The following is a 125,195-nucleotide window of genomic DNA, read 5'->3' as shown; positions in this document are numbered from 1 at the left end:
TATTGCAAATCCTCAGCAAGGTCATTTTATGTGAAGATGAGAGATAGCAAGTAGAGTGTTGGTTTACCCTTCCCTGCCAGCTTAGAGGACCTTTTTTCATTATTCAAACACCTTCTGGTACTTTGCATAGGAAAACAATTTATCACGACATTAGTGTACTATCGCCCTATCACATAGGATTTTTTTTTATTCTCCTGCCTTGATCAGGTAGGCCTCATGTGGATGATACTGGTTTCCTACACTCCCGACTATCCAATTAGGCCTATAATGTCTCCACACAAATGACAACCCTATTGCCGCCCACATGTCAACTGCTTAAAGAACAAAGAACTTTGGACTCTCCTTCTCCTTGGTATAAATTCCATTTGTATTTATGACCTATTTATGAGAAATTACTTGGAAAAATAAGTTATAGGTCAAAGAATTTCTGGTTTTGTTTTTTAGCATCTGATCCAACTTTTAGAGATTTTTGAAACCTTATACAGGAGTTCTTTTAACCGTTGCAGAGTTGGAGCTATCTACTTCATTAAAAAAAATCATTTTAGAAGATAATCACTACCATGGGCTATAACCCTAAAATGGTAAGACAAGCCATCGATAAATTGCATTAATCAAACCTTCCGTCATCCAATTGGACACTCGTGATCTCATCTGTTGAGACTTGAGATGAGTTTGATTTACCACTACCAACTCAAATGGTTGCCCATGGTTTAACCTATCTCTCTTTCTTCCAAAAGACCTCAATGCAACCAGTTTTTTCTGTAGAAACTTCACTACTACCTTAAAAGAATGTGGTAGCAGGCATGATGCAATTAAGATTGTCCAATTGGATCAATCTGATCTGAAAACTTTATTTTGACCCATAGTGGGGTTCTATAAACCTTGGGACTTCTTATTTTTTAATAGGAAAAAAGTTCCCTACATGAGACGCAGAGGCCACGCACCCGAACACATTTTGGGGGGGGGGGGGGCAAAGTTCCCTGCACTTAGTTTAATTTGTTGGAGTTGGAGGGCCTTCAGCATATCTTACTCTAATGTTTAAGTAATGATAGATTTAGGTTAAAAACATTTGGTCTTTGAAAGGGCAAGATACACTAGCTCAACATCACACCTCAGTGATAGGGCTCTTATTTTTTAGGTAATTTACACATACCACCCCTGAGGTTTGATGAAAGGATAATTTTACCCCCTAGTTTTGAAAAATTCTGCGTACCCCCCTGAGGTTTGCAAACAGTAACAAATAAGCCCACTGTGTGAGTTCATGACTAACAGTGTTAAAAATAAGAGGTGAACTGACAAAATTACCCTTGCAAGAAAAGGAAAAACAAAAAAAAAACCTGCAACTCATCTTCCCCAAACGATTTGGGGAAGATGAGTTGCAGGTATCCTGAAAATCTTCTCTCTTCGTTGGATATTATTGATTTCTGAAGAGGAAGGAAAGACAGGTATGAACTCGACCCATCGTCTTGATTGTGTTCATATGGAGATTCTGTTATTCCATCTTATCTTCTCTTTCAGAGGAGGAAATCGACTCTGTCCATAGCATTAAGAGAAGCTCTGGTGAAGGGAGCTGAAGAAACTCTTTCCACCGACTGCTAAAACTCTTTCCCTTTGTTGTTCATCTCTCTCTTTCTGTTCATTATAGTCTTCTCTTTTCAACAAGCTTTTGATTTTCCCCTCATTTGCAAGGGAAACCCACAAATCTCTTTCACAGACCTTATCTCCGTCGATCGGATCGGGGATTGGGAACCCGGGTTAGGAAAATATCTACTTTCTTATGCGATTTTCAGTAACTCAAACTCAAATCAACTGCTTTCGTCAAATACTGGATCATTGCCCTAGAGTTCATCATCGCAACTCGCTCCCTGTGTCATCTCTCAACTTTCTTTCATTCTCTCTCACGGTCATAGTCCCGACCCTTCTCCCTCCTTTCTCGTCTCTGCTGCAACTACCCTCAAAGTTTACTCGGTAAAAAGAATCTCTTTTCTTGTAATCACGAAGAAAGGGTAGAGAATGAAAAATGTTGGAATCCAGGTACTGGGGTTTTGAGATTCTACGGTTTCCTTCTATAATTCTCTTCATTTCTCTGTCTCTGTCTTTCTCTCGTGCTCTACATGTCTCTCCTCTTCTGTAATCTCTCGGATGAAACCCTAGACACTACTTAAAGTATAATCCCTAGAAGTTTGCATCTTTTCCCCCCCTCCTCCTCAAGCCTCTCTTCTGAAAGGTTTTGCTTGCGAAGATCAGGTGGAGCTCGCGGCTGTGTGTCTAGATCAAGATAGCAGTCAGTTATGTTCTTATTTTGGGTGTGAATTTTGTATAATGCTTTAGCTTCCTGTATTTCATTTTGGATTATAGTAGGAAAAATAAACAGTCGATAATTATCCATGGACTTCGAACCTTTAAACATGGAAAATGAGGTGATTGAATTCGATATGGGATTGACGGATGAGGAGAGAACAATAAAAGCCCAATTAAAGGAATTGATACAAAAAACCTGTAACTCATCTTCCCCAAAAAAACCCTGCAACTCATCTTCCCCAGAATTTGTGATTGATAGATAAAAATCAAACAAAAACCCAGAAAAAAAGAACAAATTAAAACCAAAAAAACAAGAGGTTGATAGTGTAACAGTTGATTCAACTAATCCATTACAGTTACCATCCAATTTAATTGATTTAATTGGTTTCAGGGTAGGTTTGCTTGAGGATTGAGATATGTGAGTTGTAGGTTTTTTTGGGGAAGATGAGTAGTTGCAGGTGCTTTTTTTTTTTTTTTTTTTTTTTGTAAGGGTAATTTTGTCATTTCACCCCATGTTTTTAATATTGTTAGTCATGAACTGATGGAATGGGCTTATTTGTTACCGTTTGCAAACCTCAGGGGGGTATGCAGAATTTTCCAAAACTAGGGGGTAAAAATATTCTTTCGTCAAACCTCAAGGATGGTATGTGTAAATTACCCTTATTTTTTTTATGCATTGGTCATGGATGACTGAGTCATCCATATATTAAGAGGTCCCCCTATGTCTGTTTGCCTTTCAATCGACAATTATGGGAGGCTTTAGAGGTTAAGGTTTCAACAAAAAAGACACACTAGACATATAAATGCAATTCAATTTACTAATAAAAGGAGAATATACTGGGAAATATTTAAGATTGAATGGCTTAGCTAGATTTGGCCCCTACATGTTTTCTTTGAAGATGTTTAATAGCTTATGCATCAGTAATAGGTGCAATCAGACTTTGACCTCAACATGTGAGGACATGATTCCTATCAAACTGAGAAACAGTCAAACATATGCTTTAATGGATCAAGATATTAAAAAATAATACAGATTACAGTATCTAAAACAAAACAATAAGTTGGTGAAGATATTCACCTCAAAGCCAAAGTGAACAAGGCCTAAGCTAAGGTTTTTCATATGACAGAACAATCCAGTTTAGTGGAATACAATAACAATTACTATTTTGCTATTGTTGATCCATTAGCTTAATGCTTTCTTGTAGAGACTTTGAATAAAGCCTTTTCTTATTCACCTCTGTATATAGGTGTACTAATAGGCAGAACATCAAAGCTTTCCCAGGGAATGGAGTGTGTCAAGTTGTACCAATTTTTCATTTTAGACATTTCCATATCAGATTGCTGAAAAGTGGTGCTAATAGTAATGAAAAAATATTACTGAAAGGTGGAATATGAGTCCATTTAGACATTTGAGGTTGAGGTCGGCATGCATTCCCAGAATAGATTCTAGGTCTAAAACGCATTCTGAAACCCGATTTTTCTCTGTTTTCTTGCTTCAGAATGCGTTCTAGACCCATAATCTATTCTGAGAAGGCATACCAAAAATGACCTTGGTTTCCTTTTTCTTTTGTCTTTCTTAATTTCGAGTTTAACTAAGACATGAAATAGTATTCCTAATTTCCTATATTAGCATTTACAGCCAAAATCACCAAGCCCATTTTCATATGTTACTGGAAGAACAAAACAAAAGATAAATTAAGGGACTCCACGCAGAACAAATTGAATGTACATTACTTATCTTAACTGATGCTATTTGGTTTGATAACAATAGTAATAATCTCTAAACAAAATTAGCACAAACGAACTGATTAATATCTACATCAACACCAATACAAAATGCTCTAAACACAAAAAGAGAGAAAGAAGAACCTGGGTTTCAAGCATTAAACAACAACCTGAGTAAACTATTCATCATCATCATCATCTTTCTTCTTTGGCTTCCGGTAAGGAATGAATGATATAGCATTTGAAAAACATGACTGGACTCCAGCTGGGGTTATTGCAGCAGCTCGACAAGCTTCGAAAGAGGTTTTTTTGGCTTCCAAAAGCCCTTCTCCAACAACAGTAGAAGTTCCAAGGTCATCCCAAAAATGGCTTCCCCCTGCTCGCCCCTACCTCAAGGTTAATTGGGACGCTTTTTTTGATCCAAAGGACGGCAAGTGTGGCCTAGGTTGGATTGTGAGGGATTGGGATGGACACCCAATTGTGGCAAAATCTGAAAGGGCCTTTTTCCCTGACATTAAGGTGGGGGGAAGCCTTGGCCATAAGAGGTTGTTTATTAGAAGGGATTACCCTGGCAGTGGACCACCTTATCCTGGAATCTGACAATAGTGAAGTGAGGTGGTTTCCATGCTTGTGGATTTTACTAAGGAAGTGCCCACAAATCTCTCGCCATATTTTTTTTTGATGAAAAAAAACTAGATTAGTGAAAATAGTAAGATAAACAGAGTTGATCAGTAGTAGAGGTCCTAGCCTGAGTGGCTAGCCTATGCACAGGAAGAGCTAGTAGTCTAGGTTGTTTGATAATAGTTACATTCCCAAAATTAAGCAAAAGAGAATAAATGTCAAAGAGCAAATGAAACAGCTCCCAAGGCCATGGATGTAGGTCCCTGCCCCCTAACCTCCTCTGAGTCTGTCCAGATTGTGATGTCCTTGCAATGCATTAGTAGGGTCCTTTGGATGCCTTCTTTGACTCCCTTGAGCTAAGTTTCTTGAGCAGTCCCTGCATAACCAGAGTTCATACAAGAAGCCATGATTTTATTTTTATGAAAGATAAAATAACCCCGTCCTCCTTTTTTAGTGGTAGAATCAAAGTTGCCATCAGAAATGAGAAGTGCATGATCCATCGTGCTTTGGCTAAGGTAAAAACTAAGCCCCAGGGAGCTATCAACTGGACCATCTTCTTTCTTTGGATCGACCTCAGCAGTTCCAGATTCACCACATAAAAGGTTGGTACTCTCAATCCACTTAGATATATTTGCCATGATGCAACTAGGCGAAAATTTTAAACCATGGAAAAGGACACCGTTCCTGCTTTGCCAAATAAAATAGAGGGTAATGCTGGCAATGCACAGAAGTCTATCTCCATCAACCTTGCTTACATCTGGACTGGATAAAAGAGAAGAAAAAGCTTCCAACACATTGTTCCCCTGTAAAAGTTCAGTACGGATACCCAAAGGGCCTGTAGCCCAAATCCTTTTAATTAAGGGACAAGATAAAAAAAAAATGTGCCAAGGAGTTTCTCGTCCCTCATTGCAAAGAATACAGCGGGGAGAGGATTGTTCCCACTTAAGCTTATCCATAGTGGACACACCATCCGAGAAGACTTTCCATATGAACATTTTGAATTTAGGGTGGGCCTTGAGTTTCAGATTCTGTTCCAAATGGGTGTTGGATGGTTCCTAGTTAGAGGGTTTGATGAGATGTAGTTTGCAGCAATTTTTGCAGAGAATTTACCAGACTTAGAAATATGTGAGAAGATTTGGTCCTCAAAAGGGTGAAAAGATAGGGGAATGGAAAGTATTGCCAAAGAGGTGGAGTTTGGGAAAAGGGATTGGATAAGAGGCACATTCCATGAACGATTATGGATGAGTTCACTAACGGTAGAGAAATTTGGGTTTGGGTTTTGTGTTAGAGAGAGCCCAACATTAGAGGTGGGAGAGGTATCCAGGGATCCGTCCAGATGTTTATTTTGCTTCCTGTTCCTACCCTCCATCTAATCATTTTCATGAAGGTAGGAAGGACAGCTTTGATGCTGTTCCAGGTCCAAGAACCAGAGTTCAATTTAACCAGTGGGTTGAGGATTGAGGCATTAGGAAAATACTTGGCCTTGAGAAGTCTTGCCCAAAGGGCCTCCGGGGAGGTGGTAACTCTCCAAGCTAGCTTAAGCATCAAAGCCTGATTATGAGTCCAGTGAGTCCGTAGACCCAATCCTCCATCCTTTTTATGTTTGCAGACATTATTCCATGAAATGGGGGAGAAAGATTTTTATCTTTGGAGTGACCCTTCCAGAAGTGTGCACTGATGGAGTCCAATTTAGAGCAAATGGATTTAGGAAACAGGACACAGGACATAAGGTGGGTAGGGATAGCACTCAGGACTGATTATACAAGGACAGTTCTACCCGCCTGAGACAGAAGGTGACTTTTCCATAAGGAAAGACGGTTTTGGACGCGGTCATGGAGGTCAACCAGGGTTTTCCTTTTAGACCGATGCGGGAAGAGGTAGGTCCCCAGGTACATAGATTCCTCGTTCATTTCAACAACATTAAGGGATTTGCAAATATCCTTTTTCAGGGAGGAGGGGGTGTTATTGCTGAAGAAAACCCAACTTTTTGACATGTTTAACTGTTGGCCCGAGAGAGATTAAAAAAGATTTAGTATAGCCTTAAGGGTATTTACATCCTCCTGGTTAGCTCTACAGAAGAGAAAGGTGTCATCAACGAAAAGTAGATGGGTTATTTCCGGGGCACCTCTAGAAATCGTAATGCCCTTGAAGAGGCCAAGGTCACGGTATGCATGTAGGAGTCTCGACAGGCACTCTATGGCCAATATAAACAAATAGGGGCTAAGGGGACAACCTTGGCGCAATCCCCTAGAGGGTTCAAAAAATTCAAAGACGCTCCCTTCCAATTTAATAGAGAAAGTGCATTTAAGGATGAAGAAAATAAGGTTACACCAAGGCTCACCAAACCCAAGGAAGGAGAAGAGAGAGAGGATAAAACTCCACTCCATCTTGTCATAAGCTTTGAACATGTCGATTTTTAGGGCCAAATAACCCTCCTTCCCCTTTTTCTTTTTTCTTAAATAATGGACTATTTCTTGAGCAATAATGATATTGTCTGAAATTTGGTGGCCCTTAAGGAAAGCGAATTGAGCAGGAGAGATAATGTCAGGGAGAAGTGGTTTCAATCTGTTTGCCAAGATCTTGGTTAGGATTTCTTACGAAACATTGCAAAGATTGATAGGGCGAAACTCTTCCACTCTGCTTGCCGAGAATTTTTTTGGCACAATTGTAAGGAGGGTATGGTTGGTACCAAAGGGGAGAGAGGTAGTGGAAAAAAAGTTATGAACAAACCCCACAATATCAGCTTCAATAATGTCCCAACAGTGGTGATAAAACCCCGCGGATAGCCCATCAATTTCTGGGGCCTTATGGGCTCCAATGCTGAATACAGCATCCTTATTCTCGTTTTGGGTCGGGAGATCTAGGAGATGAGAAAGTGAAGAGAGGCTAGGGGTGGGGTAGAACAGACATTCTATAAATGCCGGGTCGAGCGGGGAAGAGGTGGTTAGGACCTCCTTGAAGTGAATAGCAAACAGATGTGCAATCTCGGCGGTGTTGGAAATCAAGTTTCCATCAAAATCTTTGATGAAGCAGATTCTGTTAGAGTGGTAGTTGTTCTTTGCCAAGTTATGGTAGAACCTGGTATTTCTATCTCCCTCAATGACATATAAGTGCCTAGAATTTTGAGCCCAGAACGTTTCCTCAGCTTCTAAAATCAATTTAAAGGACTGATAAGTCTGGCTAAGGGTTTCCATAGCCAAATCAATCTCTCCCCATGTTGTTTCGGATATTAGGTGTCTATCTTCTTATGTAGGGTCCTATCAATTTATTTCTATTTCTAGAGAAGCCAATAGTGTGACAGATTCTTTAGCCAGGAAGGCCCTGTCAATGCAGTATACCACAGTGTGGCTAAATTTCACTCTGTGGCTCAAGGAGCCTTGTATCCCTGTAGCCACGAGCTCTTCACTTGCTTATCAATGAATTATCTTTGACCCAAAAAAAGATATTGGTGGTAGGGCTGCGGTTGTATGACTAACAATTTAGTTTTGTATCTATGAGTTGTGGCTCTATAGGAGATGTGATGGCTCAAAAAACTATAGACATTCTGCAAGGATTGCAATTGGTGCTAGCAAAGGGATTCCAAAAATTGAGTGTTAGGATGGATAAAACTGAGATTGTGAGGTAGATTCTACTGGGAATGAAGGCTGAATGGCCTTAAGAACTTTTTCAAGTAATATCATCTATTTCTTCTTTAACTCTGAAGATGAATGTTGATGTAATTGTTAAACTCTTTTGTAGTTTCTGTAGCTCGTAGAGTCACTTATAGAGCTATTACACATAAGGTTTCTAATGTAGTTGATGTAAACGTTCATGAGTTCATACATCAGTAATTTTCTTTTGGTTTCTCATAAATTTTTTTAAAAAGGGTTTTTATTACATTGAAGGAAATTTATTTTTTATTTTTTATGGGATACATCAAAGGAATATGATTGCAAAGTAAAGTGATTTTTTTTGTGTACAAGAAGTAAAAAATATGTTTTGAAGTTAATTACACCATCAAGTGAGGCAATGATTACAAAAAAATTCCACTTTAGTATTGATTTGATTTCACTCCCCTTTCCTTTATTTCCCTTGCAACCAAAAGGGGCCTAATGGATTCACTTTAGCATGTTTATCTGCTTAAGGGCACCATGGTCATATAAAGAAGGGGAAAAAACCTGCATAGTCTAAGCAGCTTCCAAAAAATGCAATGGGAATGCAACTGCAACCTAATCCACCTGTTCATAGCCCTTTATGTTTGTTTTTGCATTGCATTATCACCATCACCATTGTTGAACACACTCATTGTGATCAATAACCAGAAACACTCCTCCGAGTATGATCTTGCTACCCATATCCATGACACTAGGCTGGCAAGGTTTCTCTCAAAGATCGAAGCAAGTTCCTGTTTACGTCGAAATAGTATGTAACGAGATGGTAAAATACCTCTAGCGTATTTTCTCCAGGTAACTATTTTACCTCTTTACGCATTTTGAAGTTCATTTAATTCATCTATAATCTTTAGTTTCCCGTGAGTCTAAATATTTGGAATTATGGGACTACGAAGAAATGTAACTGCAAATCAAATTAACAAGCTTATACAAATATGAGCCTAGTCACTTCAAGAACTGATATTCCATACTGCACAAACTAAGACACCTCTCCTTCCCTCAGTTCTAAAACCTGAAGCATCTGTCACTCAAATCAAATCTCAATTGCTTTCCTTTATGTCTCAGGATAGTTCTCTGCTTTTCTAGTGTTAAGGTAATAATGGCAAATGATGAGCTTTTTTTTGGGGGTGGGGAAGTGATGAAACAGTTGAGTATGGTATGAGTATGTGCAGGGGGCATTTGCAGTTATGGAATCTCATGACATTCAAAGGAGATCTAAAGACCAGATAGCTTTAATATGAATATTCCAAATAAAATAATGGAGATTATATCCATAACTTAAATAGAAGAAATATAACTAAAATCTGTAGAAAAAGACAATTGGCAGATTTTGTAGCAGCATGAAGCTGAGGAGAATTACATGGGCACTGAGATTGGAAGAGGAGTTTCATGTTCACTGGATATCAAGATTGAAAAGCATGTGATCGTGTATTACTTCCTACAGGTCATGGACCGGTAGAGGAATAGAATGTTACCAAATTCTTAGATGATGAAATGCTTTCACCTAGGGGTTAAACGGTCAGTGTAATAAGATTTTCCTATTTGTAAGCTACCTAGCAAACGTAGATCTCCAATGCATCCCTCAGAGAAAAGGTAAGATTTTTTTTTGGGTGGGACAGGGAAATAATGTTTATGGACCGAATATGCTAACGTACAGATAATTGTACTGGTCTTGCCTTTTTTGTTTTGGAGGGGGGGGGGGGGGGGTAGGGGGAGAGGAGTTGGGAAATCAGAAGCAAAATTCCCTGAAGAGAGAGGAGATAGTGGATTTAATGAACCATGCAAAGGAGCCAATATTCTATAGGGCAAAATGTTTGACCAAGAATCCTGGTGTTCTACAGATAATTGTACTGTTTAAAGGATGCAGTTCTTTGAAGACTTGAAATTCCAACTGAAATATGTCACCGAAATGTCCATATCTTTTTTAAGTATTCAGCATCAAGAAAAAAGCAGGAATAGTAAACATGTCTTTCAGGGACAAACAGGTGAGTTGTTTCATTGTTTCTCCATTTGAGAATTAAGAATATATGCCCGCTGAAATTTAAGAATGAAGGAAAGATTTCACCCGCGAGATATATTTTTCTTTCTAACAAATAACTGGAAGATATACTTCAAGACATGTAAATCCCAACAAGTGAGACTTCTCAGATATTTTATCCCCAAAGGTACATTACTCAACTTTACAATGTTAAAGCATACTAAAAATAACTCAATGCTTATGCCAAAACTTGAATTAGAGGAAGGCAACCAAATTCCATTATTAAAAAGAAAAGGGAAAAATAAATTCTGTAAATACACTACCTTGAAATTATGGACCACTATTCAGCCATAAAAAACCTGCTAGCCATGTTGGATACAGTTTTAACCCTATAGCATCAATCTCAATAGCAAGCCCTGCCCAAAACTTAAGCTAAGTACCAGACCCTATGATGTAGATCACAGGTCCATGTGTAGCCGTAGGAACAAGACCCCAAAACCAGCCCAGTGTAGTTGTGGGATTCAACTGCTGTGGGAGGCAGCCTGATGATGTGATAGGTTTTTGTTGGTTTGATGGAGCATCTCGTAAGGCAGCCAAGTCTAAAATATTGACTTGTGTGGAGGACAATATGTATTTTCTATTTTAGCTACCTTCTATTTTTAATTACTTCTATTTCCATGTAATAGGTAGATATAGTTTCTAATTTCAGATTTGGAAAGTAGGCTTAACTTTTATTTAGAAGTTTCTATTTCAGTCCTTTGTTTCCTTTTAGTTAGATTTGGTTTCTATTTTTCGTTTGGTTTCTATTTTGAAATCCTTCCCAATAGCCAAAAGGGGAGTTACTATTTTGTAACCATCTTCGAGGCCTAGAGCAGAATGTTGGGCAGGTAAGAAGTGGTACATAGCTAAGAAGGGACGATGCCCTTGAATTGTGCAATGTTGTATCCCCCTCCCTTTTTTTTTTTTACTTCTTTGCTAATATTTTGCTGACTCTTCTAGGATCCATGTAGCCGACTCCATTAAGTTGGGATAAGGCTGTGATGTTGTTGTTGCTTTAATTATAAATAAAGGGAAGAGGCTGTATTGATCAGCCAACGATTTAGATAAAAGAAAATGGAATGTTACTTTGTGCAATGGCTGTGAGAGACAGGCACGATGAGAGGCCGTGGGTAAGAGACCCATCCCTATCCCTCCTTCTTCCCCTTCTTCTCTATTTTTTTCTGTTTCGTTCTTGCTTTCTATTATACTGTGCTGTGAGTTAATCTACATCTGAGATACAATCGAAGCTTCATTGTTGCTCCTGGTTAGAAGATCTATAAACTGGAGAACACCACTGGTTTGTTCATCATTCAACTAGAGATCATTGCTGTTGGAATCTACTGTTGGCCTCTCATCGATCCTACTATAGAGTGGTTCTTAGTTGAACTACTTTTACATTACCCTACGCCAAATAAACTGATTGAAAGGAACTTCAATTACCCAGCCAATGGTCTAACATTCTTTCCTCTCTCAGATTTCTAAAGGGAGAAAGCTGAAGTTGTATGCTACTATGTTAAGGAAGTTTTGAGTGAAACTAGTAAGATTTCTAACCCACCCCACCCCCCCACCCAAAAAAAAAGAAAAAAGAGTAGTAAGTAGAAGTAGTTTTCTACATTTATTCTACTAAAAGCATAGCTGGCAATGAATTCAGTGCACTTGTGTGAAGAAGTATAGCAAGGATAATTTAGCAATATATGCTTCAGCAAAATTGAATCTCACCAAAGCCCTATGCTTCAGCAAAGGTTGACACATATTATGTTGTCTCCACTAAAGAAACAAAGACAAGAAATAAGACACGCTAATGGAAGGAGAAGACTTGCGGTCTCATCTGTAAAACAGAGATTGTCAAAGTCTCTTTAGAGATAACAAATGAGATTTGATTGGGAAACTAATTATTCGATCAAAGTAAATTAAAAAAAAAAAAAAAAACAGTACAAGGAAAAGAGCACAAAGAATATATCTTGTTTGATGGTATTGAATGAACTCATCCACAAATGAGACACAGCAATTCAAGCCTAAATTTCCACAAGCAAACACTACATCTGATGAAGATATTTTCGGAAACGCATAATTTAGGTTAAAGAAAAAGGAAACAGATTTAAAAACATTTCAACCCTAGCAATCAATCCTGATTCCTGACACAAAGAGACTAGAATTAAACCAAGAGACAATCGAGATCCAACCAGAAGAAGTGAAGAATAAGACAAAAAAAATGCGTAGTTCTGTACAAAGGAAATTCGAGTCTCTTGGCTGGTATCTTATCCCCTCCCCTATTCGATCCCCCCCTTTTCTATCAACTATATATGTAAAAGCTCCCAATTAACCAAAAAAAAAAAAAAAAAAAAGAAATTCGAAATTTAACAATTGCATCCTCTTACGGAAATTAAAACACGAAAAAAGGTTCAAGGCTAAATATACAAATTATAGCAAAAATTCGAGTAGACATTACGAGACATGATCAGTAACAAGATGAAGGTGCACCGATAGTGTACAAAAGCATCAAACACATACGAAGATGGCGATCTTTTATTTATATATTATTTTTTGGGGGGTTTTGGGGGTTTGTCCTCACCGCTTGCTATCGTAATCGACGACTTCGTTATCGGTAACAGATCGGGAGTGTTGAACGATGGAGCGGCCAATAGAGTTGATCCACTCTTCCTTCTCCTTCTCGGAATCGGCAATGAAGTACATGGTCTCACGACTGGTGGAGAGCTCAAAAGCGAACTGCTTGTTGAGGACGTCCTCAGCGCCCTTGACGGTGAGGCAATTACCCACGGGGATGACACCTCGGGGCATGGAAGCACGAGTCACGTACGAGTCTTTGAACCAGAAGAGTTTGCCTTGCTTCAACACGAACCACCGTCGACGCCATGTCTTTATGTACTCCCCCTGCTTCGTAAGCCACCCGGTGCGCTCCGGATTTGACCAGAATTCCACCCCATCGTAGTCCTCTACGGTCTGCCCTGCACCTGTCGCGGCTCGCCAAATTCTCGCCATCGCTTGTTTGTTCGTTCTGCGTCAGCCGTGAGAGGAAGCAAGAACAAAGAAAGCGCGAGCCGAGCAAGTGTGTGTGTGTGAGAGAGAGAGAGAGAGAGAGAGAGATTTCTGTCAGGCGAGGACGGATCGGAAACTGGAATAAGTCTATTATTTTTGTCGAGCTTACGTTGTTGTCTTGGGCTCTTGGGACCTGGGAGTTGGGAAAAATAGTAAAAAACAAAGTTTGAAGTCACCATGGAGATATGAACCCTTTGATTAGCATGTATTTTAGGTATCGCTATCAAATCAGCCGTTCAATTCATAGTCGGTATTGACTTTGACGGATACTTGATCCATATAGATCCACGGATATGGTATAATATTGGTATTGATATTAGTTTTGGTATCAGTATTGGTATAGATATTAGTTTCGGTATCTGTATCAGTATTGATATCGCCAACAATCAATACTAAGATCAATACCAATCTCGATGACATGAACTAAAATCCTTACTAGCAGAGGGTTTTCTTCTTTGGCGTCTTCTGTTTTCTTCTGGTCGTGTACTGTGTATCTAATGGCCACCGGTGATCAGCATCCGGTGGCCCACGAGGGCTCCACATCGCCTACTGGTGATAACGGGATGGAAAAATAAGGTGATGGAACACGTCCATGGGCGAGTCTTTTTCCTGGAAGTTAGTTGCGGGAGGGTACTGATGCCATCTCTTACTTTGAACCAACAATTGTAGATGGACAGACAATGGCTCACTACAGCCTTGAAGATGTTTTTGATGAGACTGATAGATGGGAATCGGCTTTGGTTGGCTACGTTTTTTGCCCAAAGCCTTCCTTTGCAACCATGAAGAGGTCTGTGCGTGAAAAATGGTCTCCCACTGGAGAAGTCGAGGTGTATGGATTGGAGAGTGGAATCTTCACCTTCGATTTTTAAGCTAAGGAGTTGAGCAAGCAAATCTTAGATGAGGGACCTTAGAGCTTTGGAGCCCGGCCATTAATTCTCCATCCTTGGTCGCCTAACATCTCTTTGCAGAAGAAGAGAAGCAACTCCCCCCTCTGGGTTAAACTATATGGCCTAGATCTTCACTATTGGGGAGCACGAGCTCGGGGCAAGATTGCATGTGTTTTGGGGCAATCGAGATGCACTGATAGACGTACTTCTCAATGTGAGCGCTTATTGTTTGCTCGTTTTTGTGTCCTAATTAATGATGAGGATGGGTTACCTACTTCTATACCCATTGCGTGTGAAGATGGTTCGATGTTGGATCAAAAAGTGGACTACGACTGGGCTCCCCCAATCTGCAACACTTGTAAGGTGTTTGGAAATAGTGACCAGGCATGTCCGATGACTGTTGTTGAGCGTCAGCCCATGGAGGTCACCCAAAGCCATGACACCATCACAGAATCGGAGGCTTGGCAATCACAAACTCGTCGGTGCAAGAAGGGGAAGCGATCATAAGTGCAAACCGCCGGCTATGGTTCGCAGTCCGGCAGGAAGGCAGTTACAACTCCTAGCCAGATTCTAACTACTCATGATAATGGACAGTTGATGCGCAAGGTGGACGTGAACGTGGGCCAAAGTGATGCAGCAGTTACAGTTAGTGGGAAGAGAAGTGTTTCTGAGAAAAACAAGGCAGTGATGACCATAACCGAATTTGAGGGAGTGACGTGTCCTCAACCACGTGGCAGGGCTTCCACTTCCAAAGATTCCAGGCCTCTTGACGGTGGCAGAAGCCTCACTACCAAGGAACGTGTGCCGGCTGTTACTGCCCTACCCCTTTCATCTCCACCATCGGATACTCATTTGAAGGCCATTTCCAGCACACCTTTGGCAGTGGAAACCTCAACTGGAGTCTTCTCCTCGACAACTAAAGTTTGCTCGATGGCCCAATCCCTAGATAAACAGCAAGCAGAAGCGTCTAAGGGATTGACAAGGGATAACCGCTTCATGATGCTACAGATTGAAGAAGAATCCAGTGAAGAGGTGGCAGAGGCTATTAGAGAACGTGATCGCAGTCCAGGAAGGAGTATCCGTGTGCTTCGCTCCGCCCCCCCCCCCCCCCCTCCATCTAAATGATTAAGTTGGGAGCGTGGAACACTAGAGGTCTAAATGACAAAAGGAGGATGGTAATGGATTGGGCTTCTACAAATCACCTCTCTGTGTTTGCATTGGTTGAGACTCGTGTTAAGCAACCAAACTTTACAAGCTCTTCTCGAGTCTTTAGTCGTCGATGGAATTGTTGCAACAACTACGATCAATCCCCCGCTAGTCGGATTTGGGTATTATGGGAAGCATACTTGGTCACTCTACAACCACTGCTCATGACTGATCAGCTCATTCATGCCTAGATTACAGATAAGCAGACGAACCAAGCCTTTGTTGTCTCCTTCATTTACTGTGGTAATTTCGGCCTTGATAGAGAATCTTTGTGGAGCAGTATAAGGAGTATCCACACATCAAACTCACATATGTGGATCATGCTTGGTGATTTCAATCCCATTAAATCACCACATGAGAAAGTGGGTGGACGACCTGTTCTACACCGAATGACACAGTCGATGGTTACTTGCATGGCGGATGTGGATCTGGTTGACCTCAAATGGTCTGGGTGTCGTTTCATTTGGAACAATCAGGCTGTTGGAGAGAACAAACTCAAGTCTAAAATCAATCATATGCTATCCAATCCCCTTTGGTTGAATGCTTTTCCTACCTCCCATGCGCACTTCCAAAATCTTGGGTTATCTGACCATAGCTCCATGGTGGTTTCACTGGGTTCTTCTCCAAGGCGGTGGGGTAAACAGTTCTTCTTCTTTAATCATTGGCAAAACATGATGATTTCTTGGCTATGATTCGAGAGGTTTGGAACCAGCAGGTACATAGTTCTCCCATGTTCTCTCTTCTTCACAAACTGCAGGTGGTAAAGGAGAACTTAAAGACGTGGAGCAAATCTGTTTTCCATGATCTAGATAAACAGATTGAAGACCTTAAGCTTGAAGTGGATCAGCTTCAGATAGATTCCCAAGGGTCAACTGCAACATATGAGCTCTTACATGATGAACGCTCAGCTGTCTCTCATCTCAGAATGCTCATGAGTGCTAGGGAATCTGAACTAAGGCAGAAAGCTCATGTTAAATGGTTAAAAGAAGGAGATGGGAACTCAGAATTTTTTCATTGTTCACTGCAAACCAGGAGATCCCGTAATCGTGTTGTCTCTATACAGGACTCTACAGGGACTTGGTTGACTGATGAAGATCAGATCTATGGTGAAGCTCTTTGATTCTTTGAGGCTGCATATATGGGAACTCCTCAGATCACGTGCACTCCTTTTGAGTTACCTATTGACAGATCTTTGGACCCAATAGAATCAACTCTGATGGAGAAGGACATTATTGTTGATGAAATCAAAGCGGTTGTTTTTGCTGCAGATGATGACAATATGCCTGGCACAGATGGGTTTGGTGCCTACTTCTTTAAGAAAACCTGGGAAATCACTGGAGGGGATATGTGTGCGGCAATTCTGGACTTCTTTAAAAATTCAATACTTCCTGAGCAACTAAAATTGTCTAGATTAACACTTGTTCCCAAAGGTGAATCACAAACTACTTCCAACGATTCTAGGCCCATAGCGGTAAGCTCCCTCCTTTACCGTTTTATTACGAAGTTACTTGCAAATAGAATCAAGAAATTTATGTATAAATTGGCTGGGAACAATCAGTCAGCCTTTATTGAGGGGAAACAAATTACTGACAACATCTTGTTATGCCAGGAGATTCTACATGATTATCATTGCAGGAGAGGAATGCCTCAATTTGCAGCCAAGTTGGACCTAAGAAAGGCCTATGACTCTGTCCAATGGAGCTTCTTATTCACACTGTTGCTCCCGCTCAACTTTCCATCGCCCTTTATCACCTGGATCTCTCAGTGTATTGTGAACCCAGGTTATGTGGTCTTCAGCAATGGAGAGCAATCGCCACTGTTTTCGACCAACCATGGTCTTCGCCAGGGGTGTCCAATGTCCCCATTTTTATTCAACATTGTCCTTAAGCTCTTCACTGATTCCTTGGCCGTTGCAGCAAGAAGGGGGAACTTTACCTATCACCAATTCTACTCCAAGCCAGAGACAACAATAGTTTGTTTTGCAGATGATCTGTTCGTGTTTGGGCGAGCAACTAAACAGAATGCTTTGCAACTACATTCGCTTTTTCAGGAATTTTTTGGACAATCTGGCCTAACAGTTAATACATCAAAGTCCAACATTTTCTTTGCGAATTGCTCCCTCCAGGTTGAGAACCTCTACAGCAAAACTTTGGGTATCAACACAGCTACATTACCCATCAAATACTTGGGCGTCCCACTATCTTCTAGGTCACTTAAAGCTCATGACTTTCAGGCATTGGTGGCTAAAGTAGAGGGAAGACTTGCTTCCAGGAAGACAAAATCCCTCTAATAGCGGGCAGATTGACGCTTCTCCAGTCAGTGATAATGGGATGTATCAGCTATTGGCTCAATGTTTTTCCCATTCCTCAAGAAGTGCTACAAAACCTTGAAAAGTCCATAGCTTGATCTCTCTTGTGTGGGAGCTTGGAAAGAGGGTCATACAAGGTTTCATGGAATACAATTTGTATGCCAAAATTAGAGGGTAATCTTGGCTTACGACGTTTGAGAGAATGGAATCAGGCCGCGCTCATGCGCCAGGTCTGGAATGTAGCATCTAACCTTGACACCTACTGGGTTCTCTTCCTAAAGCATAGATGGCTAAAAAAGCATTCCATTTAGTCTCTCCCTGAACCTACAAGATGTACTTGGACTCTTAAAGGCATTCTTCGCAATTGAGGAGTAGCATTTATGTGTACTCGATATATACCTAATAAAAATGGGTGCGAGCACATTGTTGTAGTATGATCTATGGCTCCCTAGCGATCCAATCGCTAGCCCTGATGTTCCGATCGTGGAAGCCTTGGGTCGTCAGAGTTTTGACAATGTGGCTACAATTCTGTTGGTAGAACAATGTTGGGATGAATTTGTTGTTGATCCTACATTAAGGAGTAGATGGGGCAAAGATATGAACACGAGAATTCACCCCAAACTCCATGATGCCTTAGTGGTGTGGACCCCAACGTCAAATGGGAGATTCTCCCTCCAATCTGCTTGGGAGGCCCTTCAAACACACGGTAATGTGGTCAACTGGGCTCCCTTGGTCTGGTTTCCAAATGCTCAACCTTGTTTCTCTTTTGTGACTTGGATAATCCTCCATCACCGACTCCCTACCCGATGTAGACTCCAACCTTGGGGCCTCATCACAGACGCCACTTGCCCTCTATGTAAGGCCACGCCAGAATCCATGGATCACTTGTTTTTTCAATGTTCCTTCTCATTAACAGTGTGAAAATGTTACACCCCCATCCCAGAAAGGGATAAAATACAATAAAAGGGGTATAATTAGGATGACAAGTGTCACCTCACACCGTCAGGATTTCGATGCAGTGGCTCAAATCACAGTCAACTCAATACAACTCATATGTACATCAGAGTGCGGGAAGAAATACATTTACAATAAAAGTAAATGTAGATGCAAAAGAAAGAAAGCGTTTACAATAATAAAAACGCTCAAAAGTCTATGTGATAGACAAATAATATATTACATCATTTCTCAAGAGGTTAATTAAAATTAAGAACAAACATTAATTATTAGAGAGTTTATACCATACAATTGATGAAACTAAAAAGGAATAAAGAAATAAGTATCTCGATCCAAGTGCCCCATTGGCACAGTCATCAACATCATAGATATAAATCATCGATTGCACGTCAGCAACACAAAGCAAAACATATCCAAGAGAAAGAGCCACATAGATTTCCACCAAAACATCACCTGCAATGCATCTAAAAAGGTTGTGCAAAGAGGGGTAAGCTCCACTGAGCCCAATGAGCGGATGGAGAACATACAAGCAATAACATATAGTCCATGATGCATGAATTATTAACTAGTTATTCACCTAGCAAGCATATCTAAGTCACTAGGTACTTGCTACTGCAACAACTCGAGAAACATCACAGATCACTTATCTTATCACCGTCGATAAAACCTCAATTCTTACAAGGGAGCTTACGTTGGTAGAAGCCACACGCCACCCAGAGGCAAATCCTGATAACCAATGATCTCACCTGATCTGGCCTCATATCACTCCTCAGGCACCACAAGTAGCCTTGGTTACCCAACATCTAAACCCCTGTTGGTAAGGGTCGTAGCAAGGGGATTGAAAATCCTAACCATTCTATATGAACTATCGTGTCGAGAGGTATTTCGACACATGACGTCCCATACCATCTTGTACCGGGTACCAGCACAACACGGCGCATGACAAACCATATAATAGCACTAACTGTATGATGCAATATGATACTATCGTATCGAGAGGTATTCTGGCACATACGTTCCTACCATCTTGTATCGGGTACCAGCACGACACGGCGCATAACATATCAATTATAAGCATGATGAAGACATTAACAAGCAACATCCATAACGCATACATTCGTAATTTCCATAAATATAGTTATAAAAATACAAGAATGAGTATGCATGAGAAATGACATACAAGCATAACATAATGCAAAACACTCCCAAATTAAGTCAAATCCCAACCCTAGTCACCTATTAGTTAGCGAATTCATTTATTAGGGTTCATCGTCGATCAACGTATGATAAGCCTCACCGTAAGAGTAATGGTGCCTAAAGAAGTGTAACAAAGTGAGTTAGGTGAGGTAAGAGGGGTCTCAAAGTCTAGGCTTAAAGGTAACACAATAGAGTTTAGGTGGACTCTTGAGTGGAGGCACAGTGCCTGGGTCCACCCCGAGCAAAATACTCTAAAACCCAAGACTGGACTCTGGGGTGGATTCTGGTCTGAGTCCACTCCTGGGTCCAGCGCGAACCAGCAAGCATGCAGACTCACAGGGCGGACTTTGGTTTGGGTCCACTCCTGGGTCCAGTGCGAACCAGCAAGCATGCAGACTCACAGGGCGGACTCTGGTTTGGGTCCACCTTTGGGTCCACCCTCTGCTGAATCTGAAAATCCCAAGGTTTGAGCTCCCAAACCCGATTTCACTCGGATTTTAGTCCGCAAGGACTTGGGGGAAGGGTCTTTAAACCACCTAGGGTCATAATACCCTAACCCAATCAAGGGATTGTTGGGTTCAAAGAGTAAATCAAACCAAATGATTCAAAATTAGGGTTTCTCCATCAAGAACCCTAGATCCAAGAAATAGATCCCAATAGAAGGTAAAGAGAGATTTTAGAGGTGAGCTTTAAGCCCCCAAGAAAGTAAGATACCAAATCCAAAAGCATCCTTGGGTTCCAAATGGAGCCCTAAGTCAAAAACCCCCAATTGAATGGTTTTTTTCCAAACCCAAAAGAAATAAAGAAGAGAGAGAGAGAGAGAGAGATAGATTTAAGGACCTCCCTCAACCAAGACAAACACTCCTAAGGTAGAGCTACACAAGCCCTAAGGTTCTTCAAATTCCTTCCTTCTCTTTTCTTCTTCCTTTCTTCTTCTTCTCCCTTTTCTTCTTTCCTTTCTCTTTTTCCTTTCTTGTCCTTTCTCTCCTCACCTCCACGGTTTTGATCGGTTAGAAGAGTTAGTAGCTAGTTAGTGGGTGCTTAGTGGTTTTGTGAGTGGATAGATGGATTAACACATGGCTTAGTGAATGGATAGATAAGACTAATCCACAAACCCCAAAAAGCTTATTTGTTTTTAGTGGGTCCCTAAGATATTTGTAATAGATGAGTGGATAGTTGAATTAATCCACATAACTCCAAAACCCTTATTTATCTCTAGTGAATCCCTAAGATATTTGAAGACCCCACACTAAAATACAAAAGGAGATGATGGGGCCCATGATACCTTATCCACAATAAATCATATGGCAGGTGTGGACTCACCACCGGGGTCCAGTTTGGGGTCCAGTCCACCAGAAATAGGGTAAACCCAAGGTAATAAATTCTGGGCTTTGACCCACCTTTCGAGGGTTACGAAGGGAGCACGTACACATGATATTTAAGGATTAAATGTTCACCTTCACGCAGTCACATCACCCATCACATCAAAATTCTACCATTTTATTCTAGTTATCTCCTTGACTGTAATGACCCAAAGTCATAGGTGTTGACCGTTGACAATGCCACAACATCTACCAATGAAAATTCAACGTGGTCCGAAGAATTAAGGTGTAGTTTGGGTGCGGGTATAACAGGAAAGGTTTGCTGCGGTTGAATGGCTTTGTGAGAGAACCATTGACTATATGGGGTGAATAACTAAACTTGCTCTTGCTGCATTGCAAGGGAGATAACACTGTTAATGGAATCAAGAAGTTCAGCCTTCAATCGATGCTCTATCGTATATGGGCTGAGAGGAATAGAAGGATTTTTTGTAGCAGCAAAACAGAACTCCAGAGAGAATCCTACACCATATTAATCAGGAAACCAAGGCTCGATTTTTAGAGGATAAGATCATTGTACCTGAGTCTGGTGTTAATACAGATTTCTTTCACAGGTGGTGGATAAAGGTCAACTTCTCCTTAGGGAACCCAATAACTTATAGGTGGCCTCGACCAATCAGTGGTTGGGTGGCACTTAACTGTGATGGATACATTAGGAGTGACCTGTGTGGTTACGGGGCTATCAGACGAGATGAGTATGGAAAACCTCTTTTTGCAATAGCTGGCGCTACCCACAACATGGATATTGTCAATATTGAGCTATTTGTAATTAAGTGTGGTCTAGTGAAGGTTCATGCCCTAAGGCTCACTCGGGTCCAAGTGAGAACCGATTCACTAATTGCTGTTCAGATGATAGAGGGCCATTTTTCAGATTCCCTGGTACTCCCGTGGACTTGTGGATGACATTATGGACCTGCGAAATGAGTTCCGGTACTATGAGTTTGTGTTCCATGTGCACGAGATCAACGCCTGTGCGGACTTCTTGGTAGGATTCCTTCATTCTTATTAGGAACTCCACTTGTGTATACATACTCTGCCAATGACTCTTGCCAGATTAATACGGGAAGATGCCAATGGGAAGAAATTCTTTCGTATGTAAATTCTTCCCTTAAATATTATTTATAAAGCTCCCCTTTACCTAAAAAACAAAAAATCCTTACTAGCAAGGGAGGGGTGGTGTCAACCCTATAAAGTATGGGATGAGAAGTAATAATGATAAGGGATTCTAATCACATGATTTTTTTTTTGGTAAAGTAATCACATGACCATATAACCAGTGGAGAGGAGATTCTCTCTTCTCAATGAGGAAAGGAAATCTTAATCCAAGTGTAAATAAACATAGGGCAGAGGTTTCCCACAGTGCTAGAATGCTTAATGGAAATCACTCCAATGAGAAGACACGAGATAAATTTTTTGATAGGAACATACATATTGATTGAGGAGAGAGAATATCAACATAGGTGTCATGGGTCATTATACTGTGAATCCCCACTCCCGTGTCATGGAGACCTTTTCCCATGAGCAAGAACGCTGTCAGGCTGCAATAGCATAGCGTATGCAACCTGACAATGTTCTTTCTCCTTTGGGGAAGGTTTTCCTTTGCCTACAAAATCTTTTCACTCTTCATTATGATCTTTTTTTACTATTCTAGGAGTTTCATCAAAACATTAGAACTCATGATTGAAGAGTTCTCACTTCACAATAGCTAAAGGAAAACTTGATCCCCTTTTGTGGACAAATACTTGCACTTAAAATGTGGAATTGAATTTTTTTTTTTAGTGAGAAAAACATAAAATTAAATAAAACAAAAACTCATCAACATTGTCCATTAGTACCAGTTTTTGTTCTAACTGAGCCTTGTTAGTTAACCTATGAGCTATAAAAATTACATTTGACTTCTTATAAAATGGAGAAAAGTTCATCTTAGGCATAGCATTTGTGATTTTAAGTAAAATGTCAATTAACTCCCACAGTCATCCTTTCTAATCCGCATGCATTAATCACGAATAAAGATCAGCATTGTCCACCCATACATCTACAACAACAACAACAAACTCAGCCTTATCCCAACTTAATGGGGTCGGATACATGGATCCAAACAAAAAAAAAAAAAATATGGAACACATAAATTTAGCCAAAAAAAAGAAAAGAAAAGAAAAGATGGGAAAAGAGAGAGGAAAAAGGAAAAGGATAGTAAGAGAAAGAAAGCGGCATAGTCCAACCCGTCAGAAAAATCTCAGCTAAATGGGGTCTACGGCATGGATCCTTCTTCCAATGCTTAAAACGAAACCTAAATGACTCCTCTAGCCTTTGGGTGTCAACGATTTTCCTTCAAAATTCCATGACTTATACAAGTATGGTGAAACTTAGAGTTGAATAACATAACAACAGCTCAAACACTAGAATGAGATGCCGGTTCAAAACAATCATCACAAATGATGATAGGGTGATCCCCAGACGGTAGAGCTTGGTACTCAACCAAACACATAATAGGGTTGAAGTTATGGAGAGAGGGCCATATTACCAGAATAGGAAATAATACAAGATCTACAACCCATTTGTTAATAAGTTGGATGACATGGAGTGGAGAAAAAATGTTGGTTTTGAAAAATAAATTTGTTTCTAGAAAACCAAATGAAGTACATGGTTATCGCGGACATGGATAAAACTCGGGAAATATCAATAGAAAAGAGAACATGTGATCCAACTAAAGATTCAAGAAGTCAAGTATAAAAGGAAATTAAAGGAATTCTTTTCGCAATCCTAACGGTTCAACAGTCCAAATATATTTAACGATAACACATAAAAAAATTAAAAAAAAAATTTACCAATGTGTTTTAATTGTAGAATGACACAATGGACAGGTGATACCAATATCAAAAATCATATCAAGCCTATTCTTGCTTGCCAGACCTCCATTTAAAATCTTCTAAAAGAATTCTTTGAATCTTGGATCAAGTTTTGACAAAAAAAAAAAGCTAATTTGATCTTCATTATTTTTTTTTTGTTATTTTAGTACATAAATTTGAGATCGGAAACTATGAAAACAATCATAGTGAATCTACGGAAAGGACGACCAAATGTGTTATGTGTCCAATAATTTCTTCCAGTATTCGATAAGATTAAAGAAAATTTTCTGAACTAAATAAGAGAACTCTCATAGATGATATACCTATGGCTTTGATTATACTTCTTAGATGGTAATCCAAACTTCCCCACCACCAAAACATAAATAAATAAAAGAAAAAAATAAAGACATGCAAGATATTAAAACTTAATTTCTAAACTAATCGATTTAGAGACATAATATTGAATATTAGATCAATTTATTCTTTGATACATCATATTTTTCAAGCATATCAATTAGGGCTGCAACAGGGTCGGGTTGGGCCGGGCTTTATAAAACCATAGCCCGATGCTAAGTCCCCTTAGCTGGGCCTAGGTCTAACTTGACCCTGACTCAGGGCCTAAGAAATCCAATCCTAACCCGCCCTTAGGGTCGGGCCGGGCTGACACTGATTGGCCTTGATTGGGGAGGGGGAATGAAATGCATGGGCTGGAATGGGCCAGGAAGAAAATAATCAATTTTACATAAAATAACATTATAATCAAATATATTATATCACATATTATCTTCATATATAATATATTATATAAGAAAATGTGGGTGAAGTTTAAAGTTTATAATATATATATATATATATATTTATTTATAGTATAACTTAAAACCTGGGCCAGACTTATCCTAAGGCCTCAACCTTAGCCCGACCTGATCCTGACTCCGGGCCAGAAATTTTCAACCTTGACCCGGCCTCAGGGGCCAAATATCTCAGCCCAAGATATGTTCGGGCTTAGGACAGGCTATTCTTGGTAGGAGGGAACAGTTAGTTGAAAATTCTCACCCCCTCGCGAGTCGCATGACTAATCATGTGAGTCTCTCCTTGACGTGCTTTCAAAGCGGAAGAACCGAGGTTTCCTTGCGGAGTTCACGAAGTTTATTTTTATGACTCTTTGGCCTGATCCTCATGATCTCATGGCACCTCCTGCTCTTCGCTCACCTTTCTAGCTTCTTCTCAGAATCCTTTGGTTGTGTTGGTTCGTAATTTCTTTTGGATCCCTTTTCGCTTAGTTCTTTGGGACATCCAATGTGATTTCTTTATTGCATGGGGACTGAACTTTCTTCTTTGAATTCTATTGGCGAAGTTTTTGCTTTCGTTCCCTTCTGCACCCTTCGTATCTAGGGTTCACACTTCACCAAATCTTTTCTTTTCATCTTCTCGCCTCCTTCTATTTGGTTTACTTTTGTAGCCATCTTAGGGCGTTATTCTTGCAATCATCTAGGTTCCTCCTCCTTCTATTGGAATTTCTTATCTCTTCCTCAAGTATGGATTGCTCATTGGAGGTATTTCTTCGTAACAACAGACCGACCAATGACTAAGTTGTGGTTTTCTAAGGCATGCGTAGTTTATGTTTGGTTGCTAAGCCATAGTCTATAGAGCATTTAATGCTCCTTGGCAAGATGAATTTCTTGTACCTGAAGGCTTGACTCGGATTGCTTATTTTCTTCCACATACTCTCATTCCTCTCGACAACGAATTGCCAACAAGTAAGTTGATTTATCCAACTTCTTATCGTGTGCTACTGGTTTTTCTGCAATTATGCCTATTTTTTTAGAATTTTATCCTTGGCCTGGGGATTCTAGTGGAGTGATCAAGGTTATTTGGCTCTCTACACCAATCGTTAATCGGATTCACTCTATGGCAACTGGTTTCTATCATTATGAACTCTATGCTCCTTATCCAGTATATCCCGGTGGAGATATCAGACCTGCTAGGGTTTTGGAACTATGTATATTGGGCTTCCACGAGAGGGTTGTTACACCTGCTTTCCCCCCTGAACCATTCCTCTCTATGAGTGCTCTTATGGTTTGGTTGTATTGTGCAATCAATAATCTCATGGCTGGCTCAAGCTCTTCTTTGTCCTCCTTCGCCACTGGTGAAAGTTCTGGAGTGAAGTCCTTTGAGGATCAGTTGGTAGCAGAGTTCTCAACCAAGCTTGATTTACCTTCCATGCATATCCCCTCTGTGGCAGTGTCCGAACAAGCCTTACATCAGGCTCGTAACAATTTCCAATACTCCATAATTGGTTGGGTTCAAGACAACGTTCGTGTTTCGGCTTTGGAGCTCCGTGCCATGTTTAACAGGGCAGGACATCCGAGGTCCATCAAAGTGGAAGAAGTACACCTTGTTGAACAAGGTGCAGATTGGTTTATCATTAAATTGAAATCTTTGCGAGACATGCATGTCATTCTGTTCGCACCACAACCCTGGATTTACTTGGGGCATTTGGTGGTCTTACAACAATGGAACCCAGATGTCCCTGCTGAGCATGTTGTATTTTCAATGGCAATCATCTGGGTGCAACTCAAAAAACTTCATTGGAAATATTTCGGACAGGAAGTCCTTCAATGAATCTTCGCTACTATTGGTCGTTGTTTGGAGTTGGAGTGCCCAACTGGAGCGCTTAGCTCTAGCTATAATCCTGTGGCGAGGATAATTGTTCATCTTTCAAGTGCCCTCATTCCTAATGTTATTGTGCACTTGGGTGCAGCTAGTTCCACAAAAGTTGATATATTGTATGAGTACCTACCTTCTCCTGTTTGTCCCAACTGCTTTACTATTGGTCATAATGGGGCAGACTACCAGTTCAAGCCTAGAGAGGAATATTTGCTTGCTCTCGCAAATCCTGATGCTGGTGCCGATAAACTCCTGATTCCCAGGGCGGCTATACGCCCTCGTCGTATTAGTTTGCTGACGGAGGTATGTGGGGTCTACGATGAATTCTTCGTTGCTGATTTAGAAGAGTCTGGTAAAGCCACGATGGACAAAGGGAAAGAGTCGGCTGAATCTCAATCTTCTTTTTCTTGGAAGCGCAAGACTAAGATCCTTCATTCCATCATTAATATCGCACATTCTCTCCAGATCGAGCTCCCTCTTACTTTGGCAAATACCAGGAAGGTTATGTTGGACCTGCTTCGAAGTTGCAACTATGTCATTCCTTCACAGTCTCCATCACAATCTGCCCCCTCTCAGGCGGAGATCAGACCGGTCATGATGATGACGCGAGAGCCTAATCTTCAAACCCTCCACTCTGCGTTTCGTGCCTACAGAGCACAGTGCCCTCAAGGGGGTGGTTCGGCTTCGGGGGACTCTTCGGTTCAGACTCATGGTAGAATCTGGGTTGCTAAATCGGATGATTCTATCACACCGCAAGGTCATCCCATTAGGCCTGAATTTCTGCAGTTTCCCTTTAAGAAATGTCCTTTTATGATTTTGGAGGAGGCCCCTCTGGCCTTGCAACTATGCACCCCTGGAATTATAGAATCTTCTAAGAAGGGGAACATGATCAGGACGTAGTTTTGCAATTGGACTCTGAGGCTTCGGTGGTTGGCCGTCAACAACCATCAGGTGGAAAATGAAGCTACTAGCCTTAAATTATCGCGGGATTGGTCGCCCTGCTACAAAGTGGGAGATCCGCCAACTTGTTCATAAGCACAGACCTACAATGTGTTTTCTTTCTGAAACCAAACAGTCCAATGTTAATGTTAGAAGTTTTTGTTGTTCACTAGGCTTCTCAAATTTTGAATGTGTGCCTGAGGTCAGAAGTGCAGGGGGACTGTTACTAGTTTGGTCTAACAATATTACTTGTACCTTTTTGTGCAGAAGCGAATGGTGTCTTCATGTTCAATTGTATGTCTCGGATGTGAATCAATACTGGACTATTACTTTTTTTTATTTGAGTTGTCTTTTGCATTAGAAGATCTCAATTCGCCACCCTCTCTTCCTTAATTCCAAGCACTGATATTCCCTGGGTCCTTCTTGGAGATTAGAACGCATCGTATCTTACTCCTAAAGATAAAATAGAGAGTCATTCAATCACTCACAATCAAACAAAATCGTTCGACGACTTCATTAATGATGTTTGTTTGGAAGATATTGGACTTTCAGACAGTAGGTTTACTTGGAATAACTGTCAATTCAGTGTTAGGCGCGTTGAGGCCAAGTTAGATAGATTTCTGGCCAATGCTGAGTGGGTGCATTTACATCCAAATGCAATAGTAACTTCTGATCTGGTGGCAAACTCAAATCATAAGGCTCTTATTTTAAACACCGATGCCACTACTATTTATACAGTCAAGCCGTTTCGATTTGAGGCCTTCTGGCTCACTGAACCGGGGTTTCAAGATGTTGTGAAAGAAGCTTGGTGTTCTGGTTTGATTCGCGGCTCACCTTCCTATCAACTATGTCAGAAATTAAGGCATCTTCAGAAAAGCCTTAAGTATTGGAATAAAATTTATGTGGGGAACATTTTTCAAAATATGGAAAAAGTTAAGGCAGCCCTTAATTCCCTCTATACTGTCACAACTGATTATCGCACTGATCAATGGTTCAGAGAAGAGAAGCATCACATTGCAATAATTAGAAGATTAGCTCACCAAGAGGAAATCCTTTGGCAACAGAAATCCAGAAGCAACTGGATTAAGAATCGGGACCGCAACACTAAATATTTTCATCTTTCCATAGTTAAGAGAAGGGTCAGGAACAATGTGCGTTTTATTAACTCTAGAGGACTGACCATCACTGATTCCCAGCAAATTGGTACGATCTTCCTTAATCACTTTAGAGATCTGTTCACTTCCTCTAATCCAATCATTGATGAATCCTATTTTGTACCCATTCGAGGTAGAATTACACCTGATGATAATCTGAGACTTTTGGCACCCATCACTGAAGAGGAAATTTACAACACGATTATGAATATGCCTTCTCATAAGGCCCCAGGTCTAGATGGCTTCTCTGGGATGTTTTTTCAGAATTCCTGGTCTATTATTGGAAAGGAAGTCTCTAATTCCATTCTCAGATTTTTCTCTACTGGGACTATCGCATTGTCAATCAATCACACTTTCCTTGCTCTCATTCCTAAAGTGGATCACCCTTCTTCGGTTTCTAAGTTCAGACCTATCAGCTTATGCAACTTCATCTATAAAGTCATTTCTCGCATTATTGTCAGGCGTTTGCGCCCTATTCTCAACAAAATCATTTCTTTCAATCAGAATGGCTTTATTAAGGGGAGGCACATTCAAGATAACGTCCTTATTTGTCATGAGCTGCTTCACAAGATCAAGAAGACCAGAAGAGGTAATAAGGGTTATTTCTCTCTTAAGGTCGACATGAGTAAAGCCTACGATAGAGTGGAGTGGAACTTTCTGCGCCACACCCTTGTTAATTTTGGGTTTGACAGCCTCTAGATTGAGAGAGTTATGTTCTGTGTGGAGAATTCACAACTGGGTATCCTTCTCAATGGCTCCCCCCTTCCTTTCCTGAAACCTAGTAGAGGACTTAGGCAAGAAGATCCTCTTTCTTCCTATCTGTTTGTATTGTGCGCAGAAGTCTTATCATCACACTTAGTCTCTGCAAATCAGGAGAACGGAATCAAGGGGTTACAAATCAAGAGAGGGGGAGAAAAATTATCACATATGGCGTTTACTGATGATCTCATCTTCTTTGGGGAAGCTTCTATGTCTGAAGCTAGGGCGATCAATGACATTCTGGAGGCTTACTGTCAAGTTTCAGGCTAAGCTCTTAATCTCAACAAGTCCACAGCTCAGTCCAACCCCAATGTTTGCTCAGATTTGAAGAGGCAATTCAGAGAGTTCTTTCAGATCATACCTACTTCTGCGCTTGATAGGTACCTGGGTATCCCATTCATCAGTGGCAAGTTAACCAAGCATCATTGCGATAATCTTCTAACCAGAGTGTCCAAAAAGCTTCAACATTGGAAGTCCCAATATCTCAGCCCTGCGGGAAAGACAATCTTAATCCAATCTTCGCTTTCAGCTATGCCTCTCTATATGATGTCATGTTTCCAGCTTCCTGCTATAGTTCACAAAGAGCTGGATACGATGAGTCGACAATTTTATTGGTCAAATGGGACCAGTTCTTTGGTCCCTACCATCTCATGGACCACCATTTGTCAACCGAGGCGACGAGGCGGATTGAATATTAAACTTTCAGCTCCATTGAATGCCGCTCTCCTTGCAAAAAAGGGGTGGGAACTGTTATTTCCACCAACTTCTTTATGAGCAAGACTTATGAAGGAGAAATATTTTCCTTCCACTACTTTCCTTCAGGCTAAGTGTCCCTCTACGGCTACTTGGGGTTGGAAGTCGGTGTGCTCGTCTCGTGATCTGCTCAGGTCAGGGATCTTTCATCTTGTGGGTAATGGTCGAAGTATCAATCCTTGGCTCGATAACTGGATACCTGGCTTTCCTCCAGCATCTATTCCTTTTCCCATTCTCCCCCATGCACCTACTACAGTCGATTGGTTTATTGATCCTAATTCTCAATCTTGGCTTTAGGAAAGAGTTTTTCACTGGTGGCCCTGATATGGCTGCTAGAATCCTTTCTATCCCTCTTCCACTCTTTCAAGTGGAGGATCGCATTGTGTGGACAGGCACCTCCTTCGGCAAATTCTCTGTTGCTACGGCATATAATTTAGCTATCGGCTCGGATTCGTATCAGGTTGACAAGATGTGGTTAAGAATTTGGCATCTTCCCACGGCTCCAAAGATACAATATCTTATTTGGAAGACTCTCCACCATAAACTCCCTCTTCCCGATCTCCTAAACTTGAGAGGCTTTAGTCAGAATCCATATTGCTACATCTGCCAGATCCTCTCTCAATCACCTTCTCATCTCTTTGTCCTTTGTGATCACGTGGAGATCATCTGGCGCCAGTTAGGTCTATCAAATTTCTTCACAAACAATGATATCACCTCTGGAATTCTATCGGCCTTGAACATCTCGGTTTCTCACAATAGGGACAACAGACTCAAAGTCTCACTCTTCTGCAACATTCTCTGGAATATATGGAAAATTTATTGGGACCTTCTTTTCAGGAACATCTCGTTCAATCCTGCAGCTATCATATTAAGGGCTATTACTGACGCTAGGGATTATGTCCAAAACACCAGGGAGCCTCGACGATCAGCGGTCAGGCTAGTGAGATGGATCCCTCCCATCCTCCCCTTCCTGAAGTTCAACGTCGATGGTGCTAGCCTTGGTAATCCTGGAAGAGCAGGATTGGGTGGTGTTTGCAGGTCCTCCGATGCGTCACTCATTTGTGGATTTGCAATAGGCTTAGGGTGGAATTATGCTCTAGTAGCTGAAGCTCTGGCTGTTCGTAAAGCTCTTGGTAAGTCTCTCTCCTTGGGCATCTTGCATCTCATACTGGAAAGTGATAATCCTCTGGTGATCAACATCCTGAAAGACACTACGCAAGTCGTCCTGTGGAGAGTTTCAGCTATCCTATCGGATTGCAGATTATTAGCCTCACAGTTTGCTCAAATCGCATTTGTACACGTCCTCCGTGAAGCTAATTTGGTGGCAGATCAGTTAGCATCTCTTGGAGCTTCCACTCAGACTAGTCTCTTTTGGCACGACTCCCCACCTCCTTGTATCCTTCTTAATTTGTACGCTGACTCTTCTGGAACATTGTTCCAGCGTTAATAAAGCTTTCTTATCAAAAAAAGAAAAAGAAAAAGGGAATAGTTAGTTACGACAGAAGAAAACAGAGGAGTCAAAGACGGAATAGAATCAAGGCTCAGAAGTAGCAGAAGCTCCATTGGAGGAGACTTCTGGCTCGAAAACCATTATTATTGAGCACTGCAAGCGATGTTTATCATTCATGATGACGGCTCTATTGATTAAGGGTATGATACAGAAAGATGTACTTGGTATCATAGTGAAAGTCAATCCAGATAAGCCAAGAAAGGGATGCTTTGAGATATGGGAGGAAGATCGAGAGAAGTTCGTTTCACTTTTGGATATGAAACGTCCCTTCCAAAAGCTGCACCAACTTGACATTGACATAGTCGTCTCATACATTATTTAGAAAATTAAATGATACACTTCTCAGCATGGATCTCGTCACTATAAAGATTTTTTTTTTAAAGAAACTCCGCACGGATGGAGTCATCTCAGACATTGTTGCAATGATCGAATAGTGAGTTTTGGGCACTTGAATAGATATTCTCATTGCAACCATGATTTTTTCTTGCACAATTTTTTTCGCTTGAACTGTACACATTATTGCTCTCTATGAAGTTTTTAATCTATGTACCTTCCACCAACCCCACCCCCCCCCCCCCCCTTTTTTTTTTTTTACGAAGTATCCATCTCAAACCCAACCTACCAAATCTTCAAAATATTAGCTTAGTATTGGTAGAGGGACAAGGGATATTCAGGTTTTGGTTGGAAAGGAAAATGGCCATTCTTGTTAGTCTCCAGTGTTTATACAATTCTTGTCCTATCCAACTCTAATTTGCCCTCCTTGTTCAGTCTTACCTACTCGCCGGAAAATTATCCTCTCCAATTCCTTAAAGTGTGGCAGTGTGGCAGTGCTAGGTGGATACGTCAACACCTGACAACTACCTCATCCAACCGTCTATATCAATGAGCTCGGACCGTTGGATGCGGCAGCTACCAAGTGTCAACATCTCCACCTAGCACTGCCACACTTCCACACTTTAAGGAATTAGAGATTTTCTTTCCCAAACCTTTTAAGTGAGGATAAGAGTTTATGCCAACTAGAAGGGCAAGTATAAGGCTATTACTGTGTATATCCACCATTTCACGGTCCTAAAAGTCGGTTAACATTTTGAGATTGTTGTGTGGTTTGTGTGATTACACTTTCATAAAAAAAAGGCTATTACCAAACCCAACCCTAGTTGTGGCTAGTTACCACCCCAAAAACTCTAGCTTGGAGGGAGATTGGGTTGGTCGTCCATCAATATTTTCACAACCTAACAGTCTTTTAAACTTCTAGTTTTAAATTTGACTTTTGGCTTTCAATGTCTTCTGTTATATGTAACAAATTCCTTTGGAAAATACAAACCATACACCACAGAATCATCTCACAGGCTAGGCAGACGCAAATAATTATATAAGAACAAGAGAAAACATAGCTCTCTATAGATTCGAATTCCTTTTCCACAGCAATCCATGGAAAAAGTGGATCCCCTTGCCTCCCAATCTAACCCCCTGAACAACTTCATTTATCAACAAATGTTGACTCTGCGAGATCAATGGCACGGGCAAGACCAGCCGCTTTGTTTTCACATTCCCTCTGTTCATCCTGGGGTACACTGTCAGCTACAATTCCAGCCCCGGCTTGAAGGTGGGCAACCCATTCCCTGCGTTTGTTTGCATCCTTGTACGAGTACATTGTGTCATAATGGATTGCAGTTGGGAAAACGATGGTCCTGAGAGCAAGGGCAATGTCCATATCTCCAGTAAAGGAAATGCCTCCGAAACCACCACTATATGGCCCACGCCTAGTGACTTCCAGCTGATCTATCAACTCCATGGCCTTCACCTTTTGTTACAATGCACACATTGAAAAATATTGTTATTCAAACACCATTCTTTGTACGCTCTAGTTAAAGATAATAGTGAATCATTACGAATAAAAATGGATTCCAGCAACTCTCGCTCGACATAAAGACAATTCATCTCCTGCATTCGACACAAGAAGATTGGTGGATTCATGAAAGGCTCAGTTCTATGCCATCATATGTTTGGTTCTTCATAAGTGGATTAACCAAAGAGGAGATTGATAAGTCAAACCAAACGTATCCATACTGCTAAGCACAATTGGAATCTATTGGATGAATCTAACCAAAGCAATCTCCACCGAGAAAATCTTCGGAAGACCATACAATCCATGCACCACTATTAAAGGAAATCATCATGTCTTTTCCCTGGGGGGAAGGGGGGGGGGGGCGCTTAGGGAAAAGAAGACATTACACAACACCAGAGACACTAGTATCAAAGATTGTTTTCCATCCAACCCCCACCCTCAAATGGAGTCATACAACTTAGCAACTCCAAAGCCCTTTGAGAGTTAATAACTATTATTACAACCTTAACCATCAGTCAATTATAAATGATCACAAAATGAGCAAGTCCTGAATACCTTTGGTGCTCCACTAACTGTTCCAACAGGCAATGCTGCACGCAGTGCATCCCAGCAAGTGAGACCATCGAGTAATTCACCTGTAACCTGAAAAGGAGCCAACAAATTTTCATTAAAATCTTTGAGCAGATGTGTAGTAAACCAAACTTTGACCACAAATAAAAGAGTTAAGTAAACTAATAAAACTTAAAATAGAATGGAGTTAGGTAAACCAATAAAACTTCAAATAGGATGGATTTAGGTAAACCTAGAAAGGGAAACAACTGATTCTCAAGAAACAATATTCAGAGCTTATATCCTCAAGTAATACTATTAAAGATTGTAAATGACTTAAAACATGGCAAATAGTACGTGTCGAGGTCTTCATGCAGCTGATGCAGTACGTTGATTTTCACATAGAAAATACATCTCATAATGAACTAGAACAGACACTGCTGGCACAGTTCCTCACCGTGGAGCTAATGTGCATTACGTGAGAGTACCGCTCAACATTCATAAGCTTCTCCACCTTAACAGAACCAGGTTTGGAGACCTGTGGTGAAAATATCCATTAGACACAAATCATCGTTATCTCCAATAATTTTTATGAGAAAGTGTTCAATTCTGAGAACCAAAAGATAAAATAAGATGTGTTAAAGACAAATCACTGAGGTGTTCTAAAAGATCGGACATAGATACGGCCCCCCCATAAACTGCTAGGGAAGCAAATTTTATGGAGCTGGGGGCGTTTAACCATCTGGGCTAATTGATTAAAAAATTTCTTATTGAGTTGCTGAATAAATCTCCTCCCTCATTTCCAATGTTGTATATGAAACCCAGTCATGATCTGGCTTAACCATACTTTCTAGATCATTTTAATCACATACTGCGATGAGTTCTACCTAATTATTTTGATGTTCAATTTTTCTTTGTAGTTAGTCTTAAAAATAAGACCATGATATTCTTGATCAATCCATTGCCCTTGCCCTTGCCCTAGCCCTCACCTGCTACTTCAATCAATACTTTCATATGAGTCATGTGCAAGACATGTAACATCAAACCATGTTTGAGAGAAGTTTTACTCGATTCCTAGTCCTTAACTGGCTGGAGCACATACTGACATATTTGTCAAGGTGTCGCCTAGATGCTGCCTAGGCATCCAGGCTCTTTTTTTGGTCCAAGACGATATGCCTTGTTTACAATTCACGAGTTTCTGTTGATTTATGGTTTTTTTTTTTATGAATATACTTTTATTATATCATATATTTTGTTTATTTTATGTTGGGTTTCTCATATTAAGGCAAGATTAGCATAATTATATCATATTGCATTGAAATGGCCTCTATGTTACATATAAGCATAAAGGGCATACCCGGTGCACGAGGCTCCCACCACTGCGAGGTCTGGTGAGGGTCATAATGCATGCAGCCTTACCCCTGCTTTTGCTGAGAGGCTGTTTCCAGATGCAAACCCATGATCATTTGATCACAATTGAGCAACCTTACCATTGCACCTAGGAAGCGCCCCCTAACGCCTTGGGTCGCCTGGTCTCCGTGACAACTATACTGTTTCGGAAAATTTAACCATGCAGAGGAGAGAAAAAAAAATTGAAGTTGAGATAACCTTGACCCAAATACTCAAAGACCACTACCTCAATCGTGAAAACATGGATATGTTATTAACAGAATTTCAAATGTCAAGACCTAAAAGGTTGATCCTGCAGCACCAAAACATACCCCCCAGGGTCTACCTGCCTAAGGTGACAGAGAGAGAAAAACAAAAATATACGCATGCGCAAATTATATAGTCAAAGGAAAAAGCTTCTAAACCTATACAATTGTTTCATAACAACAAAAAGTAAAGACAAACCTTTCCAACATCATTCCGTCCCAAATCAACTAGCATAATGTGCTCTGCACATTGCTTTTCATCATTCAGCAGTTCCTTTTCCAAAATCTCATCCTCCTTGTCTGTCTTACCTCTTCTAACAGTCCCAGCAAGCGGTCGGTTCATAATATTTCTCTGTTAATGAGAACAAAACTTAAGTTGAGGAAGAGATTGGCACCATATAGATATATACCCTCCATGAAAAAAGACCAACCTTTGAAAAGAGAAACAAAAATTACATAATAGTATCCTCAACCAATACAAGAAATTAATTAGAAAGATGCAATTCAACTTATGGAAGATCAAAGCCCTTCATATGGATCTAAATCAAAATAAGCTTATGCAAAAAAATTCGACAAGAACAGCATAGCCATCATTCCCTCCCTTCCCTTCTCTTAGTGTATGGAAAGAAATTTCTAAGACGAACAGTACTCAGTTCAGATTCTTGAAATCATTTGTAGTCTGCAATATGGGAAAAGATAAAAATAGTTACTGCATCAATTTACCTTCTTCACACGAGTGAGAATTTCTGGGCTTGAAGCAACCATAATACATCCTCTGGCCTAATTGAGACAACGAAGTTAATATCAAAATCAAATACACAGAAATAAACTACTGAATAGAAATAACAAAAAGCTTCTGAAAAAAAGTGGACATACCTGTAGATAAGCCATATAAGGACTTGGATTAACAACTCTCAATGCTCTGTATACTTCAAATGGATCAGCAAATGTTCGTCGCTTAAAACGTTGACTTAGTACTATTTGGAAAATATCCCCAGAAAGGATATGCTCTTTAGCTTGCAATACAGCTTGCATGTATGCCTCGTTCGTCATGCTCGACATATTCAACGAAGAACCAAAAAGGCGCGTGTATAATTTTACAGAACCTGATGATAGCCTTGGTCTAATAGTTGAAAACCAATAAAAAATAATGTAAGTGAACTTTCATGGAATCAATTGATGTACTAAAACTGCATAAAGAATGCAATGCGATAACTGTTACTCACAGGTCAATACTTTGCACTCTTGACACTAAAAATTTCAAGCGATTCATTCCATCAGTGTAGGCCTCATCAATTGAAGAGTACTGATCTAACCGCACCCAATGGATCACATATGCTTTCTGAGGGCAAAGACAAAACCCAACAACCTTTTAGTTAGATTAAGATGAGACAACTCTGATGTTTTTCTCTCTTTTCTTCTTTTTATTTTTCATTTTTGGAAGGATTGTTTATGAACAGGTATGCAAATTTTCGGCAAAATCAGGTATGAATATATTGTCTAGGAAAATTCCCTGGATTACCCAAAATTGGGTTCCACATTATCAAACTACCCAGCTGAAGTTAAAGAAAGATTTGTGTTGCTAACTTGCCCAAAACAGTGAGTGCACTACATCAGTTGGCTGTTGAGCTACAATTTTGATTTGCCTTTCATTTTCGTTGGAAGAAGGTCCAAACTCCGAAGAAGAAGAGGCTGTTGTACTGTACACAGAGAAGACAATCTTCACCAATGTTAGCTATGCTGATGAAGAAGCTCTGCCGGAGAAGGACCTTCTCCCTCGCTCCTGTGATCTCTGTTATCAATTGCAATCATGGTGGCGGGCCAACTGTTTACGCTGATGTTCACTAGAGGCATGAACAGTGGGAGCCAGGGGCAAGGAACTGTTCCAATGATCTCTCTCTCTCTCTCTCTCTGCATGCCGGCTAGCACTATCAACTTTGTCACTGACTAGGGTTAATAAGATTGGACCATATGCTATCGTGTTGCAGGCATGGTTTAAAGTATCGACCGATACGATACGATACAGACTAATACGTATTGGTATCGGTCGATACCAATACGATACATACCGATACGTCTCCATTTTTTTTTTAAATGAACTGCCTCGAATTGTATCGACCGATACGGGATGATACAATACGATACGGATCGATACCATCGATACGTCCAATAAAGGGTTCTGTGGCTGGTTTAATACGTATCGATACATATCGATACGTATCGGCCGATGCGACTCGATACATACCGATACATTACCAATACATACCGATACATACTGATACACACCGATATGTACCGATACCATCGATACATTCCATAAAAACAGCCATTTTCACTCACAGACTCGATACAACTCTTAATCTAACGAAAAAATGAAGGAAAACTCTCAACCAAGAGTCTAAAATCTTGCATTTAATCTTGGTTTTTCACATTTTTAAACTAAAAAACGAATCAAAGAGTGCAACAACATCATCCTTTGCATCATCTAATACTCTTCATGGCTATAGACGATTACATGTAAGAAACCTCATCTTTTATAACAATTTCAATTTAATGCACTTGTTTGGTTATACATTATTCACCATTTTAGGTTTATGCATGACACTTATTATATATTGCTTATTTATATTGTTTTTTGTTCCAAAAGTGTATTTCCATGTGTATTTTGATCATTTCTATGCGTATCTGTATTGTTCGATACGTATCTCCGAAACAATACAATACGATACGATACGATACGATACGTCTCTTAAAATCACCCGACCGATACGATACCCGATACCGATACTTTAAACCTTGGTTGCAGGTCTGGCTGGAAAGGAACCACCGAACACTTGAGAGGGTAGCGAAGGATACAACAATGACATTTTGATTGTTGATTAATGAGATTGCAACATGGGTCTCTGTTTTGCCTAATTTCAAAGAAGTACCCATTTCTGTCCTTGCCTCAGATATGGGCAGAGTTGAATCTTAGATATCGTTCAAAGAATTGATCAAAAAATGTTTTAATATATGTTTATCTGTCTGGAGGTTAGTTGGCCTGGAAATGTATCTGTGAATTGTGTTAAAGTGCAAAGCAGGGGGTATTCTTGTCTTAGGTTTTATATCTTGTCTTTATTTGTAATTTCTATCTTGTCCCTAATTGTAATTTCTTTAACTTCAGCTTATAAATACAAGTTATTTGCTCACGGTTTACTAACCTAGTGAAACAGTGAGCCCCTTTTCTTATTTTACTCTATCTCTCTCGATTCCTCTTCTTCTTCCTTTCTTCTCCTCCTCCTCTTCATATCCTTTACTTTAGTCCTGGTACTGTTTGTTAGTGTCTGAACCTTTTAACATGGTATCAGAACTCTAATCTTCTAGTTCCTTACTTACTTCTTTTTTTTTTTTTTTTTTTTTATTTTTTTATTTTTTTTATGGGAGTCCTTTTTAAGGATCTTCTTATCTTGGTCAGCAGCACCCCATGCTGCCCTTCTGTGCTGTGAAACCCTAGTTGAAGAACATGAATAAAAACAAAGGTTCCTTGTATACTGCGATTAATGATGGAGTGATCAGTCTTCAGAAGCTGCCACAGAAAATTCTGGAGCACTTCCAGCTTCAGAGACTTCTGGAACAATCCCTACGGCAGAAAATTCTTTTTTTTGTGTGTGTGCTTTTATCCCCTGCGGTTTTATGATGGATGGTTTGCTTCCATAGAATATTGTCCTCTTGATGCTGTTTGTTAGAGATTGAAGAATGGACCCTGACTACCGTGGGGGTACAATTTGTATGTGTACCACAATAGGGGGATTGTTCCTATCGTGGCTACTCCAAGTTGTTTCTTATCTTATTTTATTTGCTTGTCTAAGTTAAATTCATAGTTATCAAGGCATCGCCTAGGCGTCCAGGCTCCTTGGTTGCATTGGGCGCCTAGGCGGACGCCTTGCCACCATGACGGTGTCGCCTTGATTTTTGTCAGGAGTTGGGCCAATATAGCAGTATCATGAGATGCAATCTCCCTCCCTCAAAGAAGTTACAATAGATAAGGAAAGTAATTCAGGAATTAAAAACCTAGTCAATAAGGAAAACAGAGGATAAGAAACAACTTGGAGTATGAAGTAGGATTACAGTAGGGTTACAATAGAATAACCAAAAAGACTGAACTACCCCTGTACCCATATTACACCCTTATTACAATACTCCCCCTCAAGTTGGAGCATAGATATCACACATGCCCAACTTGCACAAAATCGGATGAAACGCATTAATACTAAGCCCTTTTGTGAGGACATCTGCTGACTACTTACTGGACTTCACAAAAGGAGTGCAGATAAGGCCCAACTCCAGCTTTTCCTTGATGAAGTGGCGATCAATCTCAACATGTTTGGTGCAATCATGTTGAACTGGGTTATGGGCAATGCTGATCGCAGACTTGTTGTCATACTATAACATCATAGGAACACGGACAGGAAGACCCAAATCACAAAGGAGACCCTGAAGCCATAGCAACTCACAATCACCATGTACCATAGCACAAAATTCAGCCTCCGCACTAGACCGAGCTACCACAGTTTGCTTTTTACTACGCAGGTAACAAGGTTGCCGCCAATAAGAGTGCAATATCCAGACGTTGATCTCCTGTCATCTGGTGAACCAGCCCAGTCTGCATCAGTAAAGACCTCTACACGCATGTGATCTTGAGGTGAAAAAAGAATATCCTTCCTTTGGGCCGACTTCAGGTACCTCAGAATCCAAACTCACAGCATAGGCTATGTCCGGCCTGGTATGGGACAAATAAATGAGATGTTCGACTAGGCGTTGGTATCTCCCCTTATCAACCAGCTCACCATCATTAGCTTTCAAATGGGAGTTGACCTCGAGAGGAGTATCTGCAGGCTTGCAGCCGAGCATACCTGTTTTTGAAAGAAGATCTAGAGTGTATTTCCGTTGAGAGAGAAGTATACCTCTAGTAGATCGAGCCACCTCAATTCCAAGAAAATATCTTAACTTCCCTAGGTCTTTGATCTCAAATTCCTTGACTAGGTAAGTCTTCAAAGTAGCCATCTCAACAAGATCATTCCCAATAACAGCTATGTCGTCCACATATACAATTAGAATGGTAAGGTGATCATTAACTCACTTAACAAATAGGGTGTGGTCAGCATTACTCTGCTTGCATCCCATTGACACCATAGCTCTATGGAATCGACCAAACCAAGCCTGTAGTGATTGCTTCATCCCATATAATGCCTTCTTTAGGTTATATACTTTCCCTTGAGTCTGTGGAGAAGAGAAACCAGGGGAAACATCCATATAAACCTCTTCTTGCAGTTCCCCAAAGAGGAACGCATTCTTGACGTCAAGTTTCTGCATCTCCCATCCAAAATTCACTGCACATGAAATAATAACTCGAATGGTGTTCATCTTGGCAACAGGGGCAAAGGTCTCATGGTACTCGATGCCATACATCTGGGTACAGCTTTTGGCAACCAATCTCGCCTTGTACCGATCTACAGTCCCATTAGCATATTGTTTAACAGTAAACATCCACTTGCAGCCTGAGTGGCTGGAGTGGTATCGACTTGGATGGCTGGAGTGGTCTTTTTCAAATTCTTTCTTGAGAAAACTCTTAACAATCTGGGCTCCCCATGAATAGGAGGCTCAGGCTCAGTACTGAGCACACTATCTGTCATCCCCATCTCAGTCAAGGGCCGTCCTGTCTCAAGAGGAGTAACCAATGGCACATCTTCACATAAAGCAGCAGACTCCCCCTGAAGAGGTGCCAACATAGAATAATAAGCCTCTGTCAACATCCATCGTCACCAACATTTGACGGGAAGGAGGGTGGTAGCACTTGTACCCCTTTTGAGTGGCAAAATACCTAAGAAATTTGCACCGGAGACCACGAGGATCAAATTTCCCATGAATGTGATGATTTTAGGCAAAGCAAACACAGCCAAAAACCTTGGGAGGCACAATAAAAGAAGAAGACCCAGTAATAATCTCAACAGGGAAGAGGGATGCCAAAATGCGAGATGGCATCCAATTGATCAAGTAAGCAGCAGAGAGAACGGCCTCACTCCAGTATTGGGCCGGTACATGCATCTCGAACATAAGAGAACGAGCCACCTCCAGGCGATGATGATTCTTGCGCTCCGCTACCCCATTCTGGGCCGGGGTATCAACACAGTTGGTCTGATGGATAATGCCCAAGTCCGTGAGAAAGGTCTGAGAAGAACCTTCCATATATTCCTTCCCATTATCAGAGCGGAGAATATGAATCCGAGCAACATATTGTGTTTTTTCCAATTCATGGAACCACTTAAAACAATAAAAAGCCTCATTCTTCTGACTCATCAAGTATCTCATGGTAAGGCGAGAATGACAATCAATAAAAGAAACAAACTAGCAGTAACTAGAGACAGAGACACAACAGGCAGGGCCCCATACATCAGAATGAATTAACGAGAAAGGAACTAAACTTTTATTGCTCAAACTAGGGTAACTTGTTCTAATTTGCTTTGCAAAAATGTAAGCACCACATAAAAACTGGCTTGGGTTACATTTAGAAAATAAAGTGGGAAAAATAGTAGACAAAGTACCCATCGGAGGATGTCCCAAGCGTTGGTGCCATAAACGTAACTCGGGTCAAAGCAGCAGTAGAGGAGTCCATGTGATGAGCCTGGGTAGAAATAACAGGAGCAGAATTTGATACCAACCAGAACCTAACTAATCAGCAGAAAAGAGAAGGAAGAAGAAGTAGAAGAGAAAGGGGGAACACACACTGCCGATGGAAGAAGGGAGAAGGTAGCCTGCGATAGAAAGGTTGGAATTACCTATTGCAGACCCTCCTCTCAAATATATATCTCAATATGAAAAAAAAGTGTAAATAAGTTAGAGGTTTACAAAATTACCCCTAACCTATTACACATTACACCCTTACAACTAAGGACAACAAAATACTAAAAAAATATAAAAAACCCAAAACCTAAAGTTGTAAGACAAAAATACCCCTAATTCTCAACACTTCCCCTCAAGCTAGAGCATATAGGTCACCCATGCTCAGCTTATTACAACAAGTGCGAAAATTAGGAGCAAACAACGACTTGGTGAACACATCAGCAAGCTAATCTGAAGAGGAAAAAAACAGAGTCTCAACAAGCTTCTACATGACTGCATCACAAACAAAATGACAATCTACTTTAATATGTTTAGTCCGCTCATGGTAGACTGGTTACTGGCAATATATATGGCGCTTGACTATCACAGTACATCTTCATTGGAGTGGGTACAAAAAAACCCATCTCAAGAAAAAGAGACTTGAGCCACATCAACTCTACTGTAGTATGGGCCATAGCTCTATACTCAGCCTCAGCGCTGGATCTAGCAATAGTAGTCTGCTTCTTGCTACACCACGACACTAAATTGCCTCCAACAAACATACAATAGCCTATGGTAGAGCGACGATCTCCTGCGGAGCCTGCCCAATCAGCATCGGAATATGCAACCAGATCCAAGTGCTGACTGGGACGATAAACTAGCCCTCTACCTGGAGCACCCTTCAAGTACCGAAGAATGCGGACAGCAGCATCCCAATGTGCTTTTTTTTGGAGTCTGCATGAACTGACTAAGGACTCCCATAGCGAAAGAAATGTCCGGTCTGGTAACAGTAAGGTAAATCAGCTTCCCAATCAAACTTCTGTACTGGTGAACATCCAAAAGGAGATCACCATCATGGCATCATCTACTCCAAACTTCTGGTGAGGATCCATGAGAATATTGATTGGCTTTGATGCAAAGCATACCAATGTCAGACAAAAGATCTAAAACATACTTCCTCTAGGACAGACTGATACCTTTCTTGCTTCTCACAATTTCAATACCCAGAAAGTAGTGGAGATCACCTAGATCCTTAGTCTGAAAGTGCTGTTATAAATAACACTTTACCTCTACAATGCCTGCTACATCATCACCCGATACAATGATATCGTCCACATAAACCACTAAAACAACCAACTTGCCATCACAACAACGAACAAACACAGAGTGATCAAAGCAGCACTATGAAAATCCACATGACACCACTGTGGTACTAAACTTCTCAAACCATGCTCTGGGAGACTGTTTGAGACCATAGATAGCTTTTTGCAACTTACAGACTAGAGCACCATTCTCCCCCTAAGCAACGTACCCTGGAGGTTGCTCTATATGAACCTCCTCATGAAGATCACCATATAAAAAAGCATTCTTAATATCCAACTGAAATAACAGCCAATCAAAGTTAACAACAAGAGAAATAAGCAGACAAACAGAATTCAGCTGAGCAATAGGGCTGAAGGTCTCGAAATAGTCAACACCATAAGTCTGGGTATACCCTTTGGCAACCAGATGAGCTATGAGCCACTCAATAGATCCATCAGGAAGGTACTTGACAGTGTACACCCAACGACACTTAACTAGGTCCTTACCAGGGGGTAACTCTACCAAACTCCAAGTATTACGAGACAAGAGAGCCTCCATTTCCACATCCATAGCCGTTTTCCAACCAGGAAGACAAAGAGCCTCAGTATGATTTGTGGGTATGGTAGTAGCCGAGAGGGACAACGCAAAATTGTAAACAGAGGACGAAAGGTGGGAAATAGACACATACTTATCAATGGAATAGACAACATTAGACTTTTGAGTGCAAGAACGGATACCTTTGCGCTAGGCAATCCGCAAGTCATCAGAGGATGAGGAAGTCGGAGCTTCACCAAAGGAAGGAGCTGGTGGAGGTAGAGAAACCGTTGGAGCTGGGGGAATCTCGGCCTGTGGAGCTACTAATTCTCGCCGCTGATAAATCTGTAATGGTGCTTTAGGAGCATCAGGGGATGGAACTAAGACAGGGATAGGAGGAGGAGTAACCACATGCCAATCATCCACAGACATGGAGGGAGACGATTGATAATAAGAACTCTCTTTAAAGAACGTAACATCAGCACTAACAAAATACCTATGGGTCACAGGGTCGTAACACTTATACCCCTTCTGGGTATTGGAATAACCAAGAAAAACACACTTAGTGGACTTAGGTGACAATTTGTCAGTGGTTAAATGCAGATTGTGAACAAAACAAATACAGCAAAAAACACGAGGTGGTAACCGAAAAGGGGGTGCCCGGGAAAAACAACAGAAAAAGGGGATTCATCGGCAAGAACAGACATGGGCATTCGATTAATCAAGTAACATGCTGTGAGTACTTCTTTACACCAAAATTGCTTCGGAACATGCATATGCATCATTATAGTCCAAACAACCTCAAGTAAATGCCTATTCTTGCATTCGGCCATCCCATTTTGTTGTGGGGTGTACGAACAGTTAGTTTGATGAATAATACCACAAGCAACACAAAATTCAGAAACCTCATTTTGCACAAATTCTAAGGCATTATCAAAACGAAAAATTTTAATAAACATGCCAAATTGTGTTTTTATTTCAGTAACAAAATTTTAAAATACGGAGGGAAACTCAGAACAATCCTTCAAGAGGTACAACCATGTAAGGCGAGAGTGATCGTCAACAAAAGTAATAAAGTACACAAACCCACTCTTATTCCTGACATGCCAAGGACCCCACATGTCCGAATGGACCAAGGAAAATTAAGACGAACTACGAGCCACAGAACGAGAAGGGAAAGAAGCACGATGATGCGTACCTAACTCGCAAGCTTCACACTCAATCTTAGATAAGGGCTTAAAAGAAGGAAACAATAACTTTAACCTAGCTAAGGACAAATGACCTAATCGACAGTGCCACTGGAGGGGAGTAACACCATCAACAGCAGCAGCAGCAGCAAAAGAAATAGCAGCACCACAATCAAGATAGTATAGTCCATCCTTTTCACCCCCTCCACCAATCGTCTTCCTCGTGTGAAGGTCCTGAAAAACATAGTGAGTAGGAAAAAATGTCACGGAGCAATGTAATGACTTGGTTAATGCACTTACAGATAGAAGATTCAATGGTAATTGAGGAACATGAAACACAGAGGAGAAAGGGAAGAGGAAGGTGATATTGTACCATGTCTAGACACTGGGGTAGAAGAACCATTAGCTAAGATAACTGGTGAAGATTGAGTATTATGGGACAAAGATTTAAATAACAAAGACTCACCAGTCATATAAGAGGAAGCCCTAGAGTCAATGATCCAAGGCGAGGAAGTAGTGGAAAAGAAGGCTGGTGTACCTGCATGAGCCAGAGTAGCAAAGGAAGACGGTCCAGTGGATGTATGAGTGGAGGCCTCTAGACTCTATAATCACCGTACTAATTGAGAAAATTCATCACGAGTAAGAGTTGCAGTAGAGCTGCCACCTGTTATTGGATCTTGTGGAGAATCACCAGGAGAGACACCATCATGACTACCATCTGTCACTGCATGATTGGCTGACTGAGATGCCCAATCTGGCTTACCATGTTTGTCCCAACAATAATCAATAGTGTGATCATTCTTCCCACAATGAGTACACTTCCTAGGGGGTTTGTCACCAGAGAACCCACCTGAGAAACCACTAGGGCTACTAGTACCTAGACCACCACCACCACTACCACGGCCTCGACCACGACTAGTAGTATAGGTAGAATTGTCTTCAGGAGAGGAGTCAGACTTCACAAGAGCAGCGATGCGCTGAAGTTGAGAAAAAGTATCGGTAAGGGTAGGCACGGTTTCACCAGCAAGAACATGGCCCTTCACCTTTTGCAGATCAAAATCCAGGCCAGCTAGAAATTTATAAACAAAGAACTCATTCCGTTGTGCCTTGAGTTTGTCAATGTCAGTTGTGAGGGGCTGAAAAACATTTAACTCCTCAACAAGACCTTTAAAGGAACTGTAGTAGTCTTGAAGAGGTTTACCAGACTGAAGAAGCTGAAACAATTTCTCATAAAGACCATATACCCGATTCATATTTTTCTCTTGGGAATAGGTGTCCTTCAGATTGTCCCAAACACCCTTGGCTGTAGTATGAAACATCACATTAGCAGCAATATCAGGTTCCATGCTGTTCCACAACCATATCAAAATCACTGCATTTTCTTGCATCCAATCTTCATAATCACGAGAATCAGAGGCAGGAGGATCAGTGGTAATATATTTGAGCTTCTTTTTAGCTATGATATACACCTTCACAGCCTGAGCCCACAACAAATAATTGGAACTGCCCTTGAGTTTGATGGAGGTAATGGTGAACATTCACAGTACCAGTCGAAGGAGTAGCTGAAGTGGTAGCTACAGTGGAAACTTTATCTTTATCTCCAGGCACGGTAACAATATCAAAACCAGCAGCAAAAAAAAATACTAAGAGTCTTCCAACAATCACTAAAAAAAATTAAAAATCCCAACACAAAGTAGATCGATTTGATCACAGTACTGAAAGGATCCAAACTGATAAGAATGGCACAGGTAGAACACCACCAAATCAGCAACCGATAATCCTCAGGAAAGAAACCACCACCAATCCTAGGATTGTAAACATAGTAGGAAAGACTTCCACAAACCACGCACAAGGAGCAACACTTGATTAACACCAGACAAAAAAATCGATTACAGGGTCTTAGAAAACCATGACAATAATCGATTTCACAAACTTTGGGAAACAACAATTGGATTTGGCCTGAGTTCAACTCACCATTAATCAGGCATGATAAACTCCTTCAACACCACTAGAACTTGCAGCAATTATCAAGCATACGAGCAGCACCCCTCATGGCAGCAGCAACAATCGAGGAAAAAAATAGGGCAGAAAAAAAATCGATCTCTAGTGAAGAAGAGACCCTTCATGCTTCAACCAGAATTCTCCATAGCAGCAACAGGAACACAGGCAAGGATTAATTTAGTACTCCATTCATCAATACAGGAGTCTTTAATCCATCAGAACAAAACCGCAGCAACACTGGCTGCCCACCACAAAAAAAAAAAAAAAACTGGGAAACGAAAAAGGAGATCAGCAGAAAAGGATTGGGTGATCTCTTCTACTGATTAGTATGGCTCCGATACTATGATACAAACCAGAACCTAACTAATCAGCAGAAAAGAGAAGGAATAAAAAGTAGAAGAAGAGAAAGGGGGAACACACACTGCCGATGGAAGAAGGGAGAAGGCAGCCTGTGATAGAAAGGTTGGAATTACCTATTGCAGGCCCTCCTCTCAAATATATATATATCTTCAATATGAAAAAGAAGTGTAAATAAGTTAGAGGTTTACAAAATTACCCCTAACCTATTACACATTACACCCTTACAACTAAGGACAAAAAAATACTGAAAAAACATAAAAAAAACCAAAACCCAAAGTTGTAAGACAAAAATAACCCTAATTCTCAACAAAACTACTATCTAGTATGTAGAGACCACCACACACCTTACCACTACCAATCGTTGCCCCCATCACCAGGTCCTAAAAAATACAGTGAGAGGGAAAAATGTTACTTTGCAATTTAAGGCTTGGGTAATACTACTAATGGAAAGAAGATTAGTAGGGAAAGATGGGACATATAAAACAGATGAGAAGGAGAAATTACAGACTTTGACAACTCCCTTCCCAGAAATAGGAGAAAAGGAGCCATCTGCAATGTAAACTTTTTCCTTACCTGATAATGGAGAGTATTGAGAAAATTGGCTGGGAGAACCAGTCATTTGGACTGGAGCATCCGAGTCGATTATCTAAGGAACAGGTACCATCGGGGCACTAGGATTATTAAAATAAATACCTGAATGGGCAGAATGGGACTCAGAGCGAATTGGTAGAGAGGCAGCCGGTGCAGCAGATTGAGTGGAAAGCTAGGTCATCATGTGGCGCATCATAGAGAGTTGCTCCTGGGAAAAAGGGGAATATGTATGACCAGTAGAACCCTTAGTAGTAGTCTTCGTGTGGTGGGCAAGAGGTGGAGTACCACGACCATGTCCACCAGTAGAACCACCATGCTCACAGCCACAACCAATACCAGTCTCAGGATGCCCGTAAAGCTTCCAACAATGATCTTTGGTAATGGCGCTCCTTACCACAATAGTCACACTTTAGAACCTCTTTCATGGGCTGGCTGCGATCACCTGATCGGTTGGAAGAACTCCCTCCACGAGATGGAGAATCAGAAAATAAGGTAGACCTTTCTTGAGAATTCTGCTGTAACATGGAAACATGTCCGACTGTCCTCAGATTGAACCAGAGAATAGGCTTGGGCCAAGGGTGGAAAGGGTTCACGATTCAGAACATGAGCCTTAAGGCCCTTAATCGGATCAAATTCGATGTTCAGGCCAGCGAGGAACTCATATACACAAAGCTTGTCTTCCCGTTTCTTAAACGCAACAACATCACCAAGACAAAGAGGATGATAATCTTCATAAAAATCGAGTTTCTGCCACAGGCCTTGTAACTCTGAATAGTACTGGGAGAGTGTTATCTCCCTCTGCTTGGTGCCACTGATTTTCTGTTTCAACTTATACACCTTGGCAGCATTCTTAACCTGGGAATAGGTTTCCTTTGCAGCCTGCCAGATCTGGGCAACAGTAGCTAGTAAAAGATATCCTCGAGCAATATGGGGTTGCATCGAATTCAACAGGAACACCATAACAAGAGAGTTGTCAGAATACCACTTCTCTTGAGCAACATCGGCAGTTGTAGGCTTCTCCAAATCACTCATGAGATCTTAGAAAATCCACGGGAACTGATACATAAGGGAACAAGACTTCGGCCACATCAAATAGTTACTCCCATCAAGTTTAACGGAGCACACAAGGATGGTAGGAAAATCATGGCGGTTGCTTCCTCCATCCAAAACAGGGGACATGGTTGAAGTCGTTGAAGTATCTGTTCCCTCCATCTAAAACAGATAATAAAAAGCAACTGCGCAAACAAAGGGCTCCGGAAGAGATCACCAAAGCATGCCATAAAGAAAAAGATGTAGCATGAACAACCAAAAAATCAGATCTGGTTCAAATCATAAGGATCAAGCCAAAAAGAGCCCTTGGTGGGAGAGAAAAATCACCACCAAGGGTGAAAAAAGACTCAAGGTTCCAAGAGAGGAACCTCGAGAAAGAGGAAGGTGGAATGGGGCGGTGTTGCTGGCGGTGCTAGACGAGGGCGGAAGGTGGTGGTGGTGGTGCTTCCCTACGGCGAGCATAGAACGAGAACTCGCGAGATCTCGACTGAGATCTCGATTTTCCAAGGGGTCGAGATGAGACGTAATACGAGTTCTAAAAGTGCATTATCTCAGTTGAGATCTCGGGTGACTCAAGATCTCGGATCTCGGGCGGGTCGACCCAGATCTTGACCCATTTTATGCTTTAAAAGTACCGTAACTCGATAGAACTCGAGATATTTCGATCGAGTTCTGTCCAAACCCTCATTTCTTCCCCTGTGAAGGCTGTGAGCTGTTGCTGCCTTAAATTGCCTCCGGCAGAGGAGGAACAGAACTTGAGATATTGTGGCACACTATGTACAATACTTCAACAATATGATGAGCTGGGAAGAATATGTGGACCGACTCGTTCTGAACGAGAGAATGCATCACATTTTATGGGATGAGGGAGGGAAGATGGAATATGTGAAACATATTGATATATTGTACACTTTAACATTTCTAATGCTTATTTAAGTTGTTTTACATTAATTGAATGCTTTGATTGCTTTCTATTACTAAATTATGTGTAAAGTAGGACATTTTACTACATCGTCACCTACCAACCTAGGGTCTGAAGTGAAACTCCTATTTGGACTTTGATTTTGCAAAATTTGATAGTGTCATTGTGTTTAAATGGCTAAAATAGGCTGACTTCCAAGTTTTAGACCCAAACTAGGTCTAAAACCCACCGAAACCAGGTTTTGAGTGGGAAAAAAAAAAACCAACTCGACCGAGATCTCGAGATATCTCGAGACAACTCGGTTTTTCCCAGGGTCGAGTTGGGGTCGAGTTCCGAGTTTTAGTACCATGACGGCGAGAGGTGGAGGCGGTAAGTGGTGGTGGCACTGTGTAGAGGCGAAAAGAGAGAGAGAAAGAGGGAGGATGGTAGTGCTTAGGGTATGATGGGAGGAGAGAGAGAGAGAGAGAGAGAGGAACTAAGTCATTGAGGATCCCAAGGTGGATCTCAGCTCTGATACCATATTGGGATTTGGGAAATTATGACTTGTGTAAAAAATGACACTAGCTCCTTCATTTATAATAGTATGAAGTAGGCACAATAGCATTATCACAGAATAACCAAGAAGACTGAACTAACCATGTAGCCATATTACACCTATTAGAAGTATCGAGTGGGTCCCATTAGTGGGTCTCGGGATTAGCGCCTAGCACTAATACCAAGAGCCCCTATGGGTCGATAAGTATTTTTATTGTTTTGGTTCTTTCCTTATTTGCCCCTATCCCTAGTATATCCTTTGTATCTCATTCATTATAGTGAGTATTGAATATTGCGGCTGTTGTTCCATTCTCTTCTTCTTCTTCTCTTTTCTTCTTTTCTCTTCTTTACCTTCATTATTTACATGGTATCAGAGCAGGGATATTAGGACTGGTACACAGCCGTGCGAACTTCTCCTTTTCTCTCTTTTCTTCTCTTTTCTGCGATTTCTGGTTCTCCTAACCAGACGTTTGCGATTATAAGAACAGAGGTGTTTTCACCCCTCCTTTTTGCTGGTTTGTTGATTGTGGTTTTGAGGATTGCGATTATGGATTAAATCTGCTTTTACATATTAAAAGAAAAGAAGCAGATTTTGGAAGGCTATTTTTGGAATGTATTGAGAGATTTGATGGCGGCAAAGGATGTCTTGACTCTTGAGAGATTTAACAGCAGCAATGGATGGATTTGCTATTCTGAGAATTTTCTGGTGATTCAATTGGTCCTTGTGATCTTTCGGTTGATGTTCATATTCGACTGGTTTTTGCGATATTTGATTGGTACAATTCGTAGTTACCAGTGATTGTCTGTGGTGTTTCTCGATTTTTCTGTGGGGCTTCCTGAATTTTTTGGTGAGTGGTGGAATTGGTTGTTTGTTCCCAGCCTCACTATGGGTGATGATAGTAAGCAGAATATGGTTACAGAAGTTGTTTCCTCGTCCTCCAATCGAATCACGGAGAAGAAACTTGAAGGGGTCACAAATTTTCAAAAGTGGAGGAAAATTGTGCGCCTTGTGTTGACAGGTCATGATCAGCAAGCAAATGCAGATTCAAAGGGAACAATTGGCAGTTATGGGTTTTTTGGGAGGCCTTGGACAAGAATATGATTCGGTTAGATCACAAATTCTTGGGGGTTAGACTATTGCATCTCTCACCGATACATTTTCTCAGGTGCTTAGGGTATCTTGAGATAGCTCTCATGATTTTGCCCCTGTTGTTGAGAGCAAGGTATTAAATTTCGCGATATATCGGTATCTCAAGCCTACCGAGATATCCGAAATATGGCGAAATTTCGCCGAAATATTGCATTTTTTCTGCAATATTTCGGGAGTCCATCTCGGTGGGTTTTTGGCCATATCTAGGGCTGATACTTCATGGACACCCTTATTTAAGCTAAATAAACACATTTAAACCTTCATATTGCAAAACAATGAACTCAAAGTGGTGTTTTGGGCTTGCACCCTTGATTGACAGTATATGGTTGCCGACCCTAATGTATATAAATAGTTAAATACACATTGATTAGGCAGTTAAAGACATAAAAGAAATTTAAACAAACTAAATAAAACTCATAAGACATAATTCATAAATCATATTCTCATAAACTCCATAATAGTCAATGACTCAATAGTCAATACTTTAATAGGCAATACACAAAGTCACAACTCACAACTCACAACTCACAAGTTCACAAATCAGTGAAATCACAACTTACAACTTACAAGAGACAAGACTCACAAGTGCTAATAATAGTTGTTGTGCCTTCCTGGCTCAACCCCACTCATGGCCTGCTGGAGTCGACATCCATTGCTCTCTGTTTGAAGGACATATGTGGACCACGGTATAGTTTCAAGAAGAAACGAGTGTAGCTGGCCAAAAACAGCTTCCGCTACTTCTCGGTCGATATTTCGATCGTTAGTCAGGCGAAATATGGTATTTATAACCATGGTTTAATGAATCACGTGAGGTCTTTTGTAACATTTCGCGATATTTCGGTATATCGCCGAAATGTCCCGAAATGTTACGAAATATCGTCGAAATTGTCTTTTTTGGTTTCGCCTTCACATCTCGTCTCGGCCCTACCGAAATTACCGAAATTTCGCGATATTACCGAAATATCGCCGAAATGTTACAAAATATCGTCGAAATTGTCTTTTTTGGTTTCGCCTTCACATCTCGTCTCGGCCCTACCGAAATTACCGAAATTTCGCGATATATCGCCGATATATCGCGAAATTTTGTACCATGACTTGAGAGTTCAGCCTTGGTCTCACAAACAAGGGGCTGGTGGTATTGGTCATGGAGGAGGCTGTGGGCATGGAGGTGGCCGGGGCACAGGAAGGGACCAAAACCAGCAAGGTTTTGGCTAGTCTGGTACTACCTCTGATGGTACTGTATGGAATTGTCATTATTGTGGTCAGCCTGGGCATATTCAGAGATTTTATTGGAAGCTCCATGGGAAACCAGCTCAGCAGTAGCATTTTGCTCACTCAGTTACTACTATTGATTCAGCCCCTCAGTCTCAACCATCTGAGGGTAAGGTAGTTGTCATGACAGATAAAGAGTTTGCCCGGTACAATCAGTTCCATATGTCACAGCCCACTTCTTCCACTCCTACTCTGGTTCAGACAGGTAATGCCACTGCGTGTCTCTCAGCTACATCTCGTCCCTGGATTATTGATTCAGGGGCATCAGATCACATGTTTAACGTGTCAGGTATCTGTTCTTCTTTGTCCCCTTCATCTTCCAGTGTTACTTTAGCTGATGGATCTTTAGCCAAGGTTAAAGGCATTGGTACTGTTGTTCCTAGTGCGTCTCTATCCTTACCTTCTGTTCTCTACCTTCCCAATTTTCCATTTAATCTTATGTCTGTTAGCAAATTGACTAATGCTTTAAATTGTTCTGTAAAATTTTACCCTGAATCTTGTATCTTTCAGGATCATGCTACGAAGAGGACGATTGGTAGAGGATGGGAGTCAGGGGGCTGTATTTACTTGAAGGTTCTGGTTCGATTGCTTGCTCCAGTGCTACATCTCATCATTAGATTCATTGTCGACTTAGTCATCCCTCACTGGAGAGTCTTAAAAAATTAGATCCTAGTTTTGTTTCAATTTCTAGTCTTGAATGTGAGTTGTGTCAGTTTGGGAAACTTCATCATGTGAGTTATCCCCCTAGAGTCCATAAGCGTTCAGCTTTGCCTTTTTCTTTAGTTCATTTTGATGTATGGGGTCCATGTCCTGTTACTTCCAACTGGGGATTCAAATATTTTGTAACTTTTATTGATGACCATTCAAGGGTTACTTGGTTCTATTTAATGAAAAATCGTTCTGATTTGTTTTCTATTTTTTGTGCTTTTGTCTCTGAAATTCGAACTCAATTTGGTGTGTGCGTGAAAGTTTTGCATAGTGACAATGCTAAACAATATTTTTCTGCACCATTTTCTGCATTTATGGTTCAACATGGTATGGTTCATCAATCTTCCTATTCTGACACACCTCAACAAAATGGTGTGGCAGAAAGGAAAAATCGTCATTTGTTGGAAGTTACCCGTTCTATGTTATTTGAGATGCAAGTTCCTAAAACCTTTTGGGGGCTGATGCTATTATGACCGCCAATTATCTTATTAATAGTATGCCCTCATCCATCTTGAAGGGGGGGGGGATTCCTCATTCCTTGTTGTTTCCTAAAGAGCCATTGCTTTTGTTGCCTTCCCTTATTTTTGGGTGTGTGTGTTTTACTCATGACCATCGGCCAGGTTTATCCAAGCTGGATCCAAAAGCCATAAAATTTACTTTTCTTGGTTATTCTTGTACCCAGAGAGGATATCGTTGTTATTCACATGTTTTGCGTAAGTATTTTGTTACGGCTGATGCGTCATTTTTTGAGTCTACCCCTTATCATGCTGAACTGGTTAATGCTTCTGAGTTGGATGATGGTTTTCCTATCTATATTGTTCAGTCTTCTTTGCCTCAGGGTCCTGCTCCAACTGCTCCTATTAGTCGTCCTCCTGTTATCAATGTTTACAGTCGACACCCGAAGGTAGCTGCTGCCCCCCTATGCTCACAGACACTGCCATGACTCCTCCAACTGCAAATCCTAGTGATAGTTCTTCTCCTGCTAAACCTATTTTTTATGATCTTGATATTCCCATTGCTCAACGAAAAGGTACTCGTAGCTGTACCCAACATTCTATTTCTAACTTTGCTTCTTACTCGGGGTCATCTTCCCCGTATCGTTCTTTTTTATCTACTGTTGAGTCTTATCCCCTTCTCAAGTCTGTGGCAGAGGCATTATCTAGTCCTGGCTGAAGGACAGCTATGGCGGAAGAATTATCGACTTTAGATGTGAATCAAACTTGGGAACTAGTTCCTCGGCCGCAGGGTAAGACGGCTATTGGCTGTAGGTGGGTGTATGCAGTGAAGGTTAATCCTGATGGTTCTCTTACTTGTTTGAAAGCGAGGCTTGTGGCAAAGGGATAAGCTCAGGTGTACGGTGTTGATTATTTAGATACTTTCTCTCCAGTTGCCAAGCTTGCTTCCGTTCGTATTTTGATATGTCTTGCTGCCTCCCATTATTGGCCTTTGTTTCAGCTAGATGTCAAGAATGCCTTTTTGCATGGTATGTTGCAAGAAGAGGTGTATATGGAGCAACCTCTCGGGTTTAGGGGGAGTCTGATATGGTTTGTCGATTAAGAAAGTCTTTATATGGACTGAAAATGTCCCCTCGTGCGTGGTTTGGTCATTTTACTGAGGTGGTTCATGAGTTTGGTCTATCTAGGTGTGGTGGGACCACTCCTCCTTCTATAGACACTCAAGTGCGGGAGGATTTTTCTTATCGTATATGTTGATGACATTATTATCATTGGTGATGATTCAGCAGGCATTGTGGATTTTAAGTCTTATCTTCAACAGAAGTTCCAAACTAAGGATTTGGGGAGGTTGAAGTATTTCTTTGGGAATTGAAGTAGCTCAATCTCAAAAGGGAGTGTTTTTGTTAAAGAGGAAGTATGTTTTGGATTTGCTGACTGAGACAGGCATGCTTGGGTCTAAGCCTATTAACTCTCCTATGGATCACAATATAAAGCTGACTGCAGAAGAGGGAGATGTTCTTGATGATCCTGAGAGGTATAGAAGGCTGGTGGGTAAGCTGAATTATTTAATGGCTACCCGACCAGATATTGTTTTCCTATAGTGTATGTGGATGACATTGTGGTTACAGGCAATGATGGAGATGAGATCAGCCGGTTGAAGAGGTTTCTTGGGCAGGAATTCGAGATTAAAGATCTAGGGCCCCTACGGTACTTTCTTGGGATTAAGGTTGACAGATCTTCTAAAGGCATCTTTCTCTCCCAAAGGAAGTATGTCCTAGACTTGTTGGCTGAAACTAGTCTGTTAGGATGTCACCCTTCAGATACTCCTATGGAGGCTACTTTTCGTCTCAAAGAAAAGGAGGGTGAACCTGTTGATAAAGGCCGGTACCAACGCCTAGTGGGAAAACTGATTTATCTCTCACACACTCGTCCAGATATTGTTGTTGCTGTAAGTACTGTGAGTCAGTTCATGCATGATCCCTATTCTTCTCACATGGATGCTGTTCTTCGGATTCTCCACTACTTGAAATCAACTCCAGGAAAAGGCATTCTTTTGTCTCCTAATGGTAACCTACGGGTAGAGGCGTATACCGATGCTGACTGTGCTGGTTTTGCAGATCGGAAGTCTATCTCTGGGTACTGTTCTTTTGTAGGAGGCAATTTGGTCACTTGGCGTAGCAAGAATCAGAATATGGTGGCTCGTTCTAGTGCTGAAGCCGAGTTTCGGGCTATGGCACAAGGCATTTGTGAGTTACTTTGGTTGAAAGGCTTGCTACAAGATCTTGGTGTTCCTGTTCATCTTCCCATGATGTTGTACTGTAATAACAAAGCTGCAATTAGCATTGCACACAACCCGGTACAGCATGATCGCACTAAACATGTTGAAGTGGGCAAACATTTCATAAAGGAAAAGCTGGAAGAAGGGTTGATTTGTGTTCCCTTTGTGAAGTCTGCTGATCAGGTTGCTGATATCTTCACTAAGGGATTATCTGGGAAATTGTTCCATCCCATTCTTGTCAAGTTGGGCATGATTGATATATTTGCACCAACTTGAGGGGGAGTGTTAAGTTATGTACACCAGAATACCATGGGGGTATTCTGGTCTTTTGGGTGTTTTATTTATTCTTTATTTATGTATATATGAGCAAGGGTAGAAATGTAATTAGGGCTGTGATACTGTTCACGTGAACAGTGTCGTGAATAGTGTTTCCCCTTGTAATCTCTTTTATTATTATAAATAAAGAGCTTGACTGATCTCATTGATCATTCAAGCATTATTCCACAAACCTATTTTGTTAACGGAAAAAAAACGCAGACCTCTCAAAACATGAGAAAAATCCCTTGAGTTATTTACATAATGAGAGGCATAGCAAGGATAGAAAAAAAGGCTCTCAGTGGATTAGAAGGAGCCCACCGAGAGCAATGGAGATGGGTGATGGTGGTGGAGATGCAAAACCAAGAGAAGAGGAGAGAGAGGTTTCTCGGTTTTGGGTGGAGGTGCTAAAAACGAGAAAGAGAGAGGAGAGAGATGGACCAAGATTAGGCGCTTTGATTAACCCGCTCTGATGCCGTGTTGAAATAATAGAATGACTTGTGTCTAATGGGACACAGGCCAGCTTTATTTATAATACAGAGGAGAACATTCCAGAATATGAGTACAAGACATAAATACCCCTATGACATAAGTATGACATAAATACCCTTGTACCCCATTTTACAACGCTTTTGTTCTGGTATTGTTAGTGTCTGAACCTGTTACAGATCATATAGTGCATTTTTGGATTTTATTTCTTGTTTTTAAGGTTCTGCTCCAGACACCAATTACAGAATCATGGCCTTCACCGGTGCCATTGAAGACGAAGCCGTTGGCTCGACCTCGACAATGGAATTATTTAGGACCAGACTGCCTCCTCTGTTTACACCTCCTTCTGTGTCTTCACACTTTCTTCCCACAAAAATTGAAAAGGCAAAATTAAAGAATCGTAGCCAAATGACCCCATTATGTAGCACGCTCACTATTTTTGGTAATTTAGAAAAATATGTATTGCTAAATTGTAACCTTGGCTACGTATATTGGCAATTGGTAATCAGGTAATATCCCAACCGTCTATTCTAATGGAAAAACTAAGGAAAAAGAAAAAAGGAGAAATACAATAATTGTTTTACACATATAGCCAAGAAAAAATGTCTCAGTAATGACATCAATAGGTCTGATATGCATGTCCAACAATGGTGTCTGACACTGCACATTTCACCCTGATGGAGTGTCCTAGCTTTTCAGTGGCAAAGGTATGTTTAAAAATAAGGGTTCATTTTTATCTTCAACAAAAAGAAAAATAAACAAGGCAATGACAGAGTGCACAATTCACTATAACTCAGAACTGTTACACAGTTCAAAGCTTAAGGATTGGAAAGAAGAGTGCAACAGTTTTTCAATGGGGAAACAACTCAAACAAGAGTACCTTCTCCACATGATCAAATACTATAACATCATCATAGAGGCCCAGATGAACATCTGCAAGGTTTCTATCATCTTCAGGTGCACTTGAGAATGGAAGCTTTTTCTTCTCCACGTACCGCACAGTATCATATGAGAAATAACCCACCCATCCACCTGGTCAAAAGGGCACTAAATTACAATTTACATGAACTATCATGACATTTTCACTGATTAGGGCTGAAACCAGTAAAGAATCAAAGTGGCTTCTACATGCACGATTTGGACATTTTTGCATAAGAATGAGAGTAGCTTCTATGTGCACGATTTGGATAGTTTTGCATAGAACATTTAAAAAACTTATAATTATGGATTAGAAGACAACTATCATAATAATTACAAAGTCTGTATTAACCAATTACCAGAAAATGATTCTAACCTGGCTTTTCTCTGTTTTTAGTCAAAAAACTCTTAGTCTAACCTTGATCCCCCCCCCCCCCCAAATCCCTTTTGTGATGCAAATCTGGGAGCTGATCAGCTAAGATAAGGAGAAAATAAAAGAACAAGTGAGGAATTTAATCAATAAAGTTGCAGTCCTGGACAGTCCAGTACCGCTTCGGCTTATTTATTGAACCTTACCACAAAAGAAGGTTGAGTTAGGTCATAGGTCTTGTAACAAACCCAGAACCTGGAATCAGTACCTGCAAGTGGAAGAGAGAGGAGAGAAGAGAAAGTGAACAATGGGAGAGAGATACCTAAACCCACAATGGATTCAGTGTGTCTTTCCACCGTGGCCTGTCTTTACTTATATAAATCTGTTCAATAGCAATTGTATTCCTAGTAAGAATATAACACCTAATCACAAACTAAAAAGGAAACTAATATAAAGTAAACTCAGATTCAACTTAGTCCATGATAGGGACACTTCCCCCTATCGTGACTCAACTCCTAACACATCTTAACACTCCCCCTCAAGCTGGAGTACATGTATATCAAAAAGGCTCTAGCTGGAACAACAAACGTAGATATTAAAAGCAGTACCAGTCTTGAACATTTATAGTAGTCATAGACGCCAGTGAACACACAGAAAACTTCATTCAGGTAGCAATATCAGCATAGGCACACAAATAATCAGTAGAATCAGTACAGAATAATCTTCGTGTCGAATAAATCCAATTAGTAATGAGCAAAATAAATGGTAATGAACACCAACCGCAATTCACCATATCATAGCAGCAACAACAACATCAAAATCACTTCTCAAAGAAGGCTGGCAGCTGGTAGTAATCTTCACAAAGAAAGATAAAAGTGCAACATCCAACGACTACATTATAATCCCTTCTCAAGGGGGATAGGTAGTAAGTAGTAATCTTCTCATAAAAGACAGATAAAAGTGCAGCATACAACTACTAATCAAAAGCTCTTCTCAAAAGAAGGCAGACAAAAGTGCAGTATAGGTTATTGTAAACCAAGATCTGATTAGTAAAGATTAGATTCAATCATGAGCCTCAAATAGAGGTCTCAGATAAAATATAGATATGCAATATAGGTTACTGCGAATCACGTAGCAACCATTGTTCAAGATCTTGTCTCATCTCGCCATTTTGAGCAGGTCGAGATTTCCGAAATCTCCGAAATTTATCGAAATTTCGCCGAAATATGGTATTTTTTCTGCCATTTTTCGACAGTCCATCTCGGTGGGTTTTTTGCCATATTAAGACCTGATACTTCATGTACACCCTTATTTAAGCTAAATAAACACATTTAAACCTTCATATTGCTAAAAAATGAACTCAAAGTGGTGTTTTGGGTTTGCACCCTTGATTGACAATATACAGTCGGACCCTGATGTATAAATAGTTAAATACACATTGTTTAAGTACTACACTGAAATTTCGATGAAATTTCACAAAATATACCGAAATTTCATGAAATATACTGAAATTTGGACTTTTTTCATTTCGTATGGTCATCTTGTCTCGGCAGTGTCGAGATATCTGAAATATACCGAAATATTGGCGATATATCGAGAGATTTTGAACCATGGTAGCAACATTAGGTTGTTGGGGGCCAGACATCATAAGATTGTAGTAGACCAAATAACACAACATCAGGTTGCTAGGGGCCAGACAACATAAGGTAACTGTGAACCAGACAACATAAGGTTGTTATAGACCAAATAACTCAACATAAGGTTGTTGGGGACCAAACAACATCAAGTTGTTGTAAACCAAATAAATATGCTTTGTTGCTGAATACTATAGATAAAATAGTTGTTGAGGACACGAACAAATAAATAATAACAATCTTTAACTGATGAGCATATGACATGAACAAACACATCTTTGACTGATGACTTGAGCAGATAAGAATAATAATCTTCAATCTCCCCTCACGTGTAGTATTACACGTGGACAAATAATGACCAACAATTAGCATCTCAAAGAATAGAGCATCACGAAAAATCCAATAATCAAGAGTAGTTGCAAATGATCTCCAATAAAATAAGCTCCAATCTCCCCCCTCACTGTAGCAAATTATCTCCATGCAAATACCACTTTTCAAATCCCAAACTGATGTGAACTGCGGTCCACCAAAGCAATAAATTTGCAAATATACTAGACCAATGGCAATTCTATAAAATCTGTCCTCACTTATAGGCAGGGTCTAAAGTATCGTGTATCTTATCAGTGGGGTGATTTCAAGAGACATATCGTATCGAATCAGATATACATATTGCAAGTTACAGATATGCATAACAATGGTCAAGTTACACATAGAAATACACTTTTGGAGCAAAAACGATATGAATAAGCAATATTGCAGTTTGTTTCCTTGATTTGATTCATTTCAGCAAGGGCTTTAATCAAAGCCCCATGCATGAAATTTGAAAGAAGTTATCACAAAATTGAAGTTTTGGGTGAAAACTTGTCCGTCCAGGTGCTGTTGGTGCTTTTTGGTTTCTAGAATCACGAGTCACATGTGCCTTTTAATGTGCATATCGAAATGTATTGTATTGTATCATGCTGTATCGGTCGATACGATGCGATATGTATCGATACTTTTTTAACCCCTAAATCAATTGTATCGTATCGTATCATTCCGTATTGGCTGATACAATGTGATACTGATTGATTCCATATGTTTTTCAAAAAAAAAAAGAAGAGATGTACCTCATTGTATCGTATCGATACCTTAAAATACCGATACATATCGGCCGAGATGAAATGATATGGTGCGATACTTTAAACCATGCTTATGGGCCACCAAAGCAAGATAATGGCAAATTAGGAATTAATCCATGCAATCCCAAGTTTAAACCCAATTATTGACCAATACTTAAGAGACCACCCAAGCTACAGAATACTCAAAATATGATAAAACAATAGATAGTGGCAATCCGGTAATTAACCATAAAGTTTAAGGGATCAATGGATAGTTAAAAGAGAATGAATGGTAATACTGTAAATATCTCAACGCTAAAAAGGGAATGGCATGGACTTTTTTTTTTTGGTAAATAAGTATATTACCAAACCCCTAGGGGGTTGGGTAGGGAAAAGAGAGCCAATATACAAGAAGGAAGAGAAAAGAGGAAAAGAAAGGTGAGAGGGAGGGGGGAGGCGAGCAATCCAGCCTACGCAAAGGAGGAAGGCCGCAAAAGGGCAATATCAAGGCCCCAACAAATCAAAATATGCCTGTTCTTAGGGGTGTCCATAGAGTTTCTCTGACGGATGCAGCTGAGCTTGGAGGACACATCGAAAGAGATGGCTTTCCCAATCACATCGAAAGATCTAGAGTTGGAAGTCCATCTCCTGAGGTTCCTTTCCATCTAGATATGGTGAATAGCAGCGCCTAAAACAAGCTTCCCAATAGTGTCACAAATGGAGTTTCCAGGAAAAGTCTTGAGCAGCCAGAGCCATTCAGGGTCAAATATCCGGGTCCTTCTGCTGCACAGCCAGATCGGGGACAGGGCCTTTTTCCAAATGGTGGAGGTGAAGGGGCAGGCGAAGAAAAGGTGATGAATGAGGAAGCCTTGGGTAGGTAGGCAAAGTCTGAGGGCTTTCCAAACAGTGAGGCTATGGCGAGGGATATGGCCTTTGAACCAGACTAAGTTGTGCCAGGGGATAGAGGGGCTAGGGTCTCTGGAGAGGTTCCAGGCTAAAGAGGAGGTGAAGAGACCATTGGGGGAGGGAAGCCAGATAACCTTATCCGCACAAGGGGAGGGGGAGGGCTGTAAAGGGGGGAGGGTTGCCCAGATTTGAGAGATGATGGCAGGGTTGAGAGAAGGGTGGGGGGTCCAAGATCCAGAGGAGATGAGGGAGGAGAGAGGGGCTGCCTTAGGGAGGCCAGAGGTATAAATCGCTCTGGGGCCGAGGAGATTAAAGAGAATCCCCAGAGAATGGCATGGACTTAATTTAGTTGAAAACCAATTTTTAGCACAAACTAGGCCAAAGGGTAAACTTGTAATAGGTTATAGAATATGGACAAAGGAGAACAAGGGAAGATAGTAAGGGCATAAAGGGAAACTCACAGAATAAAATAAAGTAACTAATAAAGGAACCAACCCACGTGAAGGTTCTCTTAGAAAAGGGATTGCAAGGGGAAATCTTAGGAAACCTCATCACGTAATCGATAAACAAGGAAATACCATTGTACCAAGGCAGCAAATTAGGGGTTTGTCTTCTTCCTTGAGAAACCGAGACCTTCATGCAACATGAAGAAGCCCCAGCTACTACAATCGAGAACCAGGTAGAGGAGTCGATGATCTGGACCTATAAGGCTATAACAACCAGTGGAAACCATGGAAAGTAGAGGCGATAAAATCAAGTTCCAAGGGGCAGTGACAGCAATGGTTTAAAGTATCGCACCATATCGTATCGTATCGACCGATACGTATCGGTCGATACAGTAAGATACGTATCTTTTTTCTTTTTTTTGGGGGGGGGGGGAATATCATGTATTGATAAGTATCATATCGGTATCGGCCGATACGGTGTGATACGATACAATACTACCGATATGTATTGATACTCATCGATATGTTAAGGGGTTGAATAAAAATTTAAAGTATTGGCACATATCACTAACGTATCGGCCGATACAGCACAATACAATGTGATATGTTACGATACATGCGATATAGGCCCCTAAAAGCTCGTGTTCACATTCCAGAACTCAGAAACGAGTTCTGAAGGTGGAGATGACCACCCAATACATGATATTTTTCAAAAAAACGAATCAGATTCAACCTCTTTTTTCCACTTTTTTTTACTTGGGATTTACATTGAAGCATAAAAAACGAATCAGATTCAACCAACAAACGTTTCTTTCAATCATGTAAGTGGCTGAAATCAGAGATTGAAGGAGAAGTTCTCAGAACAGGTAGGTTTTCAAAGGAACTTGATTTTTTTGGTTAAATCACTAAGAGAACTTGTCTCATTATAAAATAGACTATACTACATGTAAGAAACCTCATCCTTTACAACAATTTCAATTGAATGCACTTGTATCATTATATGTTGCTCTCCATTTTAGTGTTTATGCATGATAAATGTTATATATTGCTAATTTACACTATTTTTTGCTCCAAAAGTGTATTTCCATGTATATCTTGACCACTTTCATGCGTATCTCTGATATGATACAATACAATATGTCTCTTAAAATCACCCCACCGATACAGATACAATATGCGATACTGATACTTTAATCCTTCGCAGCAGCAGCAAACATATTCTGCAATCGACTCCTTTAGAATTGATTCCAGCATAATATCACAAACAGGGCACCTAATTTCTGGGAGAAGCAACCTCATCACTCCAGATCAACATATCACACATCTGCTGAATCGCATAAGGAGAAATAATTCAACACCACCTGATAATCAGATCACAGGGCAGCAAATCAATAAGGCTATCGCAGGGAGCACAGATCAGCAGTAACAAGTCTTTATAGACAGAAAACCCAAGCAAACGACAGCAGAAAATCATCATAGCAGCGGCAATAACATGTCGATAGCAGTAGCAGCAGTAGAAAACTTCAGGTATGATTCATCACCGATCATTCATCAATCTTATCAGTATACAAATCCATATGAAACCAAGATAGCAGCAACAGATATGATCGAAACAGCAGAAACCCTTTTTTTTTTTAAGAATTGCAGAGAGCTTCTCTCTTCTCAGATTTGCAGAATTTTTTTCTCTTCTTCTTCATCGCTCTAATAGCATGTAACAAACCCAGAACCTGGAATCAGTACCCAAGGTTTAAAGTATCGGTATCGGGTATCGTATCGGAAAGGTGATTTTAAGACATATTGTATCATATCGAAGAGACGCAAGATACACTAAAGAAGATACACATGGAAATGTTTAGGATACATGCAAAATACAATTTCGAAGTATAAAACACTATAAATAAGTAATATGTAAATCATGTATAAAGAGGAGAACAAAGTACGACGAGACAAGTGCATTCAATTGATTATGTATAAAAGATGAAGTTTCATACTTAGAAAAAAAATGCCATTTTCAGTTTGGGAAAGATTTAGGGTTTAGATACATTCAAAAAAAAAAGCCTAGAAATTCATTACCAAGAAGAAAAAAGGAAAACAGGGCCCTCCAAGGGGAGCAACCAAACAAAAAATAAAAAACCCAAGCCTCAGCTTAGCGGGCTAGGGGGAAGAAAAGAGACAGAGGAGAGACCCCAGGAGACAACAATAAGCTTGTTCCTTGGGATGTCAGAACAAAAAGAGGGAGGAGCAGACGATAGCTTCGCCCTAATATCAAAGGAGATGGAATCCCAAATCAGTTGGTAAGATCTAGAATTGGAGGTCCATTTTCTGATATTGCACTCCATCCAAATGTGCTTCAGGGTAGCACAAAAAACAAGCTTTCCAACAATGTCGCATAAAGAGCGGCCCCCAAATGTCATGTCGATCCAAATCCATTCCCGGGAGAAAGGAAGTATTCTTCTAGGGGCAAGCCAACATTTTAGTAAGATGCCTTTCCAGATTGCTGCCGCAGTTGGGCACTCAAAGAAGAGGTGATCAGTGTCTTCCACATTGTTCCAGCAGAGGCAGCACGAAGGGGAGACAGGGATGTGGCGATACAGAAGGAAGGCCTGAGTAGGGAGACAGTTGTTGAAGATCCGCCAGACCGTGAAGCAGTGCCTAGGGATGTGATGCTTGAACCAAAGAAGCATTCTCCAAGAGGCAAGAGGACCCTTGTGCCGAATGAGGTCCTAGGCAGATCTTAAGGAGAAGAGAGCAGGGTTGTTTGCCAACCAGTTTACACAGTCCTGGCTGCCTGAAGGCTTTCTGGTGATGGAGGAGAGGTCATTCCAGATGCATATAAGGTCCGGAGAGGAAGTAGCAGGAGGAGCCCAGCCGGACTGATCTAGAATGTCAGCCACCATAGAGAGTCTGTGGAGGCCCGAAGCATAAATGATCCGAGGAGTGACCAGAGGGAGGAGGAGGCCCTTTGGATGCCATTGATCCAGCCAGAGATAGGAAGAGAACCCATCTCCAATCTGAGATTTGATGACATGGTTGACCAAGTGATGGGAGTCTAAGATTTTGCGCCAAACCCAAGAGGCATCAGTAGACGGGGAAGCCGTCCAAATGGAGTCATGCCAAAGAGGCCCCGAGTAGATCCAGTCAACCCAAATGCTCTTGTGCTTTGAAGCAATCTTCCAGATTAATTTGCAGATACCGGCTAAGTTCACATCCTTGATTCTTCTAATGCCCAAGCCACCCTCATTCTTCGGCAAACACACAGCAGCCCAGGGAAGGGGATGGAGGAATCTGGAACTGTCGTTACCCTTCCAAAGGAAAGAAGCCAAAAGAGATTCCAAGGACTTGATAGTAGTTTGAGGCAGCCCGTAGATGCCAGACCAGTAAATATAAGAAGATTCCAACACTGATCTGATAAGAACCAACCTGCCAGCATAAGAAAGATGCTTGCCTTTCCATAACTGAAGCCGTTTTCGAATGAGGTCAAGCATAGGGGTATAGTGGTGAGCTGAAAGCCTGGCAGGGATCAAAGGGAGACCCAAATACTTCACAGGCAGATGACCTTCTTGAAACCCAGATCTCTCTAGCAAGGGAGCCTTGTTCTGCTTAGGAACCCCTGTAAAGAACAGGAGAGGCTTTGAAGGGTTGATGCGAAGGCCCGATAGCTCATGAAAGTGCCGCAAGCAAAGCATAATAGAGTCCAAAGAGGCAAGGGAAGCCTTTGAGAAGATCATCAAGTCATCCGCAAAGGCCAAGTGAGATAAGTTGAGGGCTTTGCACTTGGGCATAGGCGAAATAAGATGTTGATCAGCGCAGATTTGAATTTCCCTGGAGAGAGCTTCCAATGCCAAGGTGAACAAATAAGGAGAGAGAGGGCAACCTTGTCTAATTCCCACAGAGGCATCAAAGTAACCAGCAGGGCTGCCATAAACAAGCACAGATAACATTGTGGAAGAGATGCAAGCCTTTACCCAGTTGACAAAGATAGAGGGGAATCCCATCTTGGTCATCACCTGGCAAATGTAATCCCACCTTAAAGAATCAAAGGCCTTGTGGATGTCTATCTTCAGGAGAACAGAAGGGGAATGACTTTTCCTCTCAAATCCTCTAACAATGTCATGGCAAATAAGGATGTTGTCCGAGATGTGCCTTCCAGGGATGAAAGTCGATTGGTTGTCACTGACCAGAATATCCACAACACTCTTGAGCCGCCTAGCAAGGATCTTGGCAATGAATTTGTACAAAAGATTGCAAAGAGCAATGGGCCTGAAATCATTCATAGCAGAAGCACCATCCTTTTTGGGGATAAGACAAAGGAAAGTGTGGTTGATACCTTTGACCTGATAAGTGTTGTAGAAGAAGCTGACAATTGCTGCAATGAGATCCTGCTTGATGATATCCCAGGTAGCTAAGAAGAAACCCATATTGAAGCCATCCGGGCCAGGAGCTCCTGACACCTTAAGAGAATGAATGGCAGCCACAATCTCCTCTTCATTTGGAATAGAGCTCAGAGAGTCAAGGAGAGCCGTAGGGATGAATTTGTTGAGCAGACCATTCGGGATGGGAGGAGAGGCCAACTAAGAGTTGGAGAAGATATCCTTAAAATGCTGAACAGTCAAGGCTTTGATATCTTTCACAGTGGAGACCATAAAGGCATCCTGAGCTGTAAGATGAACAATAGAGTTTGCATTAACTTTGGCCTTCAGAGATCTGTGAAAGTAGGCAGAGTTTGAGTCTCCCAACTCTAACCACTTGATTCTAGACTTCTGTTTCAGGAAGCTCTCTTCTCGAGTAAGTAAGGAGGAGAGCTCAAGAAAAATAGCTTTTTCTTCAGTTGCTAAAGCTTCATTGCAATGATCCAATTGCAGCCTAAGCTGAATAGAACCAAGTCTGTCCTTGCAGTCCAAAACCTGCTGAGATATGTTTCCAAAAGTAGAGGAATTCCAATCTTTGAGAGCAGCCTTAACATTTTTGAGCTTTCTGGAGAAGTCAATGAGAGGAGAGGAGAAGGTGGTAATAGGTTTTTCCCAAGCTTGGAGGATAGTGGGTAAAAAACGTGGGGTGAGTGGACCACATGTCAAAGTATTTAAAGGGTTTGGGGCTAAAGGAAGGAAAGGGCTGAATGGTGAGAGAGATGGGGGAGTGGTCTGAGATGTCTGGGTTGTCAAAATTTGCATGAGAGGAAGGGAAGGCTGAGAGCCAATCCTCATTGACCAAGACCCTGTCCAGCTTACAAGAGATCCTGTTTGAACCTGCTCTTTTGTTGCACCAAGTTAGAGGGAACCTAGTCCATCTAAGATCATTAACACCCAAATCCTCAATACACTCATTGAAGGAGTTGATTGCTTCCAAGTCCAAATGATCACCTCCCATCTTTTCATGATTGAATCTAATCACATTGAAGTCACCTCCTAAGCCCCACGGGTAGGACCCAAGCTGCCTAGCAATGGAAAGGAGATCAGACCACAGAGGGATTCTCAGGGAATGGCTGTTGAGGGCATAGACCACAGTGAAAAAGAAAGAGAGATGGCCCAGGCAGTCAGAGAAAGATAGATGAACAAACTGGGAGGAGGAAGACAAGAGAGATAAAGATATTTTTGAAGGGTCCCAAAGGATCCAGATTCCACCATTTGGGTGATGGGAGTAATTTGCAAGAAAAGACCAGCCAGGAGCAAGAGAAAGCAGAATTTTGGAATGGTTGGGCTCCTTGATATGGATTTCTAAGAGGCAGCAGAAATTAGCTCGAGACTGTCGCAGCTTGGAACGAACAGCCGCTTGATTTTTTTTTTTTAAAAAAAAGCCTAGTTTGATGCATCATTTAGGTTGTTTTTTACTAATCTAATGATCCATTGCCCAAAAAAAAAAGGACAGTAAAAATCAATATTTGAGCAAAAAAATCAAAGTTCTGGTAAAAAATTGTTCTTGCACTCATCTGGTTTCAATCCTTGATTGCAGGTTGTTTAAGTATCAAATGATGATGAAATCAACACTACTAGAGTTTTTTTGCCAGTAGAAACAAGGCATCAAGTTGATTTAAACAAAACAAAATTGTTTACAATGCCTTACAGGAGCTCTTGGTAAGTGTTTTGAGTCATTGATTGAGCTATATAGTTTATAAGAGATGAATCAAGTATTCAAGTGTATCTATAAGTATCAACTGTATTGGGTCAAGTATCGACCCTATACAGTTAATACTTTTTTAGGTATCGTATAGGTACCGTATAGTATCGTATGACTACCCTAAAAATAAGATATGGTTAGTATCGACAGATATGTTAAGATACTTAAAACCTTGTCAGTACCTGCAAGTGGAAGAGAGAGGAGAGAAGAGAAAGAGAACAATGGGAGAGAGATACCTAAACCCACAATGGATTCAGTGTGTCTTTCCACCGTGGCCTGCCTTTACTTATATAAATCTGTCCAACAGCAATTGTATTCCTAGTAGGAATACAACACCTAAATTACAAACTAAAAAGGAAACCAATATAAAGTAAAGTAAACTCAGACTCAACTTAGTCCATGACAGGGACACTTCCCCCATCGTGACTCAACTCCCAACAAATCTTAACAAGTTTTTTGTTCATACTAATTTCTCCTTAAAAGGTATTTATGAAGTAGTTTGGTAAATAGAAGAATTCTGGTCGGTAGGGCAATTAGTTGAGCCGTGAAGATTGAGTATTTTACTTGTTTAAGCTGGATAACCAGAAAAGTGGGGTATTATTTTATTTCTAACGAGATTTTTATCAGTTTGTCATATTTATTAGGGGTGGGTCCAAGAAAGCAAGAGGCCAAGTATTAAAGAGTGATGTAAGAAATTTTAACTTCTCCCAGCCAATGAAAGAAATTTAAGTTGTATCTCAGTTTGGTATATTACAGTAATGAAAGAAATTTAAATTGCAGCTCAGTTTAGTATTATGGTCGATTTAATATCATTTAATGTGTCGTGGGTGATTTCCTTCCTAACCCATGACGGAGTACATGGTTTTTTTTTTCTTTTCTTGTTTTCACAAAGCCTGCTGGAGAGCCAGTTTGGTATATTACAGTAATGAAAGAAATTTAAATTGCAGCTCAGTTTAGTATAATACGGTCGATATAATCAATCAATGTGGCATGGGTGATTTCCTTCCTAACTCATGACGGAGTACATGGTTTTTTTTTTTTTTTCCACAAAGCCTGCCAGTAGCTGAACCAATTAGAGAGCCAAGCAAGCCTTTAAAATCCCTCACGCATCTATAGCTGAGATTTCATACTATTATTTAATTCCCTGAGATGTATGGTGTAGAAATCCTAACCAATTTCAAAATTACATAGAAAAACCTGGCAGCCACCGCAGCCAGATAAAAATCATATACCTAGCAGCACGTCAAGAACCTGGAAATCCATTCTAAGCTAACCAGTCTTCAAATCTTATCCTATGATCATTCCTTTGAGTTTCTTGAAAACCAATTCCTCCAGGTTAATTTTCTTAAATCCCTAATGGAACCTTCTAATGAATCAAATATTTACATTCAACAATCAATTATTTAATCAAGGAACTTTAAGTTGACCAGTGGCAAGCTTTCAGTAGTATAGAGTCATTTTCACTCACTGGAGTTGTCGGAATTTAATGCAACATCCATTGGCTTTAGTACTATAATTACATAATACTAAAGAAACCTACATAGTAATACAAATAATCAGATATATTTGCAAGAAGCTGAGTGTTTATCTTAGTAAGCCTCAATTATACATACAGACCTAATTGTAGTTTTCATTCTTTATCTACATACTATAAAACCTAATACCTGCACATTCAGATTCACAGGTAAAACCAGGACATCGTTCCTACAATTTAGGTCATTAAACCTGGCACAGCTAATCCAACAACTCCAACCTAAGACTGTTTCCCAACTTCACACGAACAGCACAAACAACAAAACCCCATAGGCACATGCATTGATGAAGACTCAATAATACAAACCTAATAGCAATCCAAAGGTAAGAATCTGAGAAATTGAAGCAAGTCCTAAAAATACATGGTCCACTTCATAATAGTGCAAAACCCATGCTATTCAAATATTATTATCAGTATATGTCGATTATATGGGATAAATTCTTCCAATAGTATTAAATTAAATCATGAATTATCTATTAATAGTGATTGGGAAAAATCCTAATTAGTGTGATAAAGCAATAGAGCTATATTATGGATTCATTAAGTCATTCGCCATACATACCACAAAACGCATCTGGAAGTTCTTCAATCAGCTGTGGTTTCCAACTCTCCACGATTCTCCGAGGAATTACCATTGGATCATCTACAAACTCCTCCGTCCTACATCCTTTTTCATGGTCCATAATTGTAACGAGATTCTCCTTTGCCACAATTTCCATTGTTGGCTGAGCTCCAACCACACTGTAACGTCCCTAACAACATTCATTGAAAACTGAATAAATTAAAATGAAGAGCAGAGTAGGAATTTTATAAAAAGGAATGCGGCTTACAACATTTGACGATCCAAAACCCTGCTCAACCGACTCAAACAAGAAGCTTGGGGCATCTCGATCATCTTCTTTAACCAAACATCGGTAAGCAAGTACCGGAGTCAAGTGGTCAGAGAATATGCAACTGTAAAGAGGAACTAAATTTCCATCTTTAGAAGCTTCTACAAACTTCACTGCACCATCATCTTCTGTGGAACAGAATGAGAAAATCATATTAAAAATTTTAAATTGAATATTCTAGAGTTCTTTCGACATGATCCCAAAAAAATGGATGGAGAGAGAGAGAAACCTAATGATGGAGCAGATAGAACTGAGCACCTCAATGTACAGAGATGCGAGCGGGGGCCAGACAAGTTAAGAAATCCTGTTGAGCTTCTGCAGCAAAGGGCACGGACACTAATAGGAACAGCTGGAGATAAGCGAGGAACCGATGGAATAAAACGTGGCGAAATAGATAGAGTTTCCATTTTCAAAGCATTCTTTAGAAACAAAGGAGTGTCTCGTCAGTCGTCACAAGGTCCAAATCTTGTGCTTTGCCCGTCGCAATTGCCGCTCACAATCTGATATTGCTGTTGCTGTAAGCAAGCTACAGAACTGTGTCACAATGTTGGGTTTGTTAATCTATTTTGTATTCAATGACAGACAAACACAACGTAATTATGAACCCCACACCAAATAAATGGGAGTAGTCGCGTAGAGAAACATAGCTCGATTTTCGAGAGAATACTGAAAACCTTAGCCTGTCTAACAAAAATGAGAGGGAAGACAGAGCGAGACAGAGAGAGAATCCGGTGAGGTGAGGAAGAAGTCACGGCGAGATGGGCGTTTCTATAGTCACCACTCGTCACCACTCGCCACCACTCAGCACCGCCAACACTGGCTGTTCAAATTCAACAATCAACGCTCAAATGGATACCCTCAACAAAAATAAAAAAACGCAAATGAGTACTGTACATTATTATGCTAAAAATTCGTACAAAAAAAAAAAAAAAAAACAATTATGCTAAACCTTACTGATCCTGTGAGTCTCATTATCTCTAATCACAACTTGGAATCATGGTTTGAGGTATTGATATTGGGTGTTCGGATAAGTCAATACTGTATGGTTTTGTAGGTCCACAATACTGATATTGTGTCGATTTCGTATGAGCCTACTTATAGGCACGTTTATTCTATTTATAATCCATTTAATACGAGCCCAATTATAAACCAATCAATATACAACCAACCGTTTATAAATAGGACCATGCCTAGCTTATGAGGACTCATTAGACCCGATCGAAACTGACCCATACTGATCGATTAACATCCCTAGATCAACGTTCATGATGTTGAAATGACAAATTGTGATAGTGTAGTGGATCCGGATGCTCTCTTATGAAGCATTCGACGATTGGGATGGTTGGCACACATCCCGACTCAGCAGTCAATACACCCAACCAGCCCAACCGTTGGATGCTCATTAGGTGCTGGTTGATCGATAATCCTGATCGCAATATAGTAGAGCGTTGGCCTAAACCCATGGAGAGGTGGTTTGTTGGACTTCCCCATCAAATGTATGGTACAATAAAAAAACGCAAATCGTGACACCCAAAACGTGGCAGCTAATTGGTTGCTGATAAAAAGAATCGCGCACTCCTGGATGTACTTGTCACCGACGTGTAGCCGTGTCGGCGAGAAGTCAAAGCCTTTTTGGCTGACTGGCTCACTGCACCTTGTAAGTTGTAACGCATGTGGGTATGGTCCCGAACCCGCTGTTTCATGACCAACGGAGGGCATTTTCGGTACACTAAGTAGTCCCTGAAACACCCCACCCCCTCTCTCCCCAAGACACGGTGTATTGAACTTCGGAGCTCATTTCGGAGAAATGGAGAGAGGGCAACTGTGATTGCATTCTCTCTGTCTCTCCCTTTCTTCTTCTTCTCCTCCTCTCTTTGTACATCCTCATCTCTTTGTAAATCCCCAAACTTCGACGATCCAATCAATCAATCGATCTCTCGCAGGAATTCACTCATTAGGTCTTCATTCGTGGGAACTCATTTTCTGAATTTCTGCCTGATCTTCGATTCCAGTGACAGATCCAGTGATCTTACTTTGTTTATAGGTTTTGGATCCATCTCCTATTTTTTCGCATTTAAAATTTTCAAAATCTTTCCAAATTTTTTTTTCTTCTTTCTTTCTGTGCTCATTGGCTTTGTTTTCGAATTTGATACAGTTAGGTTCAAGCAATGCGCGTTATGGATTCGTGGAGAAGCCCTAGAGCTGGTTTCTCTGGCTACGCTCTCCTCCTCCTCGTTTCCACTGTTCTGCTGGCATTCTCACTTGTTTCTGCTCAGGTTACTTTAAAAATAAATAAATAAATTTTTGGTTGCATTTGCGGTATTCGATCTGTCTTTTCTGAGACCCAAAAGTGATGCATCAGTTGATTTTCAGTTTTTTTTTTTTTTTTGAAATTTCAGGAATTTGAGTCTGAGGTGGGAACTCGTAAAGACCTCTCCAACGGATCTGGTAAAGCCCTGAGCCGCCGTAGCAAAGTGAGTTGGCCTTCTCTTCTTTGCTGCATGTATAGTCATAAGATTTCTCCAGTTTCTTTCATTTTTTACTGACAATTTTCTTCTCTAAATTATTCTGTTGATTTTTTTTTCCGCTTGCTAACGGTTATATATTCATTTATTTGAACAGATTTTTCTAGACCACCAGATTGGGACTGACCCAGAATTACTTGGTCTCACTGGAATCCCGGAATCTTCTGGTCTTGGGATTTTCGATGCGTTCTTCGCGAGTCTGTCAATGATCATCGTCAGTGAGGTTAGTGTCTTGGTTATTGTAATTATATTCTTGGGAAGTTTCATTTTGGTGCTATGGAGAATTGTCAAATCTCACTTTTCATCTGCACGGTTAGTCTTAAATGCATTGATCACAGTCCTGGCAAACCATCATATTAGTTCACTTATACTGGCACGGGTATGTTTGGTAGGCAAGAAATGGATAGAAAAGAAAAGAATTTTTGTTAGGTTATGTTTGGTTGGCAAAAAATAAATAGAAAAAAAAAAAAAACATAGTAAAACAAAAGTAATGATGACACTAACAGAAGCAACAGAAGCAATTAATTGACCTAACAGATGGTAGAAAAGTAGAAAAGTAACATAGTAGACACTAACATAGTAGAAAAGTAGAATTTTTTTTTCTACTTTTTTGTTTCTTTTCTTGTCAACCAACAGAAGCAATTAATTGACTTGTTAGGACCAGATGGTTGGTCAGTAGTTTTAGGTTTCAATCACTGAGCTGCTATACCTTTTGCTAATTCTGGAAAATATCCACTTGTCCTCATTGGATTAGAGGGAGTAGCTACATTTTCAATTATGTTGTATCTGATCAATGCTATTAATTATTGAAAGAAATCTAATAAATGCTGTTTAACAATGGTGATGTTGCTAGATTGGAGATGAGACATTTATAATAGCGGCACTTATGGCAATGCGACACCCCAAATCAATTGTTCTATCAGGTGCTCTCAGTGCACTATATGTGATGACAGTAAGCTAGCTGATCTTTTCTGATTTATAGGGGATTGATGTAATTTCCTTACCCTCTCACCCTCACCATTCTTTTCCTGTAACTAGTTTTTCCCTGTAATGGTCATTTTTAGTGTAAGAATCTTCTTGCATGGTTTTGCTTGTCTTGGGTGGTCACTGTGCTAGGTCCTATATGTTATTTGGTTCTAGTTCTAGCTATGTATAAGAGACCACCATTTTGTTTCCTCATTACTTAGCTTAAATTTCTTCTACATGGAACTAGGTGCTTTCCACTGGGCTTGGTAGGATTGTGCCTAATCTGATATCAAGGAAGCATACCAACAGTGCTGCAACAGGTACTTGTTCATATTGCAACTACAGAATTTGTTTATACTTTTGAGTCCATGAAATCAACATTCTACCTGGTTCTGTTGGCTGGAGAGAATGTTTGACAACTTGATTGGAGAATTGGATTGTTGGAGGTAGTTATGTGTCTTTGGCTTTTTCTAACGTGAATGAAGCTAAACCTTCAATTTATATGCAGTTCTATGTCCTTGAAATGAAGCTAACCCTTCTGTTTATATGCAATTCTATATGTGGGAAATGAAGCTAATCCATTTATTTTTATGCAGTTCTATATGCATTTTTTGGGCTGCGGCTTCTTTACATTGCTTGGAGATCTGATTCAAAGTCATCACAGAAGAAGGAAATGGAAGAAGTATGTCTTTCTTTGTTCATCACCAGGTGTCAAATGCTATTGTTACTTTGCAGTAGCTAACAGAAAACATTGCATTCTCTCCCCCCCCCCCCCCCCACCCCCACCCCCACCTAAGTTCTACTCTATGTAAGGAGCACTCCTGTTATTATTTGGTTGTGTCATTCAACTCATTGTCTCATAGTAGCCACATGTGATGTCAAAATATGGTTCAACCCATTGGTATAATTTTTATGTGTAGCAGCTTATCTATGTGATCATTTAGTTTATAAATGTGTCTATTTATTATGGCTAAATTGTATGGTAACTAGTTGTATCTTCTTGTTTTTGTACAGTGATCCATCATGTGCTCAAAAGATAGGTTGCATGCAACATATCGCTTTTCATTGGGATATTTGTGCTCATGTAGACTTATTTTTGGAAAATAATGCCTGGTTTATGGTGATTTAGTTTGCTTGTTCATATGAATAAATAACTAGTTTCTTAAATTGTTTAAAAGATAATTTACAAGTTTCCTTGGTTGGCAGACTAAAAACGGGGGTCCTTGGTCGGGACACCTAATTCCACCATGTGCAAGGTTCCAATGGTAAAATCTGACCACTGGATACCTAAGAAATAATCTGAATAGATCACATGTCAAATTTCCAACCCAAACTCAATCATTTAGCCCTCAATGTAATGCCATACCCTCCCATGTATGTCCATGAACCCCCTTGAGTCCCTTGCACCTATGTCAAGTTCCTAGATTTGTCAATGGCCTATTTTGCAACATGACAAGCACCATTTGGGTTGAAACTTGACATGTGAGCAAGGGACCTTGTGGTCTACTTGTCTATAAAATTTCAGTTCAATCCAATCTGCCATGGGGCAGAAGTAGGCACCTGAACATGGCTTGGTTATGTGGACTGCTAGACCAGAAAACCTTCTCTCATAGTATAAATTTTATTTAAAAAATTTTGCATATATATATTAAATGTTGATCTTCATAATTTGATTGGTTGGAAGTGGGAATATGCATTTGACTACATTTTTCCTATTTTTATTCTTTAGATGGTCTCAATTATTACTAGCGTGGAAGGTCTGTGGATAGACTTAGCCATAAATATTTGGGGAGGATGATAAGTATCATTCTGCTGTTTGGTATGAGAGGTGCACTCCTAAGAACAATTTTGTCTTGAAAATTCATGGAACTGCAACTAGGAAAGTGATTGTTGAGATTTAGCAATGAGAATGTTGCCTTTGGAGGAGGGGGTAATAACCTCGAAGCACCTATAACAAATCAATGTGGGTATAGTAATATTTAGTAATGCCTGTAGTGTGGTGCTATAGAAAAGATCTATGAAATTCTCCTCATTATTCACCAAAGAAGCCAGGGCAGAAGGTGGAAAATTTGATTACTCGGGATATTTTTTTTGGGAAGTAGTTTTCTGTACGGGAGTGTGGCCTACGCCAGCACTCCCATGTGTCTATCTCTCTCCTCCTCAAAACAAGGGGGCAAAGATGTCTTTTCATATGGGGAGGAGAGAGATTCATGGGAAAGCTGGCGTAGGCCACACTCCCAGACGGAGATCTTTTTCCCTATTTTTTTTTTTGGTTGGTTTCAGTTCAGAATCAGAGAATGAGAATGATGTGACTTGTCATTAATGACAGAGGTCTACTCTATTTATAATAAGAATTACAACCCAAGGGGTAAAAAAGTAAAACAGGGAAAAATAATAAAACCCCTAAATAACCTAAGGTAAAGTGACAATATTCCAATTCCACGGTTCTCAACACTCCCTCTCAAGTTGGTGCAAATATATCCAGATACCCAATTTGGAGACTAATGGGTGGAACACTTTCCAATTCAAGCCTTTGGTGAATACATCAGAAGTTGATTATCAGAACTAACAAATGGAATGCAGACGAGTCCTTGTTCAAGCTTTTCTTTGATTAAGTGTCTATCAATCTCAACATGCTTTGTTTTGTCGTGTTGGATAGGATTATGAGTGATGTTAATGGCAGCCTTGTTATCATAGTAGAGGCGCATTGGATCTTTAGAAACAATACCCAAATCACTCAATAATCCTTTGAGCCACATGAGTTTTTCCTTGAGCCATGACATGGAATTCAGCTTTCGCACTGGAGCGAGAGACTACAGGCTGCTTCTTGCTACGCCACGTGACAAGATTTCCTCCAAGGAAGGAACAATAACCAGAGGTGGATCACCTATCATCTATGGCCCAATCAGCATCTGTGAACATTTTCACCCTTAAGTTCCCATTGTTAGAGAAGAGAATTTCTTTCTCAGTGGCAAATTTTAAATACCTCATTATACAATGCACTGCTGCTTCAAGGTGACATGTCTTGGGATCATGGAGAAATCTACTAACGATTCCCACAGTGTAGGCAATATCAAGTCTAGTGTGTAACAGGTAAATCAGCCGTCCAACGAGTCTTTGGTATTGCCCTTAGTCAATAGGCTCACCCATGTCACTACACAACTGATGGTTAACCTCAATAGGAGAATCTGTAGGCTTGCAACCCAACGTTACAGTTTCCTAGAGAAGGTCCAAAACATACTTTCACTGGGAGATGAAGATGCCCATTTCGGACCTTGCAACTTTAATTCCAAGAAAATATTGAAGGGATCCCAGATCCTTAGTTTTAAATTCCTATACAGGGAGAGACTTCAAATGAGAAATTTGATCATTGCTATTCCCTGTGATCACTATATCATCAACATACATGATAAGGGTTGTAATCTGAGTTCCATCTCTCTTCATAAACAAGGTATGGTCCGATTGACTCTGTCGATAACCAAACTTCTGCATGGCTTTTAGTAAACGACCAAATCAAGCCCTAGGGGATTGCTTAAGACCATATAGAGACTTTTTTAGCTTGCAAACATGACCAGCAGCAGATGGGAATTAAAGACCAGAAGGCGTGTCCATGTAGACTTCTTCAAGATCCCCATTCAGGTAGGCATTTTTGACATCCAATTGATTCAGATCCCAGCCCAAATTGGTAGCACAAGACAGTAAAGCTCTCACCGAATTCATCTTTGCTACAGGGGCAAGGGTTTCTTGGTAGTCGACCCCATAGGTTTGGGTGAAGCCTTTTGCAACCAAACATGCCTTGTATCTCTCAACAGTGCCATTTGCTTTATGCTTGACCGTAAATACCCATTTGCATCCAACTAACTTCTTCCCTTCTTGGCAAAGAACAAATTCCTGGGTACTATTTTTATCCAAGGCCTGCAATTCTTCTAGCATGACAGCCTTCCATTTTAGCAATGAGAATGTTGCCTTTGGAGGAGGGGGTAATATCCTCAAAGCACCTATAACAAACCAATGTGGGTATAGTAATATTTAGTAATGCCTATAGTGTGGTGCTATAGAAAAGATCTATGAAATTCTCCTCATTATTCGCCAAAGAAGCCAGGGCATAAGGCTGAAAACTCTATCACTCGGGAATTTTTTTTTTTTTGGTTGGTTTCAATTCAGAATCAGAGAATGAGAATGATGAGACTTGTCATTAATGACAGAGGTCTTCTCTATTAATAATAAGAATTACAACCCAAGGGTTAAAAACAGAAAACAGGGAAAAATAATAAAACCCTAAATAACCTAAGGTAAAGTGACAATATTCCAATCCCACAGTTCTCAATAGTTTCTTTATAAATGAGCCTGGGAGAGAGTAATTAATTTCTTCAATTGACAAATTTCTTTGAGGGTTTCATAGGTTCAGTATGTATTGGTTAGATCTTATGAAAGGCAGGACATGTAGACTTTACCACTTTTTTTTATTAGTGGTTTTAGGAAGGAAATCTGATCCTTGTGCTTTGTGGTATAGGCATTCATTGGAGTTGATAATAGTTAAAATAGCCTATCTTTTTTTTTTTTTCATTTGACAACAGGCAAATTATACAATGTGATTATACCTGATCTTTGTATTAGGATCGGCCATTTTCTAAAGCCTTGTTTTTCTCACTTGTTTTTTTTTTTTTTTTGTAGTTTTTTAATTGTGGACTTCTGTAATTATTGTTGTTGATACAATTTACTCTTACTTGTATATGTATGTGCTTGTTGGGCAGTCAAAAACTTTGATTTTGGTGAAACCTAGATCCAGCAGGCATTGCTGCGACACTCAGAGATAGCTCAAATGCTGTTGCTCTTTATTTTTAGCTTTCTCATCCGCTGTTGAATATGAGTGTTTGTCAGAGATGAGCTGAGAGTGCTTATTTTCTGATTGAGGATGTTTTATCATTTTGGATATCAGCATGTGGTAGTAAGGGTAGACTTGGTGTTTGTGTGGTGGGTATAGTGTCGAATATCAGTTAGAAGGTCCATTAGAGGTCCATTGGGTGCTATCTCACTTGTTTTAAGTAGCACAGCCTTGGCTTTCTGGAGGGTATTTCCTTCATGCATTGCTGTGGCCTGTGGGTCTACTGTAGATGAGAAATTGGTCTGGAATCTTGGCATTGTGGGGCACATCTTTTTCGTATGATTATTTGATGGCTGTTCTGCTACCTTTTCTGTACCTTCTTTGTTATTAAGCGGCTACTTTGCAAAAAATAATGTGATCAATCTGAACATGAGGACTGCACATAGCTTGTAAACTGTCTTAACACATTAAATCTTGCTCATCCCACATTAAATCTTGCTCATCTTTGGGGGAGGCTTTCCTACGCCAAAGACATTTCCGCACCAATAGTCTCTTTTGCCACATGGAAGTATATAGTGGGGCCTAGATTTGGTGGACATGTTCTCCATGTGATTATCTAGTTGTACATGGTGGATCATACAATTGAGATTAATGATGCAGTTCAGTTCAAGGAGGAAACAAAACATGCACAAGAAGAACGGGCAGGAAGATTTCAGTCCATGATTCTGAATTGAACCAGAATCTGGTCTGTTTTACTGTTCACGTGGTGGGTACTGTTCACTTTTGTACGACTCACCTAGGCACTGTTCACTTGGGGTTGATAGTTTGACTGAAGATTTCAACGGAGGCTGTTTTAGAAAGTTTTTATTTTTATGGTATTAATTCCTTAGCTAATAAGCATTGTGTGTGTTATTAGTTTTTGTTTTTGAACTTCTTATTTTGTTAGCTTTCTAGAGATTCTCTCTAATAGAGTTTCATTACTATTTTTCGGTCTTTTATTAAACAATGTACTGCTGTAATAGAAGAGACGGCTGAGAAATAAAGTTTTCTTTCTTTGGTTCAGTGATGAATCTGGACAGGTTGCAGTGGTGAAGCTGTAACTTTTGGTGGTGATTCCAAGAGCCTGATTGGTGATGATTCCATTCTCGCAGGCCAGGTGGTGAAGCCTAGTGTTAGAGAATTTTGCTCTTAATACTGGTTTGTCTCTATATGTGATCCTGTTGCAACTGATCTCTTTCTAGCTTTACTGGTTCGAGATCGATTCTACATTATATGGTCCATCTAATTTGACCTGCGGCTTATTAAGAGAACTCCATTTATCTAATAATAGTCAGAATGACTAAATCATTTGTCCACATGGCAAAACAAGTTGTACGTGTGAGAAAATCACCCACATTGCCCGGGTAGGAAACTTTTTCCTTCTTTTTTCTTTTTTTTTTTTTTTTTGGGGGGGGGGGAGGGGAGGTGGTGAGGAGCGGAATCCTTTGTAAAAAACCAGCACAAGTCAGGATATTAGATATACAATGTAAAGTGGTACAACACATCCATGTGTTTCTTTACCCTAGTTCTACGATACCAAGCTGCCATATATTACAACTTTTTACTAGCTATTTTGCATGAGGTAGTATGTTTTATCTTACTTGAAATTATTCATATTTTGTTTGATTTTCATCTCTTTATTTATCCAGGTAGAGGAGAAACTTGAAGGAGGGCAAGGGAAAACAACTCTTCGTCGTTTCTTTTCAAGATTTTGTACGCCGATATTTTTGGAGGTATTTCTTGCTTATTGGGATTCATAAACTACATTGTTACATTACATTATGAAATGACTCACATGTTGTAGTCTTTGACCCTTTTTATTCACTCCGATGTTTGTCTTAGACTGTGCATCTGAAAATTTATATCGCTTGCAAAAGTATGCTCATATTAATATAGTTTATTTTTTTTTATCAATTTGTTTGCAGTCTTTTATTCTAACATTTCTAGCAGAGTGGGGTGACCGTAGCCAGATAGCAACAATAGCTGTAAGCTGTTTTCAACTCTTTTTTATGAATTTTTTTGGGCATATATGCTTTCTTCTTGTTCTTTGTTGCTGTTGCTAATTATATTAGTTAAATGGGATTTGGACCCAAGCTGCATGTGAAGTTGTTTATGTATTTCTATGAGTTGTCTACAAAACTGTTAGTGACAGATGGTGAAAACATTATTTTCATTTGACAACTTTCCACAAGGCGTTATGGTTTCCATATTTTCGCTAAATTATATTGTCTTAAAATTCCGGGTAAAACATTCTTGAACTGACTTGATAAGCTTATCAAAGTGGCTCAAATCCCTGCCACGTGGCAGATCAGATGGAGCCCAAATTTTTTGGATAAGTAGACACCAAGGTCCTTCTATTCACATGTAACATTTCAGCCTAAACAGAGTTTGCCAAGTGGCAAATTGGAGGTTTGAAAATTTTGGACTATGGGATAGTGCATAGTAGTGGTCGGAGTACCAAAGGCATGCATGGGGACACACATGGGGATCCTTGCCAATACATAGGAGGGTATTGGATTGAATTAGATACTGAAATTTGACACTTGGGTAATTCAAACCATATACTTATCCATCCAATGGTCGGAATTGCCACATCAGCTGTTCAAATGAATTTTCCCCTAAAATTCCATTCATCAATTTTTTTTTTTGGCATTAATAAGCATGGGCACTTTCTACCCAAAAATCTGATAGTGTTTGCATTAAGTTTTTTTATTTACTCTCTCTCTCTCTCTACACAAACACACTTATTGCCACACATCCTACACTGCTCTTATGGTGACAAATCCATCCATACATTGATATATTTTCACTACATTCTGGTTCAAATTTATACATAAAACAGTGGCATGCAAGATGTGCATAAACTTGGCTGCATAGATGCAAACAACTTGTATGTGGTTTTTATTTAGAACCAATTAATTTAAATCTTTTTCTGCTGCAGCTGGCAACCCACAAAAATGCTGTTGGAGTTGCTCTAGGAGCCTCATTAGGGCACACGATCTGCACGTCAATTGCGGTGGTTGGGGGAAGTATGCTGGCATCCAGGATCTCACAACGCACAGTTGCTACTGTTGGGGGCCTACTGTTTCTTGGCTTTTCTGTATCTTCATACTTCTACCCTCCACTATAACTGTGATTTTGTAGGTTAAAGTTGATTCATTAATACCAGACACGACGACTGTGATTAGTTGACACCAGATTTTGGGCTTATTCTTTTGTACACTAGCAAAAACAAAAAAAAAACAAAAAAAAAAGGGGAAAAAAATGAAAACCTTCTTATATGGTGGTATTGCTGTCATGGTTTTAGTGCATGGTATCAGATCGGGTATCAGTTGGTCCTCAAACGATGCCGGATCTGATACACATTGGCCGTATCTTTCTGATATGCTGAGTCAGCATATCTTTTGTTATCGACCTTGTATTGGTTGGAAAAATGAAAATTTGCAAAAGAAAACTTTGAGCAAAAATTTTGAAAGGTTATTAAAAAGGGTGGGTAGTAGCAGTTCGTACAAATTTCCACCTAATTCTCACTGTCTTCTAGCATCGCCGAAGATTTTGCAAAAGGTATTCCACACCGTCGATTAAATTTTCATAGAAACTGGTTCCCGATTGGTACGGTCACAACATGTTGCCTCACTTCTCAACTCACGCAACCCCCTGAAATTGTTTTTTTTTATGAAACCAAAGAAATATATTAATTAAAAAACTTGATAGAACACTGATTGTTTCTCTTGCGTTCGGGACGCAAGGTTTAGAGCTATAGCTAAACATAAGTCATCCTTAAACATAGAGTAGGTGAGTAGGTAATGTCTGATGTCCTATTACTTATATACATTAAGTCTTTAATATAGAGATATGGCCAAGTATTGTTAGTAGGAGATGGAAGGGCATTGGTAACAAGTTGGTTAGAGCACCAAATCTCCTTAATCTGCAATCCTAAGTAAGTTGCGTGGTCTAGCCCAGTCTTGATGCTGTACAATTCTGACTCCCAGACTGAAGAGGATACAATATTTTTTGTAGCTAAAAACAAAAACCATCCATCCAACGAAAAAAGGTACGACCAGCCTCCCAGTCTTACTCCTGGAGTCTGGATTCTTGCACACATTAAAATGGGATATTTAAATTGCGACACAGATAACCTAGGAACCCAATTATAAGTAACGTTTGGCAGCATTAATACATCATTGGAAGATAAGAAGGGGGGATGTAAATTTAAATCAGCAATCCATCGTTCTACTTGTTTAATTACCCATAATGCATTCGGTTTTTCAAGTCGAAACAAATCTTTGTTCCTTGCTGACCAAATAAAATAACAGGTAACAATAAACACCTCAAAAAACCAAGTTGAAGAGGCTTTATTTAACAATTTTGAACCGAAAAATTTAAAGCAAAAGTCAGTTAGGGAATCGTAAACCAGAGATTCAGTACGAAGACCCAGAGGTCTAGCCCCCGAGATATGTTTGACCCAATCGCACGAAAGAAATAGATGTTAGTAGGATTCAATACAATTTCCACAGAAGGCACAAGAAGAATCGATCTGGCGTCATTTGGCTATTGAAGCCTTGACCGGTAATCCTTCCTTAAAACCATTTTTTTTTAGTGAGAGTATGAGTAGAACTGAGTAACGTTGCTTGAGAAGAAGGGGACGATGACTCTGCAAAGATGACACCCATCGAATACAGCATTTCTTGCTGTAGAGATAGTTGAATGAAATGAGAAACTTTCGCTCAACTTATTCTCAATAAATTACTTGCAAAACCAGTGTCGTGAAAAACGAAAAATTAGATGGGATTACGAAGAGTGGAGAGGGAGAGAGAGAGAGAGAGAGACCCAAGTCAAGGCCTAGTGGGAGGGAGAAGATGAGCAAAAATTTTTCCTTCAGTCTTATTGGAATCTGCAGACTGTAGTGGTCTTGGCTGGAAATACGGGGAATCATGGTTGAAATTCGGCAGGAGATCTCTTTGCAGGGGAATGTTATGAGACAGTGAGATTGATGGGTTTCTGTATTTAATTTAATGACAAGATAAGAAGAGACAAGAACAGAGAAACTAGAAGAGGAAGTATTGCAGCTGAGAATGGATTGTCGAGATGGCAGGACAGAAATAGTAGCTTTAGAGATTCATCTGTTCCAAAAAATTTCCTCTAGGACTATGGATTAATTGAAACCAATATAGGGACTTTAGTGGTAGATTTGTTCTATAATTACAATAAAATGGTTTCCAAAGGTAAATCCAATCTACATTACTTACTGCCCTATTGGGATTGCTCAAAGCCACATACAGAATTATCAACGAATATGTTGTGAGAATAGTTAAAATGATTGCTGACCGGAATCAACTTACTCGCCGAATACCTGACGGACGACCTTATTTGGATTGGAAATGGTTGGTACTCGAACTGATTCTGGAACTAATCACTTAATCCTACAGTGTACGCCTTTCTATTCATCTTTTGTCCTTGTCCCCTTCCACAATACAATGAACAATCCTTTTTCTCCTCCTTCTATCAGAAATCACACAGTAATCCAAGTGCAACCAACCGTAAGGAGAACAATTTAATGAGGATATAGGAAGAAACGATTGTACAGAAGAAAGTATAGACGAAGAAGAGGAGAACAAGGACGATTGAGGATTCTAGTGCGCTTCGGATGCTTACTCCAAATCCTGCAATGTCGTCTTCTCTATCAAAACCATCAGGAAGGGGGCTGCGGGGGTGGCAGAAGGGAGAGGGTGGGATGGGGTAGGGATGGAGAGGCGGGAGGGGAGAGAGAGATTATGGTCGTAACCGGTCTCAGGTAAATAGCACAATGGCTAAGATTAGATTGAATTAAATCAACGGTTATTAGTTGAAAAACGTCCTGTTAAGCTTATTTATGCGTACATATTGCCACCTTTTAGCCTATTTGAAAATTGTAATATGGGTTTTTTTCAAATGCCTCCCTCAAATTACCCAAACGTACAAATGCATCCTTGAACTATTACTAATTCCAAATGCACCTCTACTTATCATACTTTTGTAACACTTTAGTCCAATCCGTTAGTCTAGGACATTAGATAAAGAGTAAAGTGACCTAATTGCCTTCATTTTCCCCAAATCATTTAGGATTTGAAACTAAAAATCTAAAACATAAAATCATCCAAAAAAGAGGGGAAAATTGCTCAACCTAATATCATTTTCCTTCAATCTGTTCTTCCTAATCTGCTAGTTTAGCCTGAAACTAATACATGTGGTACCAGTATTAGGGCCTCCATGATCTTCAGAACTTCATCTGCCTTACTCTAAAATTGACCATGGAGCATGTTGAACTTTAGAATCTCATAAATATGTCTCCTACAACATCCATAGCCCTCAACATGTCGTCATCAGTGAAGGCTTTGGGAGCACACAAGGCTCTTTATCACTACGTACTCAATAGCAAACCGAGTAGTCCTAAGTCTAAACAAATCATGGCTCTCATTAAAATGACAAAATCGATAAACCGCCGATGTGGACTTATAAATGTTGGTGGAGATCTTGTGACTCATCACCTTCACATTTTCAATCTCACAAACTACAACATATCCTCCAAAATAAGATCAATATGGTGTGTAGTGCATGGGGCCTTAAAAAAGTGCTACCTCCTATCCTCCATCACTCTCTTCATTACCTGGTATGTTGCCTCGTTGTCCGTCATCACCTGGATAACGTACTCCTCTCCGATCTTAGCGACAACTTTGTCCATCTGTCAAAATATGAAGTCAGTTGTCTTTCTCTCACCAGATGCATCAACGGACTTGTAGAAGATCATATGGCCATTATAGTAGACTATAAAATTGGTGAAGATCTTCTTCATCATGACAGTGCACCCGTCACACATAATAGTGACACCCTTCCTGGTCCAAATCGGATAAAAGGATCTGATGTAGCCCTTTAGGTCCGACACCTCAAGTGGAAGATAACGATGTGGAATCTCCCAAGGGATGGGGGCCTTCACCTTCCCTTCCTTTGCTCAAGCATTGAGGAGGTTTTGGAGCTAAAGACTCTTCCTTGCATGGAATGGCAGTGCATTGAAGGTGAAAAACCTTGTCACTGCCCTCCCTACCTTCTAGAGCTTACTCTGCATCCTACCCATAGCATGGTCATGTATTATGGTCTACCTGGCACTGTCAATTCTAAAATTAACCGGCCGCATGGTGCAATCAATTGATGCCTATCTCATCAGTTTATCCTTCTCATCCACTAGTCCAATGGGTTCCTCCGAAACCATAGCAGACCGTTCAAACGGTCTCCTACCACCTCCCAAAGGACCTGTTGGCTCATACACTGGCATAGCATTAGACGACCCAATGCCACTAGCGATGGGTCTATGTCTCGTCTCATCGGTCTCCAGAGTGGACCTGCGGTGACATTTAGCCTCCTCCATTTATCTGTGCTGTGTCAAGAAATCACCGGTGGGTCCTTCGGGTGTCACAACCTGCAAAAGGACGTCAGGAACAAGGGAGAACCGGTGTGGCTCCGGCCTAGGACTCTCTGATGCCTAAGTTAGATATCTCTGAGCAATAGATGAAATGTTGGAATTCAAGATCCCTTTAATGGGGTAGATTACCTGGGTATTTATAGCTGTGTATGGCAGTGGAGAGTCTAGGTGATTGGTGATAGTCTCCTTGGTAGTAGAGTCCATCATGTAGTAGATCACCTCCTCTTGGGAGGTACAGTCCAGGTAGGGAAGGTGTTCCCTAGCAAATGGACATGTGCTTTCCTTCGTGTTGGATAGGATCCTTGAGGGTTGAGTACAGATAAGATACAACTTCTTTGGGATAAGATCCCTTTACCGATAGGATGGTGTAGATCATTGTGGTGATGTCATGCTGACCTATGTAGTGATCTTGGTCCTTGAGTGACCTACTGGGTCTCTTCCTCTTGGGCCAAGGATGAGTCTCAATGTAGCTGGGCCTGGGTCATTCTCTTCTTCCTGTCGTGCCATGTGGTAGATCGGGATTGGCCCGTATATTTATGGTTTATCACATGCCCCTCACTCTCTTGGAATGAAGTGCTCAAGAGAGTAGCCTCTTAGTTGGTGAGGGATCCATGGCGAATAAGTCTTCCTTAGGGGAGCTCCACGATAAGTATTTCTTGACCGTCCGATTAGTCTTGATCTTTATGGTGGGTGCCTTGTAGTTCTTCTAGTGAGTGGGGGAGGTGAAGGGTTCAAATATTTCCCACTACATTTTTTCTTTTCTTTTTTGGTCTCTCTCCCATCTCCTTTTTGGTCTCTCCCATAATTTTTGGTCTCTCCCATCCCTTTTTAGTCTTAATTTTCTCTTAGGTCCAACAGATGGGTCTCTTCCTCTTAGGTGTAGCAGATGGGTCTCTTCCTCTTAGGGCCAGCAGATGGGTCTTCAAATCTCTTATCTCTTTTTTTTTTCGCTCGCCCATGGTCCTTCGTCCTTCGCCTACTCGCCCATGGTCCATCGCCCTTCGCCTACTCGCCCATGGTCCGTCGCCCTTCGCCTACTCGCCCATGGTCCGTCACCCTTCGCCCACAGCCTCATGGCCGTGGCAAAATTTTTTTTTTTCACTCGCCCATGGTCCGTCGCCCTTCGCTTACTCGCTCATGGGTCCATCGCCCTTCGCCCACGGTTTCATGGTCGTGGCCAAAAAAATATATATATTTTTTTTTTGCTCGCCCATGGTCCGTCGCCCTTCGCTCACTCTCCCATGGTCCTTCGCCCTTCACTCACTCGCTCATGGGTTTGTCGCCCTTCACCGACGGCCTCATGGCCATGGGCAGCAAAAATTTTTTTTTTTTTTTGTTCGCCCATGGTCCGTCGTTCACTCGCTCATGGGTCTGTTGCCCTTCGCCCACAACCTCATGGCCATGGCCAAAATTTTTTTTTTTTTTTGCTCGCCCATGGTCCGTCACCCTTCGCTCACTCGCCCATGGTCTGTTGCCCTTCGCTTACTCGCTCATGGGTCCGTCGCCCTTCGCCCACGACCTCATGGCCGTGGCCAAATTTTTTTTTTTTTTGGGGTACTGACTTGAATTGGTCTTTTGCCACAAACACATCTTTACTAGAACCTTGACTTCGGCCCATCGCAAACTTCAACCTCGAACCTCGAACCTCGACTAAGAACCTCGACCTTGAATCTCGACCTCGGAGCTTGAAATTCTTGGTACGTTTTCCTTGTGTTGTTGCCATCGTCCATTGTGAGTACCTTTGCCATTTGGTCTCTAAAATACTTCCTTAGTTGTGTGTTTGTGCATGTGGCCATACACTGTTGGGGTGTTTAGCCTGGGGTCCGAGGAGTGTTGCCCAAGTAGTAGGGGTGTCAATTACAGACCCACACCGGTAGATTCGGCCGATACCGACCGATGAAAAACCGTGACCAACACGACCATTTATAAACATGTCGGGCTTCAAGACCGACCGATTATTAATCGATCGTTCTATTAATCAATCGTTCCCAGTGCAGAATGGGAGACCGGCCGACTGACCGAAACCTAGACTTGTAATCAAATTGATTTTTTTAAAGAAATTATACTCTGTTGGCATGATATATAATATATATATAAATATAATGGCTAATGGACTGATCAAATTAATGATTTCACTAAAATATTTATATAATCAATGGTGACTTCTACCGATTGAAGTGACACAAAATATTAAAATATTAACCCATTACTTCACAAACCCTATTTTGTTTCTTCTCCACCGAATGGTTTGAAAACTCTGAAAGTCTCTGAAAAGATCAACCGCAGTAGTTTCAACATCTTCAAGCCACGCTCCTCAAAAAGTAATCCTAGAAGCATAGTTCGTTTCGTGAGCCTATCATCGAGGCTTCCATATGGTTTTTGCTTAAAACCAAAGAAATCAGAATTTCTCATTTCACTTTTCTTTCCTGAAACCTTCCCCTCTCTTGCCATGGATCTCGTCTGTCTCTCAGGTGCGCAGCCTCGGCTGTTGTTAAAGGTTTGATTTGTTTTTTTTTCTTTCTTTTTCCTCTCTATTTCTCTATTGACAAAATACCAAAAGCTTCATGTCTGGAACTCACTGTGTATGGAAATCTTGTGTTGATCTATGAGATGAATATTGGAATTTATTCATCTCACAGATCAACATTAAGGAGGCCACGAAGAATAGGAAAAGCTCTGCTAGCATCTCCATCCTTAAAGACCAATTATGGCCTGGAAAAGCGTTGCTAGATCTCCATCCTTACGCCCGATAATGGCCCAGCAACCGACCGACCGAATGGTGTCATGTCCATGCCCAACGTCTGAAGGCCCGACTCCATAATCGGTAGGGAATGGTGCAACATCTTAAGCTGGTGGTGCCCGATTAAGCATGACCAAGAACGGCCAACACCGACCGGTTGATACCCCTACCAAGTAGTCCCCCTTCTCCACGACTATGTCCAGTGATTCTGATCCTGACACCTCTCATGAGGGTTGTGCCTTTGATGGGCCGACCTCTGGCTCGTCCACATCCTCGTTTGCGTCGGGTGTGGACACTCTCCCTCCTTTGCCTTCTCCTAGGCCTATTTCTAGTGACGGGGGGGGATGCCGCTGATAGTCCTAGCCCAGATGGTAGTCCTCCTAGAGATGATGCTGGGGTGGCACCCCCGGTCATGGACCCTGATAGTTGGATGGGACAATTCTTGAGCATCTTAACCGCATCGGACTTGGTGTCTTTTCATCGATCGTACCACATACCTTCTGAGATTGTCCTTCGCGCCCCTGGGGGAGACAATCGTGCCTTCTCCCACCGTAGCTCTGGCCATGGGCGCCAAGAGGAAGGTGGGTCCCAGCCCTCCTAGTGCCGGGAGGGGCTCTCTGGTGTTCAAGCTTCCTCGGCTGACTCATGCTACTTCTCCTGCACCTGGTGCTTCTATTCCATATGAGGAGGGTGCGGCTCCTCCCCCTGAGGAGGATGTGGCTCCCCCCGAGGAGAGCGTGGCTCCCCTTTGACTTCTTATGTCGTACTCCTTTCCTTTTTTTGAATTTCTGTGGTTAGATCCTCGCTCTTTTGTACGTTGCTATTCTTTGTTTGGTAGCCGACAGGTCTTGGTGGCATTCCACCTCGTGGCCAATGGCCTTGGTTGGTATAGAGCCTCGTGGCCGATGGCCTTGGTGACATAGAGCCTTGTGGCCGATGGCCTTGGTTGGCTGGCATAGAGCCTTGTGGCCGATGGCCTTGGTTGGCATAGAGTCTTGTGGCCGATGGCCTTGGTGGCATTCTGCCTCGTGGCCAATGGCCTTGGTTGGCATATAGCCTCGTGGCTGATGGCCTTGGTGACAGTCCGCCTTGTGGCCAATGGCCTTGGTTGGCATATAACCTCGTGGTCGATGTCCTTGGATGGCATAGCGCCTCGTGGCTGATAACATTGGTGGCATAGAGCCTTATGGCCGATGGCCTTGGTTTGAGGAAGCTCAATCGGTGACGAAGAGGTACACCGATGTAGCCAAGAACAAACTTCTATTACTTCAAAATCTTCAAAACTTTAAAAAAGAACGTTAAACGACTACTATAATTGTAACTGCCTGCGGTTGAAAGCCATATGTCCTACTGGTAGTACTTCTTCAGGTGCTCTGAGTTCTATTCTCGATCTATCTTCTTGCCCCTTGGAGTTTTCAAGCGATATGTCCCTGGTCGTATCTGCTTGGAAGCTATGTAGGGTCCTTCCCAATTTGCCGATAGATTTCCTTAGAACTAGGTCTCCCTGGTGGAACCATCTCGAACCATCTTGATCTTTTCGAACTTCTCAAACTTCTAGAACTCCTTGAACTTCTCAAACTCCTCAAACTTCTCGAACTCCTCGAACTTCTTAAACTCCTCGAACTTCTCAAACTTCTCAAACTCTGCCACTAAACCTCGAGCTCGCGTCAAGTATGAGGCCATGCGTTCTTCCTTTGCCTCATACTTGTCATTTATTTGGTTTACCACAGGTTGGGAGTCATTTCGTACGACTAGGTGGGTGACCTGGATGGCTTTTGCAACTCGTAGTCTAGCAAGTAATGCCTCGTACTCGGCCTCTGATGCGTGGAAACCTTTACGGCTAGTGGTCATGAATCCAGCCTTGCTCCCTGCCACATTACTCGATCCATCCATGAACATCTCCCACAATCCTCGATCATGCTCCTCACTCGACCCATCCACGAACATCTCCCACGATCCTCGATCATGCTCCTCACTCGATCCGTCCACGAACATCTCTATATTGCACTCGATCTGTTCCTTGAACATCCTGTTGACCATTCTTTAATAGGTCATCCCCGTGTTCTTTAGCCCGAACGGCATGACTCGGTAACAGTAGTTCTCCTTGAGGAATCCCCCAAGCTTATTTTTTTATTCTTCGCTTAGCAGCGATCCATCCTGTACTACCTTGGTGGGGTCATCCTCGCTAAGAGAATATGGGACAAGGTCCTCCACCGACCTTCCTCTTTATTCCATTAGCTCATTTCTCTAGTCGCTGCCACACAGTGTCATCCCCCGAGCATTGCCATTGTTCTTCTTAATGAACATCGCATAGCACTCCCTGGCCTTCTTCTAGTCTCCTCTGATTTTGTGCACTCCATTCGCTGTTGGGAACTTCACCTTCAGGTGGATTGGCGAGACTATTCCCTTAAGAGTGGTTAGGGATGGTCGTCCTAGACTGTCGTTGAAGGATACTATGGACCTCACAACCATGAAGTTAACCATGATTATGGTTTGCCGAGGGTGCTCTCCGACGGTGATGGGCAATTCCATTATCCCTCTGATGGAGGCGATGGCGCCCGAGAACCCGTGGAGATGGGTTAGTTCTAGCTTGAGTTGGTCATCGCTGAGTCTGAACTGCCTGTAGGCTTCCAGTGAGAGCACGTCCATCGATGCTTCGGTGTCCACTAGCATACTGTGCACAGCTCGATTAGCTATGTCCACTTACACTATTAGGGCATCTTCATGTGGCAGGCTCAATCCTTCTAGGTCAGCATCCGAGAAGGAGATGACCGTCTCGGTCTTGGCTACTTTGCTTAGCATCTCTGCTACTCCCACGAACCTAGCATGGGCTTTGGCCTTTCTTGTGGACTCTTGCCCTGGTCCTCCCAGTATGGTAAGGATTGGAGCTCCTCTAGAGGTGCTTGGTCCCACTCTGTCCTTCCTTTCCTTCGGGCAGTCTCTCTCTCTCTCTCGACCCCAATCTATTCCCCTTTCTTTGTGTCGTGGCTCCTCTCATTCTTAGTCACGGTCCCTGCCTCCTTGCTCTGAATGGCCCTCTCATCTTCCTCTCACAAATCTATTTAGGCTCCTCGCCTTTACAAGTTGTTCTATCTCCCAAAGTTGGATGTAGTCTTCCGTGTCATATTCTGTGCCCTTGTGGAAGAGACAGTACTTGTGCGGGTTTTGCTTTTCGGATCCTGTGAGCATGGGTCCTGGCCAATTGAGCAAGCCACGGTCTTGGATCTGCATGAGGATATTTGGACGATGCTCAGTCTTCTCTAGTTGACGATTACCTTTCTCCTGTCGACGCTCGATCCTCGATCTCTTGCCCTCTTTACGATCCTCCAGCGTCGATCTCTTATTGTCCTGCTGTTTGGCCTCGATCACCTTCTTCTGAGCTTGTAGGACCTCGGCCATATTGGCAAACTCATTGCACCGCTCCAGAAGCTCTTTCATCGTCCTGGTCTCATGTCGTGCTAGGTCCTTGATCAAGTCCAGGTCTCTGATGCCCCCAGCCAAGGTTGCATGCTGGGTCTGGTCGTCTAGGTCCCGGACCTCCAGGGACTCCTTCGTGAACCTAGTGACATATTCCCTGAGGGATTCCCCAGGGTTTTACACCATGTTCAGCAAATTGACCGTGGTCTTCTTCTGCTTGGTGCTGCTTTGGAAGCGGGTGACAAACTGTTCTCAGAGTTCCACCAATGAACTTATCGATCGAGGCCTAAGCCTTGAGAACCATGAAGTGGCTACACCCTTGAGGGATGCTGGGAATGCTCGGTAGAAGATCACGTTGGATCCCCCATATAGGGTCATCATCCCGTTGAAGTAATTGATGTGGTCGTTGGGATCCATGGTACTGCTGTAGAGCTCGAAGGTAGGTAACCTGAATCTAGAGGGGAGAGATGCGTTCATGATTTCTATCGAGAATGGGTGTTGGCCTAGTATGGAGTGTGTTTTGTCTTTCGACTGCTTCTTCAGCCCTTCTAACTTCTCGTCCAATTCTCGGAGTCTCTTATCTAGCTCCTCCTCATGTGACGGTCTGTCATGCCTGGTCGCACGTTCATTGCGAACCAGCTCTCAACCTCTCCTTGATGTCTTCTCCTGCTGTGAGTTTTGGCGTGATGGTGAATGGTCAAGCCGTGATGAGCCTTGACGTGAACATGAGAGACTTTCTTCGCGGTAGGTCCGACTCGGCCTTGGTGTGCGACTTCCTCCTAGTCGTCCTTGGAGCACTGACCTTATGATCGAACCATCCTGATTAGCTTCCACCGACTAGTGTGTCAGTGACACCCCATGTTCTGACCAAATTGGCAAATCCGCCTTTCTCCTGGGATGATGTGAAGGATCTCCTCGCTGGCCAGGTTGAACTTGCGCGTGTTGCGGGTCTCTCCGATCTTTCACCCCCAAGGGTGACCTCCTAGGGTTTTGATCCTATCGAGGGATTGGCTCTGTCCTTGGTGGTGGCAACACCCTACGGCTGTGGGACGTCACCCGCTGCCTTAGATAGTCTCGAAAGAGTCTTTGGTCCAGGAGGATCTGTCGCTGTAAGTCCTTAATCTGACCTACAGTTGTTGGCGCATTAGGGTCAGGTACTGCCTCCACAACTACTTCGTTATTGAGGTCGACTACGTCAACATGCTCATTCTCTGGGTTCTCCATCTCTTGGGATTCATGATCATTGGCTCTCCGACGAGAGCTTTTTAGTGGAGGTGACCCATTCCTCTCCCTCGCAGCGTTGGTGGAGGGAGTAACCTTCTTACCCCGTGGTGCCATTGAATGCTTGAGGAAGCAAGCTAGTAGATACGTTGGCTAGCGTCGTTCCCATAGACGACGACAATCTGTTGAGTCAAGAAATCGTCAGTGGGTCCTTCGGGTGCCACAACCTACAAAAGGACGTCAGGGACAAGGGAGAACCGATGTGGCTCCGGCCTAGGACTCTCCGATGCCTAGAGAGATGAATTGTTGGAATTCAAGATCCCTTTGATGGGGTAGATTGCCTGGGTATTTGTAGCTGTGTATGGCGATGGAGAGTCTAGGTGGTTGGTGATAGTCTCCTTGGTAGTAGAGTCCATCACGTAGTAGATCACCTCCTCTTGGGAGGTAGAGTCTGGGTAGGGAAGATGTTCCCTAGCAAATGGACATGTGCTTCCCTCCGTGTTGGATAGGATCCTTGAGGATTGAGTATGGATAAAATACATCTTCTTTGGGATAAGATCCCTTTGCCGATAGGATGATATAGATCATTATGGTGATGTCATGCTGACCTGTGTAGTGATCTTGGTCCTTGAGTGACCTACTGGGTCTCTTCATCTTGGGCCAAGGATGAGTCTCAATGTAGCTGGGCCTGGTTCATTCTCTTCTTACTGTCGTGCCACGTGGCAGATCAGGATTGGCCTGCATATTTATGGTTTATCAGTCTGGTAACATCCATGTGCATAGGGTGAGTCTCAATAGCTATCTGCTCGTATTGGGCATCATCCTCCTAAAAAATGGGTCTTGACTCGATCTAACACACTCTTGCAATATCTCTTCATGTCTCTGTTTAGCTTTGGTTGTGACCCTCCACACATCTAAATACGTTTGAAACCGATGCATCACTGCCGCTACCTGTCCTCTTTTGTGAGGTGCTACTTCAATCTCGTAATGCTCTCTATGATTATCCAGTGATATAGGAGGCCCTCGGCCTTCCTCTCACCCTTATCATCATGTTTAATCTCATAGAGCCACCTAGGATTTGATGGTTCCACCAAGCCTCTGCTCTATAAAATTTAAATAGGGAAAATAAATTTCAGAAAAACATATGAAAATAATATAAAATATGCATAATCATGTATAATTAAATTTAAAAATTTATACTATAACCCTAAAGCATACATTTCTTTTTTAGAAAAATCTATCCATGAACATACAAAATAAGCCAAAAATCATTTGATCATGTAAATATCATAAATAATTTTCATATAAATTTCTTAATCTTCCATTCATTTATTTCATGTAACTTATAAATACCCCTTTACTATTAATAAATAATTAAAGAAATTAGCATTGTTATTTATGCATAATAACACAATAGACCTCATTCTCATAAATTTCATAAAAATATATTTTTTTTGTATTTTTAATTGCTAATATATTTTAAAAAATGCATTAAAATACAACATAATTCATTTTTGGAGGATTTGTTTTTGCAAAACAAATCCACAAAAATTCAAAACTCCAATGTTGTATAGATCTCACTGAGATTTGCAACATGCATGTAAAAATCATGAAAAAATTCAATATATATATATATATATATATATATATATATAATTTCCGAATTTAAAAATATTTGAAAAAATCCAACATACTGCATTGTAAAAAATCCACCAAAACTAGAGATTTCATGTTATGGAAATGAAAAAATTCAACATATTTATTTAATTTTCATATTATTTTCAAATATTAAAAATGAAAATTTCAAAAAACACATGAATAATGCCATTTTTCCCAACTAAATGCAGAAAATGAATTGAAGCATGTTATACTAATTTGATTTCGTCATAAACTTGAGATTAGTGTAAAAAGAACCATAAAAATTTATTTAACTGATGAAAAATACCTGGAAATTTGTGTTTTTGGTAACCGTTGGAGGTGCGTTTAGATTTGTGAAATCTGACGATTTAACCGCAGTTCCGGACAAATGGATTTGAAGAACAACCAAGAAACAATAAGGCCCTCCAAGTTTGGTGAAGATCTAATCCGAAATGAGAGAAATCTAGGGAAAAATATTTTGAAATCGTAATGTAAAGTTTGTATGCTTTTGCCGGTTAAAAGGGTGGTATTGGCGGACCAAACAATAAGGATTGGGATCTGATAGGCCCTTGCGTCTAGACATAAGATAGGGTGAAATGACCACCTCATCCCCATGAAAGGCAGAAGTTACGCCCCTAATGCTTCCTCACACGTTCCCATTGGCCCATGTGCTGGCGCAGGGGCCACACTCCTGGGTAGAGAATGTGTTTTTTTTTTTTCTTTCTTTTTTGATGGAAGCATTCCACCGATTGTTTATGGAATTGAAATTGGCTAGCCGATTCTGTCCAATTCCTGTTTCAAAAAATCGGCTGTTAATTTGGTCGTCAATTCTGCTTCTTCTTTTTTTGGTAGAAAGTCAATTCTGCTTCTTCGAACCTAGCTTGATCCCACCTCTCATTGATGCATATGTGGGAGGTTTATTTTACTAATATTTAGACGAGGGAAAGTAAGATAGAATCATAGAATGTCAATTAGTTCAATTTGTTTGAACGTCTATATTGCGAAGACTTAGATAGAGAGAGTGAGATAGAATACCAAGAGAACAAAAGAATTTCATTTAATAAATCTGGTCAACTCTGTTCAGTAATTACACAGAACAGATACTATATTACCTCTCAATAAAGAGGGAAAAAAAAAGAAAAAGAAATAAGAAAGAAAGACCTGACCAATTTGACTTCATTGGACTCAAGTTGGGGGAAAAAACCTATTAAGATTGAAGGGCAATGCATAGAATTCCTCATTCCTGATATCTCCTTTGTAGTTTCTAAACTTTTCCCACCATGGCATACCTCTGTCCTTCTTTGACACCTTAACATCTACTGTATTATCCAACAAAACAGCGACAAACAGGGCCACTGTAGGAGCTGAAGAGAATATGGTATTTAAGAAGCCATCAAACTGAAAACAAGAAAATAGAGAGAGTAACTAAACTGATAACATAATACATGAAACTTTCATAACAAAAGATTAATACATGAAACATAAAAGTAATATTAATCCTATATGACTCACCCAGCCAGCTCTTGTATTAACGGGTCCATGTTTAAATGTTATCAATGTCTGCGTAAAATATTGAGAAACGGATAACCCGAGGAAAAGAGAGAGCCCCGTAATGAATAGGTTCCTCATTGAATTCATGTTTGTGAATTGTAGGAATGACAACCCGAGAGATGCTGTAGACAATGAAGGCCAAAAGTTTATAAATTTGACATTTCTTTGTAGTCATATGAATACATTTATAGGTTATCTAGAGAAATGGAAATTCAACATGCATGTCGGGCATATCACATACTTATAAGACCGAATATAACACAGTACACTGCTGCAAATATAGGGTATGGAATGGACGCAAACAAAGCTCCAAATTTTCCTGCAAGTAATAAGGTCAGCAGTGGGTTTGAACAGTCAATGAAGAAGGAAATTGTCTTGTCTTGCTCTTAGAACACACACACACCTAAAATGGAGAAAAATATCATGAAACCAGCTGATACTTGAATGACTCGGCGGCTTCCTATCCGTGTTAGTCCAAGCAGTCCCACATTCTCTCTGATATCAGAGATCAAGAATAAGTAAAGTTTGATTATAATTCCAAGTATGTCATATTTTGGGACTAAATTCACCATGGAAGAATAGAATTGAACTTATGGGAAAGGTATTCTTACACGGAGACGGTTGGTCCTGTTAATGTTCCAAAGAGGCCGTCGAGCATCACCCCAACACCCTTCCAACATTGAAGTTTCAGTGATCAAACTTGAGAGAATAGGAGGTCTGTCTAAATATTTCATATTTTTTTTTCCTACCAAGGGGAATAATAATTTACCTGCCAGCCGATGCCTCGGCTTAGAACATGGGCAGGAGGTGGAGTTGCCATAGCAAAGCGTGATGCAGCAATATATGCCGCAGTGGACTACAATTACAGAGTTCAAATGATTTACTGTAGAAAGAGTATTCAGAACATACGTAGAACTGTGGACTGTCTGACATTACCTCAATCTGAGAAACAAAAACCGCTGCCATCATTGCAAAGGAATGGCCTGCATTGAAAGTTGGAGGTCCCCATTCTAATGGATAAGGAAGTTCAATCCAAGGGGCAGATGATAAGAGATGAGCACTGTCCGCACGGCAGCTAGTTTTAGTTTTAGCTGATGCATGCTTGTAGGTTCCAACGACAGTCAGGAGAAAGGAAAATGTCCATATGAATATGATGCTTATAAGAATACTAAATCGCTCGAATACTGGAAAATTCTTCCATAACTTGATGTGCTTTAGGTACTGCATTCCAATAGAAGCATTTCATTCTCAGTATGAATATTCTTTCTAGCCAGTGTAGCTAAAAACATTTCCATCAAATTCAAATTGTCAGTTCAAGTACATTAAGCCTCAGATTGATGCTAAAATCCGAGTGTATTTTTACTCATTCATTTACCCAATGTACATAGCCAACTTGTGTACTCATTATCTGTGGTGTCTGCTAACTCCATGAGTTTTATGAATACCAACACCTGTTCCCCCCCCCCCCCCCATCTCTACCAGTCTCATTAGACTCTTATTCAACCAGTGGTTAGTAAGCTACTTGGTTTCAGAGGACATACCAGGCAGAGCCCAACGACCATAAGAAGCATTGGTATACCTATTTCCACGCATGCTACAACCTATAAGAATATCATCTACACATTAGATATAAGTAGGAAGTGGATAGATAGAAATTGTTAGTTATAAAGGAAAGCACTATAAACAAAGCACCTCAGGAAAGCCATGCTGTAGTAGTTCCAAACCAATTAGGCATATTACTGGTGACATGTTAAGTGGACTGAAAAACCTGTTTGAAAATGAAAGATAATTTTTGAATAACCATTCTCCTCTGATAAATTACTTAGCTTTGAGTTGGGAAGAAAAGTATGTTTCTATTACCGCGAAAAGATACCCCATAGCTGGCTAAAACCCAGAATGATCTGCAAGCTTGATCCTATAATTACTGCTCCTTGAATTGCCCTCATAGTGTGTATGAACCTCTGCAATATGTCAAGGAAAGATGCTAGAGGGATTGAGAAATGCTATTAAGATATTGAAAATTTAGCAACCAATTAGCTTGGGATTTGGGTGCATACTTCATGAGGATCTGGAATCCTCTGTAATGAGGAATCGCCAATGATTGAGAGGATGGGTATCATATAGGCATAAGAACCGCCGATGACAGTAGGTAAGCGAGTCCCAAACAGCGTCTGAAGAAGGGTTTTGATACCAGATACAAATAGAAGTGCTTGTATGACCCTAGCTTTGTCACCATTTGTGCCACCCATCAATGGGACCAGATGGGTTGGGATCATAACAGATGTTCCGAGCATCAAAATGTAGTGTTGAAATGCCAAGATAATTGTTTGGACTGCAAGGAAGTTGTTACATTTAGCTTTCTTCTCAGTCTTATATTTTCTAACTTGATAAGAAACACATTTGGGAATCTGTTTTGTGGAAGTATTTTTTGATGAAATCATAGATAACACATGTAAACTAGTTATAAATGACGCACTTAATGATCACTGCTCAGGTAGACAATGGAACAAAAAAAATTCAGAAATTGAAACAGGTAGATTAACTCACTCACCCCAAGAAGGGTTTGAATCGATGCAATACTCCAGGTCCTGCATTTGCTCCTTGGGAGGATGGCTGATATCAACAGTGGCGCCCACCATCTATACCTTCTGCGGATGAACACATGAACAGAAACCCGTTAAAAATATTGTCACTTACTCTTGGATTTCTAGAATTATGGTTTCAGTAGAGAAAAATCCAGAAAGCACAAACAGATTTCATCAGAAGCAAGGCCATCCCTTCTCATGAAATCCAAGTAATCAAATAAAACAAGCCCATTTTTCTTTCTTAATAGAAGAAACTTATCTAACAGATGAATCTTCAAACAAAACCACCAGATGTTATGCTTCAATTAAAAAAAAAAAGTTCACCAAACAGAAAATGAAGAAACTACACGAAGGAGACAAAAGTAAAAAGAGAAGAACACCTATTTGGCCAAACTGTAGAATTATTATTATTGGGGAAAAACCCATTTTTTACCTCTCTGGTTGCAGTTTACTGTGGAATTCAAAGAACATCAAAGAAGCATAGACGACTTAAAACCAAATAAACCCTATTCTTCCTAATAGCTATAGTTCCTTCTTTCCTAAAAATTCCGCCAACAGTTTCAATCCTACTTCCACCAACCTCTCTTTAACCTATTAAATTTGTAAAAAGTGAAGCCAGAAATTACAAAACTTGCAGCCTTTTTCTGTAAGAGACAAGTGCAGAAATGGGAAAAAGATGATACCCAGTTTATACGTTAAAGTAAATGAGTGACAGATGAGGGTGAGAGTTTGTTCAGTTATTTCCTTCTTTTTTTTCCCAGACTGTATTGGATTCTATTGTAAACGGGTGAGCGCATTGGCCGTGTCATTTAATGGAGAGGGATCTTCTTTTGATTATATATGAAACCCAATAAGAGAAAAGGATTCAAATTGTGAAAGGTTAACGGTAAGATATAGGGAGGGTTCACGTTCCTTTCTTTTTGAATTTCTGTTGGAACTATTAAGAGAGTCCTGTATTACACAGTAACCTGGACCTAGAGGGGGAAAATTCTAGATAAAAAGTTTAGTAACTGGACGGCTGAGATCTTCTAATCGTGGTTCACTTCTGATGTAGGGGAGAGATCTCAATCTTTGGGTGTCAAATGTTGTATTCCGGTCATGACTCACGAGAGACCATACACCTTTCCCTGTATGCAGAGTGGGCTACAACTAGGAAGCACTGGTTCTTTGTTACAAGTAGCAATAATCCACAGAATTAGAAATTTAAAATAGGTCTTTTTTGTGCCCTTTGTGCAAAGAGGTACTTGAAAGCATTTAGTTGCAAGTGGCAGCCAGGAGAGAGTAGGGAGTAAGGAGTTATTCTTGATATGTTTCCGTTTTCATGTGGCATGCAGTTGGGCCCACTTATCAGAGGAGTGATTTATCAGGTCCCTTGGTGACCTCCCATACCAAAATTCAGATTGATTGGGGATTAAGATCCTATGTTGTGCGGGCATCTGACGGTGCACTGCAGTGTGGTCTTGAGATCTTGACATGTGGAAGAAGCTTCATCTAATGTTGCGAGTTCGATGCAAGACAGTTTTTTTTTTTTTTTTTCTTCTCGAGCTCAGTATCTCCCAAAATAGCCCAACAAACAACAAAATTTTAAATGCATTTAAAGCAGGGGTGAACCAGGGCTGGGTTAGGGCGGGTTTTTTAAAACCCTAGCCCAACCCTGAGTCCTCTTAGCTCAACCCAAGCCCAACCCAGCTCTAGGTTGGGCTGAGATATCTCAGCCCATGCCCAACTCTGCAAGGCTCAACCCAGCCTAGCCCAACCCTGATTGATCCTAATTGGACCGGGCTGGGCCAGGTTGGCCCTGATTGACCCTGATTAGTGCCAAGGGCTAGGTTGGCCTGATTGTCCCTGAAATTTAGTAGGACTTGGTTGGCCTTGACCTGCCTTGCTTTTTAGCCATTTAGGTCATCCTATGCATTTAAAAAATGAGACACATGTGATTGGGTATTCATTTGTTTCATACAATTGACTATTAGACTTTTCTTTGGATCAAAAAACTTAGCCCAATCTTAAAAATATATATATTTTCGTTCAATAGATAAATTAGCCTTTTTGTTTTGGTAAATCAATAGATAATTAAATACTAAAAAAATTGAAAATGTAACAAATAAATTGTAAAGCATAACTTGACACAAGGTAGGGGCGGGCTGGGCTTAGCCCAAGGCATCAACCTTGGCCCAGCCCAACCTTAACCCAAGGCCTGAAAATTTCAACCCTAACCCGCCCTCAAGGTTGGGCGGGCTCGGACCAACATAGCCAAACTTACACCCCTAGTTTAAAGCATGTTTTCCTACTTTTAGTAAAAATGGTACTTTTTTTAAAAAAAAAACCTAATTTAATATTATAAAAATTTATAGCCCAGGCAAATTAATATTTAGTTAATAAAATATGAGTTAGTTCCACAATTTATGTGTATATTGTAGTTATTTTAGTCCAATATTTGTCAATCTAAATGTTTAAAACCCATATCATTGTTTTTTTTTTTCTCTCTCCAAAGATTTGACCATATTTTTTACCATCCCATTTGAATTCTAATCTATTTGGGTGTAAAATGATCGATTCAGATTGATTTCGGTCGGATTGAATCGCTTACAGTCTAGGAATGAGTGAATCTGAAACCAAACTGTTAAGATCATGCGATTTTTAGTCAGTTTTGGCTTTCGGTACGATTTCGGGCTATTTGAGGTCGAACCACAGAATAATCATAGATAATACTTATATTTATACCTCGTGCTATTAGTTTATTCATTGGATTTTTTTTCAAACACAATGAGAGATGATTCCTGGCATTAACAAATAATAATTACATTTACAAGCATCCATTGTACATGTGTAGCAATATATATTTACTACATAGTCTACATTCAACAATAAGAGAATAATGATATATACCTATGTGCTATTGTTTGTTAACCAAATAATGTAATAATTTTTTTGCATTATCAATTAAAATAAAAAAACCTTTAAAATTCTATCACGATTCATCCATTAAATGCATTCAACATTCTAATTCTCACAAGTTAAAACCTACATAAACTGAAAATTATAATATCTATGATCCAATCATCCATTGGATGCATTCAAACACTGTTCTCTCTCATTCTCACAAATTAAAACCTATAAAAAATGAAAATTATTCCATCAATGACCCATTCATCCATTCTCCATTGAATACAATCAGCCATTGTTCACTCTCATTCTGGTGTAACCTCTGATTAGGTTGTACAAACTCGAATTAGGAGAGAATAGTAATTACAAGAGTGGAATCTTAAATCTGGACAGATTGACATTGTTCTTCAAGGTTGATGGAGGCAACACTTCAAGGTCACAAGAGGTTTATTCAATTCTTCAAGATTGAAAGTTGAAACCCAACTTGGTTTCAAGAGGAGGAACTCTATTTGGTTCTCAAGAATGATTGGAGTAACAAAGGAATATTTCATTAAAAAATAGTATCCTTACAAGCAACATAGATGTGCATTTTATAGGTAAATAAAGAAAATCATAAAAGTGACTGCAACATCTCAACCTTTGAACTTAATGATGTACCAATAATTGAGATTAAAAGCTTAAAAGAAAATCCAAAAGATAACATAAGGGTCAGCACTTTGTCATAGATGTTTCTAGCTTTTGTAGTCTTCAAATAAGACTTTTTTAGAGTAATGAAACTTTGTAGTCTTCAAAAAAATCTCTTGGGAGAAGTAGTTGAAGGAGCTTGGACAAAGAAATCGTTGGGAGAAGGGCTGTCACATCATCTTCCACTATGGGAGTTGAAACAATCACTAAGGAGACTATGTTTTGAGGTTGGACCTGGTCCTTGGGTCTTAGTGCATGACTTGGTTCGTCCTTGGATCACGTTTTGGGGTTGGGCCTTGTGGGCTTGATGGGCTTTAATGTGGACTGATCTCCTTAGGGGCTTATGAGTAATAGATGGATGCAATTGAGCTGATAAAAACATTATTGTTTGTATGTTCTGATACCAAATGATGCAATCTTTCTTATGGGATTGTTTAAACTCGGATCAGGAGAGTGAATTGCACAAACACAAAGTGTACAAATGTGGATAAAACAATAAAATGAAGAATACAATAAAATAAAATTAATTAACAGGATAAATTTGGGCTAAAACACTTTTCTTCAAGAATGTGTAGTAATACCAAGGGGTTGCAATCTCTTCAAGAATGCAATGAAGAAAGCTCCAACTCTTCAAGGAAGGAAAGAAACGTCTTCAAGGTTTCTTGGTTGAACTCTTATAGGTTCAAATGGGAGAACTCATCATGGTTCTAACAAAATGCTTAAAGCAATTTTCATTCAAAACTCAAGTGCTTCCAAATGACAACTTCATGGTATAATTCCTTCGAAATTGGTATAGGTGTCATCGTGAAATTGACCCAAATTTACTGATAGCAATTGTTATTGATTAATGACATAGGTCCCACTTGCATGGGCTTTACTTGCATGAGACTTAAGATGGACTTGGGTCATTTTTGCTTGAAGTCTTTTGTGTCTTCTAAGAGTATGGTTATGATCTATTTTAGTAGAAGGTGGTTAGGGTCGGTCACATGGGGGTGCGGGCGTCGGCTACATCATTCTCCCTTTCTTCAAAAGAATTCATCCCCGAATTCTTGTTTCACCTAAGAAGTACTTGAGCTCCACTGAGATCAAATGAAAATTTAGGACTTTCATCAAACATGAGGTGACTTACAAAAAGGGAAAAAATTATAATAAAAGTAGCTTCTTTGTCGAGAATGGTGACATACCATTTCAACCCTTGATGGGTTCGCCATGAATTGTACAATGTAACAACACCAGTGCTCACCATCTCTAATGGCTTGAGCTAGTATAGGATAAAATGAAAGTGAAAGCATTGTCACGGACGGATCAATATATGGTGTTATACCCATGATGTGGGTAGTCTTTACTCCATACACAAATAAATTTGAAAAATTTATTGGTCATCTCCCCAAAGATGAATTTAATTGGAGATGGTGGTAGGAGAACATGCCTCATAACTTCAAGTGATGAGGGTGGTATGTGGTCCATGTGAAGAATAGGATCCCCTCCAAGTGTGTTTTAAGGAATGACACCATTAACCTCATGACATGAGGTTCTTTTAGATATTTATCGAACACTGGTGGTTACTCAAATCAAGGACTGATTTAAGTTCCTCAATACATTCATGGGTGTCGATGTGCATATCTAGGTAATCATAAAAAATAGGATGTAGGTTCAGTTCAATTTTCTTGGTGATAACATGAACGGTGGACTCATCTTCTATTGAAGAAGATGAAACACATACCTCCTTTACCATCTTTAGTGACTATGGATGGCGTGCCAAAATTTATAATCTCTTGATCTTACAAAGTATTGGGCATGAAAGGCGTGATGATGTTTGCAATCTTTCGATTCTCTCAACCTTATGAAAAAATTTTTCAAACTGCATCAAAGTCTTTCAAAATGGTTGCACGACTTCTTCCTCTCTTAGGCTCTGATACCAAATGATGTAATCTCCCTCATGGGATTGATAGAAATAGACTCTAATAATCTTGAACTCAGATTCAGGATTTTCTAGAACTATGCAAGATTGGAAAAATAGATATAACTTTCTCGACATAACTCATAATGAGTTGATTCAAAGTCCAAATTAGAGAATACTCATGGGACTACCAGTGGTGTAATTTCTGATTAGGTTGTACAAACTCGAATTGAGAGAGAATAACAATTGCATGAGTGAAATCTCAAATCGAAAAAAGTTGACACAACTCTTCAAGGTTGATGGGGGCAACATTTCGAGGTCACTAGAGGTTTCTTCAATTCTTTAAAATTAAAGGTTGAAACTCAACTTGGTTTCAAGTGGAGGAACTCTATTTGGTTATAGGCATTTTTATAGGCAAATAAAGAAAATCCTAAAAGTTACTGCAACATCTCAACCCTTGATCTTAATGAAGTACCAATGATTGAGATTAAAAGAGGAAAATAATACCCAAAAGATAACATAGGGGGCTGCACTTTGTTATAGATGGTTTTAGCTTTTGTTGTCAACAAAGAAGACTTTCTTGAACTAATGAAACTTTGTAGTCTTCAAGAAAGACTCTTGGTAGAAGTAGTTGAAAGACCTTGGTCTAAGAAAATCATTGGGAGAAGGATGCCATATCATTTTCTATTATGAGAGTTGAAACAATCACCAAGGAGGCCATGTTTTGATGCTGGAAGTAATCCTTGGGTATTAGTGCATGACTTAGTTTGTCCTTAGATCACGTTTTGAGGTTGGGCCTTGTGGGCTTGATGGGCTTTAATGTGGGCTAATATTTTTAGGGGCTTGTGAGTAATAGATGAATGTATTTGGGCTGCATCACATTCTCATAAGTTTAAACCTATAAAATATGAAAATTATTAAATTCCAAATGCATCCAGCCAACCATGCATAAAGACCCCTCAAATGTCATAAGTCAGCTAATTCTCCTGCTGACCTACATAAATAACAAATAGTTTAAGGCTCTCTTTGGTATGCTTTTTATTTTTGATTTTTGCCTATTTAACAAAAATCATTTGTGAAAATCATTTTTGGTCAAAACATAAAAATCGTTTGGTAACCACTACATAGAATAGATTGTAGACAAAGAAATATGTTTGGCATACCTATGAGCATAATAGTTTTTTTGAATTGGGTGGGTGGAGAGATGCCACCTTTACTCATCTTCCTCCCAAAGCATAAGGGGAGGAACAATAAGTTTGATGGGATGGTGTATCTGTACCAGGGAAAGGATAGGGAAGGAGTATCGATCTGGAGATCAGTTTGGAAGCTCAGGCCATGGAGAATTTGGAGAAAGATAAGGAGTTTCTCATGAAGCAACAGTTCTAGTCTCTTTTTGTTCTCAACTCAAATGAGTATAATTTGTTGTTGGTTGCGCTTGTGTGAAAGGTTCTTCTGGCTCTTCAAACTTCTTCAGTGTCTACTGCTCTGAAATGGTCTCCGTGGTGGGCCGAAATCTTTGGAGATGTCAAACCTTAACCTTGAGAACTAGCAAAGCCGTTTGGAAAGATGATTACCTTGGGGTCTTCAACATTTGATCCCGTTGCCTGCCTGAGTTCTTCTTCACCTTTGATTTTTTCTTTTTTATTTTCTTTTGAAAAAGAAGAAGGATCAATGATTACAAGTTTTAATTTCTAATAGAGAAAAGAAGAGGAAAATTTTCATTACAAATTCTGGAGTTGAACTAAAGATTTGTCTAAAAATAAATATTTGCAGACATTAAAGGAAAACGATTTTTGTTGGGGATATTCTTCTAATCTAGATCTGGACTTTCTTCTTTGCTTCAATTTTTTAGCAAACAAGAGATAAAACAAATCAATGAGATGAATGGATGAATTATGGGTTGAAAGGATGAGAAAAATTTTCTATTTACATTTTAATTCGTTCTTGTGAATAGGAAGAAGTTGTCACAATTCGTGAAGAGTGGTTCTTGTCTTTTAAAGATTCAATGGGGCTGAAAGTCCATTTGTAGCTAATTACATGAAAACGGAAAGGGGAGAAACTGGGGAAAAGAAAAACAAGCACATGAATTAATTCACATGGAGAATGTTTTTGGTGCTTGCCCCTCTGACCCATACATTAAAATCATAAAGATCTGTAGAAGTCTGGTTTACTCTTTTCTTATACTGGTTCAACCCTACTCTTCTATTTTGGCTTATATTGTCTCCATTTTGATGCTCAAATTTAAGAGATAAAAACAAACTGAATCTGTTGTAGGAAAAATAAGAAGATGAGGGGGTGGGTGGAGTTGCAGAAAAAATAAGAAGAATGGGAAGTGGTGAATGGGGTCGCAGGAAGAAGAAGATGAGGGGGTGGGTGGAGTTGCAGGATAAATAAGAAGAATGGGAAGTGACAGTCGCAGGAGGAAGAAGAAGAAGTTAGAGGAGGAGGGTCGATATTTCTAATTATCAAGGAAATGACGCTCTCACCTTTCGATTTTGAGACCTATGAGCACGTGCTCATTAAAGTCCCCGCATAAATGGTCAAAAGTGATTTTTAACCAAAAATCATAAACGACTTTTGATTTCTTTTTTGGTTTTTGGTTTTTTTTTTTTTTTTTATAATCTTTTTTAAATAGAAACAGGCTCCATAAACGATACCAAACGCAACAAAATATGTTTTTTAAGGCAAAATTCAAAAATAAAAACTATACCAAAGACGCCCTAAGTGAGCTAAAAATGGAATTCAACACTTATATGTCACATTTCATAAATTTAACAAAACAAATACCTAAGATTGAGATAGAACCATCTCCACTACAATGAAAAGAAATCACCATAATCAATCAAGGAAAAAAGATCACCATAACGAATGCAATTGGGCCCCTAATCCATAATCCATGATCAATATCCTATGTAAGTAATATCATTAACATGCATGTCATGCATGATCCATTAAATCTTATTCTCATAAGTTCAAGCCTACTAAAATGAAAATTAACAAATCAAAATGCAACCATGCATATGACACATCTCATAAAGAAAGTCTAAGACAACCACTCTCATAACTCATCATCCTTAAGTGGCTTAGCTACTCTTATATAAATAACAAATAATTTGGTTATGAGAGCTGAGAATGGAATTCAGCTATTGCATTTATCATAACTCATAAATTAAAGAAAATGAATACATGAAAATGTGATTGAGATGGTACCATCCTCCATTACGCATTAGAACAAGTTGAAGAACTAGCAAATGATGAATCTTGCGAAGTACCACTTGGTCCAATCCCCCTTTCAGTGTTCGACATTAATAACACATTTTTTATAACATTGAACATTTCATCGGCTTCATCAACAGGCTTGGCTATAGTCAAAGTATAATTAGTTAGTAATTAATTAAGTTCTACTAAATAACACCTGATTAGGTAACTAAGTCAAGCCAATGAAAAAAATATGCAAATGAAAATTATCTTTGAAATCTAAATCAAAGATATACAATCTCGAAGGCAATCAATGCTTCAGTATGGTAGGCAGTAGTTTGCTTCGATACTTGTCAATAACACGACCCCGATGCTAAAAATTTAACTTGGAGGCAACCGTTGAAACTGGGATTGCTAAGATATCCTGAGCCATTCAAGCAAAGTCTAAATATCTTGACCAATTTTTCTTCCAAAATAACAATACATCAAACCCAAGGGAACTTTATCGAATGGGATCTTTGGTTTATCTAAATGCACATCTAGTTGTAATTTAGATCCACTATCAACCTCAGCACTCTTGGATGCCATAAATTCCTATGGAACATATGAATAATTAGTGCAATTAGTTTGTACCTAGGCTTCATGATAATAAAAACTTGCAACTGAAAAAATAATAAGGTTGTAAAATGTTAAATATATTTATTGTTATATTTCAATGAGATCTAGAATGTAACACCCCATATGCATGATGTGATTATTTTAATATTATATTTGATGTTTATAAATATATTATAATGTAATTATGATTATTTTAATAATATTTACATCTTATTGGTTGTGCATTACTATTTTATTTATTTTAATAATTAATATGTTTTTGTAATGTACAATGACAAATTTGTAATTTTTTAGATTGACCTTGGTGAGACAATGCATCATTTTTAATATATAATAATCTATTTTCATATCATTATATAATATTTTATTGTCATTTATTTTATTTTATATTATCATAACATAGAATGCATCATTTTATTATTTTATATATAAGTCCTAATATTTATGAGATTTGGTTTTACTTAACATGAATAGTATTTATAAGATTTGAATTATGATATATGGTATGAGGTGGTTTGGGTTAATTTAAGTTATGGGTGGTCTAACCCATGAGTTGGTTTAAATTATGGTTTTAGGTTCACTTGAAGTTTGTGGTGATTTGTATTTTGAAGGAAGGGCATTTTGGGTAAGTTAGGTAAGCATGCATGTGATTTTTTAGGTCAAATGGTGAATGGAATAAGGATTATGTAATGGCATTTTAGGAAGTCCCCCTACTCCATGTTTAATTTACAGTCTTGCCATGGGAATATTTGTACTATGATTTTTTTTTTTGGTGAAAAGCAAACTTATTTATTGATGCGCGCATCACTCAAGGCTTCAGCATTACAAAGGATAAAAAGCCAAGGAGTGGATAGAGGCCAACTTGTCTCGGCCTCACAAGATAAGGCTATCCTGGAGAGGGAGCCAGTAGTGCTGTTAGTCTCCCTTGAAATAAAACAGAAGGTACAGGTCCTAAAATAGGAAATTAAATCCCTAATATCCTGAATGATAGTTAACAGTTCAATAGGAGGGGGCTTCCTATGATCATGAATGATATTGATGAGCTGTTGGGAGTCCACCTCAGCTTGAATGTGCTCGATCCCTTCTGAAATACCATATAGCAAACCAAGCTTGAGAGCCCTGGCCTCTCCTTGAATAACAGAAGAGACCACCGCTGGGGCAGAAATTGCAGCAATAGGGATTCCTCTATCATTTCAAATGATAGCACCCAGACCTCCCTTAGATCCTTTTATAGTAGCATCAGTATTTAGTTTGTGGAATCCTTGCCGAGGACATTGCCATTTCTGATGTTTTTTCTTCTTAGGAATGTCATCTGGGGGGGGGGGGGGAGGATGAGTCTGAAAAGAGGTGGCATTCTTGAATTCTTCAAAGGAGGATTCCGCCTGATGAATCACTTCTTCTGGTGATCGCCGAATTCCTTTAAAGACAAGTTCATTCATGGCCTTCCAAAGCGCCCAACAAACAAAGAGCGCCAGACCTGTAACTTCCTTAGAAATCTTTTTATCCTCAGAGAACAATGAGTTCTAACCACTGATAAACTGGATCAGGCTACGACCAATTTTTGGTGGGGAAAAGGAAAGTTTGCACCCAAACCAAACCACTCTGGCAAAACTCCAGTCCAAGAGGGTGTGGTCAATTGATTCTGTGGCTTCTCCACATCTAAGGAAACATGGATCAATGGGTATGTTTCTGTGACTAAGACCTTTACCTGTGGCTAGGCCTCCAGCACAAGCTTCCACATAAAATTCCTTATCTTAGGCAAGGTAAATCCTGACTAGATTAGTTTCCACACTTTTACAGGAGTTGACTAGGAGATAGTTGCAATTGAAGATGAGGCTTCATTCCTCTCTTTAATGTTCGCTTGGTTACAGAAAATGGTACCCAGATTTTGCCGTATAGGTACCATTCCTTGCTCCCCTCCCCCACACTCTATGATCAGGCTGAGGGAAGACCATAAGGTTAATCTTCAAAATAGCTTCCAGATCCTCCTTATGGAAGCATTTCTTGAGCAGGTCCTTGCGCCACGATCTGGAATCCGGTTCAATAAGATCTGCCACTAAGTGCAGTCCATGGTGGTCACACTGTGAGTGCAAGATTTTAAAAGTAGGGCTCGAGGGGATCCAACAATCCTCCCAAATCTTAATGCTTTCTCCAGTGCCCATGATCCAATATAAGGCCATCAACCAACACCTTTCTTCCTTCAATGATACTTCTCCAAGCCCATAAGGGAGAGGATCCCAACTTTGCTTCCAGGAATTTTGAGTTGGGAAAGTAAACTTGCTTCATAAATTTGCCCCAATGTGTGTCAGGTTCTTGCCATAATCTCTAAGCTAGCTTGCCTAATAGAGCACGGTTTTGTTTTGCTGGTTCCCTAAACCCAAGGCCTCCATTCTCTATTGACTGACATAATCTTTTCCATGAGATTCAACAGATTTTCTTTCTATCCTCCTTATCGCCCCAAAAAAAAGTGAGTGGCCATCTTCCTCAAGTTTGCGTGGTGAGACATCAGAAGCTTGAAGTGAGACGCCGCAAAGGTATTTGAGGATAATGCCACTGATTTGATCAATATTTCCTTCCCTACTTGGGACAATAACTGCCGCTTCCAGCCTTAGAATCTCCAAGCAATCTTGGAGTTAATCTCCTTAACCAAATCAGCCTTTGAGTTTCCAAACTCCATTGGAAGACCCAATTATTTTTTTGGCCCATTCCCATAAGGCATCTTAAGAATTCTGGAGAACCACATCCTAAAATTCAAAGGAGTATTGGGGTTGAAGGTTAAGCTTGATTTCTGACAGTTGATTTGTTGCCCACTAGCTTGGCAGTAGATCTGAAGGCAATCATGGAGGTTGTTGATCTCCTAGAGTTTTACTTCAAAGAATAATAAACTATCATCCACGAAAAGTAGATGGGTGACTAGGCTTGATCGATTCCTTACCTTAATACCATGAATAAGTCCACCCGATTCAGCTTGGGATAGAAGGGCACTTAATGCTTGGGAACAGAGCACAAATACGACTGGAGACAAGGGATCCCCTTGTCGGATCCCTCGGGAGGAGGTGACTGATTCTCGAACCGCTCCATTTATGAGCAATTCATAGGACACAAAGGAGATACAAGCCATAACCATCGCAACCCATCTGGCTGAGAAACCAAGCTTCAGAAGCACTTGTTCAATGAATTGCCACTCTAACCAATCGTATGCTTGCCATATCCAACTTGAGAGCCACAAGCCTTTTCTTTCCTTTCTTCTTTTGCTTGATATAGTGAAACACTTCGTGGGCATATAAGATGTTGTCCGAAATTGATCTATCCAAGATGAAAGCTGACTATGTTGGCACAATGATCTTGTCAAGACAACTCTTCAGGTGAGTGGCAATAATTTTGGTGACAATTTTGACAATCACGTTGCATAAACTAATGGGCCTAAATTGGTCCACTTTCTTCGGTTGCTCCACTTTTGGAATGAGGCAAAGCCTGGTGATTTGAGTTCAACATAGGTTTGGTTCATTTTATGTCTCTAAACCTTAGAATTTGAGAAGAAGAAGAAGAGAAGGGAAGATTGGAGCGGGGATTAGCAAATGTCAGCTTAACTTTGCTAGAAAATAAGGAGATTTTGTTACTAGGTTTATCAATTGAGTGAGAAATTGTTGAATCAATGTGTTCCAATAGGAATAGAAGAAGGGCTTACAGTCTGAACAACTAGATTGTGTTTTTAAGGTCTGTTCATGTCATGGCCAAGGTGATTGATTGTGACACTACCAAGGAAGTTTGGGATAGGCTGAAGAGCATCTATGAAGAGGATGCAAAAATTAAGAAAGCAAAGTTACTGATTTTCAAAGCACAGTTTGAGAACCTCAAGATGATTGAGGGATAGAACATTGACTGTTATGTAATTAGAGTCAATGAGGTAGTGAACTCCATCAGAGGAGTTGTTGAGAAATTAATTGACTCATATGTGTGTCAGAAGATCCTTAGATATGTACTACAAAGATATAACTCCAAAGTCTCAGCCATTGAAGAGGACAAGAACTTAGACACAATCACTTTAGATAAGGTGCATAGCACTCTCAAGATATATGAAATGAGAGTAGGAAAGGGAAAGTCCATTGACAAGGAAGTTGCTTTCAAAGCAATGAAGAAGCTGAGTGTCAAGGAAGATACAAATGAAGAGGATAGTGACAATGAGATTACAGCTCACTTAGCTAGAAAGTTGAAGAAAGGTATTGGCAAGTACAAGGACAAACTCTAATTCAAGTGCTTCAACTATAGAAAGTTTGGGAACTTTTCTGCCAAGTGTCCTCACATGGGGCAGGTTGAGAGTTATGATGAGGAAGACAAAAGGGACAATTTCAAGGGAAAGAAAAAGTTCCACTCCAATAAGTTTAAGAAGAGAAGATTTCTTTCAAAAAGAAGCAGTGACACTTCAAAGGATGAGTCTGAAGATGGTTCAGATGATGAAGATGACCAGACACTTTTCATGGTCTTTGAAGAGAAGGAAAATAAGCACTCAAAGAAGCAAGAATCCTCTGGTGAAGAATCTGAAGGAGAAGTGACCTTGGAAGCTTAAGTTAGAACTGCCATCAAGGAGTTGAGAAGAGAAAGGAAAAACAAGCAAGTCTCCAAGGAACGTGAACAACAAGAACAACTGGTTCTTGAACTAACTGAACAAGTAGAAGACTCTAGCAGAATGACAGAGGATCTTTAGACCCAACTCTCACCAAAGACCACAGAATGCACCAAGCTAAAGTTAGATAAGTTAGCTTTGAAAGCCCAGTTAGAGGAAGAATCAAATATTTTGGATGACTACCTGGACTTTGAAAAGGTGATAGAGGTTCTGAAGCAAAGTTGAGTATGAACAAGAGGAGTTGGGCAAGCAAGACTCACCTGCTTAAGACATGTAGCCAAGCACCTCTTCCAAGGTGCATTCAAGCACTAGTTAGCTCAATGACATACTTAGTGCTCAAAGATAGCCCATATAAAGTTTGGTATTTTTGAAGAGGGCAAGTCATCCAAAAATGCCAAGGCTAAGGTAAGGGAATACCCTAAAACCCCATTAGAGTGTATGACAAGAAGCTGCAAGAACCTAAGGCACAAAAGAGCACAAGAGAGTAGCTAAAGAGAGTAGAACCGAATCAAGGTCAGGGCAAAATAGCGAGACCAATGAGAAAATTCAACCAAGCTCTACCCATAAGACTAATAATTCAAGGCAACAACAAAATGCATGACAAGGCAGGAAGTGGATAAGTTTGGCTTCACTCAAGTTAACTACCAAAGACTAAAAGAGTTGAGAATTACAGGGGTCAATGCAGAAGGCAAAGAGAGCCCATGATACAAGGCAGCTTCTTCCATGGATATTCTTTCAAATGCAACAAGTATGGGCATAGGTTGATAGACTGCAGGTTCAACTTGAGGCCAATTGGTTTTGTTGGGAAAATTCATTTTCTCCACTGATGGAGAATGAGATTGAGTATTATAGATGCAACAACTATAAGCACATGGCCAGAGATTGCAGGACTACATTCCCACCTTAGAGACAAAAGAAAGGCAGAGGCAGTTAAGGTAGAGGTAGTCAAGACAAAGGCAGAAATACAAGGACAGATGAGGTTAGAGAATAGAACACCAAGGTAATGAAGAAGAGAACTCTAAATCAGAAACAGGTATAGAAACCAAAGTTAGTTGATGGAGCCTGGGTTCAGAGAAAGAAAGCGGAAAGGGTTAGAAGCAACTCCCTAGTTGTGTAGACAACCTTCAAGGCATAGAGCAACTCTACTCCATGGATCTTAGACAGTAGACATTTAAAACATATGACTGGGGACAAAAAAAGGTTTCATAAGCTTAAACAATATGAGTGAGGTTCAGTGAAATTTGGTAATCAAGATGGTGCTAAGATAGTAGGGAAGGGTATTATTAGCCTCAACAATGGGAAGGTACAATCCCATAATACCCTATATGTAGAAGGCCTCAAGCACAACTTGCTTAGTGTAAGTACCGCGGTCCTTGGGGACGAGGTTCCACCTGGCTTTATGGCTATGAGGATTAGTCTTCTGATGTTGACGACATGTCATTGTGACACATCATCATGGGGATGGGGATCATGCTTCACAAAAATGGAGTCGCCACCTAGGATTAGGGCCTAGGACCCAATGGGGGGTAGCCCTATCCAGTATGAGTGGAAATGGGCTACGAGATTCCATGTGGTCTGGTCAGAGATCGGGCAAGGGGTCAGGTTACAAGTATGGGAAGGTGTTAGGCACCCATCTTGTCCGATTGAATCGGTCTTTCTATTTTAGATGCTAAATGTCAAATATTCTCTCTTCATAAAGCATGCTTAAAGTAACTGTACAACATGTATTCTATCTATATTATATACACTAAAAATAGGACGGAAAAACACAAAGGACTACATTGTAACGATAAAAAATGTAATGATTATACCTTCAAACGAAAACTCCTTGACTATCAGTGGTCCCCTGGCTCAGGTGGAGACAGATGGGCATATCGTCACCGGTTCTTTGAACAAAGTTACGGCTCACTGAGGGTGTTTCTTGTTATCCGCACATGAACGAAATAACGGCTATGAAAGGAGATTCTTATTACTCGTATACGAACGGAATAACGGCTGGGTTAGGAGGGGAGCACTCATCCTTTAAGAGAAACTGCTCATAATCACCTAAAATGGTTCAGAAGAAGGGAAAACAGTTGAGAAATCGATTTAGAGGGTCTCCCTCGTATATTTCTCCATGAAAATGGGGGGAGGGGGCCCTCCTATTTATAGGGGTGTCCCACAGATCACGGCGCCGTGGAAGGTCTTCATGGTGTTGTAGAAGAGTTTTTCACTGCGCCGTGGATGATGTCACTTTGGTGACATCTGTCCATTTTCACGATGTTGTGGTAAGTTACCATGGCGCCGTGGAATGCCTTTCACGGCACGTAGTGGGTTACCACAGTGTCGTGCTCTGAGCATGACACCACCAGGCATTTTGGGCTTTTTTGGGTTAGTTTGGGCTCATTTTGGGCTTCCTTCTGGGTATCTTAAGGGATATAGGCACGATGTTTTCCATCCGTGTCCCGTTGTCATTATTGCCAAGGGCGGTGGCAAAATTTTCAGTGTCTACAGTTTGCCCCTCTTTGGCTGAGGCCTATGCCAACAGTCGCAGGGCACAGATAAAAGAACGATTGATTTTGTCACCAAGAGTATGTACTGCTGACGCTTTGCTCAAAGACGGCAGAGTTGTAAGTGGTTAATCACAATGAAATCTTCCGATAAACTTCAAAAGAAAACTAGGAAAAGAAACCAAATCATCTGAGGGTAATGTGGCACCACTCAATCAAAAATTAACATGTGAGGGTGATGTGGCACCGCTTGACCAAAAATCAGACAATTGACACTGATGTGGCATCGCTAGACCAAAAATTAGGAAATTAAGGGTGATGTGGCACCGCTCGATCGAAAATCAAAAATTGAGGGTGATATGGCACCGCTTGACCGAAAAGCAGACAATTGAGGGTGATATGGCACCTCTCGACCAAAAATCAGACAATTGAGGGTGATATGGCACCGCTCGATCGAAAATCAGACAATTGAGGGTGAGATGACACTGCTCGACCAAAAATTAGACAATTGAGAGTGATATGGCACCGCTCGATCAAAAATTAGATAATTGAGGGGGATATGGCACCACTGGACCAAAAATTAGAAAAATTAGGGTCATATGGCACCGCTCGACCGAAAATTAGACAATTGAGGGTGATATGGCACCACTGGACCGAAAATTAGATAATTGAGGGTGATATGGCACCGCTCAACCAAAAATTAGATAATTGAGGGTGATATAGCACGATTTGAATTTTTTTTTTTTGAAAGCACGACGCTATGGGGGATGTTCACGGCATCGTGAAATGGGTGGCAGGACTTATTCACGGCGTCGTGGTTAGGTACATGGCGCCCATCCACGGTGCTATGATCACCTTTATGGCGCCGTGGTCATGAACCTACCAATCTATAAATAAAAGGTCACTTTCTCTCTTTTTCTCACCCTTTCTCCTTAGCGAAGCTCTGCCTCTCTTCTTCCTCATCCTAGATTTCCCTTTTCGATGGCTCTTCGCAGACATCCTAGACAGTCGTCTAACGGACCTTTACTGGGTACGACTAGCGTGGATGCACAGGCCGGTTGGTACGTGACTGGGGAGACTTTGAAGGACACCAGTCATCATATATGCGGTGCCATTTGGGGGTAGTCTCCACTGGTACGTCATTTATTATTATTTATTTTATTCATGTGACCTTATTTTTTTATTTTTTGTAATTAATTATGGCTTAGAGACCCCTTAGCATAAAAACATAGCGAGGCCAATAGATACCACCCTAGGTGTCTTTTGGCATGTAAAACGAGACAAGACCTCTAGATACCATCCTAGGTACCTTTTGGCACGTAAAATGAGGTGATACCTCCAAACACCACTTTTGGCACCCTTTGGCATGCAAAATGAGACAAAACCTTCAGACACCAACTTAGGTACCTTTTGGCACACAAAATGAGGTAAGACCTCTAGACACCAACCTAGGTATCTTTCAGCATGCAAAACGAGATGAGACCTCCAGACACCAACTTAGGTACCCTTTAGCACGCAAAATGAGGTGAGGCCTCTAGACACCAACTTAGGTACCCTTTGTCAGGTAAAATGAGGCAAGACCTTTAGACACCAACTTAGGCACCTTTTGGCATGCAAAACAAGGCGAGACCTCTAAACACCAACCTAGGTATCTTTTGGCACGTAAAATAAGGTGAGACCTCTAGACATCAACTTAGGTACCCTTTGGCATGCAAAACGGGGTAAAACCTCCAGACACCACCTTAGGTACCCTTTGGCATGCAAAATGAGGCACTAAAAAGTTATTTTTAATCCTTATTGAATTATTTATTTTTATGTTCTTACTTTATTTATATTGTCACTTACGATGATTCTTTTAATTTTTTTATAGAAGAAGCCCCTTTTCGATCTGAAGAAGTACTGCTACACCGATAAGGTGCTCTCCTGGTACAAGGAGCTCTGCCCCGAGGTTCGGTCGAGAGTGCAGCAGACTAGCCTAGAGCATATAGCCGCCCATAGCTCATGTGATGTGGATATCACGAGTGCTCGCGTGCTCATGGAGAGGTGGTGGACGAGCACTCACTCTTTCCATCTACCCGTGGGAGAGGTGACCATCACATCTCTTGACTTCTATATGATTATCGAGCTATCTTTTAGGGGGTAGTCCGTTACACTGACTGTGGAGGACTAGCTTGGGACTCCGGACCGTTTTGATTATTTTCACGACCTGTTGGGGATCCCTGTGACTAAGAGGGGGATGTCCACCAACACCCTGCCGGGGCACTGGACCGATAGGGTGGTGACCAATGAGTCATCTCCCCAGGAGTAGGATCAACTGACCAGGTGCTACCTTCTCTACCTACTGACAGAGGTCATGTTTAGCAACATGATCAAGTCGATCTTTGACCTCGCCTACTGCCGCTTCTTTGAGGACTTTGATCGAGCAGTAGAGTATGATTGGGGAGGCTTTGCATATGCACACTTCCTGTGCATGATGGATTTTTGGTGGTGGGGTCCCCGAACCTCATCGGTTGTGTCTATGTCCTTTGGGTAAGAGTACTAACATTTTTTTATTTTGTTATTTTCTTCTTATTTATGTGACTATATATTTTTTATATTTTTTTTGCAGACATGGAGCTATGAGGTTCTCCAGTTCCTTCGGGCTAGACGATGATCCTGGTCCTTCCTTCCCTCAAGCAGCCCGTTGAGTCAAGGGGATCTGCCCCAAGAGTGGTCATCACAAGGACCTACCCTCGGTGTGCATCCTCTTGAACGAGTTGAGGTTCTAGGATGTAAGTTCCAAAACATCGATCCTCACTCCTTTCTCTTTCTTTTATTTTGATTTTATTAACCCTCATTATTTCCCTTGTAGGTTGGTTTTCAGCCCTACCTCCTGGAGTACCTCCCTAAGCCTGAGATGTATGACAGGGCTACTGCTCTTTGCTCCTAGCGGATTTTATTTTAGGGTCCTTGGGGGTATTCCTTCTACCTGGGGGAGCGAGTGTCCCTCCAATGGTTTGAGGCGAGGCTTGTCCCCTGTCTTCCTCCTGCTCGGATGCACAATCTCGACCTTCTCCCACCTGAGGAGATTATGCAGTGGAGGGTAGAGGAAGAGGCGGCCCACCTAACCCTCAATGAGGGATTACGGTACCTTCCTTGTCAGGGAGACCATCTGCGTTCCTCTTTTTACAGGAGGTCCTCAGGTAAAACAAAAAAACTTATTTTTTTCTTTTTTATTATTATGAATCTGATCTCTCTTTTATTTTTTTTTATAGTACCCTGGCCGTACACTTTACCCGGGGAGCTTCGATGGCGGGCAGTCGTCTCATGCTTCTCGGACTGTAGCCAGACACTCCGAGGCGGGGACCTCAGGAGGGGAGCCTTGTTATAGGATAGCCAATATGGATGATCATATCGAGGGTTATCGTCCGTGGACTATCCGATCGATGGAGCCCGGGAGGCCTGATCTGGTCCTACATCCTCCTCAGACTCTCGATGTTGAGATCGGCCTTCGCATCTCCTATGATGGGGTAAGAATCTTTACTCCCCACTCTTCTTCTTCTTCTTTTTCATTACAAGGTCAAAGACTTATTTGTTGAGGTTTCAGGTTAGTACTGCGAGATATGCCGATATGCAACGTATGATGTGCAGCATGGATGAGGCCATCATCTTGAGGGTCAAGATGAACCAGTATTGGGTAAGACTCCTAATGAAATTTTTACCATTTCTTTTCTTTTCTTTTTTATTATTATGACCTTTGTTCACTTCCTTGCATGTTTCCTTTTCTTTCCCAAAGAGGACAATCCGCATTCTATCAGGGAAAGGCTAAGAGATATCGGGCCGAGTCTGAGAGGTATCAGGCTGACTTGGTGGAGGCCAGGTTGGAGATAGAGACCTTACGATTGTAGGGGAGTGGATCTGGGAGCGACAGAGTAGATGATAGCCTCTCAGTTGATGATCTGGACATTTGACTTCTTTCCCTCCCTTCTATTATCTTATGAAAACAAATTGTTTTATTTTTTTGTATTTTATGTATATTATTATGATTTTTTTTTTTTGGTTTTCTTTTGTTATATTGTTAAAAAAAAACTTGCATGGATGTAATTAGAACTTTTTTTCTTTCTTATAAAGGCACAATTCCTAACACCAATGCATTCGTTCTCCTGAAATTTTGATTACACGGAAAAAGAGTGGATGGACCAAATATCAACCTGATATCACTTGTTTACAACATATTTCCACCATAATTTAGACAAAAAGATCACCAACTCTTCGGTCAGAACCTCTGGAATCTTGAAGTTCTTCAGCTCAATTTGCCTTTGTTCCTGAGATATCAGAGAAGGCATATAGAAGCTGGTGTGAGTCAAACCCATTAGTCTCACATAGTTACACCCTCGTGTTTCTGACACCTTCAATTTTGTCCTCATCTAATGGCAGTCCCATTGGATTTCCTGAGTGCTTCTCCCAAATAGTCTTCCCAATCTTGGATTTTGTAAAATTCTTGTGTCTCTCTCTTCGTCTGATAATGTATAGACTGGAGATGATTACATGGAATGGGTTCTACCACTCATAATTTTTTTATTAACCACATTTGGAATACTGCTGGAGATCCATAAAAGAAATTTGTTCTATATTTCTAAGAATGACACATGGAGTCCAAACCCCTGAAAGTTTCTGCCAATACCGTAGGAACAATGTCGCATCCTTCTTCAAGTTACTCTACCACCTTTGCTATCATAGGAAACATGCCCTTCCCTGGAGTTCTCAAGAGATATCTTCTGATCGTGCAAAAGAGATAAGCTCTCTTCCTACCTTGGACTCCAAATTCTTCTTCTGATGTATTGTTGCCAAAGATTTTGATTACTTTTACTACATCCACCTTGTTATAGTGGAGAATTTGCTTAATTTCCTTCTTATTTATTCTGAAGAAGCTTTCTAAATCTTCATGGAATTGGCCTTTTGCACTATTGGGTGAAACAATCTTCCCTACGGATGTGATAGCATGCAAGCTCGAAATTCTTCAATGGTTGGGGCTATCTTGACTTTTCCAAAATGAAAAGCATGTAGCTGAGGGTTCCAACACTCACACTTTTTGAATTAAATCATGATGAAGCTTGAAACATCTAATTCTCCCTAGTATGGGTAACTTGACATCTTCTAGCAATGTAGGGCCATCTACATGCATATGAAGAGTCCATTGACGCAACTGTTCCTCTAACCCTTCTTTCTTTGGCTCCCTCATGATACTTGCATCAAAGATCCTATTAGTATCCTGGACAAAGGTAAATCTTTTGGTTAATAACCAACTCTTAGTAACCTCAAACAAACCCTAAGTCAATACACGAGGAGGGATTTTGAAGGCCAATTGGCGGAATTTACCATTTTTATAGGGAAAACGCCAATTGGAAAAATTATGAAATGAACTAACACTATGCCCTTTATTATTATTATTTTTTTTTTGAGACCGCACTTGGACATGCCAAGTTGCCTACGTATCCCTCGGGAGGAATCAGGTCAAACGTAGTTCAAGTTGATCAAAGGTTCAGACGAAGTATTTCTTCAATTGATCCATATTGACCAATCCCCAGAGGTCTTCTCCATCTAAATCCATGAGATGTACTGTGTTGCCTGGTAAGATTGTCTTCACCTTGTATGGGCTGCTCCAACTAGGTTGAAACTTTCCTCTAGGGTCATGAATCGGAGCCCTTTGCTCCCTCAACACCAAATCTCCCACCTCAACGTTCCGAGGGTGCACTCCTTTATTGAATGCTCTGGCCATCCTTTGCTAATATTTCTTGAGATTATCCATGGCTTTCATCCTCCTCTCATCTAAGAGGTTAATTTCTTCACACCTGGCTCTCATCTATTCTCCTTTAGGAAGCTGACTGTCAAACAATATTTAGAGAGTATTAAGTATTAATCTTTACTTCATGTGTAACTGTAACATAGTAAGTCGAATTCTTTTTCAATTAAGAGAGATGGCTGAGTGGACGAAAGTGGCGGATTGCTAATCTGTTGAATGAGTTATTCGTTGCTCTGCTAGCCCTAGCACACTAGTTAGTAGTCCTAGCGTAGCGGCACTCCTAGTTGTCGGTAATGGAAGGAATAGAGGAAGACACCCCGCTTGTCAAAGGTGAGGAAGGATGACTGATTCGATTCATTCGGATTGATAAGGAAAAAGAGTACTGGATCAGAAAATTACGTTAATCCATTGAGATATGGTATGCTATAAGTGAATATTTGTGACAAGAAATGAATCCTAATTTCAGGTACACCAGTTAGCACTTATATTTCTACAGGTAAAACTACCTCTACTCTATAGACTAGAGAATATGGGGTTGCCCCATTGGAGTCCGGATAGAAGATCGATAAGCCCATAAAGCTAATGGAAGCTTATCTGCCCAATACTTGTTTGTGTCGGCCATTTTTTGTAATATGATTTTTATATTCTTGTTGGCAGCCTCCACTGCACCATTGGTTTATGGTCTATATGTTGTAGACCTGTGCATTTTATACCAAATTTGGTACAAAGCTCTTTTGTCTTCCCTTGGAAGTGCTTTCCTTGGTCTGAAATCATCTCATAAGGTACACCATATCTGTAAATGATGTTCTCTTTGATGAATTTTGCCACCTTGGCGGCCGTCAAAACTGCATAAGACTGAGCCTCCACCCATTTGGTGAAATAGTCTATGACGACCAGCATGAATTCATGGCTATTAGAAGCCTTCGGAGTTATTTTCCCAATTATGTCTATCCCCCAAGTTGAGAATGGCCAAGGAGCATTTAACGAATGTAGTTTTGTGGGAGGAATATGTATGACATTGGCAAATATTTGGTATCTGTGACATTTCTTAACAAAAGTGATATAGTCTGCTTCTATGGTTGCCCAATAGTACCCCAACTTGAGTATCTTCTTGGCGAGCATTCTTGCATTCATATGTTGTCCGCAGATCCCTTGATGGATTTCTTCCATAATGGTTTGAGCTTATTCCTCATCTACGCATAACAATTATATGCCATCATAAGATCTCTTGTATAGCAGATTTTCCTGAAGAATGAACTGTGCGGCACATTTCCTCAACCATTTCTTTTCACCAATTGTGAAACAGGATATGTCATTTCTCTAATATAATCAACCACAGGCGTGAACCAAGCCCTGCCATCTGCTGTCAGTAGATTTATGGATTCTCCGTATGCTGGACTAGTCCTTCTTTCGACCAAGAAAGGTCAAATTTTGGCTTGGGAATCATACTCTACCATGGAGGCTAAAGTAGCCAGAGCATCCACAAATCTATTATTATCCTTTGGTAGATATTTAAAAGAGATTTCCTTAAAACACTTGATCATCTGCTTTAAATACTCTTAATAGGATTTCAATTTGTCATCTCTTATTTTCTATTTTCCCTGAGTTTGAAAAATCACCACTGAAGAATCTCTGAAGACTTTGATTCTTTCTACATCCATAGATAGGGCCATTTCTAAGACAATGACACATGCTTCGTATTCCATAATGTTATTGGTGCAGTTGAATTTTAGACAAAATGACATGGGCAAATAAAATCCATCAGGGGTTACCAGCAATACACCTGCTTTGTATCCTTTTTGGTTTAGAGTTCCATCAAAGTATAACTGCCATCCTTCCTCTTGACCCTCTTTAACAAGATACAAATCTTCATCAGGAAATGAATCCCGGCCGTGAATCTGACCCTATTGGAGGTGCGGCCAAGTGATCTGATATTGCTCGTCTTTTTATGGATTTTTGATTGACATAGGTTATGTCAAACTCTGATAACAACAACAACCATCTGGCCATTCTCCCGGTCAGGGCTAGTTTCTCAAAAAGGTACTTAATCGAGTCCATTCTAGAGATAAGCCGAATTGGGTGTGAGATCATGTAATGCCTCAATCTCTTAGTTACCCAGACTAAAGATGTGCAGGTCATTTCTAAGGAAGTATAACGAGTTTCATACCCTAGCAACTTCCTGCTTAAGTAGTAAATCACATGTTCTTCTCCATTTATCATTGCTCCCATGGATATTTCTTCCACTGATAAATACAGCAACAAGGGTTCACCCGGAACTGGCGAAACAAGGACAGGTAGATGTACCAGATACTCTTTGATCTTCATTAATGCATCCTGGCATTTACCATTCCACTATTTTGGTTCTTTCC

At 40.5% G+C, this 125,195-nt stretch overlaps 4 protein-coding genes and 2 long non-coding RNA genes across 9 annotated transcripts; 2 read left to right on the top strand and 4 right to left on the bottom strand.

The window, feature by feature from the left end:
- The first annotated feature begins 12,371 nt into the window (after window positions 1-12,371).
- Window positions 12,372-12,825, top strand: LOC122649088. Its single transcript, XR_006331163.1, has 2 exons — window positions 12,372-12,555; window positions 12,661-12,825. It is a non-coding gene; the product is annotated as an uncharacterized LOC122649088 (long non-coding RNA).
- A 51-nt stretch (window positions 12,826-12,876) lies between these two features.
- LOC122649087 (pleckstrin homology domain-containing protein 1-like) lies at window positions 12,877-13,419 on the bottom strand. The gene has a single exon (XM_043842452.1). The coding sequence runs from the start codon at window positions 13,312-13,314 to the stop codon at window positions 12,883-12,885; it is 432 nt and encodes a 143-aa protein (XP_043698387.1). The 5' UTR covers window positions 13,315-13,419; the 3' UTR covers window positions 12,877-12,882.
- Window positions 13,420-17,616: 4,197 nt separating this feature from the next.
- LOC122643803 lies at window positions 17,617-32,433 on the bottom strand. The gene is made up of 3 exons (XR_006330184.1): window positions 32,328-32,433; window positions 27,366-27,368; window positions 17,617-17,629 (listed from the first exon to the last, which is right to left on the bottom strand). It is a non-coding gene; the product is annotated as an uncharacterized LOC122643803 (long non-coding RNA).
- An 870-nt stretch (window positions 32,434-33,303) lies between these two features.
- LOC122643665 (anthranilate synthase alpha subunit 1, chloroplastic-like) lies at window positions 33,304-72,228 on the bottom strand. Of its 2 annotated transcripts, none has more exons than XM_043837267.1 (11): window positions 71,912-72,228; window positions 71,623-71,810; window positions 71,355-71,544; window positions 58,654-58,805; window positions 37,213-37,328; window positions 36,863-37,109; window positions 36,710-36,766; window positions 36,186-36,338; window positions 34,789-34,869; window positions 34,338-34,424; window positions 33,304-33,737 (listed from the first exon to the last, which is right to left on the bottom strand). In XM_043837267.1, exons 1-11 carry the CDS (start codon window positions 72,087-72,089, stop codon window positions 33,414-33,416), a joined length of 1,773 nt encoding a protein of 590 aa, XP_043693202.1. In that variant the 5' UTR covers window positions 72,090-72,228; the 3' UTR covers window positions 33,304-33,413. The 2 variants fall into 2 exon arrangements, with proteins under 2 accessions (XP_043693202.1, XP_043693209.1); XM_043837274.1 differs by having other exon boundaries at window positions 71,623-71,807.
- A 1,229-nt stretch (window positions 72,229-73,457) lies between these two features.
- LOC122649104 (GDT1-like protein 4) lies at window positions 73,458-83,198 on the top strand. 3 transcript variants are annotated; one of them, XM_043842463.1, is made up of 10 exons: window positions 73,458-73,726; window positions 73,842-73,958; window positions 74,082-74,156; window positions 74,305-74,430; window positions 75,061-75,159; window positions 75,421-75,493; window positions 75,770-75,855; window positions 81,687-81,770; window positions 81,963-82,022; window positions 82,979-83,198. In XM_043842463.1, the coding sequence occupies exons 2-10, from the start codon at window positions 73,851-73,853 to the stop codon at window positions 83,165-83,167; spliced, it is 900 nt and encodes a 299-aa protein (XP_043698398.1). In that variant the 5' UTR covers window positions 73,458-73,726; window positions 73,842-73,850; the 3' UTR covers window positions 83,168-83,198. The 3 variants fall into 3 exon arrangements, with proteins under 3 accessions (XP_043698398.1, XP_043698400.1, XP_043698399.1); XM_043842464.1 differs by lacking the exon at window positions 73,458-73,726 and adding an exon at window positions 73,793-73,803 and having other exon boundaries at window positions 73,838-73,958; XM_043842465.1 differs by lacking the exon at window positions 81,963-82,022.
- Window positions 83,199-97,634: 14,436 nt separating this feature from the next.
- Window positions 97,635-101,089, bottom strand: LOC122659795 (nucleobase-ascorbate transporter 1-like). Its single transcript, XM_043854933.1, has 13 exons — window positions 101,079-101,089; window positions 100,612-100,708; window positions 100,118-100,392; window positions 99,921-100,021; window positions 99,753-99,828; window positions 99,602-99,661; window positions 98,997-99,281; window positions 98,830-98,916; window positions 98,672-98,730; window positions 98,464-98,555; window positions 98,302-98,379; window positions 98,022-98,182; window positions 97,635-97,907 (listed from the first exon to the last, which is right to left on the bottom strand). Exons 2-13 carry the CDS (start codon window positions 100,697-100,699, stop codon window positions 97,695-97,697), a joined length of 1,575 nt encoding a protein of 524 aa, XP_043710868.1. The 5' UTR covers window positions 100,700-100,708; window positions 101,079-101,089; the 3' UTR covers window positions 97,635-97,694.
- Window positions 101,090-125,195: the final 24,106 nt, after the last annotated feature.

The sequence above is a fragment of the Telopea speciosissima genome, chromosome 1 (genome assembly GCF_018873765.1).
Source record: "Telopea speciosissima isolate NSW1024214 ecotype Mountain lineage chromosome 1, Tspe_v1, whole genome shotgun sequence".
In the NCBI taxonomy this organism is placed as follows: Eukaryota; Viridiplantae; Streptophyta; class Magnoliopsida; order Proteales; family Proteaceae; genus Telopea; species Telopea speciosissima.
Note: the sequence above shows the minus strand (reverse complement) of the source record. Positions and strands in the feature narration are given on the sequence as shown.

What these genes read in the sequence shown, in the direction of transcription:
- LOC122659795 (XM_043854933.1), bottom strand. Translation starts at nt 100,699, where the DNA reads ATGGTGGGCGCCACTGTTGATATCAGCCATCCTCCCAAGGAGCAAATG. An exon ending in CTATGGGGTATCTTTTCGCG is followed by an intron (nt 99,829 to 99,920) that starts GTAATAGAAACA and finishes ATTTTCAAACAG; the next exon opens with GTTTTTCAGTCCACTTAACA. An exon ending in ACAGGACCAACCGTCTCCGT is followed by an intron (nt 98,556 to 98,671) that starts GTAAGAATACCT and finishes CTCTGATATCAG; the next exon opens with AGAGAATGTGGGACTGCTTG.
- LOC122649087 (XM_043842452.1), bottom strand. Translation starts at nt 13,314, where the DNA reads ATGGCGAGAATTTGGCGAGCCGCGACAGGTGCAGGGCAGACCGTAGAG.
- LOC122643665 (XM_043837267.1), bottom strand. Translation starts at nt 72,089, where the DNA reads ATGGAAACTCTATCTATTTCGCCACGTTTTATTCCATCGGTTCCTCGC. An exon ending in CTTATATGGCTTATCTACAG is followed by an intron (nt 36,767 to 36,862) that starts GTATGTCCACTT and finishes TGTCTCAATTAG; the next exon opens with GCCAGAGGATGTATTATGGT. An exon ending in CAGTTAGTGGAGCACCAAAG is followed by an intron (nt 33,738 to 34,337) that starts GTATTCAGGACT and finishes TTGTAACAAAAG; the next exon opens with GTGAAGGCCATGGAGTTGAT.
- LOC122649104 (XM_043842463.1), top strand. Translation starts at nt 73,851, where the DNA reads ATGCGCGTTATGGATTCGTGGAGAAGCCCTAGAGCTGGTTTCTCTGGC. An exon ending in TCTCACTTGTTTCTGCTCAG is followed by an intron (nt 73,959 to 74,081) that starts GTTACTTTAAAA and finishes TTGAAATTTCAG; the next exon opens with GAATTTGAGTCTGAGGTGGG. An exon ending in GTACGCCGATATTTTTGGAG is followed by an intron (nt 81,771 to 81,962) that starts GTATTTCTTGCT and finishes ATTTGTTTGCAG; the next exon opens with TCTTTTATTCTAACATTTCT.